General features: G+C 46.2%; 1 protein-coding gene across 2 annotated transcripts; it reads right to left on the minus strand.

Annotated features, from left to right (window-relative positions):
- Nucleotides 1-13,907: 13,907 nt before the first annotated feature.
- Nucleotides 13,908-119,381, minus strand: LOC126531979 (uncharacterized). Of its 2 annotated transcripts, XM_055070798.2 has the most exons (11): nt 119,150-119,381; nt 86,014-86,064; nt 59,613-59,713; nt 51,941-52,648; nt 44,956-45,178; nt 42,236-42,392; nt 36,315-36,421; nt 32,170-32,314; nt 30,213-30,428; nt 20,680-20,808; nt 13,908-14,912 (listed from the first exon to the last, which is right to left on the minus strand). In XM_055070798.2, exons 3-11 carry the CDS (start codon nt 59,683-59,685, stop codon nt 14,706-14,708), a joined length of 1,965 nt encoding a protein of 654 aa, XP_054926773.1. In that variant the 5' UTR covers nt 59,686-59,713; nt 86,014-86,064; nt 119,150-119,381; the 3' UTR covers nt 13,908-14,705. The 2 variants fall into 2 exon arrangements, with proteins under 2 accessions (XP_054926773.1, XP_054926774.1); XM_055070799.2 differs by lacking the exon at nt 59,613-59,713.
- Between the last annotated feature and the right edge of the window lie 24,798 nt (nt 119,382-144,179).

Consider the following 144,179-nt stretch of genomic DNA (forward strand, 5'->3'; position numbering starts at 1 on the left):
GAAAAACAAATGAACGAAATGGAGCAGAAAAGTCCCCTGGGCACCTAGACGAAGAATTCTATTGATTTAGAGTATCCACAAGTGTGGCAATTTGTAGCAAAGAGTTTAAGCAGGTGCAACAGATTTGCACAGCACAGCACGCATAGCAGCTCCGGCTGGCCAGAAGAAAGTGCCCCCTGTCAACTTCACATCTCAGTGTTGCATAAGAAGAGACTGACACGAACCGTCGGCGTTAGCCAGCGCCCAGTGGCATACTAGATAACGTTTGCTTGACGCTTACTGCTCACACTATAGGGCATGCACGCATCAGCTGAGCCGGAATACTAGTGCGCCTACAGACTGCGTGCGCGCCACGCTCGCGCCGGCAGCGATAGGATGAACGCTTCCTTTGCTCAGCCACCGAGGTGATTGAGCGTAGTGTCGACGTCGCGTCTACTTCGCTTGAGTGGGTTGGCAGCCAAACACCCTCCGTAATTCTGGAGACTCTCGAACCCTCCGCGCGCGAGCTGCGCATGCGCCGTGAGTGTGACTGCACGACAACTGCGACAGCGGGACCGACGGCGTCATTGCGTCCAGAGCATCCGTGCAATTCCTATCGCAAACCTATTCCTGTCGTCGTATAATTTTAGCCATCCCTGAGAGGATGGGCTCTCGTTTCGATGTAGAGACCTATACACCTGCCGGCGACAAAGAGCCGAAATTGAGCGCGCACAAATGAGCTAGGGGTGTGAGAACTAAGAATTCCGAATACGATTTGATTGATTGATTGATTGATTGATTGATTGATTGATTGATTGATTGATTGATTGATTGATTGATTGATTGATTGATTGATTGATTGATTGATTTGATATTGAATTTAACGTCCGAGCAACACACGGGCTATGCGAGGTGCCACACTGGGGAACTCCGGAGTAATTTTTTTTTTTACTTGGGATCTTTAACTAGCACTAGAATCTTTCTACAGGACCATTTTGCCTGTAGACATGCGACGGCCGAAGCCGTAAGTGAATCGGGGACCTGAAGAGTCGAATCAATTTCCCAAAAAAATAAAGTATTCTATACGCTGAATTAGTGCACCCATCCTTCTAATGTCTGCTTATTAGACTAATTGCAGTTATTAAATATACACTTTTACTTTCCATTACTGCAGCATTTCTGCGTAGAAAATTCGTCCTACATATGACAGCTCTACCCCGGCATACTGTTGTTCCCAATCCATATAATAATATTTGGGGTTTTACGTGCCAAAACCACTTTCTGATTATGAGGCACGCCGTAGTGGAGGACTCCGGAAATTTTGACCACCTGGGGTTCTTTAACGTGCACCTAAATCTAAGCACACGGGTGTTTTCGCATTTCGCCCCCATCGAAATGCGGCCGCCGTGGCCAGGATTCGATCCCGCGACCTCGTGCTCAGCAGCCCAACACCATAGCCACTGAGCAACCACGGCGGGTGTTTGTTCCCAATCCAATCGAACACGTTTGAAAAAATCTGAATTGTCTAAAAAGCACCTTTCATTGTGAAAGATCAGAGCCGAAGATCGCATCGTTGTTGCGCAGATGGTGAAAGTGAATGAGCTTTCTGAGAAATTAGTTTTTCCGCTATGGTGCAGGAAAGGTCAACTGTAGATAATGGTCATATTTTGCTATATAAGCAAGTCATTGTTGAAGCAGTTGAAAAGTGTTAAAATCGATGCCAACACTATAGTTTCCACAGTGTTACCCAAACTCGAAGCTTCTTGGGCCTGAGCTTCAATACAGCAACTAAGAATATTGTTTACACCGAGTCAATTTATCATTAGTCATTCGTTCGGACTTAGTATATGGCTTAGCGGAGCTTTCCCTTTGTAGTGGGAGCTTCACACGTCGCTCTGATTGTTGAAGAGTAGTTAAGGTAGCTGAGTTCCCAAGACAAAACAGAATATGAGGTAGTTTCCACTTCAAATGTATTTTATTTTGTCCATGCTACTTCATCAAAACCGATTCTGTTTGAATTGCCCTCGCCACTTTAACATTCACTTGCAAAGAAAAATAGTCGGTTTCTCCGCAAATCACGATGCGCTATTTACTACTTAGGTTACCACTTGCAACAATCTTTAGCGGACCGAAATGAGAATTGTACTAATACAAAGGCGGCTAAGATAGGTGCTTTTACGGTGTGCAAAAGAATGGTAGGCGCGAATAGTGAGTGGCAAGTGTGAACAGAATACTTGCACTGGTGGATTCACTCGCGTGTTGACAGAATTGTTCATTGAACATATCGATACGTTTTGAGCTTGGTTACAAACAATCTAACAAAGACATGGACAAAGAGCGTCATGCCACAACGGCTCTGCTTTGTTCAGTCAGTTTGATTTGACACCTAAATTTTCATTGCGCAGAGCATAACGTGTACGAGAATTCCGTAAACAATGATATATGACCCGCCGTGGCTGCTTAGTGGCTATGGTGTTGGGCTGTTAAGCACGAGGTCGCGGGATCGAATCCCGTACACGGCGGCCGCATTTAGATGGGGGCGGAATGCGAAAGCAGCCGTGTACTTAGATTTAGGTGCACGCTAAAGAACCTCAGGTAGTCCAAATTTCCAGAGTCCTCCACTACGGCGTACCTCTTAATCAGAAAGTGGTTTTGGCACGCAAAACCCCACAATCTAATCTAATCTAACAAGGATATATTCTGCTTTAGTGAGAATCAGATATAAGGAGTTACCGCAGATAGCATGGCCACTTCGCACAAATAAAAGCATGCCTATTTCAGTACATTGCAGCGAGTGCAGATATCACCAAAGCTTCAAGAAGCTCAGTGAATCAACGAAATTCAGGAGAGCAAGCATTTGAAATAACCGTATCTGAAATTACCGACCGACAGCGCATAAAATGTTAAGACACAATCCATGATGGTGTCGACGAAAGAATAGCGGTTATTCCGTTGAGGCGTTGGGTTGGCATCTTTCATAGTATGTTGACGGACCTAAATAGTGACTCTGTGGTGGGATGACATATTCATATTATTCATTACCGTTTTAAGGAATATTGACTGTATTCATTGTAACAAATATTGCGGTGCTGCTTTCTTGTCCACTTTAGGTTTGAGCTGACTTTTCCATTTTCCCTAACTGCTACCTTTAATATTGGGCCTTCTGGCACCACTCGGGTGTTGTGAAGTTTAGGCGTAATATTTTGCTGTGTGTGGGGGGGGGGAGGGGTGGAGTCAGAGAGAGGAGGCTTTCACGCTATGTTACCGCACAACAACGGATGCCTCTGTCCATAACTCAACAGGGGGTCGACCGCTAGGATGGAGAGGCACACTGTGGAATAAAAGTAGCATAAACAGGGATAGTGTGCCTCAGAAAGGCTCGCCAATTTTTCGATAGGTAGACTTACGGAAACTTTCGCAAGCCTTTCTGCGGCACTTTATCGCTGTTTATGTGTCTTCTGTACATAATTTTGTTTCTGTGTGCATATTAAACATTTCTTTCCCTTTTTAACATGCCGTGGACAGTCTTTAGCTGCACATGCGTCGGTTGACCATCTAAAGGGATGAAAATGCACGCAAAGTACGTGTACAGACAGGCTGCGTGTGCAGAAGGAAAAAAAAAAACATCACGAGAAGAACCCCCGAGCTAATGACAAAAAGCACCGGATAAACTGCGAAGAATTTCACAGAAGTAAACGCTCACTTGGTAGGTCACCATATGTTCCCTGCGTTCCAGTGGCCGTGCCTTCGTCGCCTGAAAGCAAAGAAAACCACCACCAATGAAGTGAAATTCCGTAACTCATAGTTTTGCACAACACCGGTACCAGCTTAGGACGAGAGAAAGCTGAGCTAGTTGGTAAGGATTCACAATGCAAAGAAGGGGTAAGGCGTGCAGACATGGACACAAGAGAAGTGGACAACACGAACGCCTCTTGTGTGCGTGTCTGCACGCTTTACGCTTTCTTTGCATTATAAAACCGGTACCAGTTTCAAATCAAAATAATTAGGTGGTGCTTAGGCGCATTTCTAGTCAGAAATATATTTCTAGAAAACTCAAGAGTTCATTCCCACAAAACCCCGCATATATTTGTATGCGCTGGGTACAATAATACAAAATGTTGATTTATTCGCGGGAAACATCGCCAAGCCCATAGTAACGTTTTGATATGCAGGAGCGAGGTTTCAATTATGATAAATCCAGTACTAATTAAGCTTTAGAGCAAGTATTTCTTTTCTTTTTTTACTAATGCACTTTCCATGGCCAAATATAAAGGTTAACAGGATGTTTTCATTTATCCTTCTGTGGAATGGCGTTTCGGCTTCGTGGGGTCAACAAGCTGCACCGTGTTACATGATTTCTCAGACAAAGTTCTGAGACAAAGCTATATTCTTCGACAAGTGGCAGGGCTGGAGCAGCTAGTCACCCCGTCAAATCTCAAAGTGTATGCTTAACGGCCGTGTCTTGCCCGCATTCTTTTGTCGAAGCACCCAATTTACGGGGCGTGCTCAATGTCACTATTGTGTCACATAAAATCAGAAGTCATCGTGATCTATCAAACAATAAGAATACGTTAGTTCCGGGATTCACTGTTGTTAACAATGTATGAAATGAACTCTAAATCAATTTGCACTTTAAATATATTATATTCAAACGAAAAAATCAGGACTGTGTTTTGCATTGATTATTTACATTCTTTTTTCATCTTTTTGTCGTCACTCGGTCACATAAAGCTGCGGCCATGCTATTTCCGGGATCAGGCACCGAGCACATGGATCACAAGAAATAAACAGAGTATAAAGCAATTCTTACAAAATACGGTTTCAATAGCTGAAGATATAGGCGCATATGGTTAGGCAAAGTAAATTGTTTCCTAACGCCATGCAGATTAAAAGCGCAGCTTAGCCTCCCCCCCCCCCCCTCCCCCCCAACCGTGCATACCTTTTCCTTCAAATTTCTCAAGGATCTGCTTGATAAACACTACCGCTGAAGACGTATGGCTTATAGAGTCCCATTTGACAGAAAAGGTTACGTCTGTCGGCATAGCAAGTGGATGTTGCGAGTTGTATCAGTGAGCATTTACAGCTTCAAAAATTATTTTCTAATTTTAGCTCTTGGTGCGATACCTGGCAAATGACAATTAACGTCCGTAAAACCGTTGTTATGACTTTCACTAATAAAATGACCCCTTCCGCTTTAAACTTACGAAGTTAATAATACTCCAATTCAGAGCGTTAGTGAATATAAATAATTTGGTCTTATTTTCACACCCAGTATGTCTTGGTCGAAGCACATAGATTTAATAACATTGACCTAATACTCATAATACTAAACTACTCATGTGTAAATCACTAATCCGGCCTATACTCGATTATGCTTCTCCCGTCTGGAATCCACACAAACAGTGCCACATTAATCAAATTGAGGCCATCCAAAAGAAAGCGATCCGCTTCATATGCCGTAGGTACGATAGCGATTTTTCGCCGTATACAGCGCTTTCATCCCTAGGCTTGGAACCGCTCTCAGATCGCCGACGCATGGAACCACTGAAGTTTTTGCATTGCGTTATTAACTATTCTTGCCGTATATCTTCGGATAACTACCTAACTCCTGCGAAACCATCTAATACTAGACGTCACCATCACCTAAACATCGCACCTTATTTCGCCCGTACGGACACATTTAAATACAGTTTATTTCCCCGTGTATTTGAGTACTGGAATTCTTTGCCTGGTGCTACTCGTTCTCTTCCTTTAAACTTATTCTTGGCAGCCATTGAATAGTTTTGGTTTGTGTTTGTTTGTATTGTTCGTATTGGGCCTGTATTACTTACTATTTTCATTTCTCTGCCTTTCACACCCACTCCTGCAATAGCCCGATCGGGCTGCAGTATGTACAAATAAAAAAAAAAAAGAAATAGGCGAACAACGGCATAGACCCGTGTAAGGGCCGCACTTATATAATTTTGACGAGGTGCGGCCCTTACAAGGGACCGAATCTTTTCTTCGAAATGGGGCGAAAATGTTTAGCCCTATTGCCAGACCAAAATTCCGTAGTTGTGCGCTAATATCTTGAAAGGTCTCGGTACAATTCCTCGAAATGATAACGAAAAATAATGAATTGCTTATACCAATAGCGTTTGTACAGTGGGGTGCCTTTGCCTACAGTGGAATATCTTTACCGACACTTCTACGGACATAAATAAGTTTAATTTAAAACAGAAATGCTGACAAACGTAAAAATATGTCAAATTGTTGCGTTGGAAAGTAAAAGAGCGTTATTACATATAACCTAAAGAATCTCGAGAAACAAGTGCGGAAATGCTTATCCCGTGGGAAGCGCCAATACCAAATCTACTTATAATCAGCGGAATTTCTTTGCAGGACACAAAAAGCTGCTTTTCTTAGAATGATCTGCTGTATTCCTAGGGGCCTGTCGTATTCGGTCATGACAATTTACCCCTTCCTTCCCTTAACCTGCACTATGATGCTAAAATACTTAATCAACGCGTTATTGCATCCTGCTATCCCACCATCCCACTTTTTACATGTAGCGTGAAGACCACATGACACCGACATCACGCATTCAATGATATCGGTCGGACAGTGGTTCGCCAACACATTTCACCACAAATTGGCAGTGACAATATTGAGCAACTTGAAAAAAAGTCTCTCTTCCACCTAGTTTTTTACCTTACTTTAAAGGCAAAATCGGGGAACGCCTAGACGAACACCTTGCCGCACAGCTCTAAACTTGTAGGAAATCTCATGGCAGCTGCGACAAATAACAATACGACCCGCAAATGTTCCCTCCGCCATCACCCGCAATGTTTTCTTAGAAATAGCGGTCATGCTAGGAACCTTTACGCGCGCGAATCCTGGCTTCGCGAGCACAATATAAATACACCTCACGTATTATTTCAAGCGCTATAGATTCATTTAGCCGCTAGGGCTTTTAGCGCCGGAGTTGGCACTTCTTCCGGCCGTGGAAACACAAATTGAGCGAATGAACGCAATATTGAGCAGGCGACGGCTCTTAGGCTAAGAGGCTTCGCTTGTGCAATTTTTTGATGCTCGATTCTCTCTAAGCTCGCAGACGTGGCATGGACAAGGAACGAATAACGTTGTGGATCGTCATACACGTGACTGTGGCCTTCCTGCTCCCTTTTTGTTTTGATAGAGTAACGAGTTCAAACACGAAAAACGTTTTCTAAATATACTTTCTAGTTTGTTTAACTTTGTTCTCGCCGAAGCGGGATGGAAAAGTATACTCCAAGAATGATTCAGTCTTTCACTAGGTGCTTGTAAATTGGAGAATGGGTGCCGCCGCCATCGGTACATGTGTGACGACAATGCTAAGTTCGCAAGTGTTGAAAACACAGCTGCGAAAAAAAGCAGTGCAACACCGCAGCAAGTGAAACATCCACTACTTTGCGAAAGGGCACAGGGAGGAAGTTCTCATTTTTTGTCTCGCATGTGGGAGGACCGCAGTAGAATCTACAACCAGTTTAGGAGCCAGAATTCCACGATTTCATGGCGAAGGCACGCAGATATTTCAGGGCAGTGCAATCGGTGGTCCTCCGAGAGCGCCCGAATGCCGCATCCACTCGTACATAGCCATTGTACATAAAATTGGCGAAAACCTACTCAAAAACATGCACATGTTGCTCACCAAGGTAGCCGCGGTAGAAGTACATCTCAACGTCGTACTGGTAAGAGGTACTGAGGGACGCAGCGACGAGGTGTAATAACGCGGTTCGGGTCAAGGGCAGATATTCTTCGTCTTCTTCTTCTTCTTGTTCTTTGCAGATGCACGCGCATTAACGAGCTTCAAAATGGTGATGGTGATGATGATACTTTATTTAATACCACAAACCCAACGTGAGATTAGACCAAGAACACGGAGGTAATATGATAAAAAAACAAAAGAGATTGTTCAATTGCAAATGGTTAATGCTTTTTTGGCTTAAAACAGTTTTCTTTTTCAGTCCTTTCCAACACCCCAAAGCCACTCGCGTGGCTCCTGCAGTGCAAGGTAAACAACATTTTTCGCGGCGGTATGTGCAGAACAGTTTTCTCCAATAGAGAAGAATACATCCGTAAGTCCTGTTCGTGTTTGCTTGTAAGTTGTGGCTACATAAAAAGCCCACATCAGTTAGCTCACCGTCGTTTTAATAAAGCGAATAGCTGTCTCTTGCAACCGTTCTTTTACGTATCGACTCCGGTGGCCGAGTATCTTGGTGCAGCGAAAAGCAGGGCGCGAGTGCTGCCGGTCGCAGAAGCTGACCATTGCCACGTGAGCGTGATACCATAGAGTCGCGCCATGTGTCGCCACCTTCCACTCTCTAACCCTGTTCACATTCTTCTATCACCTTTGTTCCCACTTACCTCTCCCTAGTGACCCTGAAAATTGCTCCCGTTAGGGCTGCTCTTCTTCACCTCAACTTCAGCCCCTCCCCCTCCCCCCATATCACTCGTTGATTGGTCAGCGACGCGCTCGCTGAGGCGTCGGCGTCACGCCTGTCTACTGGCGTCGCTTCCGGAAAAACGGGCGCTACGCATTATTTAATACGTCACCAACTATCACTCAATGAATTTTTATCTAGTTATGTAAGGGTGCATGTTGACATTTACCAATTGTACATGGTCTGTTTGCAAAGGCATATCCACTTGGAATAAATTCCGAAAACGGCACCGGTTTCGAGATATTCGCCATGAACTAACTGATCTTCTAAATTCTGCAACAAACCGCCGTTTTATGCATTCAAGGATAAGAAAATTGATGAGCCATTCCACTGTGTGACGGTGAATGACCAGCGAAGCTGTTTGGCGCACGACACAGAGGTTACCCTCAATACTGAACAAAGGTGCCAAAATATCTATTGTCCTAAAGTGTGGTCGTCGTGCCTATAAAGGTACGCACGCACATTCACGTATCACCTCTGTTAATAAATATGTCCGTCACGAAAGACAAACAATGGCTCATACCCCCTTAAGCAATGGTTCATACCACCGTAAACATGGCCTCGCCCTTACGATGAGAGAAAAGTGAGATTCTGCCCTGGAATGACGAGTGACAACAGCCAGCTGTGGAAGACGATGACGACAAATGCGTGAGCAGGAGCACTAGCGCGTTTTCGCCGAGATGTTTTACCAGTTTTGCAGAGAATATTATTGTCACGTCGTAGTTACGTATAAAGAACCCAGTAGCAATACATGGCAATACTGCGAAAGACGAAACTAACTTTTATTGGGCGAACCTGTGCCCACAACACAGGCTACACTTAAAGAAGGGCGACAACGGCGAACAATGGTTGGTGATCGTCAAAATCTGATCAGCGGGTCAAGCGCGTCGGATTGTACACATCAGTCGTCGAATGTTCCAGACTAATCGCTGGGATCCGTGTGTCTTCCACAAAGTTGTACACCATTCGCGTCACGCGATGAAATCAAATAACACAAGGTTCCGTAAAAACAGACAAAGGATAGAACCATCGATAACTTTCCAGGAACTTTCGATACATGCAGGTGCGTCCTGTGCTGTGCGATAACGCTTGTTAGGGGGTGAAACGTGGTCGCCCGACAGAGATATGCAAGCACACGTGTCAATATGGCTAGGGTTCCAGGCATTTTTGTGCACGGTCAACAAAAACTATCATCATCAATTGTTCATACCCCCGTGAGCAATGGCTCATACGCCCGTAAGCAAGGAACAAGTGCAATGACTCAGGGTCCCGCAAGGTTCATGGCTATTCACATTGTGTGAATTAGCTGCCATGACACTACCCCTCTTGTCGTTGCCGGTGATTTCACTGCGGATGTGTCGGTGCCCAAAAGGGAGCGGTTTACGCATTCCATGTTGCAGAGATATCCCCTGCAATGCCACATCGATCCGGCCCAGCGGACCACCCAGCGGCGTACGTGCATAGACTTGAAATTATCAAAGACTGTGATTGCATTTGCGAGGTAAATGACGAGCGCCGATCAAGACAAAAAATAAGTGTGCTCGCCCTTCGTGACGATTACCACATGAAGACAATATATGATTTTGTACCTTTGTCCACCTCGCTTTGTCGTCTTTGAAAGCCGGGATTATCTGTTGCTATGATTAGGCTGTGAGAACCAAACAAAAGAATCTGAGCCCTTGGTTACCATGTTTCTCGTAAATTGAGCAGCTATGGTCTGGAGTCCGAAAGGCGTGGTGCCTTCAAACAGCATCCGACAACTTATTGGCCAGCTGGCGTGCACCCAACATTCACGTACTTGGTGACGCCAGCGGTCAAAAGCATGTGCCACATCCGCCGCCATGGCCGTGAGTGGCGCTGAATAACACTCGATCCCTTGTGAGATATTTTGCTTCCGCATAAATGCCCAAGAATGTGGGCGTACGAAAAGTCGTCGCTGTTGCTCAATTCATAATAGCATCATAGGCGTTACGCTGAGGATGTCGGCTCGGCTCCCACCGGAGGCAGGTTGTCTTTCGTCCATTTTGTGTCCACGTACCTTATTTCTAAGTTATGATTTAAAATACAAGGCGAAAACATTTTTGAATGTGGTCTCAATGGCTTCCCTATTTGTTGTCTTCACATGGTCGCGACAAACGAAAATTGCACACCTTGGTTGCCCAACTTTTCCTTGTACATATAGGTAAATACGACACAGTTGAACCAGCTTCGAGAAATACGGACTCATATGCTATGAAATGCTTAGCTCTTACCGTTAACGGCGATCCGATGCGTTCTTACGATGTGCAGGAACATCCGAGATTGAACAGCGATGACACTTCGGTGCAAAAAAAAAATACTTTATGCACATTTCACGAGTGCAGATCTGGCCAGTGCTCAACGTGCACAGAGGCTCGGGAAGAAGTGAAGCGCAAGAGCAAGCACTAAAAACGAAGGCAGTGCTTTACTGCACCTTATTTCGCTTGACAATGGCTCAATATAGCCGCTGTCGCCGATTTTCCTGCGCACCGTCATGTTGTTTGCGGCCATCTGATCTAAAAAGACATTTCAGAATAATTCGCGTAACCTGAACCAATTCCGACCAGTATTTTTCATCTGGAACATTCTGGATACGGTATACGGAACATGGCTGCGACCGACAAGATTAGCTAGCTGCCTTGTAGAGAACGTACAAGCCACTATAGAGCCAGTGTATACAATACACGAATCCAGCCGGCTTTGGTAATCTATGATTCGACCACTATTTAACTCTACCCTACTAGCTTTAAAACCCAAGGTCTAGGAAGAGGGTGAATACGTGCCTCACTCACATCGAGATGGTTAATTTGTCTTGTTGACAGTCAGCTTCTGGGCTATTGCCACAATAGCAAAAAAATGTACTGTGGCAATTCTTGTCATAATAGGTGCAAGTGCGAATTACTATAACAATTGTATCTTCAAGATTATCGATAGTTCCTGTGCAATTCTCACGTGCTACCGATGAATAGTCGTCCTCTGCGATTTCTCTCGTACAAAACACGTTCTTACAATCAGGCGTCCAATTCTAAAAGCTGTTTATTTCGATAGAGTTTTGCCAATGGCCTGCAGCGTTCGCTAACAATATTTCCAACAGACTATTTCCTGGTAACTTCTCAGCTTAAGCGTAAAAACTTTTTTATTAATATTAGCCTAGATACCCTCATCAGGCTTAGAACGTTAGTGTCCAGAGGTTTGAATTACCATAAAGGTTGCCTCCCGATTTCTTCATTAGTTGTCCTATAGCCGGCTTTCTGCCAATCTCATCTATACAGTAAGCTGTTTCACAACCTCTAAACCCAAATTTAGCATTGTTTGCGTGGTCACATTCCATGTTGTTAAGCAATATGCTATAATTAAGCGATTTCGTCGGGATGCATTTCACCAGAGGCATACATTTTAAGATCACGTTGCAGTAATGAGGATAACAACTACGAAAAATATCCAAATAACCGAATAACCAAGATAGTCTGGCGATTTATGCCAATGCCTCAATTCAATCCCACAATCCAAGGACATCGTACCCGCTTCCCGGCGTGCGAAAATATGGCTCTGCGAAATCTTGTAAGGTAACGAGTTTGTCAGTTTGGCCCATAAAACCTATATTGTACTGCAGGAAAGCGAAGCTGTCGCGCTCTGAGCAGATGCCGATTAGGGGGGTGGCGATTTAAGCGTCGGGTGAGTATAAAGTGGACTTCCTTACCCATCCGCGATTTCTTTCAACCTAATGGTAGCCCCTCGGTGACAAACTGGCATGATTTATACGCGTTAGCTCTTAATAATATAGAATTTATTGATAGGAAAGACAGAGAAGTCGATATGAGCTAGCGCGCTCTAGTCTGCTACTCGGCCGTGGGGAAGAGGGAAGGGGAGTGAAAGTACTGGGATGGATGATGATGATGAGAGAAGTGGTGAGTGCTTATGTACATGAGACAGTGTCAGAACATGGGCCGAGGATAGCTTCCTCCGACAGTGGTTGCCTGCCAACGCTCGCTAAGAAACTTTCTAACGTCCTTCACTCCAGCATATATGCTGGGCAGTCCCACAGTACGTGTTGCAGTGTTTCAGGCGTCTGGCAGTGTTCACAATCTGGGCTGTTCGATTGGCCGATGAGGTGCGCGTTGCGACGGGTGAAGGCAACGCCGAGCCGAATCCTGTGTTGCAATGATGTTTTGCTCCGTGTAAGCTTCGGGGGCAAACAGAATTTACCGTCTGGGTCAATCATATGTAGACGTCTGTGAATGTTAGCATAGTGGGCTCAGTAAGCTTTTGTAAGGTCCTGCCTTGATCATGGAGTTGGTGTGAGGTCGCGAGTAGGCAATCCGTACTTCATCAGAGGAAGAGGAGGCCAATCTTGCCTCACTGTCAACGAGTTCATTGCCAAAAACACCACAATGACTAGGCACCCATTGAAAGGTGATCACGTGGCCACTCAACTCGGCACTGTGGTGAAGTTCGACGATTTCCAGCACGAGCAGGTAGTATGGTCCTTTCTTTAAAAGGCATTTTAACGCCTGTAGCGCTGATTTGGCATCGCACACTATCGTCCATTTATGAGGTGTCTGCGTTCTCATAAAACGGACAGCCTCCCGTAATCCCGCAAGTTGCGCAGCCGTAGATGTCGATTTGTGGTCTAATCGAAATCGTCGAGTAATTCCAAGTTGTGGGATGACAAATGCCGCCGTTGTGGCAGATGGCGTGAGAGAAACATCGGTATTTACTTGTACAGTACCACTATATAATGTAAATATATGGGACAGCGTGAGCTGTTTCAAGCCAATGTAGGAAACGTGAGATTTCTTCATAATTCCGGGTATCTGAAGCCTCACTAGTGGTCCTGGCAATGTCCATGTAGGTGTCGCGGGGATGTCGGTGGCCTGGAATCTTGCAGGTATAATGCTTGCGTGCCATGCAATAGCTTTAGAAAAACCACAGTCAAGGTTAGTGCTTGGAAGTGTTGACAATGGCTGGTGTGGGTGTCGTTAGCTTTTACGTTTTACGTGATTCTTACGTGTTACAGCCGCGTATTCTGCATAAATATCCTCAAGCAATGAGATTTGTTAGCCGGGATTAAGAAATTTACAAGCCAGTTTGCCATTTTAGGGGTGCAGCGGCCGCTAGAGTAGAGCTATCATAAGAATTAACAAATATATCGGAGCGTTTTAAGGTATACATAGATAGAGTATTATATTGCATACAAATAATCAGCTAGTATCTTGTAGCTGCATATCAAATACCTATGATCTTTGTATTTTGTATTTCTATCAAGATATAATATGAGAGTACATAATGCCTAACAATGCAATATAACAAATTAGCCTCGATTTTAATATATTCAATTGCATTGACTCGATATGTGCCCCAATTTAACTCCAAGAAGACATGACACAAATAAAGTTGCTCTTCTTGAATTCCAACAGCTTAACAATATTTAAGAGTAATTGCTTTTATTCTATAGTTATTTACATGGACACAAATTTAAAGCAGCAGCCTATTTTATACACGTCACAATAACGAGGAAAGTGCTCAGTATCTTACCTCCGCTATACCATGCGCCATTACTTAATTCACGATCACATTTCATACGCCTTCTTCAAAAATAGCCTAAACAAGAAATCTCCTTTGAAAACTTCACCATGGACTCTTGCTTACGACGGTAAAGCTTAAAAATGCGTGTAAGTTCTATTGTACAGAGAGGATCCGATTAAGGATTAGGACTGCCTCGTCTGCAATGGCTTTAAAAGACGTCATGTATGTGCAAGGCTTGCGTTGAAGTGAAAAGTTCAATTTCCGGTCACTGTGTGCCTTCGTTTAGAAAATCACGTCTGCTAATGCTCGTACAGCATTGAAATCCGAATACTAGGCTGCGTAACGAGGAAGCCCAAAAGTCCATCTTATTCTCAGACCTTCTGACGCGCGAGCAATTGACGCTGTGAGGTCTCGCACAAAACATTTCCCGCACTCCTAATTTACCATTCACCGCCACGTAATCAGCCAGCCGCATAACAATATTTCCTTGCTTGTACACTGTGGACAAACGCATAAAATGCAACCATCTCAGTGGCCATAAAACACGATATTCTATGAACAGCATGTTCTCATTTGTCAATAAATACGAGTGTTCCCCGCACATGTCAGGGCAGAACATGAACACTCTGAAATAATAAATACAGTATATCTATCTTCGGCGAGTAGTAAGGGAATCCATAAGCTGGCTACAAGTGGCCAACACTTTGAGTTCGCCTCCGGTCAACGCGAGTTATCGCTGTCGCTTTTACAGTTAACGTTGTCGCCAGCGTCCTCGCCACGCATGAAAGCATTCAGCTTGCGGATGAGTTTGAGCCGAGAGAAGTGGCCCTTGGCGCCCCACATAGCACAAGAGGATTTGCCTTGGTCGTAGTTGACGTCGTAGGCGGCGAGAGAGAACGAACCTTGCGACGCGCTGGCGTCGCAGACCTGCGGGTGAAACACACGGCGCGGCAAAGGATGTTTGACGGTATAACCAACACACACGGGAGGCAAGGCGCGTGCGGGAAACGAACATCAAGTCGCGTACGCGAGACCTAGCTGTGAGTCTGGGTGTCGTGAATATTATTTTCAAGACAAAGATAAACAGAGTAGTTGTGGAGTGATTACTGGCGACGGCTATGCCTTTTCACTTGGCTAATAATATAAAATAAAAAAACGATAAATAATGTGAATTCTTGCATGACGTGACTCATAAATGAGGCAGAAGAAAGTGAAATAGCAATAACAGTGCAAGACTCTGTCGAAGAGATCTCGTCCTTGATCTCGTCAGCTACCGAAGTTTTCAGATGCAAGAATACGCAAATTGGTTGGGCAGTGGACTATATGTTCACCGCAAATGATAGCGTCTTCGAGCAAGCGTGGAAGTGCTTTAACCACATTTCAATGCAGTGCCTGGCCTTTAGCCTGACACTTTGGCAAGTCAGAAAATTTCATGTGAATCGAGTACATGGAGTTGTTCTCCGAAGCGCTGTATGTATGGGATGTGCCTGGGTCCCTCGAAGATTATGCGGTACATGTTTCCGACGTCATCGCCGCATGACCATGTCGGAGAGTACATGCGCTTAAGTCTAAATAAAAAGGGCTTTCTGCGAGCAGTTCCGAGACGGAGAGGATGCGTGAGGGTGCCGGTGCGTCGCGGAAGCTGTGGTCTGCCAGATACTGCAGTTTCGGGTTAAGTGCAAATCAGATCGCTCTTGTTTATGGACGCTTTTGGCGGAGTAGATTTCTGAAGAGGAACGAGGTGGCGCCTTCTGTCACTCTGCACACGTTGCCTCAGCGAAAACTCACAAATGTGAAGCCATTGTCGCTTGTGCCCTGCTACATTGCGACCAGCTTTGGAAATGCAACTGGCTGATCGCTAATGATCTGTGCTCCATGCTTGGCGCGAAATGTGGAATGATATATGGAAGAAGTGTTCGGTGTCAAGGTGAAAAATACTGACTGCCATGTTAGGGCATGCAATTAATATGTGTTACCAAGCTCACGGACCGCTGCTGCACAAGGACTGCCTGTGTAGCCTGCCGTTCACAATTCACAGCTTTCCTGGAGGATAGTAAAAATCACTCATCCGCGAGCATGGTATCGCTTATCTCCAAAGCAACCACATAAATTTTGAAACGTGGGTAAGAGTGAGTAGTACTCGTTACAGGCTCACAAAGGGTGTAGTGCCACTTCCTAGCATAGTAATTTTTTCGCACTGTATCTACACACATCCACACCAACTCACACTTAAATTAAGGCCCATTCTATCACCCACGTACAAAAGTAAACGGGCGCACTCTTGAATCAGTGCGCTGAAGCATGGGTAACATACTACACCAACAGCACATGGTCATTCGTAGCTGAACATTTTGTGACGGTCCACAGAGTAACTGGGAAGCTGGCGATAATACGCCTTTGTTGTAAGCTAATGCAAATTATAGAACGTCTACGCTCCATGCCTTGAACGCGAAAAGAACAATTCTACCGCAACTCAGCACACCCGCGAGTGATTACGCAGAAAATAAACAGTGAGATAGTGACTCCACTGAGGAAAGTTACTGAGTCAAAAACATGACACGCCGCTGATTCAAAGTGATTGGCACATAAAGGACGAAGAGCAAAAGGTTCTCATTTTGATCCAATGCAGATCCGGAAAGTTTGAACAGCTTTCTAGTTCCGCTACTACCACGAGCACCGTATACGCTGCTCGCACCGTTTGAACTAGGCGTAATTACCTCTGAAAGCGCTTACATGTCCGCTGAGTCTGTGGCCAAAGCATTGTGTCGTCCACCCAGTGACTTCTTACGCTACCCGCCGAAAAATACGTTTGCTAAGACCCAACGGGGCGTCATGCACTTCCATAGCAACCACAGAGGCAACGGAGGCAGCTCAGGCAAGCAATGGACGCGTCACCACATGATGAAACCTGTCAGCGCCCACGGCATCACATTGGAAGTGGCATATGGAGATTGCCGTTACGACATTACAGTATCGGCAAAGCGTAGAAGACAGGGGCTGAATCACTCGAACTGCCTCTAGGGAGCACTATATGCCAACGCTAAATCAGCTTATACTTGTACGTTGTTCTTTCAAAATTGTTTTCGTTCAATTTGCCGCAAATTAAGTATTGCTAGGTAAAAATGCCGAAACTTTACTTTTTATTTCTTTACATCTAGTCATAACCCCAGCGCCAGTACGTCAGTGTACCCGCCCTGGTTGCCCAGTGGCTATGGTGTTGGGCTGCTGCGCACGAGGTCGCGGGATCGAATCCCGGCCAGGGTGGGCGCATTTCGATGCGGGCAAAATGCGAAAACACCCGTGTACATAGATTTAGGTGCACGTTAAACCCCCAGGTGGTCGAAATTTCCGGAGTACTCCACTACGGCGTGCCTCATTATCAAAAATTCGTTTTGGCACGTAAAACCCCATAATACAAAAGTACGTCAGTGTGACATCACAGATTATGAAGGATGATCTCCTTTTTGGGTTCTTTGGTGTGCCGGCACCATTATTACACGATAAATAAGGACGTCTCCGGCTCTATTTCAACCAGCGCAGGTGTACTTTGACTGTCTCGCCCTGCTGAGAAAATAGGATCGGTAGCTGCATATCCACGTAAAAACGAGCAAACGCAAGTTGGTAAAGCGCCACAGAAAGCTAGCATGATAACCAGGCTTTTGTCTGGTTATTTATTGTTTATTGTCTGGTCGAGACAATAAATTTACTGTTACCAGCGTAGACACCAAGTTGCTTCAGTTACTGTGGACGACTCGGTAAAATCATTAGTGAAATGTCCACGAGCACAATAATTTTGCTGACAATTAATTAATCCAAAAAGTATCGGTTAATGGCAGCTAACAATACCGATTCTTGAGCGGTTTTCAAATGAGAGTAGTTTCAAAACGTTAGCCGAAGTGGCGTTTCATTTGGACAATTTATGGACACATGTCATGATAAAGGGACAATTTATGCAAAGCCCAACCGGAAGCTGGGCAACAAACATATGACAAATGACATGTCTTGCCAAGGGGCACTTGAGTCCCTAGGGGTAGAGCTTCAGCAGCGGCCTAGAACTTTACCAAGTCGGTCAGAGGAGAGGGTCCAGGCAGAGACGAGGCAGTGCCACGAACAACAACAAGACGTTCGATCACATCGCTACGTGAACAGCGGCGAGCTCGAAAATCAGCTCGCAACTAAAGCGATAGTGAATTCTCAAGCTAAAGTTGTCGCTTGCAATGAGTGCAGTTTTCTTTTTTTTTTTTTTTTAAGCTTCCCGGTAACGCTCTCGGCCAGGCAAGGGCCGAGAGAGCTCAGGGCATGGTCATGGTCAGTACTCTAAGCGCTCAGAGCGTGGTCATGTTTTCCAGCCATGTTTGCGTCAGACGTCGCGTGAGACACAAATATGAAGAGAAGGCTTACCACCGAGGTACAAACGCCCACAAACACGCCGATTCGGTTGGAAAACTTTACTCTCGCTTGTAGCAGTGGCGTTCCGAGCGATAGCTTGAAAAACTTGGCATAGTTTCGGGTCGCGTGACAGGAATGTTGGTCGCCGAGAGGAACTTCAATGCGCCTAAGCATCCGTCGATATATTCTGTCGAGATGCTGGGAAATAGCCTCCGACGATTTTTCTAAACTGATCCAGAAGGTTGATTTTACCGCTCCTAGCTGACGTCATTCTCATGTAGCTGGACTCAAACACTAGGTCTACGCAGTAGGTATATAAATTGGCCATTACCGCGGTCGCATATTTCTTGTCTTGATTGCCAGGAAATAAATATTGGACAACCTATTCTTAAGCCTTCACGAAGCCCATGCTGCATATACGACCATCAGTACCCGAATGGACGACATAATGGCGGACCGGAGGGATTCATGTGCCATGCATTCTCCCTCGGTCGTCATGAGGGAAGCAACGCGGCAGTATCCATTTATTATGGGTTCTGGCTGCGAATGTTTACAAAGTACCATTTAGTTTCATCAAAATTTTGCGCAATAAAACCGAGGTAACAGGCGTCATCAATCGTTCGCAACGTCATAACGTTGCGCGAGCATGGACGACAGCTAATATTATCTTTTTGGTAATAGTTGTTTTTATCTGCGTTCCGAACTATCGTCGTTTTCATACCTGACTGTTGGTTCTTGCGGTCCCGGAAGGTCAGCAATTCATATTAACGACTGCTAAGAAGGATGACAGGGAAACTGCAGTGCTTCACCAGCAATCATCGTGGTGACGTGAGTAGAGAATCAAAATACGCGCGATCACAGCGTGACCATCTGAAATGCAGCTACAGTTTGAAGAAATTATTGGAACAAGACGCGGTGCTTAATTTTCCCTTCCAATTGCTGCTTTTCTGGTGGCCCCAGTGAATTAGTATTGTTTCTCGAGAGCGAACCCTAGTGTAAGTACGTATCCGTATATAAAAATGCTTACTAAAAAGAAGGTAAGAATGAAGAATGGGCTTAGGCGGCTTATGTTATGGGTACATGCGCGAAGCAATTCAAAGAAACGTTGTCGCCTATGGCTTCGTTCGCGACTTGTTCGTGACGTCACCCGATTATCAGCTGGAACGACCCTGACTTCACGTGGCGACACGACGCCGTAGACAACTCGTCGCTTAATTCCAGCTGCTGTGAAGAATTTCCAATAAATAGCGGCGTTATCTGCTTTTACTGGCCGTCGTGCATACCGAAGGAGGGCCTACTAATACAGGTGTCACTTAGTCTTTTTTTTAGTGCAAAGACTCGTTAACTAATTTTTTATCTTTGTTTCTCAACTGTGTCTTTATACTACATCAGAACCGCGTTTTAGTCAGTGCTGCGGGAAAAAAGACAAGTTCATTGCTTTTTTTTTATTTCACAGTCTACGCATGCTTTTGTAGTCTTTCTTTGATGCAACGTACACTTTGGCCGATAAAAGGCCTGCCAGATGTCAATGTACGTAAATAAATGAGCCCAACATTAAAAACAAACTGATATTTTTGGTTAACCTTGCAGGACCCTCTTGCTTCATTGCTGCTTTTAATTTTTATTTTCTTTTTTTTTTTACAGTTTGCATGTGGTTGAATTCGCTGCCCGGAGTTGATCTCGAGCTTATAATTGCGAACGCAGAATTGCTTGTGCCACGGGATGTTTTCCATACACATTTATTTCCTTGCTCTTTTTTTTAATAAAGCTCCAGTTCCGAGTCTAGAGAATTGCCGTGTTTTCTTATTTTTTTATGATGTGTGTGTTAGTACACGAATTCTTTACGACGAAATCGCAGAAACGCGCCCAGCTTACCCTTCTATTATTAAAGACCGAACCGTTTTTCACAACCAGCTGTAATAAAACAGCTTGATCACTCATATTTCTACACGTGCAAACTGCATTCGTAGCAAAAAAATTATAAAATGATGTTTGAAGTAAAAATACATACTAACGTAATCAATTTAGTAATTGGTTTGCCCAGCTATCGTAACTGGGAAACGTGGCCCCAGCGTGTCACAAACGCTTATGTGGCTTTTGCGCTGTTTCCCACGTTTTAATAAGCGTTTCGAGGTAATAAATTGTGTATGTCTATTATGATACGTTAGACACTACAGAGTTTAAGTTAACGCCAAACACTTTGCTGGCTTTGATGCAGGCGCCTGTAGGTAAAATCTAATGAAGTGAAAAAATAAAATGGTACGATGCTCGGCCATAACCAACTCCGCGCTAAATACTTGCTCACTTTCTTTTGAAGGGAGGCCTCATTGTCGAAGGTGATCGTGTATCCTTTCAACTTGTCGTACGTGACCACGCTCTGGTATTGCTCACTGAAATTTATGTTCTTCTTATACTGCTCGGATTGTTCGCAAACCTGCAGATACAAATAAAGGAGAACATTGAAACTATCAATTTTATGACGATATGCCCATACAATAACTATATCGGAGGAAAGACAGACAGAAAATACAGCCAGCCACAGCAAAATACCATTAATAATAAATTAATAATAAAAAGTCATGTTGGCTCGAGATACACTCCTTTTCCTTAAAGATTTCTTGTCTCTACTATCTGAATAAGTGCCAAGTTGAAGCGATGCTTTGAACGAGCTATTTCAATTATTGATTAATTCACGTGCTTTGCTTATTTAAATCAATTCATCAGTACCGTACAACCGAATTATCACACACTTTGAATGCAAGGAAGGTATGAACGATACACTAAATATGTACATTCTATAGACATCCCGTTACTGTATAACTTTGCTTAAAAAAAAAGACCATTCTGGGGATATAGGCAAGTCAGTTCAGAAAAAAAATTTAGGTGTTCATATGGATATGCAGTTTCTCCGTAATGAGTCCAGTAAAATGCAGCTGTGGAGATGGCTCGATCATGGCAGGTTGGTAACTATATCGTATTGATTTCTGCGCATCCTCTCGTACGTGGAATCATTTAGTGTGTACGAAAAGTGCAAGGTATAATGTGTAATAAGCAAGACAAACCTTATTAATGTGACAGAATGGTCAGGGTTGTCCTGAAAGCTTTTTAACGTGATTTCAGTGGTATTATTATTACACATATACACAGGTATCAGGAAAGGGAAAGCGAGGAGCAGGCTGGCAACTGCCACCGGAAGGGGCACCACGCCTGCCTACTCCTCTGAAGAAAGGTGACAGCAACACAGAAATGGAAGATAGGAAGGAGGGGAGGAAAGAGGAAAGGATGAGCAACAGGACAAATCTAAAGACCAAAGTAGAACACTGCCACAGGTCAAATCTAAAGACTAAAGTAGAACTCTGCAGCCGGAATTAAAGTGACGCCGCGTCGAACAGCCTCCACAATTATCAACCACCTCCATGGCTAGATCGCTATGCGGCTAATTGTGTTCTCCACGATGAGACGCCAAGTAAAGCTGCATGTAATCACCGTTTCACCGGTAGTCGGTTCACAAAGTACACTATAAGGTGTTTGAACCCGCCACCTCCCATCTTCGAAGGAAGAAGCGTTAGGGTACAGTACTGATCACACACAGTAGAGTCGGTCACTGAAGGTCACGCTGCTACAGAATGTTGGAATGTTCGTGCTACAGACGTGAACCTAAGTAAGTTAGTTTTATAAAGGTTAGTAGGGCGCGATGGGCCTGATCGCGTTTAGATGCACAGCCACTGGGATTTCAGTGGTAAATCCAATACAAAACACGCAACTCGAATACCGAACAAGACCCAAACAAGATTAGATATGGCACATTTGGTGAACAAGGACACACTTCGTAACGAAGCGGGTGCCTTTTACTACTCCTGTGAGTTGGCAGGAGAGAATGGCAGAGGCCTAGCGCTGGTTTCTAAACTCAACAAAAAACTCAGCAATGCTCTTCTGTCACCGCCAGAACCACATGATATGACGCTTAGCAACCTCTTTCAAGCAGTAAATCCCGTTGCGACTGGATGGCAAAAGGTGAACGATTGCGATGCATATTCTGAATATCATCATCCAACGTTTGTATAGGCCATACAATTATGCTTCCGAAAGAAACAAGATATTTGCGTCCGCCATACGTCTAGCACTGCACAGCAGTGGACATCAGTTATCCGTGTATATCTTAAAATGAGCAAGCAGTTTGGCAATATACTTTCCTTTGCGATACGCTATGACTTGAGCACGCGGATGTGCTCGAGCATATAATTACCTTCTTTTGAGAAGTGTGCCTGTCGGCTATGAATGAATTTAGTAGACAGGGATTCTACTTGCCATCTGGTCCGTTCTGCCTACGATCTTTGTCTTCTTCGGCATAATAAGAAATAAGAATGAGTGTCATCACAAATGTCATTACATTTGCTAAACATTTTAGACACTGCCTAAATGTGGAACAAATAAATATGCATTAGCAAAAAAGACAGATGAAACTATTGTACAGAAAATTGAGTGCCCTTCCACTACTGTGAAGAGGGGTGGAAGCGAAGCTCTGGATCCGCTGCGTTTCGTTATCGTAACGGTTTTGCTTCAGGCTCCTTCGCGGCGAGGTCGGTACATTGACGACGAGCCCTTTGTCGAGCGAGTTCCCGGCCAAACGCATGACGCGCGGCTGGCTCCTGCTACCGTTCCTTCAACGTAGCCTGCTCTTCTGTAGAACGAATTAAACGCGGCCTGCCCATTTGAATGCCGGACCTGAACTGGGGGAAAACCACTGGCCCGAGGCGAGCGAACAGGTGATCCCACCCTTTCCCTTCTCTTGAGGGAGGGGACGCCTCTGACTGGCTCACGTCTTGCGCTGCGTCTATTTCTTCATGCACATGGAACCGCACTTTAAAGAGCGCGTATGACGATCCGACGGTGGCTGAGTCGGTTAGGGTGGTGGTCTCCTATCCCGGAGAATGGTGGCACGAATTCGTAGCCCAGCAAACAATTTTATTTTCGCTCGGCTTGACTTTTTTTCGTACGGCAACACCAACAGCGAGCCCAACCGAGTGAGGCAATACAAGGTTTGCATGAGAATGGAAAGGGCGTTTTTCTTGCATTCGACTCCAGCAACCGCGCACGTAAGTCATTCTTTCTTTCTTTAGGCACAAATCTCTAGCAGAAATATATGCAAATGATTTACAACCAATTATCAATCAAACGGGCTGATTCAAACACAAGGCGCGCAGTGTGTCTGTTCAAGCTATGCTATACTACTTAATAAACAATGGAAGTTTCCTAGGACAAGTTTCAGGCGCTGATAGCAGCTAAGCTGTAGCTGATGGTTACGTTGTCGACATGCGCGACAAACATTTTTGTAAGGTACATACGTTTATTTATTACACTGCTTTCCACTAAAGTTTGTTTCGCAAAATCGGCATGGCATCATCTCCCGCTGTGTTCCTGTCTTGCCTGTTTTTATGTGTGCACTGTTCTCCAGTTGTCGACGATCCTCCAAGTATCTGCTCTACAGGCAACCTTTGGGGCAGCGTTGTTGTTATCACGTTTTACGAGGTTTCGCGAAAAGCTTTTTCTTAACGATCGAATTGGCTTAAAAAAATCGCGGTTGTTTTGCTCTCATGCGCGAGCACATTACACGCGCCTCAGTTCATCATATTGACACGTTTTATTTTTATCTTTATCGGGCGACCACGCTTCGCCGCCTAACAAATGCTATCACACAGCGCGGGACGCGCCTGCATGTATCCGAAGTTTCTGGAAAGTTATCGATACTTCTATCCGCGGTCTGTTGTCGCCGAACCTTGTGTTATCTGATTTCATCGCCTGACGCGAATGGTGTAGAACTATGTGGAAGGCACGCGGGTCCCAACGATTAGTCTGGAACATTCGATGACTGCTCTATAAAAGCCGACGCGCTTGACCCGCTGATGAGATTTCCGACGATCGCCGACCGTGTTCGCCGCTATCGTTGTGCTATAAGTGTAGCCTGTTTTTGTGGGCACAGGTTCGCCCAATAAAAGCTAGTTTTGTATTCCACCATATTGCTGCTTTCTTCACTGTCACTACCACGTGACATCTGGTGGAGGTGCGTGTGCGTTCATGTACCGGACGCCCCCCACAAACCGTGATCCAAGCCCGGACCTCAAAGACAGCACCAACGTAGTCCCGGATCATCGAGCAAGCCGCCGTCTTCAACAACTGCCCCCGGAGCACGGACTTTTGCCTGAAACCAGGAAGATCACCACCAAGTCCACCCCAATGGCAGCCGCAGCATCTCCCATCGTGCTGCAGCAGCCCAGGGAGCCTCCGACGTTCCGCGGTTCAACGTTCGAGGACCCGGAAAGCTGGCTTGAGACATACGAGAGGGTCGCTGCTTCTAACAACTGGAACAGTGACGACAAACTGCGACATGTCTTCTTCGCATTGGAAGACGCTGCCAGGACGTGGTTCGAGAACCGAGAAGCCACCTTGACGACCTGGGAGCTGTTCCGAAGCGGCTTCCTGCAGACATTCGCAAGCGTCGTACGCCGAGAACGAGCCCAAGCGCTATTAGAAACCCGGGTGCAACTACCAAATGAGACCACCGCAATTTTACAGAAGAAATGAGCCGCCTATTTCGCCACGCCGATCCGGAAATGTCCGAGGAAAAGAAAGTCCGCCTACTGAGGCGTGGTGTGAAGGAGGAACTTTTTGCCGGGATGGTACGAAGCCCACCGAAGACCGTCGAAGAGTTTCTTCGCGAGGCCACCAGCATCGAGAAGACACTCGAGATGCGAAACCGGCAATTCGACCGCCGCACGAACGCGACAAACTACGCCGGAGTTCAGTCACTGGCCACCGACGACATACGCGAGACTATCCGAGCTGTCGTGCGGGAGGAGCTACAAAGGCTGTTCCCATCATCACAGCCTCAAGTGGCTTCGATTGCCGACGCCATGCGTGAGGAACTCCTACAACAACTTGGAGTAGCCCCTGAATCGCCGCAGCCTGAGCCGCAAGCGATGACCTACGCCGCCGACGCACGCCGTCAAGGTCCCCCTCCGCGACCGCGCCAGGGCCCTGTCACGCCGCAATTATGTCGTCCGCCGCCGCCGCCGCCGCCAGCACGACCACCCGTCGCCCAGCGCAGCTACCCGAGGAAGACAGACGTTTGGCGCGCTCCTGACCACCGCCCGCTCTGCTACCACTGCGGGGAAGCCGGCCATGTGTACCGCCGATGCCCATACCGGGAGACGGGACTGCGAGGTTTCGCCGTTAACGCGCCGCGGCCACAGATTGGCGAACGACCTCGCGATATCGCCGACTACCTCGCGATATCGCCGACTACCTCGCCGCCACTCAGTGGAGCCCTCGACGAGCTTCCCGTTCGCCGTCACCAGGCCGCTACCTGTCGCCGCAGCGCCGACCATACACTGGCCCAGCCCGCGGCCGGTCCGTCAGCCCATATCCGGAAAACTAAAAGCAGCAACCGATGGAGGTGCGGTTACTGTTCGTCGAACTGACGAAGATCCTCCGCCGCCGACGAAGACGACGAAGCAACCATCTCGACGACCTAATGACGACACGCCGCTGTCCCGACGAAGTCAGGAAGCCAAGACTACACCGACGAAAGACGACTTGATGACGCGACGTTCAAGCTTCAGTTCAACACGACGCAGCCGTGATCCGACGCCAAGACCCAACTGCAACGCCAGACAAAGAACCACCGACCTCGACGTGCTTCTCGACGGCCACGCAGTTACCGCCTTAGTGGACACAGGGGCTGATTACTCCGTCATGAGTGGACACATCGCCACCCAGTTGAAGAAGGTTAAGACTGCATGGGAAGGCCCTCAAATTCGCACCGCAGGAGGACACCTCGTCACGCCGACTGGAATCTTCACGGCAAGAATAACCATTCATGACCGGACTTACCCTGCCACTTTGGTTATCCTCCAACAGCGTTCACGAGACGTCATTCTCGGTATGGACTTCCTGAACCAACACGGCGCAATCATCGACCTGAAGTCACAGTCAATAACGCTGTCGGAAGATAAAGCGATACCGCCGGAGAGCCCTCGTAGTCACCACGCCTTGAGTGTGCTCGAAGATCAAGTGAGCATCCCGCCTCGCTCCAGCATTGTTATTTTGGTCGGCACCGAAACACCCGCTGACGTAGAAGGCGTCATCGAAGGCGACCAACGTCTACTGCTCGACCGTGAAATTTGCGTCGCAAGAGGGATCGCCCGACTGCACGGAGGAAACACGAAAGTGTTGCTGACAAACTTCAGCAAGGAGTTCAAGCACATCAACAAGGGCACGACGATCGCATACATCGAGGAAATTGTGGAAACCAGCGATGCCTTTGTCTTCTCGGATTCTGTCGCATCTACGCCGACGACCGTAGTTCCCGAGCCAGACTTCGACATAAGTCCAAGTCTCCCCGTGATTAAGCAGCAACAGCTCAGAAGTCTGCTTCGACGATACAAAGGCTGCTTTTCGACGTCATCAAGGATTCGACAAACACCAGTCGCAAAGCATCGCATAATAACCGAAGAATGCGCTCGACCACTACGCCAGAGCCCTTACCGAGTTTCGACGCGGGAACGTGAAGCTATAAGAGAACAAGTCGACGAAATGCTGCGCGACGACATCATCCAGCCGTCGAAAAGCCTGTGGGCATCCCCTGTTGTCCTGGTAAAGAAAAAAGACGGAACCCTACGTTTCTGTGTCGATTATCGTCGACTGAACAAGATCACGAAGAAGGATGTACACCCCCTCCCACGGATAGACGACGCATTAGATCGGCTCTGCAACGCTAAATACTTCTCGTCGATGGACCTCAAGTCTGGCTATTGGCAAATTGAAGTCGACGAAAGAGATCGCGAAAAAACCGCCTTCATCACCCCAGGCGGCCTCTACGAGTTCAAGGTTATGCCATTTGGACTGTGCTCGGCGCCTGCAAAGTTCCAGCGCGTGATGGACACTGTTTTAGCAGGACTGAAGTGGCAGACCTGTCTCGTTTACTTGGATGACGTCGTTGTCTTCGCCGAAAATTTCGACGATCACCTTAGGCCGCTTGCAACAGTACTCGAGGCCATCAAGTCATCAGGGCTCACTCTGAAGCCAGAAAAGTGCCGCTTCGCCTACGATGAGCTTCTGTTCCTAGGCCACGTCATCAGCAAGTCTGGAGTCTGCCCCGACCCGCAGAAGACAGCTGCCATCGCAAAGTTCCCGCAGCCCACCGACAAGAAGGCAGTGCGTAGATTTCTTGGCATGTGTGCCTACTACAGGCGATTTGTCAAGGACTTTTCACGCATCGCTGAGCCGCTGACACAGCTAACTAAATGTGACATCGAGTTCAAGTGGGAAACGCTGCAGGCCGACGCATTTGAAGAACTCAAACGACGCATGCTGTCGCCGCCCGTACTTGCGCACTTCGACGAGCTCGCCGATACCGAAATCCACACTGACGCCAGTAGCCTAGGCCTTGGTGCCGTCCTAATCCAGAGAAAAGATGGACATTAACACGTGATAGCTTACGCTAGCCGGTCGTTGTCAAAAGCGGAAGGCAATTATTACACAACGAAAAAGGAATGCCTCGCCATCGTTTGGGCTACAGCGAAATTTCGCCCCTACCTATATGGCAGGTCATTCAGAGTGGTCAGCGACCATCACGCGTTGTGTTGCCTAGCTAGCTTAAAGGACCCCTCAGGACGGCTGGCACGGTGGAGCCTCCGACTACAAGAATACGACATCACTGTAACATACAAGTCCGGTCGAAAACACTCAGATGCCGATTGCCTATCACGCGCCCCCATTGACCCGCCGCCGCAAGATAACGAGGATGACGACACCTTCCTTGGAATAATAAGCGCGGAAGACTTCGCTGATCAACAACGAGGGGACCCGGAGCTAAAAGCCCTTGTCGAGTATTTGGAAGGGCACACCGACGTTGTCCCTAGGGCATTTAAGCGTGGATTATCTTCGTTCACGCTTCAAAACAACCTACTCGTGAAGAAAAACTTTTCACCAGTCCGCGCCAACTACCTTCTTGTTGTTCCGTCGGTGCTGCGTCCAGAAGTACTGCACGCCTTACACGACGATCCAACTGCTGGGTACCTCGGATTCTCCCGGACGCTGTCGAGGATACATGAAACGTATTACTGGCCGCGTCTTACCGCCGACGTCGCCCGTTACGTCAAGACATGCCGAGACTGTCAACGACGCAAGACACCACCGAAAAGGCCAGCAGGGTTACTACAGCCGATCGAACCTCCTCGTCGACCATTCGAGCAGATATGGATGGATTTGTTGGGGCCGTTTCCGACGTCAACATCCGGGAATAAGTGGATCGTCGTGGCGACGGACTATGTCACCCGCTTCGCTGAAACAAAAGCTCTACCGAAAGGCAGCGCAGCCGAAGTGGCGAAATTTTTCGTCGAGAACATCCTGCTGCGACATGGCGCCCCAGAAGTCCTCATCACCGATAGAGGAACGGCTTTTACAGCAGAGCTCACCCAAGCCATTCTGCAATATAGCCAGACAAGCCACAGGAGGACAACTGCCTACCCTCCGCAAACGAATGGTCTCACGGAGCGCCTGAATAAGACCCTCGCCGACATGCTAGCGATGTACGTCGACGTTGAGCACAAGACGTGGGACGCGGTCCTGCCGTATGTAACCTTCGCTTACAACACGGCGGTGCAAGAAACAACACAGATCACGCCGTTTAAGCTGGTTTACGGCAGGAACCCGCCGACGACGCTCTACGCCATGCAGCCCCACGTCATTGACGAAGAGAATGTTGACGTCGCTAGCTATCTCCAGCGCGCCGAAGAAGCCCGACAGCTCGCCCGCCTACGGATCAAGACCCAGCAGCGTACCGACAGCCGACACTACAACCTCCGACGACGCTTCGTCGAGTACCAGCCCGGCGACCGTGTTTGGGTATGGACCCCGATACGCCGACGAGGACTCAGTGAGAAGTTACTGCGACGCTATTTCGGACCCTACAAGGTCATCCGACGTATTGGCGCTTGGACTATGAGGTCGTGGCAGACGGCATTTCGCATTCACAGCGGCGCCGCGCACGATCTGAAGTGGTCCACGTGGTGCGCCTTAAACCCTTTTACGTACGCTGACGAACTTCCTTATTTTGTTGTTTTCTTTGCTACGAGTTCTTTTCTTTATTACTTTCATTTGTTTGCAGCATCGGGTCGATGCTTTTTTAAGAGGGGGGTATTGACACGTGTACTTATCTTTATCGGGCGACCACGCTTCGCCGCCTAACAAATGCTATCCCACAGCACGGGACGCGCCTGCATGTATCCGAAGTTTCTGGAAAGTTATCGATGCTTCTATCCGCGGTCTGTTGTCGCCGAACCTTGTGTTATCTGATTTCATCGCCTGACGCGAATGGTGTAGAACTATGTGGAAGGCACGCGGGTCCCAACTATTAGTCTGGAACATTCGATGACTGCTCTATAAAAGCCGACGTGCTTGACCCGCTGATGAGATTTCCGACGATCGGCCGACCGTGTTCGCCGCTATCGTTGTGCTATAAGTGTAGCCTGTTTTTGTGGGCACAGGTTCGCCCAATAAAAGCTAGTTTTGTATTAAACCATATTCCTGCTTTCTTCACCGTCACTACCACGTGACAATATTGGCAATATCACCAGACAAAACCTTTAACTTAGTGCGGGCGAATAAGTGCATGGTCTGGACTCGCCCCAGGCTCTTCGCTAGATGGGCTTGTGGAGCTGAGGCATGCAGTTTACGTGGAGCCGGGAAACCAAAGCGCTGAAGCAGCAGAAGCAAGCGGCTGTCCCAAGGCAAGTGCAAAAGCACGGGTGGCATTTCGAGCGATGTGCGCTGACATACCCGGACTGCTGGGGCGTCTTGGTTGTATTTCGGATCCCGTTTAGGCCGGCCGCATTCGCGTAGCAGGTCGAAGTTTCCGATGCCGACAAACGATGGGTCTAGTTCTGGCTTGGCTTTGTAGCGGCGCCCCTTGAGAGTCACAGAGACCTTCACGGGTATGTAACCCGTGAGCTTGATTTTCTCCTCGATGCACCGACTCAGGGCTACACCGTCTTCCTGCGAGGCCAGGTCATTCTTTTGTTCTTGCGGTCTTTCCAATAAAAAAAGACCTGTAAGTCTATTGAGGCATCAACGAGCTTCATAGCCAGCGAGAAACATTATACGAGGTAGTTTTGTTAAGCATCGAGGTTTTGTGAACTCCTGAATTAATGATGAAAAATTATATGAAAGTCCCGGCTTTATTACTCATAGCCCTATCTAGCGAGTATGTCAATATATATGAAGAAATACAATGTGGAATATGTTAGCTACATACGTAAGCGTAAATTACACGAAGTGATCACAAAGAAAGCACTGCCTTCCTTAATGCAAAGCAGCGAGAACTACAAAGTGATTTTACTTAGCTCAACTACATCAGCTCACCTGCTCCGCCAAGAGTCCACCTAACTTCTTTGGCTCGTCCGCTACTTTCCTTTTGCTTAATTATTTAGTTAGCTTATGCATGTCTAGCCATCGCTACCAATCAGCCGTGATTACACTATTATAACGATTACATGTGTTAACTTTTTATTTTCCTTTTTTTATTACAGCCTTGACGCTGCGATGTAACCTTTTTTTTTTTTTTTGTGCGGCTCACGCAGTCATCTCTCTGACACGCTATGATCCACAGTTCGAGTCACGGTCAGAAGTATTTTTTTCTAACAGTACCAATATTCTACTATTGCAACATTATAACAAATACACGTGTTAACGTGGCCAATTATGCTTTTATTTGGCAGATATATGGCGTTACAGGACGGACCAATTTTGCTAGGGTGCTCGCCAAAGAATGCTTAAGCTTTAAAAACAATACATTTTGTTTACCTGCTATTTATTGCTTGGTTAACTGAACTGACCCTTTGTTAAGTCTGACCTCGCTAGTAATAGTAAAATTGCATAGGCCAGCACAGTTCTTAGCACCGCATAACCAGCATACTCAGAATGCGACAGTGTCACGGTCGACTTCGAACACCCTCATTTATCAAAGTGACCTTGCTTCACCTCGTATCTTTCATGGTTACGTGCACAATGTGACACACTCGCGTGTGATCAACTCATCTCGATCTTTCTGTTAGATACTGCCAAATTTGGTGAAGTCTGCCTATACTGTTGTAAATAAATGCGCGACCAATCTTGGGATCGAACATCTGTCGTCTAACACAGCAGTCCAGTTGTCTCATAATTTGGACGGGACGACATATATGCTTCTGTGGTGCCAAAGCAGCTTTTTGAAACGCGTGACAGCTGCGTCACGTGCAAGTTCCTCCTTTTCTTACGTCGTGGCAGCTGGCGCTTTGAGATGCTGTGTGACAATGCACTGGCTTCAGGCAGCCTATACATTTGTAAAAGAAACGTAATACCTACAAAGGACGTGCAGTCGGCCCATAATGCTATTGCATTAAAAGAGCATCGCCTCCCTCAATCGCTGCCACTTGCTATGACGTAAGAGAATCTGGTGCAGAAAATTCCTGATGCTTGTTTGCGGCCCATTTTCTACTCTTTCTTTTTTCCCTAATGAGCGTCTATTCAGAGTAAACATTGATTTGATATTCCAGAGGTGTTTTCTACCTATTTATCAGGTATGCAATCTTGGCTTCCACTTTAGGCCCCAAAAAAAGACACCACCCTCGGGCAGATTCGGCGTTGTATACCCATTGGAAGGAACAAATTGTAAATGTAGGCTCCTGTACCCATCGCACTAGGAGAGTCAACTCTCCAAAAAATAATCAGAGCAAAGGCGCAGGGAAGCGGTACTCACGAGTAAGTGTCCGTAGCCAATATCTTTCAGCACGTCTCGCTGAACGCCGTAGAGATTTGGCGGAAGGATGTGGCATCCGTGAACGTGCCGATCGGGGTAGGTGATGTGGCCCAAGATTATTATTGCCGATGGTTTGAACTTTTGCCTGCACCGTAGGAGAGACGGCGCATCGATGAGCATTACCCCACGTTATCCCACACCGGACTGTGGAGGCACACATTGAGGTACGCTTTTTATCACGCTACTCTGTTTAAGTGCGCCAGTATAGTTCAACTATACCTGTTTAATGGACGAGAGTTGCCAACAGTCAAGAAATGAAAAACGTTTTTTTCTGGGGTTTTGGTAATGAGTAGGAAGTTTCTGGCTAAATATTTTCATCCGACACTGAATGACATGCAGCAAGTGCCATTTGTTGAGCTGGAGTACAAACAGAGGGCCATGAAAAAGCTTGGCATGCTATTCGCTTTCCTTTGAAACTTCAGTCTGAGGAGACACATATACCAGATATCTGGCTACAACGGTAACGCACCGGTAATGTAAAGCAAACGCAATGCACACCAATGGCTACTTATAACGACAAAAGTCTTGTACAAGTTCCAAACGAAGCCATAGAGCGCTTGGTGGGGAAACTCACTTCCAATGTTCTGATGGTGTTACTCCCAAATTGCTCAACAACATTCCACAAATTATTTTCTTTTTTCACTGAATGTGCTTACTATCAGTACAGTTTGCAGATTTACATGAAAAATGATATACGCGGTAGCTGGTCCTTTACAGCCTATTTCTTATTCCTTCGAAAACATTTTTAATAAGCTATCAAAGTTACTAGAATTACGTAACTGCGGATTGTGTTCCCAGGCAGACATCATTGGCAAGAAATATTCAAGCAATCAATTCATTAAATAAAAAAGTTACTAAAATAAATTATCAATTGGAAATTTTATGGCGCATGTAGTTATAGGAAAGTTGAAGGAAATCGCCACAAAGGTCTAGTTTTGGTTTTCAACGTTTCAAAACGGCCGTGTAAGCCGTAATAATTTACCTCAAATTAAACGCTGAACTTACCCGATTACGCATTTCATATAGCCTGGTGGTGTAAGAGGAAGCCAGGCGATAAGGCTCGATAAAGCGGTCCTTCTAGCGCCTGCTGCTGAAGTGAATATGCATTCACTCAGGAGATTCGCGCAGCGCCAATCGATTAAAGATCGCGGGTAGAGGAAAATGCGACGGCAGCTTTTTTATTTCGCCTCCCTGCTACATCAAAATAAGGTTGCACTGCGGGGCGCACTTCGCGTTGCTGCATGAGTAATCGGGTTATTTCAAGGAATAGTTTGAAGCCAAACACTTAGGCTTACATGACCGTTTCGAAATATTCAAGCACGTAACTACAATGTTATGGCGATTTGCTTAAACTTTCTGATATAAACATGTGCTGTAAAGATTGTCGCTGTGACATTAAATATCTGAATGATTTTAATTCTTAAATTGATTATTTTGGTTCTTCGTGCAAATAATATCAGCGTAGCCGTTTAATTAATCTCTTGTGGCCTGGTTCGAGCGACTTTGATGGGCTTTCTAGAAAAAATTCATCGCAGTAAAAATAAAACACTATAAAAATGAAATTTTGGTTGTGTTTCCCATCAGTCGCCAAAGACGACGAGAATGACTGGCCCCGAGATTCCACGCAAGGTGCGTCTGCGGAATGATGATGACAGAGGTCCATCATGATCATAATAATCATCATCATCATCTGCGGCTTTATTGTTACGTTGAAAAGGAATCAACATCAACAATGTGCTACTGGAACTTATTCAGTGATGGGTTGTTTTCGCCAAGCAGCGTCCTCATGGATGCGAGAAGAGAAAAAGCTAGTTCCCAGGCCGGGGAAGTGGTATGCGTTCTTTATTGGTAGAGCGTGGGGATCAAGAGCCATTACTCTGGAGGCCAAAGCCGGTGCTCACATTTGTAGACACACGCATCGATTTAATTGGCACAAGGATACAAGACGTTGAAACTTTCAGGTACCATTGGCAATTACCTTTGGCAATTCCAATTACCTTTGGCAATTCAATTTCCTGAAAGAACGAAACTCACAGTCCGCAACAAGCCTCATTTATCATCTGAATCGATGCCAGTGCCTTGAGCTACGGAAGTCCAACACGACAGTTCTCCGGATGCAGCTTTAGAGCTCTCGTCTAACAGCATCACGCAAGTTGTTCGGAAAACAGCACGCGAGAATGCTACACGTTACGGCATACGCATGACGAAAACCAAACTTTTTCCACCACCGACGTTTAACTAGGACGTGGTAAAATCATCCTTTTTCAAAGAAAACGACGACGACCGGCTGCCGAGCTTTGGGCTTCTTTCTCTGTAACAATAGTAAATGAGTTTTTTTGGCAATAAGCATCAGTTGCTAATGGCTTTTAAGCTGAAAACGACAGGAGGCCCTGCGTAGAGGGCAACATATTCATGTTCACCACCTGGGTTTCTTCCAACCCTTAAATGCCCGACGGGGTATATATACTACTCTGACGCCTCTTAGTTTTAAGCTTAAATCCTTAAACTTAAATTTTGAGTGTGCTATCACTTATTCACGCGAATTATTTATTCCGGTTCTGTACATTATAGACAAGGAAGAAATCAGGAATGTTGAGCTTCAGATAAATTGAGAGAGAGAGAAAGAGAGAGAGAGAGAGAAGTCATAAGAGAAGGGCAGTGAGGTTAACCAGGCCGAGCCCAGTTGGTTACCCTGCGCGGGGGAACGGCGGGGGGGGGGGGGGGGGGCGTGAACTGATTGAAAGCGGAGAAGGAAAAGTTCACACTTTGCACTGGTACACACGCAATCGAGCGTTCATGCCCGCATACTCCGTGCGGCTTCATTTCCCTTGAATAACCTCAGTATTACTACACACGACGAGTTGCCGAAGGCCGCACCACTTTTGACGCGATGCCCGACGTAAGTAAGTGCAGCTTTTCGTTTCCTCATAATGTCTACAGCTAATATTTAGCTTACGCCTGTTCTCTGCGCTAATGATTTAATCCTCCATACGAAAAAAGCACCAAAAGCCTAGATGCGCAATACGACTGTATCTCATTGGTCTGATCATGAAGACTCATTAGAAATTCACAAAGCTTCGTCCCACCACCATGAAAAATAAATTCTAGGGTTTTACGGGCCAAGACAACAGTCTGATAATGATCCACAGCACAGAGGGTGACTACATTGGGAAACTATTACGATTCATTTTCGTTACCTAATGTAGCTTCTTAAAGTAGTCCCCCATGTAGTCCCCTAATGTGTTCCCTTTGGTGCTTTGTCAGAAGCCCCCGGAAGTGTTGCGGGCTCCCCAATTTTCGCAACACGCAACTGAGACAAGCCAACGCGCGCGCCCTATTATATACAAGATATGAGCCCTCTCCCGTGACGTCACGAGCCACTAGGCGTACCGCCCCACAGGTGCATCAAGCCCCCCCCCCCCCCCCCCTCTCTTGTGACGTCACGAACCGCTAGGCAATCCGCGAGATCTTGGCGCTCCTTCATATCGCCGACAACACCTGCTGGTGCGGACTATAGGTCGAATCCAAATTTCCTTTTTAAATCTTAGTTTATTATTCCTGGATATTTCGATATACGCACTTTCCATACATTGTCACATTGTTTTTCTATACTCTACGTCGATCTCATACATACTATACTTACATTTTAGCGGTCCTGCCATAAGTGTGCCACTGCTGCCAGACCCCGGCGAAAGGCCCAATGACCCAAGTATTGCTTTCCCACCAAAAATGCATCAACCCACCGTGATAGCCTGATGGCCTTGCGTTGCTAAGCTCGAGGTCTTGCGCTCTATCCCGGCTTCGACAGCCTTCTTTCGAAGGCGACGAAATGCAAAAACGCTCGTGGGTACTTGGATTATTGTGCAAGTTGAAGACCACCAACCGGTCACAATTTATCAGGAGTCCCTCATTGCGACGTGCCTGATTATCCTATCGTGGTTTTGGAACGTCAAACCCAATCAAGAAACTTTTTTTTTTTTGATGCCGCCGTTACGAGCAAGTGCTTGCTTTGTGTCCCGGTGCGATGCCTATACGCTTTACGTTTACTTTGTATCACTGAACAAAAATGACACGCTTTGTCTCACCCGCTTATATCGAAAATTGCCTGGCAAGTGGCCTTGACCTTGCTGTAGAGGCCCAGCACCGTGAAGCCGGTCTTGCCTGTCACCTCCTTGACTATTTCCGTCACAGCCTGCGGATTATCGAGCCATCTTAGCACTCTGTTAGGGCAGAACCGAGGCACAGCTGATAATTTTCTGTAAATATATTGGCATCTTTTTTCAGAAATATTTCATGCAGCAATGTCTCGTTTAGAATTTCTGCTCACAACAACGAATAATCAACAAAGCGTAACTTGACACTACGTGTTTCTTTTTCAGCTTATTCCTCTGGGTCGTCCTCATTTTGGAGGTACTCAGCAAGACGCTTACACTGACGAAGACATGCGTGGTTCCCTCACCTGCAGCCACACCTGCCCCGAGTGCAAACAACCCGCACTAACCTCCGCGAAACGACTGTTGTGGGAATGTCCGGTAAACAAAGCATTGCGGAGAAAGCATCTGTGCCGTGAAGAAATAGCTAGCTGCGAGGGATGGATCTGACTGGTGGGTTGGCTAGAGGACCATCGCTAAGCCCTAGAGTATCTGCTGGCTTTCGCAAATAAATCAGAGCTATTCAATGGAAGTAGATCCTGCTCCTTGCACGCGTCCATTACTTCTGACCCACTTTCTTTTTGCCATGCTTCGTATTAAGAGAATCATCATCATCATCATCATCATCAGCCTGATTACGCCCACTGCAGGGCAAAGGCCTCTCCCATACTTCTCCAACTACCCCGGTCATGTACTAATTGTGGCCATGTTGACCCTCCAAACTTCCTTATCTCATCTGCCCACCTAACTTTCTGTCGCCCCCTGCTACGCTTCCCTTCCCTCGGAATCCAGTCCGTAACCCTTAATGACCATCGGTTATCTTCCCTCCTCATTACATGTCCTGCCCATGCCCATTTCTTTTTCTTGATTTCAACTAAGATGTCATTAACCCGCGTTTGTTCCCTCACCCAATCTGCTCTTTTCTTATCCCTTAACGTTACACCTATCATTCTTCTTTCCATAGCTCGTTGCGTCGTCCTCAATTTAAGTAGAACCCTTTTCGTAAGCCTCCAGGTTTCTGCCCCGTACGTGAGTACTGGTAAGACACAGCTGTTATACACTTTTCTCTTGAGGGATAATGGCAACCTGCTGTTCATGATCTGCGAATGCCTGCCAAACGCACCCCAGCCCATTCTTATTCTTCTGATTATTTCACTCTCATGATCTGGATCAGCAGTCACTACCTGTCCTAAGTAGATGTATTCTCTTACCACTTCCAGTGCCTCGCTACCTATCGTAAACTGCTGTTCCCTTCCGAGACTGTTAAACATTACTTTAGTTTTCTGCAGATTCATTTTTAGTCCCACCCTTCTGCTCTGCCTCTCCAGATCAGTGAGCATGTATTGCAGTTGGTCCCCTGAGTTACTAAGCAAGGCAATATCATCAGCGAAGCGCAAGTTACTAAGGTATTCTCCATTTACTCTTATCCCCAATTCTTCCCAATCCAGGTCTCTGAATACCTCCTGTAAACACGCTGTGAATAGCATTGGAGAGATCGTATCTCCCTGCCTGACGCCTTTCTTTATTGGGATTTTGTTGCTTTCTTTATGGAGGAGTACAGTGGCTGTGGAGCCGCTATAGATATCTTTCAGTATTTTTACATACGGCTCGTCTACACCCTGATTCCGCAATGCCTCCATGACTGCTGAGGTTTCGACTGAATCAAACGCTTTCTCGTAATCAATGAAAGCTATATATAATGGTTGGTTATATTCCGCACATTTCTCTATCACCTGATTGATAGTGTGAATATGATCTATTGTTGAGTAGCCTTTACGGAATCCTGCCTGGTCCTTTGGTTGACGGAACTCTAAGGTGTTCCGGATTCTATTTGCAATTACCTTAGTAAATACTTTGTAGGCAACGGACAGTAAGCTGATCGGTCTATAATTTTTCAAGTCTTTGGCGTCGCCTTTCTTATGAATTAGGATTATGTTAGCGTTCTTCCAAGATTCCGGTACGCTCGAGGTCTTGAGGCATTGTGTATACAGGGTGGCCAGTTTTTCTAGAACAATCTGCCCACCATCCTTCAGCAAATCTGCTGTTACCTGATCCTCCCCAGCTGCCTTCCCCCTTTGTATAGCTCCCAAGGCTTTCTTTACTTCTTCCGGCGTTACTTCTGGGATATCAAATTCCTCTAGATTATTATCTCTTCCATTATCATCGTGGGTGCCACTCGTACTGTATAAATCTCTATAGAACTCCTCAGCCACTTGAACTATCTCATCCATATTAGTAATGATATTGCCGGCTTTGTCTCTTAGCGCATACATCTGATTCTTGCCAATTCCTAGTTTCTTCTTCACTGCTTTTAGGCTTCCTCCGTTCCTGAGAGCTTGTTCAATTCTATCCATGTTATACTTCCTTATGTCAGCTGTCTTACGCTTGTTGATTAACTTCGAAAGTTCTGCCAGTTCTATTCTAGCTGTAGGGTTAGAGGCTTTCATACATTGGCGTTTCTTGATCAGATCTTTCGTCTCCTGCGATAGCTTACTGGTATCCTGTCTAACGGAGTTACCACCGACTTCTATTGCACACTCCTTAATGATGCCCACAAGATTGTCGTTCATTGCTTCAACACTAAGGTCCTCTTCGTGACTTAAAGCCGAATACCTGTTCTGTAGCTTGATCTGGAATTCCTCTATTTTCCCTATTAGCGCTAACTCATTGATCGGCTTCTTATGTACCAGTTTCCTCCGTTCCCTCCTCAGGTCTAGGCTAATTCGAGTTCTTACCATCCTGTGGTCACTGCAGCGCACCTTACTGAGCACGTCCACATCTTGTATGATGCCAGGGTTAGCGCAGAGTATGAAATCTATTTCATTTCTAGTCTCGCCGTTCGGGCTCCTCCACGTCCATTTTCGGCTATCCCGCTTGCGGAAGAACGTATTCATTATCCGCATATTATTCTGTTCTGCAAACTCTACTAATAACTCTCCTCTGCTATTCCTAGAGCCTATGCCATATTCCCCCACTGACTTGTCTCCAGCATGCTTCTTGCCTACCTTGGCATTGAAATCGCCCATCAGTATGGTGTATTTTGTTTTCACTCTACCCATCGCCGATTCCACGTCTTCGTAGAAGCTTTCGACTTCCTGGTCATCATGACTGGATGTAGGGGCGTAGACCTGTACAACCTTCATTTTGTACCTCTTATTAAGTTTCACAACAAGACATGCCACCCTCTCGTTAATGCTATAGAATTCCTGTATGTTACCAGCTATATTCTTATTAATCAGGAATCCGACTCCTAGTTCTCGTCTCTCCGCTAAGCCCCGGTAGCACAGGACGTGCCCGCTCCTTAAGACTGTATATGCTTCTTTTGGCCTCCTAACTTCACTGAACCCTATTATATCCCATTTACTGCCCTCTAATTCTTCCAATAGCACTGCTAGACTCGCCTCACTAGATAATGTTCTTGCGTTAAACGTTGCCAGGTTCATATTCCAATGGCGGCCTGTCCGAAGAGAAGCCATGCCATCAAACATTTATTCACTAAATCAGTGATCATAAGCGTGGGGAACGCTACACTTCTCAAGGACTCATCCTCCTGTTTTCTGATGCGGGAAGGATAGGGGCTCGTAGTATTTGCGTTGTGGGCATGGGTCCTTTAGACAGGCCACCAATTCAACTGACAAGTGATGAGTAAAAAAGAATTTCCGGACGATCAAAACTATGAAGATGAAAGAACTCGTGTTCCTGCCGTGTTTTCTTTTTTGTGCCATGTTTGTAGTGCCTCATTTATTTCATCGCGGTAACTACCTCTAGCCAAGCGCTGAGAAAATTGTAATATTTCACATTAGATTTCTTTTAGCAAAAAGAATTCCACTTCCAATTTGCTCGTGCCCTACTTTATCTTAAACAACCAATCTATATTATTCCTTTTTTTTTTTTGGCGCCTGATATGTACTAACAAAACAAATACAGTACTCTTGGCTGCTTCATTGCCAACGTTAGCCTTCAAACCATGTTGTGGCAGCCGGCACCATCTGCTTTGATCAGAAATAAAAGGTGGCGAAAGCAACCATAACGTATACAAGTTCTCTAAACACATCATCAAAATAAAATATAACAATATATAACTGTACTAACTTTGTGCTCTGCTTGAAACAGACACATCGAGCTGTACTATCTAGACCACACAAGGGCAATGCGTTTGGACTCAGAATTTCGTACAACTCTAGTTAAGTTTTCGCTGTTTAACGGGACGTTATAACGCATAATTGTTATGAGCACTAACATCTTTTTGCGCTTTCCTGTATGAAACTGTAAAGACTGTAAAGTGTAACAGTACAAACCACAGCCAGGATGATTAAATTCAGCACCCGTAAGGCGACCCGCCCTTACAGTGACTTTTCTGGACTGAGATTTTATTAAGAAAACAAAACTCAATTAAGGAAATTCTATCGCTTGCTTTCAAACATTTCCTACTATAAAGCATTTACGTTAGTTATAATTCGTTTCTTGCGTGGAGACATTCCTGCATGATGTCCAGATGATTCTACCTTCTCGCTTACATCTGGCGCTTAACAAAGCGAAAACTTGTCTCTATTTAAACACGCTTTGAAATTTGGAGGTAGTACACATCTCACACGCTTTTTGATGGAGTGTGAGATCAGTATACTTTTGTAGAGTAAAGGTATAATCCTCTCTTGGAAGTTAGTGTTCCAGCCAGAAAGATGGCGTGCCGCTCTAACGTGAAACACCATTGGAAATCGGCAGAAAATTTCCTTCAGCATTTCTGTAAAAAAGCACTCTCTCAGTGACGCTAGCGTTCGACTTGCACACCTGCTAAAACCTACGAGACCTAAGCTTGCAATACTCTATAGCTGTCAGTTTTTAGCTTCTCGTCGTGGTGTTTCGGCCCAACCAAAATCCAAGGCACAGCACACGGATGGACTCGACCATCACAACGTTTGTCCTCATAGCTTGTACCTTCCTCCTGTTGTCTTGCATTTACGTTGTGCCACATCACCATGGGATGCCACCAACCAGCCATATTCATCACATTTATTAGCTACTCTTTGTTGGCTCCTGGTCCTACATGGAACAACCACGAAGGTAACAGAACCAGTACAAACAAACAATTTATAGTTGTCGCCCATTTTTTATTTTCCTGCCCTGTGTATTGCTTCAAGCATACTAACACTTTGCTCGTTCTGTCATACTTCCATGGTATTAACTTTTTGTCGCTATGGGTGTTACGACCATACGTGCAGAATAAGAAAAAAAAAGTTGGAGGACGGTTAAGCTTCGCCTTTAAAAATGGAACGCGATAGCATTCAAATACCCCTGACTGCTTCTCACGCTTCCCAGCCACTGCAGGTTATGTAACCGTAATGTTTACCGGGAAACGCTGTCGGCGAATGCTATACACGAATGGACGCGCTTTGTGGTACAAACGCGGTCTCTTGCGAGGGCACGAAATACGCGGAGGCGAGCGCCATCTGCAGGTCTCGCAACGAATGGGGCGCGCTGGTCTCAGAGTGGTAGAAACGCTGGAAAAGAAGGTTTGAGTTTCGGCGTAACAGCATTGTTTTCTCGTATATTCAAATTACAATCCGACGCTAGCATGTCTGTAGGCTGTATGAGTCGTACTTTACAATTTTCTTACGCATTCTGCTTTTCGAAATTTAGTTAGCTCAGTAACATCTCTGTGCTACAGGGAGAGCCTGCGTGGTTTGGCATGCGTGGTTCGGAGTGCTCTTTCACGCAAAGATGGTCGACGGTGGATGCGGGATGCGGGACGCGGAACGCTGAGGACGCCGCCGGATTTTCTGTAGCATGGGGTTTTTAACACTGTCGCGTTAAAGTAAACCGTACTACTACAAGTAGGAGTCCGGGCTGGAAAATACCTTGAGGGCACTCAGAGCTTCTTGGATGTTCAGTACGAATGACCGTGAATGATCCAGTGTTAGGAAGCCGTAGTCGAGGACGTTCTGGTCGCCCATTTCTTTAATTCTCTTCTTCCCCCTCTGCTCGATCAGGTGATCGCCGAAGGCTCGCACGTTGCTGCCATCAAAAAAGTGTGTCATTAAAGTTCCGTAAGCTGCGACATTTCCAGGACGCTCTAAGTGAATCTAGCTCACCATATAGCAAAAACCTGACACTAGCCTTATCATGGAATTAAATGAAAACACTTATAACTCTGTGGCATTTTCCAAATGCATTCTTTGACATCTGCGAACTTAAGCTTAATTTTAATCGGTTGTCATGGTATACTGTACAATTGTGCATCGCACGGAGGATGAAACATTTTTTTTCTTGATTTTAATTCAGACAGCTACACAAAGGAGAGCGTTTCGGTAACGTGACGACACTGAAAACAGAACGCGCCATCCATATCAGTCAGCCTGCTGCACTGTATGCAGCTAATTTCTTATCTGATTTCTTTTCATGTAAAGGACTTTATAACTCGTACTACATATGCCACGGACAACTAGGTATATTCCAGACGCAACACTAATCAGTAACACCTTGAGGGCGACTAGGCAGCTGCTGAGAGATTCAGAGCTAGAGAAAAGCTGTCCTTATTTTTCACAGTCCACCTGTGCGGATATGGAAGTCGCCTCGTAAGTGTTCAGGCGCTATGTGGAGAAACATGACGCTTTTTTGTGATATACATGAAGGGAAAAGATTATGTTCATCAATGTAGGAACGCAATCCTGGGCCTCTTACAAGAATGTGTAATGGTTTTCCCGCATGTTTAATGATTGCCCCTGCATATGCGCAGCTCAGACGATAGATTGGTTGTCAAATGAGCGTACACCGTTCTTTTCCAAGAAACAGTAAGAGCCTCTGACACAACTGGCAATGTCGCGCGAACATTTGCTATGGAGGCAGTTTACTATTTCACATACTTTCAGTTGCACCATTAGCCAGAGAAAGCGTTCTGGAGTGCCAGGTGCCTGACCTTACAGTGACGTTCTGAAACGAATTCCACAACACTGCTTACTTTCTTTCTTTCTTCTTGGGGGGGGGGGGGGGGCATGGTCGGTATCAAATGTCAGAGGATAGACAGATAAGCGTTCCTACCAATCTGTCGGTATGAAGAGCCAACCGCCGGCGTCAGTTGAGCCGACGAAGTATGCAGGAACATGCGTCGGATATAACGTAGGTGTTGGGGTTGAAGCTCCGATATAGCGAAAACTTGAACGAAACCTTGAAAATTCTTCGGCATACGGAAGGAATTGTGCGAGATATAGTTAAGGGCGTTTATAAAGTCTTGTGGTAGATCTTAAGCTTAGATGTACGTTGAATTCAGCTAGTCGGTTGTCTTAGTTGCAAGGTTTAGGGAAAGATTTTGGGCAGAGGCAAATCAGGCCCCTAAGACTTGTGAAGTGTTTGAGAACACCCGTTGACAGCGTCGCTGTCTTTGACTATCACTTGCTCCATTAGGCATACATATAAGAAGATCTTCAGTTAAATTTGCTAGCTTTTTTTTCTTTCTTTTTTTTGTTAAGAACGTGGAGTTTTAGGACATAGCCATTCCATTTGACTGCTCAGTTGCTTTGCAGATTTTCTCCGCACAGAAATGCCGTCATATTTGAGAGAGTTTCGCGTTATTTGGAAAGAATTTTCGGCCGCGGTGGCACACCACGCACGTGAGATGTCGGCCTGGACGTGTGGAATATATTTGGAATTTGTCAGCAGTTATTCCAGAAAAACTTGACCTTCATAATGCAACCGCGCCTGTTTCCAACTTATAGCCACTAGGGGGACCAGTAGTTTGTATCCCTAATTCACTTGAGTGGCCCTCCTTTCGTGAACAGCGCTATTCTTCAATTAAGTTTGCTCATCTGCTCAACAAAATTCCAAGAGGGAACTTGGTGGCCCAAAAGGTCACAGTCATAAACTGGTGCCCAGCACATCCAGCTAATGCACATTTCACTTATAATATGAAAAGGTATCACAAAGAGAGGGGTTAAGAGCGCAGTTTAACCCGAGGCAGCATTTCTCGCTTTCGTTTTAAGCAACCCGTACTTCGTTTTGTAATCGTCCTGATTAAAAGTTTGAGATGGTATGCAGTCGCATACCATCTCAAAGAAGTTCTGATTGCACTCGGTGGCGTGTATCAGCGTAGCAAACAGGCAAATCGAGCACGATCGAGCACCGAAACAACCCAATATCCTGCTTTTACGTGACCACCGTCGGTGTCGTGCCGTTACGACACATGCATTTCTTGGCAAACTAAAGGAAACTGCTTGGTATAAATGTTAACATAGTAAATTATTTAGGGCACTCTCCATGAGGGGGGGGGGGGGGTGACTCGCCAGCCCAATTCCTGGTGTTTCAACGCCCACGGCCTCACCTTTATGCGAAAAACTAAAAGTCGGAAAATTTCGCGTTGGTATTCCTTTATCAAATATAAGGACGAGCGTAGGACGGACGGACATCTATGTTTGTCATGCTGCCTTTGTCGCCCTGCGTCTTTAACTCCAGCTTGAAAAGCGCCGACGGGCGCTGTATTACCTGAAGTTCTAAAAGCTGTGTACACGAAACCCAGCTTTCACCCGTACGATATGTGTACTTCCGCGTCCGATACAATCGACAGCGGGTGTATCGGGACGCTCACTCTATATCCACAGAGCAGCCGTGATCCGTCTTTTTGGAGATGGCGGCGGTACTCAGGAACTTTACCAGCGGCGCGCCCGGCTCCTTCACCAGAGTGTCGCCTTGCGGGCGGTAGAGAGAGTCGTAGAACAGGAAGTCGCAGAGGCCGTCCTGTGGAACGCTGAGCCTATCCTGTCCCACCACGCTCACAGTGCAGATGAGCGACTCGCCACTCATGCGTTGCCCTGTGCGCACAAGCAGCCCGTGTAAAACACACTTTCCACATTGAAATAACACGACGTGTGTCACTTCCAGCGCACAATGAATCCGATGATCAACACTAAATGTTATATGCTTGCTTGAATACTTATAGCCCAACGTGCCATGGGAGCGCTTAAATATTGGCCCGTGGTGAGCATCCGCATTTGCCACTTCCTTTGTCTTATAGGTTTCCTATGTCTTCGTTCTGCAACCACTGCAACATTAGCACTTGATCTATTAAGCCACGATGACGTTTTCTAGCGTGCGGGAAGGACTAATGAAAGGAAAAAAGAAACTACAGCACGAGAAAGCACACCTCTCTGTTCAAGATAGTGACGTGTGACCTCCCCACTGTAGTTTTTGCTCTTCGCTACCACAGCAGTCTTCTTGATCAATTTTTTTTTAGAGCGCGGCATTTAGGCGCCCGTTCCTCCGTTGAGCGTCGGCGGCGTACCTCGTCACCGAGCCAACGAGCACAGCGAAAGATCGAGAGTGAAGGCGGAGCACAGCGGGCGATAAAAGACGGCGAGAGCGAAGAAGACGCGAGGAGGAAAACGGGGGGAGGAGGGTATGGCCAAAGTGCGCGAAGGAAAGCGTTGTGCCGCGCCAGACGGACTATGACGACGATGACTAAGAGATGGCGCCAGAGTAGGACGCGGCGTTAGGGTTTCTCGATGCGTTCGCTCGCCTCCGCTCCGTTCGCGGGAGAGCGCGCGCATCTAAAACCCCTCGATAATTTGAAAGTAGCGACACTCTCCTCCTCACGGCGCTTTCCTCCTCGATTGTCCTCGCCCGCCGGCTGCGCACGGCGGGCTCTTCCTCCTGGACTCCCGCAGACGGGCCGCAGCATTCTATGGAGGCGTGTTATTTTGGACCAGTTGCGCGCCCCAGTGGGGTTGAAAATTTTGAGAAATGCTTATAACAGCATCGATAATGCTGGAGGCAACGTTTATGAAGATGTTGGTTTTTTTCGTAAAGCCTGATGAACGGGGTATACCGATGTAAAGGGAGCTTTGAGGCGAGTTTTTTATTCCAGGCAATTTTTCTGCCACATGATCAGATACTTTACTTCGTGCGTCTGATCTAGTATTGCTTGTGACACATCCCTTTGTGTGTGGCCTTTTAGCGAAAGCCTTAGACCTGTTTCAAGGTCCCGTTGTGAGCTACAGAAAATATCACGTAACCGAAGGAAGGCGGGAAGCCAACCAAAGCATGTGCAGCCGCGTATAAGAGATGATTAATGATTAGCAAAGTAATGATTGTTTAGTGATTGGATTAAGGTGAATTCGGGTGTATTAAGGGGGATTAAGGTGGATTAAAGTCGATGAAGGTGCATTAAGGTGAATGAAGGTGAATTAAGGTGCATAAAGGAGGACAAGGTTGGATTAAGGTCGATGAAGGTAGATTAGGATGGATGCAGGTGCGTTGAGGTGCATTAAGGACGATTATAGTGGATTAGGGTGGATTAAAGTGCATGAAGAAGGATATGGGTGGATCAAGAAGGATTAGGGTGCATTAAGGAGGATTATGGTGGGCTAGGGTGAATAAAAGTGAATGAAGGAGTATTAGTGTGAATTAAGGAGTACAAAGGTAGATGAATGTGGATTAAGGTGAATTAAGGACGATTATAGTGGATTAGGCTGGATTAAAGTGAATGAGGAAGCATTAGTGTTGATTACGGAGGATTAAAGTGCATTAAGGAGGGTTAGAGTAGATTAAGGTCGATGAAAGTGGATTAGGGTGCATTAAGGGGAACTTTCGTGGATTATGGTGGATTAAAGTTAACGAAGGAGGATTAAGGTCGATGAATGTGGATTCGGTGGATTAATGTGCATTAGGAGGATTATAGTACACTAATCGGTCTTAATACTCAATGAACCCTAATTCACCTTAGTCCACCTTAATACACCTTAATGCTCCTTCATCCACCTTAATCCAGCTTAATACTCCCAATCCACCTTAATACATCCTAATCAACCTACATCGCCCCTAATGCACCTTAGCCTACCCTATACGGTCTTAATCCTCCTTCATCCCCCTTAATCCTTATTCACGCACCTTAACCCCACTTAATCCTGCCTAATAATCTCAATCTACCTTAATACACCCTAATTCACCTCTATCAAACCTAACCCAGCTCCATGGTCCCTAATCCACCTTAACCTACGCTAATCCATTCTAATCGGTCTTAATCCACCTTTATCAACCCCAATTCACCTTAATCCACATTAATAGACCGTAATCTACCTTTATCCACCTTAATCCTCCCTAATCCTCGTTCATTCACCCTGATCGGTCTTAATACCTTTTCATCAACACTTCACCATAATCCACCATAATCCGCCTTAATCCCCCCACCTTAATCTTTATTCATGCATCTCAATCCTTCTTAATGCACTCTAAGCCACCTTAATCTTCTTCAATACGCTCTAATCAACCTTAATCCTCTCTAATCCAGCTTATGTCAATCACTAAGGATTCATTAATTAACTTGGGCAATCACTCTCTTATACAGGGGTGGACATGCTTTGGGTCACCTCTGGCCTTCCTCGGGTCACGTGATACTTCCAGTTTACAACGCGACCTTGAAACAGAGATCTAAAGGCTTTCGCCTTAAAACTTGCCACAATTTCTTTTTCAGGGTGCAAAGCAGAATCTATAATGCTGCACTTCCGACTGAATAACAAGAATTAGCGACGTGCTAGGTGGTGGAGCCTCCCCAGAATATTAGGGATACTGAGGACAACCGCAACAAAAACGCTGGTGAGCAGGCCGGAAGAATGAAAAAAAAAATGCAGCATTACGGGATGCTTTGCTACGAGCTATGAGGAAGACGCCTCAGCTCGCAAACAACGCTGTTATTTTTCGGAACAACGTTCTTTCGGCCAATGTCATGCAGCCACTGCTTCCTGCGCAAGCCGTCACGCTTTCCTTGTGGTATCATAAAAACGGCATAACCATCTTCAGGCTTCTTGCTGCAGTTATATGCGCAACCGCCCGGCATAGTGCTACCACATAGAGCAGGAAACACAGCGTAGAACGTTCGCTACGCCGAGCTAAAGCGCCGAGCCAGCCGTGCTCAGGAGGAAAATGGCGCGAACGAAAAAGAAAAACACAAGCAAAACTCAAGATCCGCGCGTTTACAAGGGCAACGGCAGGGAGACCAATCGTCGTGCAGAAAAACGGGGACAAAACTGGTTGCCGCGGGGGGAACGCGCGACGGGCGAGGAGGAGGCGAGGAGGTCGCGCGGCGGCGCCACGGTTCAAAGAGTGTCGCTACTTTAAAATTATCAAGGGGTTTTACGCGCATCAAGGCACTCTGCACCTCGTCATTTCACCAAAGTGCTGCATTACGAGAGGGTTGTCGGTGGCGGCTGCTGTGAATCACGCCCACGCTTCAGCCACGCGGTGCCTCTCGCGATCTCCTGATTAGCGAGGCAGTCGCGCCACATTTCGCTCCGCTTGGAACGTGCCGTAGGAGACAGATTGCCCAATCGAGCCAATATACCGCGAAATGAAAACGCATAAAGCTGCGCCAAATTTCATGTTAGGGAGTGTCGTAATCGTCGGCGTACCTTTTTTTTTCACTTGAGTTGCCACGGGGCATAGCCTCACATTCAAATTAAATATAAGCATGTAGGCCCGTTCCATGCGGATACTACAAAAGAGACTAAAAGAAGGGGTCGTCCATGACCCCCGAGCCGTCACTTTCTGCTAACCGTCTGGACGTCCTGCAGGCCTTGACGCGCTTTGACCAAGTGTATTTCTTGGGCAGAGGTGTCCTCAGCATTGCATAGTCGCTCAGTGTAATACCTCTGTCACACGACATGTGTAATGCCATTCACAGTAAATTACATTCATACCGAGTGTCATTGCAGTCTTGCGTTCCCTGTCTACACAGGTATACAACAGGGCATCCGCAAATGGTGGCGATGTTTATCGGCACGCAGGCAGTCGGCAATCGACATGTAAAATTTATAATCGACATGAAAATTGGTGAGGTGGTCTTGCCACACTTTCAGCAGCGCGCGCGTCTCGTCATCGCTCCAGTTCGCTTTTCGCTTCTCATTCTCCACTGATGAAGTTGCAGAGCTGGCTTCTGTGGTTGGTAGATAGGCTTTAGCGCGGCACCACTTTGAAAACAATATGCAGAAATGAGAAAAAGAAAAGCTGACGAGCAGGGTTTCGGCACTGTTTCGTGCAAATGGATCGAATGCTCGAACAACCTGGGCACCACTAGAGCGGGTTTGGTTCTTAGTCCTGTTTTCTATTGAATGCAAATATTAGTGCTCACTACAGCTCATTTGGACACTACGTAGCGCAGTCTCACAAACCGTTAATTAGCCGAACATTTCTTTAAATGAAACCGCTAACGTTGTCAGAGAACAAAACTAAGAATTTTGCTCATAGACCAAGTCAAGACCAAAATACCGAAGAGGTTAAAGAGCCAGTGCGATGTTCTTCGTCAAAGAAAGGAGCAGAAGAACCGTTCGTCCTTTTTTTACGCCAAGATAAAACGCAGTTTTAATATTATCGACACGTCAAATAGAGATCTACAGTCCCCTATCAAAAATTCACAAGACGCATCGGGCGCGAACACGTTCACGACTACGCAATTAGCACGGACTCCTGAAGCAGTTCTGCCACTCTCAATTCATGTCGGTGGTGACAAATGGTGTCCCTTTGCCTCCTCAGAACTTTGGAGCTCTTAGAATCAAATACAAATCTCGCAAGAGCGCACCAGATCCAACGTGTTCGTGCACGCTGTGGCCTGGAAACATTTGACTAAGACTGCACCTGCTATCTACTCTTGCTCGCTACGTCATAAGTTACAGAGTATGGGCACGTGAGCTGCCCAAGTCCAGCTGTGGCAGTGCATTGGCTGTCCGCGTGGCTGAGCGCTTACGCGGTCATACGCACCGTATCTTGTAGGTAACCTGCGGCGGATGCTAAGGCTAAGGCCAAGCCGATATGGCTGGCGGCATTACGCGCACCATATATCGCGCGCCCAGTGTTGGAAGCCCCATAATCTTAATCTTCCGAGGCTCCATGAAGCGAGAGGCAGCTTGAAGTGTTTGCTCCCCTACACCGGCGCTCTTCATCGCGCCTGCGTTGTGACAGCAACTGTTCGTGGTCATCGAGTGAGATCTGTTCGTGTCTGCCTGAGCGCGCATGGCACCTTGCTTCTGAATTCATTTAGTAAGCGAATGTATACTAAAATATGTGCCGTCGATAAAACTACGAACATTACTTCGCATAGTCGCCTAAAACCTTGCCATTGTCGTCAATGCTTCGCCTCTGGAGGGAAAGTGCGACCTTTAATGCGTAAGCATTCTTTGGCGAGTACCCCAGCAAAATTTGTCCGTTACGTAAAATGTGTAATGCCTTGTATTTGCACAAAAATGCGTAATTTGCGAAGCTAAGACCTTTATACGCCATAATAGCGTAAATGTATAAGAGTGGTAGCGTTATCAGCGATAAGAAAGACTGGAGCCAAGAAATAAAATTCATCAGAGAGAACACCCACAGGGATACACAGCGCTCCCCAGAAAATGCACGGGGAAGCCTAAATTAGGGGAGGGCCAACTTGAAGTTTCTGGCTGCGCCAACTGAAATTTGGCGGTCCGCCAACAGAACTTTTGGGGCGGGTCAACTGAAACTCGGGGGTATCCTTACGCATATTTAGGCAACTCCAGTGAAGTTTCTAAATTCATTCTTTTATCTCGATTTGCTCAGTGGACACAGCCACTTCATTTTCCATGTTACACACAGACGGATTTTTGTCGAACCCTTAATAATAAAAAAAAATACATTTCAGTGGAATTCAATCTGCTGCCGATGATTTAGGAACCATATTCCAAGGCGAAGAATTCAACGAGCTACGAATTCAACGAGTGGTTTACTAGGTGTTACCATTAAACACGAATTGGTTGAAACATTTCCGACTCATAGCGCCACCAACTGCGTCAGCGCGTCCACCCCCTTATCCGTGGATAGCGTTAGGTGTTTATCGAACCGAAGAGTGCTTTACGAGGTACTACGGCAAAATACATGAGCAGCGACGCTATTTAGGCACCTGAAACGTTGAACCACTGTAAGAAAATGGGTGAGAAAACTTATCTGGTACATATTTCGCTAAGGTTGCCGCGTGGAGAGGGGCAGAGAAAAACACATGATACCTAAAATGAGCGATACACATTCAGCATACTCGACAGGGGGAGAGAGATGAAGTGAACGGTGGAAGAAGTTATGATTTAAATAAACAGCACTATCTTTAGAACTCAGGTCAAGGTACCTGGGAATTATTTAAGAAATTTCGCAGATTACTATCCATGTGTGGGCTTTGTTCTCACATGCCCAATAAACCATGCGCCTGTTTTATTGAATGTAACATGTTCTTAAAGGGCGTGGAGAGAAAAATGAGGAGCCACATGCTAAGCGCATCTTGCGTTCATTATGCTAAGCCATGTCCTTCTAATAGTTTTCTGCATCCTCATGTTTTGATAGCAAATTCAAGTAGAGGCCAATAATGAAGCAGTTACCCCTCTAGTGGTCTGGATTTCTGAAAGACCTCTCAAAAAGGTGAATGATTCTGACGGTCAACAACAGCAAAAGGTGCTGGAGTGTTTCTGAACTAAGGTTGTATGTAAGCAGCCCACCAACCAGCCAGCCTTGGCTGTTGCCGCGTCTATAATGACTATAATATATCACTCCATAAGAGCGTCTCAGTAAACAGGGCATCTCACTTTCACGTGGCTCACTCGAATCCCCGCTTGGTTTCATCGTTGGAGGCTTTGGCCATGTAGGTATTGGGATGGTAGGCTTTGGGATGGTAGGCTTTGGCGTAGTAAGTTTCGGCTTGCTAGGCTTCTGTGTTGTTGGAGACCGCCTGGTTGGTCTCGGCGTCCTTGGCGTCGGCGAGGTGGGCCTCGGCGTCCTTGGCGTCGGCGTGGTGGGCATTGGAGTGCTAGGCTTCGGCGTGGTGGGTTGCGGCTTGGTGGGTTGCGGCTTGGTGGGTTGCGGCTTGGTTGGTTGCGGCTTGAAGGGTTGTGGCTTGGGGGGTTGCGGCTTGGTTGGTAGCGGCTTGAAGGGTTGTGGCTTGGGGGGTTGCGGCTTGGTTGGTTGCGGCTTGGTTGGTTTCGGCGCAGTGGTGGGCTTGGGCATGGTAGGCTTTGGCGTGGCGGGCTTGGGCGTGGAAGCAGGCTTGAATGAGGTAGGTTTCGGTTTCATTGGTGTCGGCAGTATCAGTTCAGCACTGGTCGAAGCCGGCTGAGCCGCCGAAGCCATCGACCACGCTGCAGGAGGCGAGGTGCGAGGTGAAATAGGGTCCCTGGTGACTAACTCTGGCGGTTGTGGAGCGGGTTTAACCGCGTTACCAGTCGGGCCTGCGCTTGCCACTTTTTCCATGCTGGAGTTCTTGCCACCAGAGATAGACGAGTCGTCGTTTGCGTCATCTGCAAAGAAAACAATCGTTTATCTCGTATTCTTGAAAGACATTTACGAAAAAAGTAGCTATGTCTTTTAGGGAAGTTTTCTCATAAGCACTAGACTGTTTCCACGCTTGCTACACCGAAAAGAAATGGTGGAGCAAGAAACTCGCCGAGGTTGGCCTGACACCCCAACGCTTCTTTCTGAAAAACGCTAAGTTCTTCAGAAAAGACACAACCTTGGCCGATATAGCGCAAATATATTCCAAAGAGCTTCTGTTTGATTGTCTTCATTACCTCGCCGCGATTGGTGAAACCTTTTATTGGGGCCACGCCCACTAAATCTGCCAGTCACGAAGCATCACGAAAACCGCGAAAATTGCCCATCTCAAGATAATGTGTACACTCCGATGAGACATGATTAGGCCAAGCACAGAAAAAAAATATCACAGCTTCGCCATAAAGGCTAAGCAAGAAACATTATGATAATACACGAAGTCTAAGACTCGTAGCTGTAGTGGCAGTATGAAGTAAACGTAATCTAAGTAAAAACGAGCTGATGTGCTACAGGTCCTCTGTGTGAATTCTGTCATCGGACATTTTCATTTGCGTTTATTAATTAAAGCCAACGTCTTTCTCAGTGACTTTGCGACCACTTTTCCGTATCGAGTATTTCAAACCTCTTTTCTGGGGGGATACCGGAAGTAGTGCACAGCTGCGCCTATAAGATTACATCACTTTCAGATTTGAGCTCTGCTATTGTTTCGCACCTTTAATATTGACGTCTGTGCAGATTTAAGATAAAATGCATGCGCTGTCTGTGTTTTGTTTCGTGGCATCAATCGTCAATTACAGCGCATACACAGACGAGGGACAAAAAAGGACGACGAAGACAAGCGCTGACTTCCAACTGATTTTTAATATGAGAAACATACATATATATACTGGGACACCAAGACAAAAGCGCCCTCTACAAAGCGACAACCCGACATGAGTATGCATTCAAAATTCATCATCTAAGAACAACCAGAGCGCATGTGCGACCTCAGAAAAAGCAGTTCTTTCTCAGTTAATGCAATTAATGGCTGGCTAACTGAGTCACCATCGGCAATCGCTGCTGCTTCGATGATAAGTCTGGTGCATTCATTAGAATGCCTTGCTAAGATAGTGGTATCTTCGAAAAGCGGGATACAGCCGCAATGTGCGCAACGAACACCTAGAAACCCTTCGCGGCTTTTGCGAGCTTCATTGCTGTGTTCTTGTAACCTGACGTTAAGACATCTACCAGCCTGCCCTACATAAGACCAACCGCATTTCAAAGGTATCTTTACACAACCCCTTTCGAACTAACAGTATACTTTTTTCTATGTTTAACACTGCAAATCCTACGTTCCTTAGCAACAAGATTGGTTCTGACATAAAGCTTGGCAAGTTTTTTTGGAGCAGAGAATACAACGTCGATACCTGCTCTTTGTCCTATTTTTTAAATTTGTTGGAGATTCCATGAACGTACGGGATAACAGCTGTTTTGTTTCTTTGATCATTTACCTGATGCTCAAAGCTGTAAGGATCGGTGCTAAACTTAGTACGCAAGTTCTCCGAGACTGAAATAACAAGGTTGCTCGGGTACCCTGCCGCCCTCAACCGAGCTGTCTGCGAACGGAAACCAGAATCTGTCAAATGATAACAGGATTTAGTTAGTGCATTACGCAAACTGGCCTGAACTATACCTCTCATAACGAGTTTTGAATGGGCAGATGCATAGTGTAACAGAGGCTTGTTTGCTCGCGGCTCGTACATCCAGCATACATATTGCCGGGTAACAGATAACTTCAAATCTAAAAACCTGACTGACCCATTCACCTGAAGCTCATGTGGGAGCGCGAGCGGAGATAAGCATTCTTGAAACAGAGCTAACATTTGACAAACAGAGGTCGCCACACAGCTGTCCTCACAATTAAACAGAACCAAAAAATCATCGACATAACGAAATGCTTTTTCGATTTTTGTGTCGTCCATTCGGTACATGACGTTCCTGTCTAGGTACGCCAAAGATAAATCGCTCGACAAAGGAGCGACACATGACCCTATACACATCCCGCTTTTTTGAAGGAAAACATTTCCATTCCATTCAACGAAAGTAGAGGAAAGGTACAGTTGAAGCAATTTAATAAAATCTGGAACAGACACACCACATTTATTCTGGAAGGCAACGTCTCCAAAACTACTAATGGCTTCTTCAACAACAACCAGGAGCGCCTGATGCGGAATAGAATAAAACAAGTATTTTATATCTATGGACATAGCCTTAAATGGGACGTCAGAATGTTGAGAAAGGTAGTGTCATTTGTTTGTGGACTGCCATTCTAAAATTATGAGGAGTAATATTGTGACGAATCTAAGACCTGGTATGAGCAACTTTAGTGAAAGAATGGTGTGGCAATATAACCCGCACATACCGCATGTCATATAGCATGGCGTGGCACATAGAATACACACACCTACATATATACGGAACCTCGCGGCGACGGCGGTGACAACGACAAAAATTTGCCTGAAGTATCCATATAATTGCTACCGCAATAAAACGTTTCTTTCCTATTCTAAGCCTTTGTCACCATTAGCCTTCCGCCATTGGTCGAAATGTACTCGGGCCACGCCTACTTCACCTATCTGTCCCGCGACGTCACAACACCGCGGAAACTTCATCCAAGGGAAGTGTGCGAATCCATCACCGTCATCATCATCGCCCTATTTTATGTCCACTGCAAGACGAAGGCCTCTCCCTGCGATGTCCAATCAACCCTGTGCGGCGCCAACCGATTACAACTAGAGCCCGCGAATTTCCTAATTTCATCGTCCCACCCAGTCTTCTGCCGCCCTGGACTCCGCTTCCCTTCTCTTGTCAGCCATTCTGTAACCCTAATGGTTTACCGGTTATCTAACCTGCGCATTACATGACCTGTTTAGCTCAATTTCTTTCTCCTAATGTCAATTAGAATATCGTCTATACCCGTTTGCTGTCTGACCCAAATCGCTTTTTCTGTCTCTTAACGTTTTGTCTAGCAATCTCCGTTCCATCACTCTTTGCGCGGTCCTTAACTTGTTCTCACGCTTCTTTGTCAGTCTCCAAGTTTCTGCCCCATACGTCAGCACCATTAAAATGTACTGATTGTACACCGTTCTTTTCAATTATAATGGTAAGCTTCCAGTCAGCAGCTAATAATGTACGTCTCTCGTATCCGCTTCAACCCATTTTAATGCTTCTGTGAATTGCCTTCTCATGATCAGTGTTCCCTGTGAGTAGTTGACCTAAGTAAACGTACTCCTTCACAGACTCTCGAGGCTGACTGACAATCCTGCACTCTTGTTGTCTTACCTGGCTATTCATGATTACCTTTGTCTTCCGCATATTAATCTTCAACCCCACTCTTACACTCTCTCTGTTAAGGTCCTCAATTATTTCTTTTAAATCGTCTCTAGTGATGTTGAACAGGATAATGTCATCTGCAAACTGAAGTATTCTGAGATATTCACCGTTGATCCTTACTCCTAAACCTTCCCAGTATAATAGATTGAATAGTTCTTCCAAGCACGTAGTGAATAGCATTGTAGAGGTTGTGTTCTCCTTGTCTGACCCCATTTCCTTATAGCTATCTCCCTACCGTTGTTGTGTAGGGGTAAGATAGATGTGGAATCTCTGTAGATATTTTAGAAGATATTTATGTAAGTGGCCTGTATTCCTTGATAATGGAATGCCTTTATGACTGCTGGTATCTCTACTGAATCAAATGCTTTTTCGTAATCTATGAAAGCCATATAGAGAGGCTGATTGTACTCTGTGGATTTCTCGTTTACCTGATTGATGACATGGATGGGATTCGTTGTAGAGGATCCCTTCCTTAAATCTGCCGTTTCCCATGGTTGACTATAGTCTAGTGTTGCCCTTGTTCTATTGTAAATTATCTTGGTGAATATTTTATTTAATACTGGGAGTAAGCTAAGCAACATATAGTTATTCGATTCTTTAACGTCTCCCTTTTTATGGATTCTTATAATGTTTGCTTTCTTCCAGTCTACTGGGACCCTTGAAATCGATAGACTCTTCGTATAGAGAGCCGCCAGTTTTTCAAGCATTATGTCTCCTCCATCTTTGATTATATCGATTGTTATTCCATCTTCTCCTGCCGCCTTTTCCCGTTTCATGTCTTGCAAGGCCGTTCTAACGTCATCGCTAGTTATAGAAGGAGTCTCTGCAACCTGTTCATTACTGCTTCTAACGGAGGTATCGTGACTCGTCTGGGTACTGTACAGGTCAGTATAGAATTCTTCCGCTGCTTCTACTATGAATTGTTATGCCGAACACAAGCGAAGTCTTTTTTGGGAGGGCATAGCTGGAGACTGGGCCGTTTCGAAAGAAAGAGAGGATAGCTGTCCACCGATCACTATATATAACTGGCTGCTAGGAGCTGTGGGGTGAATTTATTTCCTTGCGTCTAATAAAAATTTCGCGTGGCAGCATAATGGTGTCGAGCCCATTCGGCACACATACGACATAACTCTGCCAAACCGTCTTCACTGCGCACCCGTTCTGACGGCATCCTTTAGCGACCCGTCGTGCGCTGCTTCAATCATCGACGAGCCATCGCAAGCTAAGCAAAGGGAAGCGGACCAGTCGGCGTAAATGGCACCAATCTTCTAACCTCGTTATCTACATTCACTGTGCTAGCTCCGTCGCTTCTGAACTCTTTGCTACGCTGCGCACTTTTCACCTCTTCTCGGTCCGTTAGATGAGGAAAACTTGTCATGGTGGGCAATGCTGTTCTCTTTGAAACCAAATAAAGGTCGCCTCCTACAAACGAATAGAGCGTTTTATTGGGCTGCTGAAACGACCTTATCGGTCGCCACCCGTGCTTGCATCGGCGATGGCGTGAACTAGACGTCAGGAGATTGGAATAAAACCAGAACAGAATACCTGTATGTTATAGGCCCTTTTCACGGCGATCCCGTGGGCGCCGCCATGTATGTTAACGTGGAGAGGCATCCATTGCTTTTTTTTCAGTTGCCTCCGATGCGTCCTTGTTTACAATGAATGTGCGTAAGGCCGGTGCGGATCAGCATACCGCTGCTTCGGCGGATATCGTATAGTCGGTGAATGGTTGGACAACAAGAAACTTTGACCACAGCTTCAGAGGACATGCAAGTGTTTTCGTAAGCCATTGCATTTTGTCCAAGGGGTATGAATAGCGTATGCATCGGTGCTTGATCTAAAAGCAGGGCTAGAAATGTATTCCGAGTCGTGCAAACCTTCCGCTTCGGAAGTAAATGAGAATGAGTGTCTTTTCATGTCCGTACTTTATTTCCCAATCACTCTGAAACAGCGGCTTGTCACGTTTTTGACTCAATAACATTCCTCGGTTCAGTCACTACCTAATCGTTTACTTTCTGCCCAATCGCTTGGGGGTGGGCTCAGTTGCGATAGACTGGTTCTTTCTCCACACAAGGACATTGAACGCACACATTCTCTTCTTCGTAATAGCTTGTAGCAAAACACATTATTGCTAGTCACACGCTTACTCTGAGGACCGCAAAGAAACGTTCAGCCACAAGCTATCGTGTGTTTTCAGTGTAGTCCATCACCTATGCTTCTACTCACTGATTGTGCCCATTCACTTCATCTTGACACGTGGGCGATAGAGTGGCCGTACATTTGAATGCTAGTTGCGGTGTATGTGTATAGATAATGTGGGATAAAATATGCCAGGAAGCGGTGCTTGTCCCATTGTCACCATGTAACGAACGCTGCTCGCCGGCGCTCTGGGTTTGAACTCCTTTCTTTTGAGGTTGGCGATACAATGCTAAATAATAAATTTTGGGGTTTTACGTGACAGAACCACTCTTTGGTTATGAGGCAGGCTGTATGGCAGATTCTGGAGTAATTTCCACCACCCGGGGTGCTTTAACGTGCACCCAATGCACGGTACACAATACAATGTTGACAGGGGAGTGACTTTTTTATTCCTTGAGCAAAGCTCTGCATCGTGAAGGGCCAGCGACTGGGACAGTCTCTGTGTAGCAGTGGTCTATGAATTTGGCCACACTGATTCACTCATTCCCTAATATGCTAGTCGCTATTCTTGCAGCTAGCCACTGCACACGTCTTTACCGTTGCACATTTTGGAGCGTGACAGGAGCACAATAAAAACGGCAATGATTTCGCACTCGCGCACTTTCGCCAAGGCAACATATGCGGCGCTCCACCGACGGTGCTTCTCGTTTGTCTAGAGCAATCTACTCCGTGAAAAAGGTCAATATCGCTTCTTGTCACATTTCACGTCACACAACATTGTGCGTTCAATACTGCAGATCCGTTTATGAAAGGCGTAATATAGGAACGAACCACCGTAGGTGCGCTGGGAGTCTACTTAGGCCGAACAGGCCCTGCTTCCGGCTTCATAATACAGAAAGAAAAAAAGAACGAAAAGGCGAGAGGACGATATGCATGTCCGGTTTGCTACCGAACGTGCGTCTTAAGGGTGTTAAGGGTTCTAAATGGTTAAGACTGAGTGTGCGCGCATGCGCAAATGCACAGTAGGGCTATAGACAGATGATGGTGAAGAGTATGAGTCATGAAAAAATATCACCTTTAGCTGAACGTACGGTTGTCTTCAGAAGCACGTTAGGGTAACAAGTGAGGCAGAAGAACCTGTTTTTGTGGCTCACTCCTGTGCTTCCATCAGCGACGTTTTCAAGCTTTTTATAAATGTACAGTATCTCTAGTTTGAGCTGTATTATAGAGAACTGGTCGTACATGAACCATGTCTGGTTATCGTAGAAGCACACGACCCGATGTATGCCGGCGTGCATTCGTTAAACCCTGGGCATCAAGGAGAAAACAAAGCTGCCATCTTTTGTTTGCACATCTCTCGTTTTTGTTTTGCAAAACAGTAGCAGCAGCATCAAGGTCGTCACTACTTGATGCCACTCTCACCTCCCGATTTATCCATAGCGTAGAGGACGGCGCCGAGTAACAGGACAACGCCGAAAATGCAGAGGAGGAACATCACGAGACGCGTCACATCCGACTCGTCGCTGCGAAGAGACGGACACACGTAAGATATTAGGGGAACAGAACAATTTGGCAACTTGCAGCGCTACTTGTTGTACCAGTCTCATCAAAAACGAAAAAGAAAAACCTGGCAGAAGCGTTCGGACAATGGTTATCAAATTCAAGCGATAGCTTCCCGGGAGGCCTGCTCAGATATGCTGCTAATGTTTGTGTGTTTTCGAATGTCAAGTGCATTCGCGCTATGTTCCTGCATAGACACATTAGCGTATACTGTCGGGCTCTTTATAGACAACTCCTGGAAAACTTTGTTATTCTGCGCATTTTATGAGGAAAAAAGCACGTGGAAAAGCACGATATGCAGTTGTACAGCCCTTTTCAGCGTATACAAAAGAATGCGGAAAGCCAATATTCACCAGAAATACAGAGTACCTGGAAGCTCGATAGAATTGGATAGAATTGGATAGAATTGGATATCGATAGAAAATTGTGGGTCCAAAGTCATCTGAAAAACATATTCCTTGAGAAAAAAAAACGATGTTTCCGCGTGGAAATAAAAGCACAAAAATTACCCCTAATTTAAAGAAAATAAAAGCCGAAAACATTGAACCCTAATCACATTATTATGTATCCACGGTTGGCCTAGTTTATGCGTCATGAGTTCATTTTGACCACGCAAACTCAGCGGCAGAATTCCAAGGAAACTTCGCCTAAAAAAAAAAAAGCTGGTGCCCTACAACCCTCATATTCTTTGATCCCGTTAAAAAGGCCTAGGCCACTCGCCGTGGTTGCTCAGTCGCTCTGGTGTCGGACTGCCGAGCACGAGGTCACGGGATCGAATCCCGGCCTCGCCGGCCACATTTAGATGAGGGTGCACGTTCAAGAACCACTGGTAGTCAAAATTTCCGGATTCCTCCGTTACGCCGTGCCTCAAAATCAGAAATTGGTTTTCTCACATAAAACACCATATTTAAAAAAACCCTCAAGACCCTTTAAAGCCCTAATATCTTATAATCTCCTGTGAACGCGTTGTGGGCCCCTATATAATGAATCCAATGTTTTGTTCGACATGGGGGATGCAGCGCTATACGCTATTCCCGAATAAGAATATCTACATGACGTCTGATAAAGTCCAAACGACGCCACGTGACTTTGCATTGCATTATTACACAGCAGGCCAAGTTTCGAGCAGTAGTAAATTTCATGTCGGTGACGCCCCGCCGACTCATCGATTGATGATAACGTCTCAAAGCGACGCGGGTTCAATGAGGGACGCGGCATTAGAGAACTCAGAATACTTTCTCAGCGCCTTTACTATGCACATAAACCGTCTCGCACGACAATGTTGGCATTGCGGCCCTTAAGGTAGCGGCTACCGGGGCAGGAAATTGAACCTATGATTTCGCGCTGATCAACAAAATGCCTAAGCTATACTGTTACACCATGGTACGCCATCGCCAATCACCATGGACGCCATCGTCCAGCAGTCAGCTGCTCTATTACGAATGAATGACGTATCCCTTATGACAGACCAATAAGAACTGCCAACCAATGTATTTTGTTGCAGAAGAAAAGAGCGCGTTATTCATCATTGTTATTGACAGCTTGAAAACCGCTAATTGTTGTGACGAGTTATCGAGAATGAAACAAATGCGTTCGTATAATATTACCCGTGTGAAGGAATCAGCAAATTTTTATAATAACGGACACCGAGGGGAAAGAGAAGCTGTATGGCAACTCAAGCAAATTACTCCTTCCGAATAATTGAGGTGTTCAGTGAGCGGGAAAGGTATAGCTTTGGATGGCAGAGAAAACCTCACGAAAATGTTCGGGTTCTTCCCGCTGGCATCGCCTATCCCAGACATCTCACAAGCATTCAGAGTGGAGACACGGAGAGGAAACTCGATAACCGACTAAAGTCAAAGATTACTCCGTTGGTCTCGAGGCACCGCTAGACGCTGTGCTGATTCACTGTCACGGAGAGAGGACAAAGACACGAAATTACACCACGGGTTTTCTGGTAAGCTCAAAGCACCGTGCTTTTTCAAACTTTTAACGTTACTTTTTTTTTAAGGTCCAGAGCTAGAGTAGATTTAGAACCGAGGATGCAGCTTGGTGGCTACTACCAAAAACTTCACCTCATGGCCACAATATTAAGCCAGAAGTTAAGCGGCGTACCCCTTCTCCCCCCTTGCCCATGCCACCACTCCCGACACGTACTTCTAAAGCATTGCCAAATTAATCTTGAGACTTCACAGCTATTCGGCGGGGAACACTTTGCTGCCTTTTTCACTCCTTCTGTATGGCAGTAGTTATCGGCATGTCCTGGGCTGTGAATGCCAGTTTTCTCATCGATTCGACACCTGAGCGATTAACTCGACATGCGTTCACTTGTTAGGATCTATTGCAACGGTCACGCGCATCGCTGTTGCTTCGTTAGTTGAACCTTCTTCGTTTAAACTGATCCGCAGGAACCAAGAAAGGGATTCCGTTCGTAGTAAGCTGGTCTGTATGCTTGTGGAACGAGTTGTGGCCAGAAAAAACACCAGTTGCGTCTAAATTTCCTTTCATTTCATTATTTCCTCGAGTGACAGCTCGCTGTCACGCTGCAGGTCCTCGGAGCCACATACCCTTGAAATGGGTTACATAAGGGGGAAATAAAATCACGCGAAAAAACTTCTACCTTCAAACCCTGCTATAACCGTTAAACCTATAAGCAATATGCATATCACCCGTTACTTCGTCTCGTTTTCTTCAAACTGTACAGCAGTTTTCGTGCAAAATTGGAAACTGGAAACAAGAGTTGCAAGGACTTGACAAATGAAGCGGACGACTAAGGCAGACCGAGGCAACAGCCAAACAGGAAGGAAAAGCGAAAATTCACAAATTTAACCGTTGTTTCTGAAAATATCTATGGACCAACATCTTTTTACTTAAAAAGGAAGAGAAAACGCCACCGTAAGTGGAGAATGATTGCGTGTGTTTTGAATGAGGTTTCTACAGTTATCGGCCGAGCCGCCTGACGTAGGCACTTCTCTGCTGGGCTAATGTGTTTTTTTTTTTCTAACCTTCCGGGGTGGGCGTAGTACTTCTAGAACCGCGGCGTCCTCTGCTCTAGGCGGTTGTACGGCAATGGCGGCCGCGCATCCTTACGCAACTTCCCAAATAACAATACCAGTCGGCTTTGGCACTTAACTTAGTTGACCAGTAAATGAGGGATCGAAAAGAACTGTGATTGTTAGGCACATATCTTTCTCTATAATTCTTCGAGAGCTAATTGAAGAAAGGATACTAGAAAGCTTTATTTTACACTTCCGCTTTTACTTGTTCTTGGCAGTGTTCTTGTTGCGCTTCCTTCATGCCCGAGTCCACTTGACGGGGTTCCTTATTTGTCAAGTAAAGGAGAGGTGTATCTGACAGGCGTACCTCTGAGACAGAGCTTAATTCATTTCTCGTTTGTGGGTTTCGCATCTTTACGTCGGATGGCGGGCATTATTCATAATTGTACTAGCAAATGTACCGCCCCCTCATTCGCACAGAGAGGTAACCTTGGGTCGATGACCCCCCCCCCCCCCCCCCCCCCATTAAGCAATATAATCCTGGATAGGTGCACGCTTGAAGTTGATGTATTACGTGACGCCGTTGGTCACAACAATGTTCCTGATCAGCCCCTACTGCCCTGAGTGGCGCTGGATAGCCCACACGTAATTTGACATTGTACACATTCTTAACTACCCGAGTAATTTCATGTAAGAACAGCTACCTGCGTAGCAAAACTGGTAGCGCGATGCACGCGTGAAGTGGAAGTTGTAATATATATATATATCCTAACATTTTGATTTGCGGAGTGTGGCGTATATTTTAGCAACTACGACAATTATTGCAATTACCACGTTTCCAACGATTGTGTTGACTAGTTGCTACTAGCGCCGCGGCTTCTCCACCAAGCTCGCTTCTGTGTGTGCCGTAGAGTGAGTGCCTGTGTTTGCCGGGGTGCACTCGACGCCGATCGAGGCCCCGTACCTGACATATACCCTTCTCTCGACACGCTCATCAGTGCCCCCGGCTACTATTCCCGCAGCGCCAACTATGATTTGCTACACGCAACCGACAAAGTCCCGTGCGGAAGCACCAGCTCGCGCGAGCTCTTGCACCACTGTTGCGCCATCTATGAGAGAGAGGTAGTGATAGCTGCCGAGTTTCGCACCACGACAGCCAGGGGGAAGTGCGGCGCTCGCGTCCGCGCGGGACTACGCGGGACGGACGGGCAGCAGTGAGGTTCCGCGCAGACAATTTGCCCCTATTAGGGGAATTTTCGTCCCCAAATTTGGAAGAAGAGAAGGAAGGGAATCATTGCGATATTGCAGGGAATTTTGATAATTGTGAAGCAAACATTAGAATGATGCCTTTCAGCGAGCAATCACTTTGACAAACAACAGCACACCGTTTTCAGTGCACGAGCAAAACTTGGACCAGGTCGGCCTCAAATTCTAATAGCCTTCATTGTTGAACATCTGGTGTGCTGTTTCAGTACAAAACTCGAACTGCAATTTCTTGCATCAATATTCGATAACCTACTCAGGATCTCTAAAAAAGGGGCTAGCCACCAGTGTTAGATCGTGCTATGGAACTCTGTCTACGGGGAAGGTATGTGGGGAACCAAGACTAGAAAGTGTCACATTCAAAGTTGAGTTCTCGTATTGCTGTTCAGCCGAAATGCTGAATAAACTGTAATATTTTCGAAAACACAACCGCATTTGAATCATTTCGGAGGTTTCACCTGCCAAAATCGCGATTTCTTAATTTTGACCACGAATGGACCTTTAATATGCCCCCAATGCACGGGAAACGGACGTTGCATTTCCCCACATCGAAAGGCGGCCGCCGTAGCAGGGATTCGATCCGCCGACGTAGTGCTTAGTAGCGCGACACCATAGCCGCTGAACCACTGCGACAGGTGTTTGAGGTGATATATATAATATCGTAAGAAGCCAACAAACAAAGCCGCCAAGGACAAGACAAGGCATATTACTTGTACTTAATTATCGAATTATAATAAAAAATGAAAGTGAACGTATATATATATATATATATATATATATATATATATATATATATATATATATATATATATATATATATATATATTAGTGCAGTAGGAATAACTTCATTCACTAAAGAAAGGAGTACGACGGACATTGTTCTTGCAAAATATATTGCTGCCGTTTCGGCTGGTGGACCAGCCTTTGTTAAGGTTATACACTGAAACAAAATATACATATGCAGGGAGATTTGCGGTGATTTTTAGGAATTAATTAGGGAAAATAATCGCAAATAGGCAGTTTTCGTGCATAGAAATGGGAATTCTGCTGCACGGTACGGAACGTCACTGGGCCCCTCGTACGTTGACGAAAACTGTGTCCGGCAAGCCAGATGGATCCGTATACCATACGTTAAGCCTCACATATTAGGCAAATTTTGTTGTGCGAGAATATATAGTCCCATTTAGCCTCTTATTTATTCCATTCGATGGTTTTCAGATAATAAAGAACTAAAGGGGTACTGTAAAATACTAAACATTATTACACCCCCCCTCCCCCCCATCGTGAGACTGTCACCTATACTTAGCTACACGCGTTTTTGAAATAGTCGTAATTTGTTAATGCGTGTGCACCGTGAAATTGCGGAACGAACTGAAGTGACTGTGAACGTATAACAGTTAACGGCTCCAAGTAAACGGTTGTAAGCTTAGCACGCAGCACAGCATAACCTCGAAGAACATTAAAAATGGTTACGTGCATCTTCAACAATCCCGCGCGAAATTGTGGAAAAATTCCTGTGACACCTAACATTTTCATTGTGGCTGAATGATTGGCGAGGCAAGTTTTCTTCTAGTAGCCTTGATTTATTCTGGTGATTGCCAATTTGCAGCGAAATATGACATGACGACAAAATAATCAATGGCGTTCACACCCGACTAAAGGTTTATAAAGGTCATTTACGGCTAATCTAAGCCTTGACGTTTTGCAAACCTAAAAAATGCAATTTACGTCATTATTAGTCGCGTAGATGGAAGTTGCCGCTCAAGCCTACTGTTTCGTGCAGTGCGACGGCACTGGAAGAAGCACAAAAATATCCCTGGTGAGGACCACAGCCCCTTATCCTGCCGCCGGCATACGCGTGCCGGTACTTGAGACAACTCTTCTTGCTCTGAATGTTAGTTCACTAAGATACTTGAGTGGTCTATGAGTCCTGAACTTGAGTACATACTATACGCGGCGATCATTTCTCATGGAGGCCGGAGCCTCCATCTCCTCCCACCGACCTAGGCACGCCGGTACTTCTGACACAACTTTTGTTGCTCAGAAAATTTTTTCACGGAGATACTTGAGTGGGCTATAAGACCTGCACTAGAGTACAGACTACACGGAGCCACCATTTCTGGTCGGCGCCAGAGCCTCCCACTCCTGCCACCGACCTAGGCATGCCGGTACTTCTGACGAACCTCTTGTTGGTCAGAAAGTTTCTTCAGTGAGATACTTGAGTGGGCTATGAGACCTACACTAGAGTACTGACTATAGGGGTCGACCAATTCAAAGTATTCCGGAATTTTAAAAAATCACCTTTTGCAGATAGCGTAACTCTTTTCTCTTTGAGCTGGATTACTCGAAGAGGCGAACATTACTAGAACGAGACACCGAAAAACGTATTCAACTAATTAATAGAAATTCACGAACTCCTAAAGAATTACTTTAGAACAAATATTGTAATTTATGAATTCTAACAGGCCTTATTGCAAAGCGTATCCACTTGAAATGAATCTCCAGGATGACAACAGTTTTGAAATCTTATTTACCAAAATGTGAGTTGAAATACATGCGCGTTGAGGTAAATAAAGCGCACAGCTGGGCTAGCTTGAAGAACGACAATTTTACGCGTGTACATTGCTTTAAACAAGTCGGAGAAATCGAGAGAAGACGAAAGGACAGGTCGTACTGTCCTTTCGTCTTCCATCTACTCTAAATACTACTAAATACTAAATACTTAAAATTATGATATTCAAGCTAACCCTGCTGTCCACTTTAAGTACTGCTCTTTCTGGCGCCCAGGGCCTATTCTTGCTGCGTCGTTCGTTCACCAGCGTCCCACCTGTCCTTTCCTCTTTCTTCATCTATTGATTTTTACTATTTAAAGCACGGAAAATACATGAAGAATTCCAGTTACTTTTGTACTTTATTGCACAAAAGACCGTTTTGTCAAATAAGTAAGCAGGACAGCGCATTTTTGCGCTTACATTCTGTTGTCATTCTGTAAATTCAAGTGGATACGCCTTTTAATCTCACCGGCTAAAATTCTTAAATTGCAATGTGCGCTGTAATAAGTTAATTAGTGTTCTTTCGTTTAATTAGTTGAATATATGTATCGACTTCTTATGTAAGTAATGTCCGCCTCTCTGAATAGTTCTCGAGGACTAGAATTAGGTTGTCTGCAACAGGTGGTTCTTTAAAATGCCGGAAAGCTTAGCAATGATCATCCCGTAGAGAAAGCTCGAGAGACCACCGTAAACACCGGAGTCACCAGCGTTCTTTACTGCTTTCGCCTCCATGCACCGGCCCTTTTCACAATTTTTGTTGCAAGATGGAGAGGTGGGCGAGATTGTAGTGTAACATGCTGTGTGCAGCGCGACGAGATGCATACCAAGACAGAAGCCCAACGCTGTCGCTGCTTTCTTATAAGGGCCACGTCCTCGATGCCACCTACTACGAGTAATATATTCGTGCACGTTTCATATCGGTGTCTCAATTTTGTTTTCTCTGCTTGTTTGTTTTCTGTGCAATTTTGTTTTCTAGGCCAGGGTTCAGTTGAAATTCAAAACTACGAGGAGGCTACTGCCATATGTTATAAGTCACGGATCACATGCCCGAAGCGCATGTCCATATCAAATTTCTGGTCTAGAGTTGAATTACGGGCAGGTTAGATCACGAGTCAAATAAATGAGAAATTTTGCACCTGAATATAGTCTTTCGGTGCCTGAGTTCGTCCGCTCTTCTTTGTGGTACGTGTGTTAGCTTAATGGCCCTCTCCTAAATGATATTAGCTATTTCCGTCACCCTGAAGACACCAAATGCCTGTGCGAAAAGCAAAGTAATGCTTTCAAGCACTATGGCTGCAGGCGTTATGCAATGCTTCAATGGGCAAATGTCATGGTGAGAATTACGTATTTTTTCGGGCTTGAAGTTTCGTCCGCAACCCTTTAGAGCTAGCTTATAACATTTCTCAGGCTTGTAGTACTGGCAGTACCTTTTCGTATGTTGCGTATTTCTGCACAAAATAACAATAAATAAAAGCTCCGTTTTGCATTACCGAGTGTCATGCCGAAATAACACTGTGGACGCGAAAACAGTAAAAGCGGTAGGTTTAGCTACGAGGGCAAAGTTAAGCAACTTACTCGTCGTCAGCTGTAAATATAACATTGTGCATTAAAATATTGCCTATCTCAGTGTAACAACTGTCGCACACATGCGATAGTGATTTTCAAGAAAACAGGGACGAAATTCACAGAGATTTTAATTCGTAAGTGCTCTTTCCCACTCGCCAGTCACTTTCGCTAATATGTACAGCATCATGATTGGCTGAATTTTTTTACTTACCAACAATTCTAGCGAAGCAGCTCTTTGTTAATACGGGCCCAAGTCTGGAGGGGCACACCTGTACGCTTTCGGTTACAGTGACATGCACGTGACCTACTGTCGAAAGGATCTCGAATGTGCTAGGATGCCTCGATGAAGTATTGGGTTCTTGCTTTAAAGGATTTGGGTTCCGGTGCAGCTCAAGTTTGCTGACACAAAGACATGAAAAAAATAATCATCAAGGAGCAACTCAATGGAACGCTGATATGTCACAATTTATGAGAGAGTAGCGGTAAGAAGGTTTCTGGTTGTTTCCTATAAATTGCGTTCGCCACGGGAACATACAAATAATAAAAACAAGTTAGGTATGTTTGGGAAAGCTGTACTTCCAATAAAACTTTTTTAAAGCGTACACAGCTGCGATGAACGATTGTAGTGTAAATTACGAAGCACTTCCTGAAATGGGCGTTAGTGTCTTGTCACGCACTTAATCACATCCAGCTGTGTACACGCCTGCTTTCTCGGCATGCTAAACATTATTCTGAAGTCTACATTAGCGTAAATATAGCTTAAGTCTACAGAGACTCTCTTTGGCGCAGTAATTTGGTATACTACTACAGCATATGTAGTCGCATGAGTGGAAGAAAAAGTGTGAGCGGGGGGAACGAGGCAGAATGACGCTTTGCCCCGTCTGGCCTTGAAGTGTGAGGCGTATTAAATAAACCCCGTTTCTTTCGTGTCATAATAGCTTGTTTGGACGTTGCGGGGTAATTGAAGTAATGATGGACCCGGAAACATGTATTCTTCGCCGCAGTCGTCGCCTCGCCGGACTACCACCATCGCCAGCTGACATGTCCAACGATGGAGATGCTCAGGGTCCGATGCCTGCCGCTCTGGGACCAATGCCTGATGGTAGGCGGCTCTACTACCGAGGACCTCTGGTTTTCACCGGGAAAGCAGATGAAGATGTGGACGAGTTGCTTAGGCATTACCAACGAGTGAGCAAGTGCAACGACTGGGAAACTGCCAACTAAGCAACGTTGAGTTCGCACTCGCTGACACTGCCCCGATGTGGTTTGAAAGTCATGAATCAATATTAACGACGTGGGAGCGTTTCGCTAATTAGCTAAAGGAATGCTTCCGTGATTCGTACGAAAAAGAAGTAACGTGCAAGCACACCCTGGCACAGTGAGCACATATACCAGGGGAGACTTACTTGCACTACCTACATCGAGGATATTTTGAAATTCTGCAAGCAAACTAACACAAGAATGTCCGAGGAAGACAATGCCGGGCACCTGCTTAAGGGCGTAGCAGAGGAAGTGAACAACTTCCTAATCGGCAAGGCCAGTCGCGCTTCAGTGTCTGGCGTCATGAAGCACGGCCGTATGTTTGAGGCCTAGAATATGCGCCGAAAAACACCACATTTTGGCCGATTGGCAATGTTACCACTGTGGTCAGTATCAACATGAGCTCTTCATTTCACCTGGCGTCGACCATAAGACGGATCCTCCACGAGGAAATGCTACAGTAAATGTAGCTACATGAGTGGAAGAAGAGTGGGAGCGGGGGAAAGGAGGAAACGAAGGCGGGCCTTTTGACCCGTCTGAGGCTTGCTTAGCAGCCTATTAAATAAAACCCGTCTCTTTTGTGTCGTAACAATACTCATACACTTGTGCGCTGCAGCCAACATATTTTTTTATTACTTCACTTCTAATATTCCAAACAACCACGGTTAAGCTGTTCTGAACTGCTTGTTTTCATCAGCATTTCCAGGCGACAAAGACATAAATATTAAGTATAAGGGGAAGCTTTGTTTATTTCTACAAAACTAGCGCAGAATAACAAAAAAGGCGTAGTTTAAGTTTATTACTCCCCCCCCCCCTCCCTATGAGCTGCATAAGACATTCCATATGCACACAATTATTACAACCATACCTCCGCTTGTAACTATGGTGCACATACGACCCTGGCGCCTGAAAGCGTGCAAACAGAGGCAGTTCATAGTAGTTTGTTAGTTAAAATGTCAGGTAAACATTTGCAACAGGAAGGCATAAACGGAAACGCTAAAAAAACAGAAATGATGGTAAATGTTATAGGGGCTCTGTAGGCTTGAAGCTGTCTTTGTGTTACGGTCTCAGTCGTCACAGTAATGCTAATTGCAATTGGCACTGTAGCGCACATAAAGCAGGATGTGATGAAGGGTGCGCATTTCTTTAAGACTCTCTCTCAGTCGCTGCATGGACTACCATTGTTCGAGATTTTCTCAGCGTTTTCAGAGACAAATCTGTGTTTACCGAAAATCAGCCAAAATGTTGTCGTAAGCACGTATGACTGCGTGCAACTGCTAGATGCGCCAAGCAATCTTTGCTCCTTCTGCAGTTCAGTCACGCGGTTGGGAGTTTGGCTTCCGGATTAGCCTGCAGGATGGCACGCTCGGCATCACATACGCAAAAATACTTACGTAGTGCTTCTAGAAAATGTATTTTTCTGGCACAAACATAGCACCTAGCGGAATCACTAGCACCGTGACAGCGTCATTCCATGCAACTTCAGTATGTAGAACGAAGTTGAGATTTCCCTACACGCCTATTGAATTGCAGTTAGCCTTTAAATTTTCTAACAGCAACATTGCAAAGCCTTATACCGATGAGTAACTTTGATTGGATTCTTACCATCTCCAGTCTCTGCGTCGTGAAATGAAAAACGTACGAAGAAAAATACCTTTCATCACAAGAAAATAAAGTTCTGTTATGGCAACTTTGGTAGAACAATAGAGTTTGCTACTCGCAAAGTTTATATTTCCAGTAACACAAATTGCTGTGCGTTGTCGTAAAACTATGAACACACACCTGTCTCTCAAAGCCATGTGTTCATTAGGTAAGGAACCATGAACAAAACAGCTATCGTTCAAGACCGAAAACCGTATTTGCCTCTCGTTGTAAGAGCACTTTAAACGTGAAATGCCCGTTTACAAGAAAAATCACGGCCACGGCAGCCGCATTTCGATGGGAGCGAAATGTGGAAACACCCCTGTACTTAGGTTTAGGTGCACATTAGACAATCCCAGGACGTCCAAGTCATAATCAGATCGTGGTTTCGGCACGTAAAACCTCACAATTTTATTGTTTTTCCATGAAAGCCAACAACGTCAGCATAACGTTTTATACCCACTAATGGAATCAATTTGGAATATTTCAGCACTAGATTACAGCTCTACGGCAGCGCAGCATGAGGTCCGGATGTTAGAGTTTAGGGGTTTACTAGATTCAGCGTCGCCCATATTGGAATGCGAGATCGCTTTGTCGTGAGGGCATGCGGGAGAAGTTGACCCAGCACTTTACCTACTTGGCACACCATCGCTTATTTTATTGCCTTCCTCAACTACAGTAACGTCGAAGTGGTGAAACTAGCGTAGGGTTCTTCACTGATATCTAATTTATCGCTGTTTCTGCGTTCGTCACTTGAAGCTATACACTGATGGCTGGCACAAAAAATGTCGCTATTGCCGCATTTGTCTAAGAAAAAAACCCGCCGTGGTTGCTCAGCGGCTATGGTGTTCGACTGCTGAGCACGAGGTCGTGGAATTGAATCCAGGCCACGGCGGCCGCATTTTGATGGGGGCGAAATGCGAAAACACCCGTGTGCTTAGATTTAGGTGCACGTTAATGAACCCCAGGTGGTCGAAATTTCCGGAGTCTTCCACTACGGCGTGCCTCACAATGAGAAAGTGGTTTTGGCACGTAAAACCGCATAATTTTTAAAGGAAAACAGCCATTAACGTCCGCTTGACCTCTAGAATGACAGTTTGAAGTGCAATTCGGTTATTAGACAGACTATCCGCGAGCTGCAGGCCGACACTGCGCCGTTCGCAATTGCGAACAAATGTTATATGGTCGGTGAACTTATCACTAGTCTTCGGTTCATTGCCTCTGATAAACCCTCTCCCTCCGAAACCGCCTTCTATGAGGTACAAAACGGCTCATGCTTTAAAATTTGCAAAACGAAATTCGGATTTGTTGTCACGGCACGTTTTATTTCCTTTGTCAAAGGTACACGCATTCATCTGAAATATACTCCATCACCACCGTCATTATAATAAAGAACTGTAAAGCCTGTAAGAGGGCGTGTCCTTGGGGGTGAAGCGTAGCTGGCACCCTGTAGGGAACAAAGAATTTAGCAGTGTGGCGTATTACGTTATGAAAAGCAGCTGGTGTTATGGCAAGCAATTCCTTTCATTAAAATTCTGCAGTCACAATGAAAGAAGATTACCCCTATTATACTGTGCCAGGTGCATTTCTTTTAGGAAGTACAGCAATTAAAGAAGTCTCTATTTTGTGGACTTATTATCTACGTAAAAACAATAGAAATACGCCAATAGTTCCATACAAAAATGCCGAATAAGCAACAGTAAGGTTCATTAAAATTTTCGCTTTAGCCATAATAATTTTTCCGCTTGAATGCTAACTCAGCCTTCCCTGTCTAAATGCGAATGGGAGTATGCTGCATGAATTTGAAGTACGCAATCCGCCTTAAAATTGCGAAAGTGGAGGAAGAGAGAAAACAAAGACGCTACTGTCCTGGGCACATTCAATACACACCAGAACCAAAAGTATCGGGCGTTATTTTACTCGTTTTCCACAAAATTACTCCTCACGCGGCTACTTACGTTGTTCGACAGCTGTAAAGGCACGAAAAAAGAACACACTGTTATGTCACATAACATCACTTTTTGCCTAAAAGCCCTCGCTTAGGAGAGCAGCATAAAGCGCGGAACACATGATCGTCAACGAGAATGCATGCATTCATGGTGACACGCCGCCAGCAGCTGCTTCAAAGTTTCAGACGAAGACGTGATTGTCGTGACAATGTCTGCTATGTCATTCGAGCCCTTTCCCTCTTTACGAATGAAATTCGCGCATCGATTACAAAAGATGTTGCGGATTGCTAAAGCTTCAACGGTCTGGCCAGAAACCACGTTGCACCACCATTATCGCTGTTCTGAACATCCAAGAAATAATATTTATTGAAAAACACGTATGTGGCTGAATGAAAAGAACACCAGGAACACGACACGCGTGTCGATGTATTCCCCTCTGCAGTTACAATGAGACATGGGCGCGGACAAATCTTCGCTCACCGTAATGTTACGCGAAAGGACAGATTTGCGTTGTCTCCAGCAATAAGTCCCGTCGACGTGGATAATGGATTCTTGATGAACAGAGTGAAATATAACTGACAGAGAACAGGAAAGCATGCTGATGGCACCGTAAATGCCTAATTCGCGGGCGCTTGCCTCCGAGGATTTCCATTATGTTCGAAGGGTTACTAGCTTCGTTCATCACACCCATTGATCATGGAAAGAGGCGCTTAAATCAGGCGGTAAAACTTACTGCCATCGAAACTTGAAGCACGAGGAGTTGAGGGAGAAAAAGAAAAGAGTCAGGAAAGAAAATTCTGCCGGAGACGTCCCTAGTGTATGTGGAGGTAAGCGAAGCTTTCTGTTGTTACATTCCGCAGGTCATTTTGGAGCACTCCAGAGCTCTCTGGAAGCGTGCATTACACTCGACTGGTCAAAATCAAGCCTTCTGAACACATTCAGCTGCTTCGTTTTGAGCACCGTACTCCAGCTCGGAGCTCTCGCAGGCGCCTCACGTTCGACCAGGGAACGCGACCAAGATCTGATGGAGTTCCGGTCACGTGGGTCCTGCAGCTTCCATGCTTGTCATGGCGTCAGCCGCGGGGACATACTCCCGCGCCTGCGCACCTTGTTTGTTTACAACAGCTGAAATGCAGACATGCATTTCCTCTTCCAGACTCCGACTGTTCTGGCGAGAGGGTGCAAGTTCCGCTTGCTCATGCTTTCTCTGGGTCCGATGATGAGTTGGCTCCGCGTCGTTGCATATGGAGTCATAGCGTGACAGGGACCAACCGAATGTTACATTACTTTAGAGAACGGTGCATTTAATCCCGACACATCATGTGTACAATGTGGAAACACTTCATTTACAGATTCCAGCATTGTGGCACGATAAGAGACGCTCAGAAAACTCCCTCGGCCACCATGGCAAACCTCACAGAGCAAGTGCAAGTTTTATCAGCATATAAACGCGTTGAATTTGAGGACACGTACGACATGCTCAACTTTGAAACGCGCCACAGCGACACAGCACAGCACACCTATATAAACTTAGAGAGCGGAAACTGTACCTTCTACAATGAAACGGAAGTAAGAGTATCGGTAGCATTGTCAACTAACGTATGCGACTGAGAGGTGGCGCTGGCAAAATCAAAACTAATATCATCATTACGTAGTGAGCAATATGACCGCTACGGTAGCGGCTGACGGGGCTCGTCGCGCAGCTCGCTCGCTGGTTTTGGGAGTTTTGTTCCAGCTGTCGGGGCGGTATTCGTGTGTACGGTACTCTAACAGGACTACACGTATCTTTACTAAGGTGACCAAAAGGCCGCAACTGGCAAACAAACGCTTGAAAGAAGTAAGCTTACATTGTTTACTGGCAGTGGTGAATGAAGCAGTACATGCCCACAATTTTCGTAGAGGTCAGGTGGAGTTAATGCTGTCAGTCACTGAGTTTACAACCAACAGAAACATAGATAGTCATCTACTTAATGGACCCGAAAGCTTAAATCGAGTGAAGTTTTCTCATCGCGTTCTTCGTGCCACTAAAACAGCGAGAATGAAGCTTCAGAAACCGATATTTATGCTTGGTTGCCCTCGTACTTGTATTGCGTACTGCGCTGCATGACGTGTTTCATACTATACATCTATTGCCTGCGTTTGTTGATTCAGCTAGATTAAAAAAAGAAGCATAAGTGCTAGGCAAAAATGTACTGTTCGCAAGACAAGCTCGAGCTGCAATCTCCCATTGTTTTCATAACACGTTGCCGAGAGGCACGAAGTGTACGGGGGAAAAAGTTATGCTAAATTTCACATCACATATTGTCCGCTCTTCATATTTCTGCAGCAGATTTGGTGTTCAGGAGTGTCAGTAAAGGCTTTGACACAAGTGGAGTATTCGTAGCAAAGCGAGGAACGTTATGGTCAGAAAAATTCTTACGAGGACCTCTGAAGATATTGTGTGAATAAACAAGGACACTAAACAAATATTTAAGTAAGCCCGATAAAAGCTCACGGATGCTTGGGAAGCACAATTTATGGTTTCATGTGAAAAAACATCTCGGTTTGTGCATTCAAACAAGGCAAAGAACTGCAAAGAGATGAACACTTCAACAGAATAACATAGGTGAGCAAGGGAAGCGTCAGCCTGGAGCCAACGTTTCAACAAGCAAACATATTTCTGATGGCCGCGACGAAGACAAGTTCCCATGCTGAGGCTTCCCTTGCTCGTCCACTCTTTATTGGCAAAATTTTAAGCCAAACTTACTCCGAGTATATTTCAAAAACTTTCTTGGAACACACTGTGCTCAAGTTTGTCATCTACTGTTTCAAGAGAAAGAATAATTGTTTTTATTGATTTGTCATGTTTGAGAAGTCTGGAGTAGGCCGGTGGTATGAACTTGCCTCTTACGTTGCAGGGCTAGCCTACTTATTGACTTCATGCAAACCATACATGATGTTATTGTAGTTAACAAATATAAAATAATGCGCGTAACCACATCTAATTCTAATCCTAGTACGTACTATCTAAACAACCTTCCCTTAGATTTTGTTATGTCTTGTGGTACACATTACAAATAACTTAAATTGAACCAACGAGAAGAAAAGGGTTAACCGAGGGGCCCGATTTTTATTAGTCACATCATAAGAAGCCAGCGAACACAGACACCAAGGACAACATATGGGAAATTACTAGTACCTAATAAATGAAATGAAGAAACGATAAATTAATGGAAATGAATGTGGATGAAAAAACAACTTGCGCAAGTGGGGACCGAAACCAAACCTTCGCACTTCGCCTGCGATGCTTACCAATAGAGCTACCGCAGCGCTGTTTCCACATTCACTTTCTTAGGTATTTATGTTTCCTAGGGAACCCTGGGACTTTTAGCCAGCACCCCCACTCGCAGACCTTGGTGGCGGATGTGGAACATCCTTCCTGCCGCAGGCGTCACGAGCACGTGATCTTTTGGGTGAAGGTAACCGGTCAATAAACCCACACATGCTACCTGAACGCATCCATGTTTCCGGATTCGAGACACTCGTTATCTAATAAACGAGAAGAAAAGGGGTTAACCGAGGGTGCCCGACTCCAAGGACAACGTAGGGGAAATGAATTGTGCTTAATGAATGAAATAAAGAAATGATAAATTAATGGAAATCAAAGTGGATTAATGCGGCTAACTCCTCGTCCCTCTAGATATACACGAAGGGAAGGATGATAATGAAGAGAAAATCGAGTTGATCGACAGACACTGCGATGTCGGACCTACACCAAATAACATGGATGACGTCCAGGCTGAGCTTGTGAAGCGGGTTTAAGTGCTCAAAAGTCAATTCAATGTAGAGTGAGATGCAGGGAAGGCGGTAGAAGAAAGACTTCCAGCAGCCGAGGAAAAACTGCAGGGCCGTCATCATGCAAGAAAATGGTAGTGGCGATGTAATTAGATGGAATGCCGTCTGCCCGCTTGACAGGATCGGGAGTGCCGGGAAAGCGTGTGGAACGCGTGGAACGTGCGGTTTAGGCAGCTGGAAAGAAATTTACCGACTTTGAAGCTATCGAACAGGGAAAGCAGGAACGAACCAGTCAGAGTCCCGTGTCAAATCCGATTGAACTCAAAAGGATGACAAAGGGAGTCAGGAAAAGGCATCGGTAGTATGACAGAGGGAAAAGGTGATAATCGCCGGCGATGTAAATCTCACTAGGTGCTCAGTGGTGATTGTCGGGAGGGTAAAAGGCGACAAAAGAGTGGTGGTAGGGACGTTTCCAGAGCAGACATTGGGTCATGGAAAGAGCTAGAGAAAAGCTCGCGGATAATGCACAGAAACGCAACCTTGTAGCACTCACGGGCGACCTAAATGGCGTGCTAAACAGAAATGAATCAGCAATAGTCCAGCCTTACGCGAAGGGTGCAACGACCTGCGCGAGATGTCCCCTCGGGGGCAGACTGTGGTGTGCACGGTGCCGGAAGAACCTTTACGTGACACCAACGCACAAAGAGCGGTTGCGGCCGCTAATGAGAGTATATGTAGAGTGAGCCGAGAGAAAAGTTTCGAGGTTGTGGAAGTAAGCAAGGAAGTGAAAAGGTATGGTGCTTTTCAACGAGATGAAATCAAGGAAAGCAGATTTTCAACAAAATCACAGGCTTGTACGAGATGTGGCTGTCGACTTGCTGGTCGCAGAATTGCTTTCTGTGGAGACCCACGGGCACTCAGGAGGCCAGAGTAGGCCGTAATGAAGAAGGAGGTCCTCTAGGAGGAGCTCATACTAGCCTGACCGTAAGTAAGAGAAAAGGAGGAAAAGAATAAAGAAGAGGGCTCGCCGTGTAATAGGCTACCTAAACATGCAGCGCGGCAGAAGTAAAATTGGTTAGAGATTGAAGAGCAGCTAAACAGAGAACAAACAGGTGTGTATGCGGTTACAGAAACGCACCTTATTGACTTAGAAGGAGCGCCAGTGATTGGGAATTATGCTTGGAAAAGGTGCAACAGAACTAAATCCGAAAGAAAGTGATGAGGAGCCGGAATGCTCATATATCAGGGAGTCAAATGAGAAATAGTACGTTCAAAGTGAAAGAGCGTCTTTGCTTAACAGGCACACTGAGTGGAAAGAAAACGGCTGGGCGTAACGTATTTGTCGACGGGGAAAATTACAAAGAGAAGAATCAAGAGTTAGTGAAACGTTTAAGTGCAAATATTGTTACGGTGAAGGGAAGGAAGAAGTTGGATTGGACGAGAGGAAGACGAAGTCTGGCAGTCTGGCAACTGAGGTTAATGGCCATTAACCTCAGTTGTAAGTATACAGTATTTTACGTTCGTGGGCCTGCTTTCTTCCTGCAACACTTTGGTGGAGGTGCTGGGTAATTGTACTGCAGAAGGTAGCAACGCGTCAAAGGGCAAGGTGGGGCCGCGGCAATACAACAGGTAAAATGGTGAAATTCCGGCAGTTATTCCTGCAACAATATTAAGAGTTTCGGGAATCAAGCCAAAGTTAGCCTGTTTGGTGACATCAACGCTCACATACAGGATCTAGCTGATTATACCGACAACAACGGAAGGCAATGCTAGATCTCTGTGAGCAACGTAACCTCGTTAGCGCTTGCATGGTTCAACATCTTCTTTTAATGAATTGTGTTTGCCTGGCGCCGTCGCAGAAGGGAACAAATTACCAGATATAGCTGTCAACGAGCGTAAGCCCACTATCTTCAAACAACTGTTTACTGATCGCCTCAAACTCTAACCTTTATAAAGACCTTGCTGTGTGTTTCCTTCTTTTGCGATTGCTGATTCCCATTACGACTTTTCTTCTGATTTGCTTTCGCATTCTATTCAATGTAGCCCTTAGTTTCTTTTTCTTTTTTGAGTTCCGTTCTCAAACGAATCCACAGGCTGAGTTTTGGGGGAAACTGTAGCCATGTCCTTGTTACTATTATCACCTTATCTAATCCCCCACCCTTGTAATATCCCGACAGAAGTCCTTAAGGGAAACTAAATTAGGACGATGATGAAAATGATGATGATTAAGGGATCTATATGTTGTAGCCAGATCAAACAGGAAGTCGCAAATGGGCAACCAACCATTGATTATTCTCTCATGAGAGAAAAAATTTATAAGTTATGTGAAATTGTCGTTGACGAGGAAGGGTATAGCAGCGTAGGGATTGACCATAAACGCATTATTTTGAAAGTGGGATATGTTGTTAGGGAAGAGAGCAAGAAGTGAAGAATGACCAGTCTAAGTCAGAACCCTGAACAAATAACAAATATGGTCACAAGAGTGGAGAAAGAACTTAGTGAATGTCCAAGGAAAGAGTGGGAATATAGTGAATTTCCAAGTGTAACGACGAGAGAAAGAAGGAAAGAAAAGCAACATGGTTTTTTGGAAAAAGTGAAAGAAACCGAAAGGTTAGTGGAACGTAGATACACGGGAAGTAATCGATGAACAATGACACAAGAGCATAGGCAGGGGAAAAAACGCAGTTGCCGCAGTCTGAAGTAGACAAAAAATGGGAAATGTGCCGGAAGAAAAAATCAATGGTTCAGTTACTGGTTCAAGCAATGAATAAAGGAGGAAGAGAACGTTGCTTGTCAGAAATAGGTGAGAAAATGAAGGCCGCGCCTAGACTATTTATGAACCACAAGTCAGGGACAATACAACAACATCCTAGACGAAGATGGAAACAAGCTGGAAGGGGACGCGGCATTAAATTACACCCGACATATAACAGCCGAATCATTTCAAAGTGATGGCGAGATGGTTTTTGAGAAAAAGAAGAGCATGAACGAGAACCAGATGAAAAAGTAGCTGGTGTTGATAACCGAACACAAAATTCCTAAGTGCACAGCCACAGGGTTCGGCGAGGGTTCCGTTAGGCTAATTATTGAACTAGGACCAAAAAGTAACGAAGCTCTGCTGAAAGCAGTAGAATAAAGCCTACAAGATAGGCGAATACCAGGCAGTTGGCGACGAAGTACACTGAACTTAATTTATTAAGGTAGGCGGGAAAATATACAATTCACTCATACCAACCGTTTTTTACTGCGTGGGTAATATACCGGGTTGCAATTCAGGCGATTAAAACTGCAAGCAAAAGCAGAACATAGTGGCATAGCGGGAGAACTTCAGAATGACTTCAGCATTAGTAGGTGTCTGGATGATAACTTATGCGTTCTTACTCAATGTATTGAAATATAGAAGGATCGACATTTGGGCGAGTTGGTACAGGCTGAACTTCTTGAAGGGGCAGCGCCAGACGATGAAGACAAAAGGCAGGAAACACATAGGTCCTGCGTGTCTGAAATATCTACAGAAGCAAGGAGGCCGCTGAATGTGGCTTTTTCTGACATTACCACATGAGAACGTAGGCCGCAATATTTTGTGGGATATTCTGGAAGGGAAGGTTTAGCCAACGACTGTATAGAACTTTAGGAGATTTAACTAACAGGCAAAGCGATATGCAACCTTTCTTATACCTGTGGACATGGATGTGAGAATTTTGGATTGAAATTTAGTGCTAGAACATCAGGTTTTATGGCATTCAATGAAAACAGTGAAAAGATAGTGTCAATACAGGGCCAGGAAATACATCGGGTAAAAAAAATACGAAAACTTTGGTGTATAAGTAAACTAACGCAATAGATATATGGAAACACAGGGAAAAAATAGCAAAAGGGGAATTGAAAGGCGGCTATAATGAATCACAGAACGTTGTGGGGATACGAAATGCTACAGAAAGTCTGAGAATCGTCTAATAGTGCATAACATTATTTGGCTCAGCTGTTACTTTTGCTTTTGCTTACCTATGTGGCTAGGTTATGCCTATCTACCCATCGCTTTTTCCGGGATTAAATAATATTTCTCATTAATGGACAAATGTCAGCGTTTTTGTAGCATTTCTTTATCGAGTATCCCCCTATAACGTCGTTTCCGATCCGGTTCTGATCGCCTTCTTTCCGCTTGTTGCTGTTAATTATCTGCCAGTTTCTGTCGCTGTTTTCGTTGTTCCTTCTGCCGACCATGATATTCTCGTTGTCGTTCAGTGTTCCTACGCCGCTTCTCCGCTTAACCAAGTTTACGTTTCTTTGATGCCATTGCAAGACCTCGTCTCTGTACTTCGGCCGCCCACACGGCGATAAATAAATTGAGCCTAACCACTACCACAACAAATGTTTTACTGAACCACATCTTCCAATCAGTTATTCTTATTCTATAATTATTAATTCCATGAAATGTCTATGCCGAGGTGAGGGCGACGTTACCAGGTCTTTTTTTTTAATCGATTTCAAAGCTACTAATCATCTACAGTTACCCTATTATAACGACGAAATGTCTTAACCTAACCAATCGCGCACTTATTTCCCAGTTACAAGGGGTTACCGCACACACACGGTTTCTACAGGGTACTCGCAAAAGGATGCCTACGCATTAGTAGGTACGAGGTGCTCCGGAGTATCTGAAAAGGTGTCATATATAGTACCACGGTATACATATGGAAATTTCGATGTATGCTTGAAGTCAGAGGTACAATCAGGAATAGATAGCAGCCAAAAGTCAGTGAGACGCCTCGCACTGGGCGCTCACAGGGAGACTACAAATTAAGCTGTGCAGCGTGAGATGGGCTGGGCAAGTTTTGAAGTGAAGAAAGCTCAGAGTAAAATTAACCTTAAAGAACGACTGAGAAGCGTGGAAGAAAGTAAATGGGGTGGTAGAGTGCTCACGTATTTGTATAAAAAAACATTGGCTCACAGTGGAGGAAAAGAACTGGGAAGCTTACCAGCAAGTATGCGATGGGTATATATAGTAAGAAGCATGACAACAAATAAATGGGGGACGGCAATGTGAAAGAAACCTGCTATGAGTGAATACGTAAGAAGAAAAAAACGAAATAAGGAAATAAAGAAGTTATGATAACTCAAAGGGAAGCTCTTTACTTTTCGAAACACGATCAGGATGTCTTAGAACGCGTAGTTATAAAGTGAGGTACACAAAGCAAGAAGCTTGTGCATGCTGCGGCAAAGGTATGGAAACGATGAAACATGTTTTATTAGAATGTGAACGTATCTATCCAGCTGTCGATTTAGGTTCCTCTAGCGTCCTTGCAGCCTTTGGATTCAGAGATAGCAGGGAGAAAGTAAACATGCCCGCAACAGAGATTAGTAAAAGGTGATAGGAGGATTAGTGGCAGAAAAGTATGGAGACCATAAATAAGGGAAGCGTACAAAAGCAAAGTTCTTCACACTGGCTCCGATAGCTTGACGCTGGGAATTTTCGGGTGTGTGTGTGCGTGTGCTTGTAAGACAACGTTAGGCAAGACGTTCGGCAAAATAAGAACAAGAGCTAGGTGGGGCAACCCACCACCCTGTTTCAAAGAGGACACAGCATCCATCCATCCACCTTTACGTCGCGAAAAACGAACGAACGGAATGGAGCAGAAAATTAACCTCGGCACCTAGACGAATAATTCTATTGATTTAAAGTATCCACACGTTTGGCAATTTAAAATCTTTAAGCAGGTGCAAGACATCTGCAGAACACAGCACGCATAACAGCTCCGGCTGGCCAGAAGAAAGTGCACCCTGTCAACTTCGCATCTCAGTGGTGCATAAGATGATACTGACACGAACCGTCGGCGTTAGCCACCGCCCAGTGGCATACCAGATAACGTTTGCTTGATGCTTACTGCTCACACTATAGGGCGTGCACGTATCAGCTGAGCCGGAATACTAGTGCGCCTACAGACTGCGTGCGCACCACGCTCGCGCCGGCAGCGATAGGCAGAACGCTTCCTTTGCTCAGCCACCGAGGTGGATTGAGCGTCGACGTCGCCTCTACTTCACTTGGGGTGGGTTGGCAGCCAAACGCCCTCCGTATTTCTGGAGACTCTCTAACCCTCCGCGCGCGAGCTGCGCATGCGCCGTGAGTGTGACTGCACGACAACTGCGACCGCGGGACCGACGGCGTTATTGCGTCTGGAGCATCCGTGCAATTCCTATCGCAAACCTATTCCTGTCGTCGTATAATTTTGGCCATCCGTGGGAGGGCGGGCTCTCGTTTCGATGTAGAGACCTATACACCTGGCGGCGACAAAGAGCCCAAATTGAGCGCGCACAAATGAGCTATGGGTGTGAGAACTAAGAATTCTGAATACGAATTGATTGATTGATTGATTGATTGATTGATTGATTGATTGATTGATTGATTGATTGATTGATTGATTGATTGGTTGATTGATTGATTGATTGATTGATTGATTGATATTGAATATAACGTCCGAGCAAGACAGGGGCTATGCGAGGTGTCACTCTGGGGAACTCCAGAGTAATTTCTTTTCCTTGGGATATTTAACTTGCATTAGAATTTTTCTACAGGAGCATTTTGCCTATAGAAATGCGACGGCCGAAGCCGTAAGTGAATCCGGGACCTGAAGAGTCGAATGAATTTCCTAAAAAAAAATTAAGTATTCTATACGCTAAATTAATTAATTATGGGGTTTTACGTGACAAAACCACTTTCTAAATATGAGGCACGCCGTAGTGGAGGACTCCGGAAGTTTCGACCACCTGGAGTTCTTTAACGTGCGCCTAAATATAAGTACACGGGTGTTTTCGCATTTCGCCTCATCGAAATGCGGCCGCCGTGGAAGGGATTCGATCCCGCGACCTTGTGCTCAGCAGCCTAACACCATAGCCACTGAGCAACCACGGCGGGTCATATACGCAGAATTAGTGTACCCATCTTTCTAATGTTTGCTTATTAGACTAATTGCAGTTATTAAATATACACTTTTACTTTCCATTACTGCAGCCCTTCTGCGTATAAAATCCGTCCTACATATGACAGCTCTACCCCGGCATACTGTTGTTCCCAATCCAATCGAACACGTTGGGAAAACTTTGAATTGTCTAAAAAGCACCTTTCATTGTGAAAGATCAGAGCATCAGATCGCATCGCTGTTGCGCAGATAGTGAAAGTGAATGAGCTTTCTGAGAAATTAGTTCTACCGCTATGGTACAGGAAAGGTCAACTGTAGATAATGGTCACGTTTTGCAATATAAGCAAGTCATTATTGAAGAAGTTGACGAGTGTTAAAATCGATGCCAACACTATAGTTTCCCCAGTGTTACCCAAACTCGGAGCTTCTTGGGCCTGAGCTTCAATACAGCACCTAAGAATATTGTTTACACCGAGTCAATTTATCATTAGTCATGCGGACTTTGTATATGGGTTAGCGGAGCTTTCTCTTTGTAGTGGAAGCTTCACACGTCGCTATGGTTGTTGAAGAGTAGTTAAGGCAGCTGGGTTCCCACGACAAAACAGAACATGAGGGAGTTTCCACTCGAAATGAATTTTTTTTGTTCATACTATTTCATCAACACCAAGTCTGTTTGAATTGCCTTCGCCACTTTAACATCCGCTTGCAAGGAAATATAGTCGGTTTCTCCGCAAATCACGACGCGCTATTTACTACTTAGGTTACCACTTGCAACAATCTTTAGCGGACCGAAATGAGAATTGTACTAAAACAAAAGGCGGCTAAGATAGGTGTTTTTACGGTGTGCAAAAGAATGGTAAGCGTGAATAGTGACAAGTGTGAACAGAATACTTGAACTGGTGGATTCACTCGCGTGTTGAGAGAGTCGTTCATTGAACATATCGATACGTTTTGAGCTTGGTTACAAACAATCTAACAAAGACATGGACAAAGAGCGTCATGCGGCAACGGCTCTGCTTTGTTCAGTCAGTTTGATTTGATACCTACCTTTTCATTGCACGGAGCATAACGTGTACGAGACTTCAGTAAACAATGATATATCACCCGTCGTGGTTGCTTAGTGGCTTTGGTGTTGGGCTGCTAAGCACGAGGTCGCGGGATCGAATCCCGGCCACGGCGCCCGCATTTAGATGGGGGCGAAATGCGAAAACACCCGTGTACTTAGATTTAGGTGCACGCTAAAGAACCTCAGGTAGTCCAAACTTCCGGAGTCTTCCACTGCAGCGTACCTCGTAATCAGAAAGTGGTTTTCCCACATACAACCCCATAATCTAATCTAATCTAACAAGGATATATTCTGCTTTAGTGAGAATCAGATATAAGGAGTTACCGCAGATAGCATGGCCACTTGGTGCAAATAAAAGCATGTCTATTTCAGTACATTGCAGCGAGTGCAGATATCACCAAAGCTTCGAGAAGCTCAGTGAATCAAAATCAGGAGAGCAAGCATGTGAAATAACCGCATCTGAAATTACCGACCGACAGCGCATAAAATGTTAAGACACAATCCATGATGGTGTCGACGAAAGAATTGCGGTTATTCCGTTGAGGCGTTGCGTTGGCATCTTTCATAGTATGTTGACAGACCTAAATAGTCACTATGTGGTGGGATGACATATTCACATTATTTATTACCGTTTTAAGGAATATTGACTGTATTCATTGTAACAAATATTGCGGTGCTGCTTTCTTGTCCACTTTAGGTTGGAGCTGACTTTTCAATTTTCCCTAATTACTAACTTTATTATTGGGCCTTTTGGCGCGACTGGGGTGTTGTCGAGTTTAGGTGTAATATTATGCTGTGTGTGCGCGCGTTGGGAGGGGAGGCTTTAACACTATGTTACCGCACAACGACGGATGCCTCTGTCCGTAACTCAAGACGGGGGCTGACCGCTAGGATGGAGAGGCACACTGATGAATAAAAGTTGCATAAACAGGGATAGTGTGCCTCAGAATGGGCGGCCAATGTTTCGATAGGCGGACCTACTGAAACGTTCGCCAGCCTTCCTGCGGCATTTTATCGCTGTTTATGTATCTTCTGTCCATAATTTTGTTTCTGTGTGCGTATGAAACATTTATTTGCCTTTGAAACACGGGGGAGACAGTCTTTAGCTGCACACACATGCGTCGGTTGACCATCTAAAGGGATGAAAATGCACGCAAAGCACGTGTACAGACAGGCTGCGTGTGCAGAAGCAAGAAAAAACATCACGAGAAGAATCCGCGAGCTAATGACAGGAAGCACCGGATAAACTGCGAAGAATTTCACAGGAGTAAACGCTCACTTGGTAGGTCACCATATGTTCCCTGCGTTCCAGTGGCCGTGCCTTCGTCGCCTGAAAGCAAAGACAACCACCACCAATGAAGTGAAATTCCGTAACTCATAGTTTTTCACGGCACCGGTACCAGCTTAGAACGAGAGAAATCTCAGCTAGTTGGTAAGGATTCACAATGCAAAGAAGGGGTAAGGCGTGCAGACATGGACACAAGAGAAGTGGACTACACGAAAGCCTCTTGTGTCCGTGTCTGCACGCCTTAGCCTTTCTTTGCATTATGAAGCCGGTACCAGTTTCAAATCCAAAATAACTAGGTGGTGCTTAGGCGCATTTCTAGTAAGAAATATATTTCTTGAAAACTCAAGAGTTCGTTCCCACAAAACCCCGCATATATTTTTATGCGCTGGGTACAATAATACAAAATGTTGATTTATTCGCGGGAAACCACGCCAAGCCCATAGTAACGTTCTTGATATGCAGGAGCGAGGTTACAATTATGATAAATGCATTACTAATTAGGCTTTAGCGCAAGTATTTCTTTTTTTTTTTACTAATGCACTTTCCATGGCCAAATATAAAGGTTAACAAGATGTTTTCATTTATCCTTCTGTGGAGTGGCGTTTCGGCTTCGTGGGGTCAACATGCTGCACCGTGTTACATGATTTTTCAGATAAAGTTCTGAGACAAAGCTGTATTCTTCGACAAGTGGCAGGGCTGGAGCAGCTAGTCACCACGTCAAAAACGGCCGTGTCTTGCCCGCATTCTTTTGTCGAAGCGCCCAATTTACGGAGCATACGCAATGTCACTATTGTGTCACGTAAAATCAGAAGTCACCGTGATCTATTAAACAATAAGAATACGTTAGTTCCGGAATTCGCTATTGTTAGCAATATATGGTATGAATTCTGAGTCAATTTGCACTTTAAATATATTATATTCAAACGAAAAAATCAGGACTGTGTTTTGCATTGATTATTTACATTTTTTTTTCATCTTTTGTTCGTCACTCGGTCACATAAAGCTGCGCCCATGCTATCTCTTGGATCAGGCACCGAGCACATGGATCACAAGAAATAAACAGAGTATAAAGCAATTCTTACAAAATACGGTTTCAATAGCTGAAGATATAGGCGCATATGGTTAAGCAAAGTAAAATGTTCCCTAACGCCATGCAAATTAAAAGCACAGCTTAGCCCAACCGTGCATACCTTTTCCTTTAAATTTGTCAAGGATCTGCTTGATAAATACTACCGCTGAAGACGTATCACTTATAGAGTCCCATTTGACAGAAAAGGTTACGTCTGCCGGCATAGCAAGTTGATGTTGCGAGTTGTATCAGTGATTAGGCCAACAACCGCATAGACCCGTGTAAAGGCCGCACTTATATAATTTTGACGAGGTGCGGCCCTTACAAGGGACCGAATCCTTTCGTCGAAATGGGGCCAAAATGCTTAGCTGTACTGCCAGACGAAAATTCCGTAGGTGTGCGCTAATATCTTGAAAGGTCTCGGTACAATTCCTCGAAATGATAACGAAAAATGATGAATTGCCTATACCAATAGCGTTTGTACAGTGGGGTGCCTTTGCCTAGAGTGGAATATCCTTACCGACACTTCTCCGCACATAAATAAGTGTAATTTAAAACAGAAATGCTGACAAATGTAAAAATTGTCAAATTGTTGCGTTCGAAAGCAAAAGTGCGTGATTACCCATAACCTAAAGAATCTCGAGAAACAAGCGCGGAAATGCTTATCCCGTCGCAAGCGCCAATAGCAAATCAACTTATAATCAGCGGAATTTCTTTGCAGGACACAGAAAGCTCCTCTTAGAATGATCTGCTGTATTCCAAGGGGCCTGTCGTATTCGATCACGACAATTTGCCCCTTCGTCCCCTTAACCGGCACTATGATGCTAAAATACTTAATCATCGCGTTATTGCATCCTGCTATCCCGCCATCCCACCAGTGGTTCGCCATCGCTACACGTGTGACTGCAATGCTAAGTTCGCAACTGCTGAAAACACAGCTGCGAAAAAAGCAGTGCAACTTTGCAGCAAGTGAAACATCCAATAATTTGCGAAAGTGCACAGAGAGAAACTTTTCATTTTTTGTCTCGCATGTGGAAGGACCGCAGTAGAATCTACAACCGGTTTAGGAGCCAGAATTCCACGATTTCATGGCGCAGGCAGGCAGATATTTCAGGGCAGCGCAATCGGTGGTCCTCCGGGAGCGCCCGAATGCCGCATCCACTCGTACATAGCCATTGTACAAAAAATTGCCGAAAACCTACGCAATAACATGCACATGTTGCTCACCAAGGTAGCCGCGGTAGAAGTACATCTCAACGTCGTACTTGTACTAGGTACTGAGGGCTGCCGCGACGACGTGTAATAACACGGTTCAGGTCAAAGGCAAAGATTCTTTGTCTGCTTCTTCTTCTTCTTCTTGTTCTTTGCAGATGCACGCGCACACTCGAGCTTGACAATGGTGATGGTGATGATGATGATTCCTTCTTTAATAGCACAAACTGAACGTGAGATTAGACCAAGAACCCGGAGGTAATCTGATAAAAAACAAAAAAATTGCTAAATTGCAACTTATCTATGCTTTCCTTGCTCGAAAGAGTTTTTTTTTTTTTCTGTCCTTTCCAACACCCCAATGCCACTCGCGTAGCTCCCGCAGTGCAAGGCAAACAAAATTTTTCGCTGCGGTATGTGCAGAAGAGTGTTCTCCAAGAGAGAAGAATACATCCGTAAGTCCTGTTCATGTTTGCTTGTAAGTTGTGGGTAAATAAAAAGCTCAGATCAGTCAGCTCACCATCGTTTTAATAAAGCGAATAGCTGTCTCTTGCAACCATTCTTTTACGTATGGACTCCGGTGGCCGAGTATCTTGCTGGAGCGAAGTAGCAGAGCACGAGTGCTGCAGATCGGAGAAGCTGACCAGTGTCATGTGATCGTGATACCATAGAGTCGCGCCATGTGTCGCCACCTTCCACCCTCTCACCCTGCTCACATTCTTCGATCATCTTTTTTCCCACTTCCCTCGCCCCAGCGACATTGAGAATTGCTACCATTAGGGCTGCACTTCTTCACCTCAACTTCAGCCCCTCCCCCTGCCCCCAGATCACTCGTTGATTGGTCAGCGACGCGCTCGCAGAGGCGTCGGCGTCACGCTGTCGTCGCTTCCGGAAAAACGGGCGCAACGCACAGTTTAATACGTCAGGAAATAACACTGAATACGTTTTCATCTAATTATCTAAGGGTGCGCATGTTGACATTTACCGATTGTAGATGGTCAGTTTGCAAAGGCATATCCACTTGGAACGAATTTTGAAAATGGCACCGATTTCGAGATATGCGCCGTGAACTAACTGATATACCGCTCAATTCTGCAACAAACCGCCGTTTTATGCATTCAAGGATAAGAAAATTTAATTAAATCAGGAAATCTTACGTGCCAAAACCACTTTCTGATTATGAGTCACGCCGTAGTGGAAAACTCCGGAAATTTCGACCACCTGGGCTTCTTTAGTGTGAACCTAATTCTAAGTACACGGGTGTTTTCGCCTTTCACCCCCTTGAAAATGCGGCCGCCCTCGCCGGGATTCGATCCCGCGACCTCGTGCTCAGCAGCGGAATACCATAGCCACTGAACAAACACGGTGGGTGATAAGAAAATTGACGAGCCATTCCACTCTGTGACGGTGGATGACCAGCGAAGCTGTTTAGCGCTCGACACAGAGGTGACCCAGAATACTGAACAAAGGTGCGAACATATTTAGTGCCCTAATCTGTGGTCATCGTGCCTATAAAGGTACGCACACGCATTCGCGTATCACCTCTGTTATCAAATATGTCCGTCAAGTAAGATAAAGAATGGCTCATGCCCCCTTAAGCAATGGCTCATACCCCCGTAGACGTGGCTTCGCCATTATGACGACAGAAATGAAATTCTACCCTGGAATGATGAGCGGCAACAGCCAGCTGTGGAAGACGACGACGACGAACGCATGAGCAGTAGCACTAGCGTGTTTGCACCGAGATGTATTGCAGCGAAGCTGTATATGGCTAGGGATCCATCTATTTTTGTTCATTGTCAGCAAAAACTGTCATCATCAATTGCTCATACACCCGTGGGCAATGGCTCATACGCCCGTAAGCAAAGAAAACATTCAATGACTCATAGTCCCGTAAGGTTCATGGCTACTCACTTCCGGTGAATTAGCCGCTATGACACTACCCCTGTTGTTGTTGCCGATGATTTAAGTCCGGATGTGTTGGTACCGAAAAGGGAGTGGTTTACGCATTCCGTGTTGCAGACATCCCTTGCGAGGCCACACCGATCCGGCCCAACGGATCACCCAGCGGCGCACGTGCATCTCTTTGACATATTTAAAGACTGTGATTGCAGTTGAGAGGTAAATGATGACCGCCGATCAAGACAATAAATTAGTCCGCGCGCCTTTCGTGACGATGACCACCCATCAAACCATAAATGAGTTCATACCTTTGTGCAAAATTATGTGTCACCTCCGTGTCGTGTGCTAAACAGGTTCGGTGGTCAACCACCTATACAGAGTGGAATGGCTCATGATATTTTTTAACAGCGCTTTTTGAAAAAAGTTCTACAAGGAAATAAACTTTATTAAAAAGAATGGTCCGGCAGTTTTAGTACTGGTGCCCTTAGGTGGTGGCTTGAAGTCCTTGTACTCGGGCTGCATCTTCGGCCAGCCGAATGGCCCAGATCTGGTCCTCCAGCTCCGAGCTTTTGAGAACCGCCTCCCAGTGCCGACGAAGTCGACGAAGAAGGTACCCGGCAGCCCCCGCATTTGGTGCGACGTGCTGGGAAGGAGCGAGCTCGACGCTTCCGGTACGCTGGTGAAGGCCACCATTATCGACGCGTTGCGAACGGCGGTGGTTTCGGTATCGCTGTTGCCGGCACATTTTTTTTTTTTCAAGACGGTCCCTTGTGCCTGGGACCTCTTTGGGTCCCAAATGCGACAAGGGTAGTTGAAGGGTGCGCTGCAGGTCTCCGAGCCCACAGGAAGGTGTGCCATTGAGCTTGGACCCTTTCTGCGCTATCACCAGGATCGGCTCACGTGATAATAGTTTCAACACACAGACGGCACAAAATCCCGGATCTTAGCCCTATACAGCTATGCTGTAAAAATCCACAGCATAACTGATCTCACGATGGCTATTGACGGTAATGCGAATAGCAATCGAACATTGTAGTGATGTCACATTTTTTTAGCACGTGCCGCGGTAATTCTTCGTTTCTTCGTCTATGTGATGCATACTTGAACATCGTCCCACGTTGCTATTGCACTAGCTTGCCAAGGTCGCCCATGAGCATGGAGGCGTGACGACAACTGTATGATGCCGGGACAGTGACGATGAAATGACGAAGAAGGAATGATATCGATGGAAGGACAAAGCCGTCCAACGACGTTGGCATAACGAGAACGAGGTGTCGATTCTTAAATTACGATGACGATATAACGATGACATGAGGAGTATCAGATGACGATAAACGTATGATTGTGATGACGTGAAAACGATGGTATGACTACAACTTGATGAATAAGCTGTAATGACGACACGACGAAGACGGCATGACGAAGACGTTATGAAGACGGTTACATCACAGCGTCTGTGTGAGGATGACGCAATGAAGACGATGGCGTGACGATGCCGGCATCGTCACAATTGAATGATTACAGCATGATTACAATAGAATGATTAACAAGTAATGGATTCCATGACCCGGCGAAGGTGCTATAAAGACGATGGTGTGACGAAAAGGGAATGATGATACTGCAGTGATGACGACAGTGAAACGACGCCATGACGACAACGGCATGACGGGAGTCGGATGTCGAACGTACCGTGTTCCTGTTAGAACAACCCCGACGGCATCCCGTCGATTGGAATGCCAACGAATGCATGACGGCAAATGTATGACAACGACGAACTGACAGCGATGGCACGAAAATAACAGGATGGCAATGGGATGATGAGGAGTGTATGACGACAATGGCGCGAATGACAATCATGAGACTTGTATGACGACGATGACGTGATGGTGATGGCGTGATGAGAGTCGCATGATGAAGCTGGTGTGGCGGTGATGGCATGACCACAATGGCATCACGACGAAGGTCTAACAATGAAGGCAAAATAGCGACTGTATGACGATGATAGCATATGATCACAATACAGTGGCAAAGAAATACTGACGCCGATGGAACGACAAAGGTAATGTGACGACGTCTGTGGGAGGAAGATGACGAGATGAGGGCGGCATGACTAGAGGCGGAAGACAAAGCTAGAATGATTACGATGCAATGACCACAATGTCATCATGAACCCGAACACATTCCTAGCGGCACAAACCATTAGACAATTTGGACCACTAGGTCGGAATAGGAGTGACGACGATAGCATGACGAGAGTCAGATCACAAAGCTGGAATGACGACGACTGAACGATCCCGACGGTATCACAATGGCGGTGTGAGAACGACTACGTGACCACTGTATGACGACGATGGCCAGACGACAACGAAATGACGAGGGTCGGATGACAAAGCTCGAATGACGTCGATGCAACGTCCACAACGGGATCCCGACCTGACCTAGGGACCTAGGGATTAGTCAGCTTCGGCCACTGGGTCGGGGTAGAAGGCGTGACAAGAGTAAGATCACGAAACTGGAATGACGACAACGGAACGACCGGGACGGCAGCATGACCAAGAGCCCATACCAAGTGGCCTAAACAGGTAGACAACTTGTGCCGTTGGGCCGGCGTAAGAGGACGGACGGACGGACGGACGGACGGATGGATGGATGTATGGATGGATGGATGGATGGATGGATGGATGGATGGATGGATGGATGGATGGATGGATGGATGGATGGATGGATGGATGGATGCATGGATGGATGGATGGATGGATCAAAACGGTTAAGTAGGCAAAGAATGCTATTCTCATCGATAACTAGAAGGCCAGTGTACTTCATCGCGTACTTCAAGAATGAGTATATCGTACATTCTGAAAATTCGAAGCGGATGTGCCTCGCGCCCTCATCTGCTACAATACGTAAATTGCTATATGTGCCGTAAAGTAATTAGCAAAAGTACATAATTAGTGGCATATTCTAATTAACTGATCACGCATTTCCATCTGTTGTGGAAGCACGAGTAATCCACCTCAAGGGCTAGAATTGTGCTTTCTGTCACGATATCTGTTGTTAAATTCTGTATAGTCTAAAAAGGGTATCGGCATGATGTGTTCCTCTGAAACTGTAACACGGGAATCACGAAACGAAGTGATGACGTGGCCCCAAGAAGGAACGTACTGCACAGAACTAATGATGGCGGGTGCACTGCATATATCCTAGCTACCATCGACAATTAATAAAACCGTGACTAAAAATAACGAGACTGCAAGTTTAAAAATATCATCCTATACCATTGGCTATAGAATTGTCTCTGGTGACGTGCGCCTCCTTCGCGCTCAATTTAGGGAAATTCAGAGAACATTCGGCGTCATACAGCCGCTTATTTTCGAGCACAGCTCTTAAGACGGGGCTACATGGAGCGTTTTTACGACGGCAAGTCTGCGATTTTCGCCCGACGGCGCACATTCGTCTCCCGGCGTCGAGAAAAACGCCCGCCGCCGCCGCCGATCAGGACCAACCAGATATTTGGCGCGTGCCTTCGGACGCTGCTGCAAGCGGCCAGCAAGGACAGCCAATCATGGCTCACTGAGCCACACCTCCGTCACTTCCGTCTTCCTCGCCGGCACATGCTTATCGCGCTCGCGCTTCTGTGTTAGCGGGCTTCGCAGTTTGTGCTAGCGACATGGCCATGACTTCGAAGGCAGCTCGTGTGGAATTGAACGATAAGCTTATCTGCGCGGTGCGGAAGCGTCCCATGTTGTTGGATAGTGGAAGGGTCCATTATAAAGATTATAAAGAGCGAGACACGCCTGTACGTCAACGATTTCCAATTACGCACAGCGTGGCCACACCACCTATTTCCAACGCAATCTCTCCGCTAAACAGGCACAAAATATACTGATACATTATTAAAAGCAACTGAAGGAGCTTCAGACAATGTTTTATGGTTTTTCTTTTGTGTTTTGTTGTTCTAAAGAAAGAGCAAAGGTCTGTAAACTTAATTAATGCGTGCAACAAAAGTATTGTTGAAGTTCCTGCAGGACACCAAGCTCGACGAGCGCCTCTAGCGAGGCAACTGTCTCATGTACATAAGCACTCACCACTTCTCTTATCATCATCATCCATCCCAATACTATCACTCCCCTTCCCTCTTCCCCAGTGCAGAGCAGCAGTCTAGAGCGCACTAGCTCAGGTCGACCTCTCTGTCTTTCCTATCAATAAATTCTATGCATTCATTGTGCATTTCATGTTAACGAAAGCAGTTTCGTCTTGTCTGGTCACATTGAGGCGGCACCCACCGCTTTTTCTCTCCATGAATCCTCAGCTAGCGGAAGTTGGGCGTCACACATCCGCGGCGTTTTCTGGTGTACGAAATTCGTCGAGAAAAACGCTCCATGTACCCCGGCCTTTGGGGGCCCGTTCCTGCGGCGAGCGGCGTCGTCGTAACCGAGTGAACGAGCACAGCGAAAGGTGAAACAGTGAACGCGGAGCGTTAGATGAAAGACGCCAGCCGCGTACGGCGAAGACCAATGAGAGCGGCCCCTTCAGTGACGTGCGCGTGGGAAACTGGTGTCATACGGACCCTCCCGACGGCTCGGCGCGTACTCGTATCTCGTCACAGCCGGACCGCTCGTTCAATCCTATCCGTCTGCTCACGTCAGATCTCGCTCGGGCTTGTCTCGATTGTCATGGTTTGGTCGAGGTATCTCTCCTTCATGCCTCTCTGACTTTCTATCATGGTTTGGAATTGCTTTGTAGTCCAGTCGTATGCGCGACGCGAATTGTGTAGTGCTTTCTTGAAGGCATCCGGCACCAGCGATTGCACTGGAACCTTCGAGGAGTCATGTATAAAAGCCGATGCGCTTGACCCGCAGTTCATGTTTTCAAGAAGTGCCGATTCTGCTACGTATCTCTCAAATTCTTTGCCTCAATATATCGCCACATGAAATCACGTACAAAAACCTGCGCTCGAATTTCGCATTAGGGAGTATTCTAATCGTCGGTGAATATTTTTCTAGCGCGAAATTCTGCCTAAGATTTTGCCGCGATAACCTTATTCTATGAAGAATGCTGCTTGCCTTACTCGCTTCATCCCAGCCAGTGTTGGAGGTCAAGCATTCTGCGCCACGTGTCGTCCCAATGTAAACAGGGGCTGAATTTCGCCGGCACAGCATACCTGAAATTGTGAAAGGCAGCACCGCACTGTCGAAGCGCAAACGGAAAGGGCGCGAACGCGGGCCCGGATGAGAGGGGAGAATGGAGCCCAGCCTGGTTTGAATGACCAGGTCCGTCAATCGCAGTGGCGATTCCCACACCTCCGGTGCTTCGTGAGCTCTCTAGGGGGCAGATTGCTGGGGAATTCCCATAAATTGTAGTCCTGGCTCGCCTATATGCCAGGCGACAATATGTGCATTTTGAAACGTTATATTTGATGATGGCAGCTAGGCGCCTGGTGCTTAAAACTCTATGGATTTGCGCCGGCCTCAGAGTTCTTGGCTGCACACCCGTAGGAGTCATGCGGTGGCGGTTACAGTCGACGTTCTTCTTTGTAGATGTTAAGCCGATCACCGCAGCTTAGGGCTGCCATTTGGAAGTACTAAGCCCCCGGTACATGAGACTGGCCCACGACCCAGTTGGTTGTTGCTCGGGTAGCAAGGTGGGCCGCTTCGCTTCCCGAATTTCACGCGTGGGCAGTCGTGTATGCTACATTATTTTCGAAGGTGCGAAGCCTGACGTTCCACAGCTAAAGCGCATAGTGCTGCACGTGCAAAGAAGAGACGCTGCGAACATGCACAGCGAGCACCGCGGCCTCGAAGCACAAAGGGAAATGGTGCGAAGTGATTGCTCGTTGCAATTGGTCTGCACGCATACGAAGTTGCTGCAGAGGCTTCTTTTCCAGGAAAGATCACCGCACACTGCAGTCGCTGCACACAATCTGACCGAGCCGCCGAGCTTTCTGCCGCCTGGAGACCCGGGCTTCACTTGAAGAGCGTCCTTTCTGCTCCAGCAATTTCTTCTATATCCTCCTAGAGTGGCTCCGACGAAACCGACGGCGTGAATGCGTCTCCATCATGCGTATGTAATTACTGTCGCAATAAAAAAATTCTGCATAACCCTTCTCAGGAAGACTGTTGAAACTCATGGGAGCGGACAAGAAGAGAAAGAAGACGGCGGGCTCCAGAGGCGCGCGCGCTAGAAAAAGCAATAAAAAAAAGAAAGAATCTTGATCCCGTTCTCATCGAACGCAGCTGTCTCGTCTCGTTTCTGCGACAAAGACTGTTGACGGCAACTGCTTAACATTGAATCAATATAGCAACACACCCTACTGCCACCATCGAAAGGAGTTATGTGTGGAGCGAGTAATGCAGCAGGACTCCCCTTTCGCGCTTTCGGACATTGGGCCCAGCGCCTCGAAGCATGCGCGTCGCTTCCGGAATGCATGGCGCGCGAGTGCGCGCGAACGTTGAGAAACGCATCATTCGGCGACAGGGCTACTCTCTCGCGCTTCTTTCTGGACACGCTGTGCCATCTATAGTTGCGCTGCCGGGTTGCACACACCGGCAGACAGCGCAGCTCCAGTGGCAACATCACCCTGCTTGCTTTCAACGCAGTCGCTTCCCTTCCCAGGGCTCGTTGCCTACGCTGAAAACGTGGTGTCTTCCCGATGTGTTGTGTTGCGCTCATGCTGTGTGTGTAGCGACTCCCATGGATATTTGTTTGCATCGTCATGTCTCATGGTACTGCGTTCCGGTATGCACCAGCAGTTATGATATTGGGAAAAATAGATTTTTTTCCCCAAAGATGACGACGCGCGAGAAGCGTGGATGGGTGCCATTCCCCGAAAGGATTTCAAATCAGCTGCATGTACTAAGGTGAAACATTTATATAAGTTGTATTCATGGTGCCATTTTTCCTCAGCACGCATTTTTGTTTGTAGGTGAGTGAAATTCGTTTTCGTGCAGTTAGCAAACGATACAAAGCGTTGCGAACTTATCGCATTCGTGACATCGCTATTTTGACTATCGCTGTTTTTCTGTACGCAAGCAAATGTTTTTCTTAAACGCAGAATGTTATCTGGGCAGGTATCATTAGCAGTTAGCCTGTGTAGCTTTTGTGTATTTATCTGTGTAGCTATCTGTGTACCAATTAGCCAGTTTTCTAGCAAACTGTGTCGCTAACATATTTTTGAACATCCTTTGCAAGCGGGGGAATGACCTTGCACGTGTTTCCAAAGAAGTGAGCACACAAAAAAAGATAAGGAAAGCTCGTATCTTTACAGAGAAATCAATATCGGCAATTCAGTGTCTTGCAAGGCTAAATTGCATATTTCGTGCATTTTGATTGTTGAAAATGAAACGTGAATTTGAAGTAATTATTGCTTTTTTCTTGTTTGCTTGTGTTATCTGTGTTGTGTGCTGCTGACGGCAACTAAACGCTGTGCTTATTGCGTGCAGTCGAGTGCGCTCGTATTTTAACTGCATATGGACCGTCTCTCTTCTCTGCTCTCGGCATTGATGCCTTCTATGTGAACAAAGCTATGCCGGGGTATAGTCTTCAAAATTCGAACGCATGTGAATGTTACTCTGACAAATTGATAATTGAACATTGTGCATTAAATCATCACTGTGTCTCTAAGTTATACTGCGTATACTTGTGAATGTTTGGATATGTTCAGATTCTCACTCCATATCGGAACAGCCTTATATGTGTGACTTAAACAATTAAGTAACTTGAATTGAATCTGATACAGAGGAACATTACATTACGCGGCACTTATTCTTTGCTGCTTAGTTTGCAAATTGTGCCATTTTCAATACTCCTGTTGTACTGCGTTGATGCTATTGTCACTAAAGCATCGTGAATAATCGAAACAAATGCTACGCAATGCGGCCGTCATATGAATGTATTTTAACGATTGGGTGGTGGTGGTAAACTTTATTGAAATGGGGAAGGGGGAAGGGGGAGGTGGCTGAGGGGTCGGGCTCAAGTAAGGCCTTGGGCCTGCTTGGCCTTCTCCGCCCAGTCCACCAGTTGAAGCTGTCAGTCGACGTCCCCGGACCTGATCCAGGCTGTCCAGTCAGTCTCGCTGCTGACGGGGAGATGAGAAAACGGGAATGAGGTGTATTCCCACATTATGTGTGTGAGTGTTCCTGTTTGTGAACAGAGCCTACATAGGTCGCTTTCCTTGCCCCCTATGATTTTGTTAATGTACTTTGGGTGTGGGTATGTGTTTGTCTGTAGTCACCTAAACGCGACCGCTTGCGTTTTATCGAGTTGCTTGGCCGGTAGTGGGAGTGCCCGACGCCTCAAGCGATTCCTATGGGCTATTTCGTGATAAGTTTTGCAGGGTTCCTCGTGTCTCGCCTCTTCGTCCAGGCCGTCCACATCCGTTGACGAGGCTCAGCACGCGAGATCTCGAGCCAGACTGTGAGCCGACGCGTTGCCGAGCACAGCCACGTGAGCGAGGGTCCACACGAGGGTTTTCCAACCGCTTAGGGGGCGCCGCGTGAGGACACGGTACGCCTGTTCGGAAATTCTACCGCGGACGAAATTGCCGATGCCTGCTTGCTATCGCTGGTGACGGTATTCGCTTCCGCATGCATAGCCATGGCAATCGCGGTTTCCTCCGCTTGCACCACTCGGCCAGCCGTAATTGATCTGCGTTCTATCAATCGTCCGTTGTGATCCGCTACCACCGCAGTCATGAGGTCGCCGCGAGGGTGTCTCGCTGCGTTTGTGTAAACCACTCCATCTTGCGAGCCGCAGCGTCGCCAAATGGCTTCACTACGGGCCTGCTGGCGGCCCTGATGGAACTCGGGGTCCATGTTGCGGGGTAGAGGCTGGCCATAAATATGCCCCTGACCTTTCGCGGAATCGTCATGTACTCTGTAACCTCGGGGAAGGCCTCGAGACTGATCTTCCGGAGGACTGTGCGGCCTGCTGGGGTTAGCGAGAGACGGCGGACTTGGGCTGTGTGGTGAGCGTCTAAGAGCTCAACGATCGTGTTGTGCATGCCTAAGGCCTCTAGCCTTGCGGTGGCCGCGTGGTCCGGAAGGCCCAGGGCTGCCTTTGTGGTTCTTCTGATCATTGTGTTTAATTTAACTAAGTCTGTGGCTGCGAGTTTTACATATGGTGTCGAGTACATGGTTCTGCTGGTTATGTATGCCTGCACAAGTTGAAGCAGCTCGCCCTCGCCCATGCCGTGGTGCCAATTAGCCACCTGACGAATGAGCTGTAGTGTGTAGTTGGTCACCCTCTGGAGTTTCTTTAACAAGAGCCCGCAGCGCAGTGTGTTCTCAAAGTCTAGCCCCAATATATCGATACTGGGTCGCTCCGGGATGGTAAATCCTCCGACCTTAAGTTCAAGGAAGCGCCTACCCTGTGGTGTTCCCCCAGGAGAGCTACTTCTGCCGGGCTTGATCAGGGCGTATTCAGATTTTTACGGTGAGCACGTCAGGCCCCTTGACCCCGCATAAGCTTGCACGACGTCGATGCCGCGTTGCATGATCTCTTGGAGAGTTTGTGGATCATCTGCCGCCGCCCACAACGTCACGTGGTCAGCGTAGAGGCTGTGGATAGAGCACAGAAGGTCCGGGAGCCCGCGCATCGTCACGTTAACGGGAAAAGGGGAGATGACTGATCCCTGCGCTGTGCCTCGGCTCCGCAGCTCTATAATGTCAGTTTCGTGTTCCCCGACTTTGATCCGGCACTTCCGGTCGGTGAGAAAGTTGGAGACATATTGGTATGCTCGGTTTCCGACTCCCAGTTGAGTCAGGCCCTCGAGCACCGCTGCATGGGCGACATCGTCGATGGACTTCTTCAGGTCGAGGCCCAGGAGGCACCGGAATCGGCGAGCGTCCGCCGGACTTTCGGGCTGCATCACTTGCCTTTTTAACTGAAGGAGTACATCTGGGGTGGACAAGTGTGGCCTGAAACTGAACATGGAGACGGGGGACTCATCCCCGTCCTCTACGTGTTCTTGAGACGGTCCAGGAACACGTGCTTCATCAGTTTGCCGACGCATGACGCGAGTGAAATCGCCTTCAGGCTGTCCGCAATGAGTAGCTTGCCTGGTTTGGGTATAAAGACGATCCTGGACGTCTTCCACTCTTCTGGGATGGCGCCCGTCTTCCAGCATTCGTTCATGAAATCAGTAAGCTCCACCATTGCGGCCTCGTCCAGGTTGCGCAGGATCTTGTTGGTCACGCGGACCGGACCCGGCGCCGAGTTCGTCCGCAGCTTGAAGGCGGCGGCCGACGCCTCAGCAAACGTAAAGTCTACGTCTATGTGCGCGTGCGGCCGGCCGCGGTAGGCCGCCGGTAACGGTGTCTTGAGTTGTGCGCCGACGTACTTGTCTTGCATCTCGGCCAGGAACGCCCCCGGGTCCTGAGAATGCCTTTAGATTAACTTGGCCATGTTTCTTCTGCCTTCGGCCCTGGTGGTGTCCGGGTCCAGCAAGTGGCACAGTAGGTGTCACGTCCGGGCTGCACCGAGGCGTCCCCTCATGCGATCACATATTTGGTACCATTGCTGCCGGGTGACCGCGGTCGCGTGATCGGAGATCACTGCGTCGAGTCGAGTGATTCTTTCCTTGACGGCTTGGTTATCTTTCCCATGCTGTTGCCAACGCCGGAGCATACTCGATCTTGCCTGCCACATGTGGAGCAGCCTGCTGTCGTCGTTGAAGGTTTCCGGGCGTCCTCCGGGTCAAGATGTTCCGTATGCTCTTCCACGTAGCCCAGGAGTTGGCTCGTCCAGGATGAGATATTGACGCTAGATCCCTCACTGGCTCACGTTCTTCTGGACTCGCGGAATTTGTCCCAGTTTGTAACCGAGAAGCGATGCTTCCGACGACGCTTGCCGCGTGCACAGACTTCCGTGTGAAGGTTGCAGTGGTCGCTTCCCAGAGTTTCGCCGCTGTTCGTCCAGGCGTAGTCTTTCGAGTGGACGGCGAACGTCAGGTCTGGTTTGGTGTTTACCTGACCAGGGCTGCCGATTCTGATGCCGGCGGTGGTATCGTTGATTAGCGTTAGGCCTAACTCTTGCGCGGCTTCTGCTAGATCTACCATTGCGGGTGTCGCCCAGGTATCCCCACAGAATATGACCGACGTTAAAGTCCCCAACGATAAGCAGGGGGAAGTCGCGGCTGACACTTGAGGGCCGAGCGAAAAAGCGCATCGAGCTTCGGGTCTTTGGGCGGAGCGACGTATACGTTAAGGACGAATAGGCTGGGATGAGACGTGCGCGTCGGGATGATCTCCACGAAAACGTGGGGTATGACCCAGGGGGGAGAAGTTTCGATGTCGTGGATCGCTGCCACCTGCTCTCAGTAAGCGAGCGTAGTGACTTTCTTCGAGAAAGAGAGAGAAACGTTTATTATACGAAACAGTGTCCCAAGCGAGGCCGGGTATCACCCTAAGGTGGGAAGGCTCCTTAGTCCAGGAACCCTCTGGCTTCAACTGCCCTCTTGGCCCTGGCGACGAGTTGTCGTTGGTCTTCCAGGTCCCCGAGGGTTAGCTTGGCCTCCCACGTTTCGAATAGGTGGTTTTCTTCTATTGCTCGTTTTGCGTGCGTTTCTGGTTGCATTTCGCTGCCTTCCTGCCACGGGCATTCCAGGAGCAAGTGTGCCAGAGTGTCAGGTACGTTTCAGAGTGGGCAGAAGTAGCCGTGGAGCGTCGGGCAGAGGCGATGCATTATCCTTCCGTGCGTGTACGCATTACTTTGCAGGCGTCTAAGGATCAGGCTTTCTTCTCTGTCGAGCTGAGGGTGCGGTGGAGGGTACACTCGACGCTCCAGCCTGTAATGTTGCAATATGGCCAAATAGTTGGTGGGTACGGGTCCGCCTCTTCTGTCGCGGGTCCGAGAGCGCGTGGGGAGAGGGGAGCCCGGCTGACATGCTCGCGGGCAGCGGCGTTGGCCGCTTTGTTCCCCTGTAGTCCCTCGTGTCCGGGAACCCACGTTACGCAGGTGTACGGGAACGGAGTGCTTCGTCTTTTTAGTATCTTGAGTGCATCGGCCGAGATGCGGCCCCTCAAGAAGTTTCTGCAGGCGGCCTGAGAGTCGGTGAATATAACCGCTGCGTCTGTACATGTGGTGGTGGCGAGAGCGATTGCCGCTTCTTCAGCCGTTTCCGGGTTGCGTGCCTTGATGGTTGCCGATGCTAGCTCGGAGCCTTGGGAGTCTACGACGCTGAGAGCGTACGCGTTTCAATGCGGATACTTGGCCATGTCGGTGTAGCGGGCATTCTGGTCATGCTTGAAACTTCGTTTGATGACATTGGCTCTAGCCTGTCTTCTACTCTTGTGATATATGGGATGCATGTTGCGCGGGACACGTGCGATGCAAATGCACTCTCGAACGTCCGGTGGTATTCGCTCTTTCTTGTTCGTGTCTGCGACATACGTCTCGCTGTAGTTTAGGTGTCGGAGTTTAGGTGTCGGAGTTTAGGTGTCGGAGTTTAGGTGTCGGACCAGGATGACAGTCTCATACCGTATCTTCCTATTTGTGCAGTTTCTGGCGGTGTTCACCAATTGCGGTGGGAATCCTGCAGCCCCCATCGGTGTCTTCAGCAGCACTTTCTCGACGAACACAGTTTCCAGGCGCGTCAACGGGGTGCAATCGCACCCACCTATCCGTGAGCATCTTGGCTTTGCCACTTGGAGCGCGCCTGACGCCCTTCCCGGACACTGCCAGCACCGCCACCTAGGCAGAGTGACGTCAACCCAGATATCGCCAAGCATAAAAACCAACATCTCCCGTGTCGTCACCAGTGGGCATGGAAGTACAAGCAGGATGACAGTCTCATGCCGTATCTTCCTATTTGTGCAGGTCGGTCATTTTTCTATGCTGCCTACTACATGTTTCAGGTCTGAAGACCGCTTTATAATTGTGCTTCCATGCCCAGAAGCAGTGTGCGGTTCTTTTTGCAAATTACTGTTGTTGTTCAGTGGCGACATAGAGCAAAACCCTGGTCCCGATGATAACGTTATGGTCGAATTGCTTAAAACTGTAAAAGAAACAAACGCGCGTTGTATTCGCATTGAAACAAACCAATCCAGTATGTCACAGGCGATAGAAGAGCTTAAACTTTCACAGCAGTCCATCACACTTAGCATCACTGATATGAATGAACGCCTACAAGCTCTAGAATGTCAGACTGCTGGCTTTGAGACGTTGCAGCAAGAAATGAGTGACACGCGTCAAAATATAAAACGCGTGCAGCGAGAAACCGCCACGCTTCGTGGGCGACTTGACGATGCCGAAGACAGGTCACGACGAGAAAATCTTATATTCTTCGGGATACCCGATGGCCCGTCTGAGAATGCGTGTCCGTGCGAAGAAACAATTATCTCCATCGCCTCAGACAAATTGGATATACGTTAACACTTGATAGTATAGAGCGTTCACATAGAATCGGGAAATTTGCCAAATTTGCAAAAATAGGCCTCTAGTGGTGAAGTTTACCACATTCAAGATAAAAGAGCTGGTGTTTTCCAAACAGTCGTCTTTCGCGGGAACAGGCATCAGCGTAAGCGAAGACTTTTGCGAAGCCACGCGTCACGCCCGGAAGAAACTTTTGGAATTCGGTAGAGGCTTGAACACTAACTTCAAATTAAGCTACAAAAGACTATTTTCGGAAGGAAAGTGCTACATGTTCAATGCCGACGAAAATTCCGTTATTGAAGTCAATACTGGCAGACAAACGAGCAATGCTGTGGCCATGTCCCCAGAAGCAACGCGTTCTGGACGTGTCTATGCGGGAAATAAATAGGCTTACGCGAGGGGTGGAGGCCCGTCGGCAACAGCATCCGTAATCTTTACTAATATTCGGAGCGTTTTTCCTAAAAGAGATAGTTTGAACTGTTTAATTAACGATACTGGAGCTCATATTCTTGTACTAACAGAAACCTGGCTCTCTGACAAAATAGAGACAGGTGAGCTCTTTCAATGCAACAAGAAATTTACTGTATATCGGCTAGACCGCACCGATAGAATAGGCGGTGGTGTTCTAATAGCTATTAACTCTAGTTTTGAATCATTCCTTTTGAGTGTAACTACTAATTTGGAATTACTCTGGTGCTGCCTATCTATTGGTTTCAAAAAAATAATCATAGGGGTCTGTTATCGTCCCCCTAATCCCGATTGTGATTTTGCAGAAAAAATTCATGACACCCTAAGCGAAATATCCGTTCGATTTCCTGGATCACCTATGTTTCTTTTAGAAGACTTTAATTTGCCAACTATCGACTGGTCGCGTTCCTGCCCCTTTTCTAATCCGACATCTGCAGAGGCTACAGGATTTCTTAACGTTTGCGTAGATTTTAACCTTGCACAGCTCGTTATCAAACCAACACGTGTCACATCTACTACAAGTTCGTTGCTCGACTTGATTCTGACTACTCATGCTGATAAGGTTTCACCAGTGACCCACGTGCCTGGCCTAAGCGACCATGACATCTTACACTTTAACATTTCCATCCCGCCTACAAAAGTAAAGAAACACACCAAATATATTAGGGACTACAAAAAAGGCTAACTTTAACGCTATAAACTCTGAGCTATCAGCCTTTCTTGATTACTTCCTTATGACACATGTAGACTTATCAATTCAAGAAATGTGGTTGTCCTTTAAAACTACAGTAATGCATCTTATCTACAAATATATTCCACTTAGAATAATTCATCAATCTTCTAACGCCCCTTGCTACAATAACCATCTGAAAAGATTATCCAACAAAAAATGCAGACTTTTTCGTTCCGCCAAAAGGTCATTAAACGCTGATCGATGGTTAGCATATACATCCGCTGCGAAAGCCTATACAAGCGCTTTAAACACGTCCAAATTTAACTGCTTTAACTCAACCCTACCGTCTCTGATAAAAACTAACCCAAAACGCTTTTGGAACGTTATGAAATGTACCAAAGATAGCGTTATAAGTCTCGTAAACGATTCAGGCGATCAAGTTCCGAATCATCTTTGTGCTTCTGTACTAAACAACACGTTTGCCCAATCATACTGCACAGAAAATTTAAGTGACTATCCCCCTTTTACAGCCGTTAACTTTCCGGCGATGGATCCCATTACCATAGACCCAGCAGGTATCCGAGCCAGAATTTTCAAGATAAAACGGTCATCTTCATGTGGTATTGACGGTATTAATTCCAAGTTTCTCCAAAACACTGCAGAATACAGCTCCATCATACTTACCTTTATTTTTACTAGATCACTTAACAACAGTGCCCTACCCATTGATCGGAAAACCGGTAAGGTTACCCCGCTTTTTAAATCGGGAAACCCACATCACCCTTTGAATTACAGACCCATCTCATTAACTTCGGTACCCGGCAAAATTTTTGAGCACATCATTTTCACTCACCTTATAAACTTTCTTGAATCAAACAATTTTTTTAGCCCTTATCAGCACGGTTTCAGAAAATATTTTTCTTGTGAAACACAACTAATAACATTCACCAATGACTTGCATGCGTTCTTGGAGTCGGGTTTTGCGACGGACTGTACTTTTTTAGACTTTTCTAAAGCCTTTGATAAAGTTAATCACCAGTTACTTATCTATAAGCTAAGCCTTCTAAATACTGACCCTTTAATATTGAAATGGATTTGCAGCTTTCTTTGTAATCGTACCCAATATGTAACCATCAATGACAATGACTCATTAGAGGTGCCAGTACAATCGGGTGTACCTCAAGGCTCTGTGTTGGCGCCTTTACTTTTCCTCATTTATATTAACGACCTGCCTAATCATATCACTACCTCTATTTGTTTGTTTGCCGACGATTGCGTAATTTACCGAAAAATAACTAATGATTCTGATATGGTTACATTACAATCAGACGTTGATAGCGTTACAACCTGGTGCTCCCGCTGGCACATGAATCTTAACGCTTCAAAATGAAAATTCATGAGAATCTCACGCAGACAAGTATCTTTTTATAACTACCATCTTAACAACATCCCACTTGAATCAGTATCTTGTTATAAATACCTCGGAGTGCACAATACAAATAATCTCTCATGGAAACGACATATCGAACACATTACATCAAAAGCTAACCGCATGCTGGGCTATCTTAAACTAAATTTTTCACTCGCACCTTCCCTGAAAAAACAGTTATATGTCACCTACATTCGGCCTAATCTAGAGTATGCATCCTCAATATGGGACCCTCATCAATTAACATTAATTAACAGCTTAGAAGCTGTGCAGAATCGGTCCGTTCGTTTTATTCTTAACAATTACCAGCGCACAGCAAGCGTAACTAGCATCAGACTTGTCCTCAACATATCTCTCCTTTCCAAACGCAGAAAAGTCGCTCGCCTTTGTCTGTTCCATAAAATATACCACTTAATTCCTACACTCAAGTCACGCTTTATCGAACCAGCCTCTTTTACTTCTGCACGCTTGGACCATCGTCATAAGGTGAACATCCCATTCCACAAAACGTCTACCTATGGTAATTCATTTCTTCCAAAATCATGCCAGGAATGGAATCACCTACCGGATCCACTAGTCTATATAACTAACACAGATAACTTCCATAAGGCACTTACTAATATTATCTAGCATGCCTTGATGTGAATGTATAACGAAGCAATCCCATTTTCTCCTGATCAGTATTGTTCATAAGTTTTCTTTTTTATTATCTACGTAATCTACAAACGGTGTATTTTGTATTATGCTTTATTTTCTATCATTCTGTGCTTATTGTCTCACTCTAAATTGTCCTATATACCATGTATGTATATTTAATCTATATTACCGAAGTTTTGCGGTTTTCTTTGTATAATTATTTTTTACCGTAATATGCTTTTTTTGTGTCGCTCTCGCGTTATTTTTGCATTGCGCCATGCATTGTCATCTGATTAGTATTCGTGTTTTTCTTTCTCCTTTCTTGCATATTTATCTGTATTTGTTAGCCCCTCTCCTCTCTAATGCTTCATTGTAAGCCCTGAGGGTACTATAAATAAATAAATAAATAAATAAAAAATAAAATAAATACTGATCTCCCTGTGGGCGTGAGCTTGAGTCATTCCAGCTGGCTGTTCTTGTGCGCTTCGGCGAGTTCTTGCCACGTGTTGTGGACGCCCATCTTAAGGAGACGTGATGTAGAGGCCATGGCGGGGAGTCCCAGGGCGACTTTGATTGCCTTCCTTATTATGATGTTGAGCTTTTCTATTTCAGCGTTCTTTAAAGCCAGGTACGGCGTGCCGTATGTGATGCGGCTGGTGAGCAGTGCTTGTACTGTGGTGAGCAGTGCTTGTTGTGCTCCTTGAGCCTGCTTCTTTGGCTTGAGATCCTCTTGACGAGGCGCGTGAGTTGCGAAAGGGTTGCTCTAGTTGCTCTGAGTTGCTCTAGTCTCGTTAGGCTGGCAGCTCCCGATCCGTCTTTGTGAATGTGGAGTCCAAGTATTCGCATGGTGTCGACTTTAGGGATTGATGTCCCGTTGAGTGTGATGCTGGGGTTGGGCTTTTCGTAGCTGGGTGGTCGGCCTCTCGTTCTTGCTTTCAGGACGAGGTGCTCAGGCTTCTCTGTGGCGCAGCGGAGGCCGCAGTTTCGGAGACAGCTTTCGATGGTGTCGACGGCCTCTTGTAAACTACTTTCTTGCCTTCCAACGTAAGTAGCTCTGGTACAGAGCGTGATGTCATCAGCATACATCGCGTGACGCAGATCTGGTATGGTCTCGAGGAGTGGGGGTAGCTTGATCATAGCTACGTTAAAGAGTAGCGGTGAAATAACCGTCCCTTTCGGGGTGCCTCTGTTTGGAAGTAGGAAGCTTTTACTGCGGATGTTGCATATTCCAACTGTTGCCGTGCGGTCCATCAGAAAGTTTCTGACGTATGCGTAGGTCCTAGTGCCGCAGCCGGTGCTTTCGAGATTGTTGAGGATCGCGTTGTGGCTAACGTTATCAAAGGCTCCCTTGACGTCTATTGCCACTATGGAGTATTTGCTTCGATTGTTTAGGTGATCTAGCAGGCTTTCTTTTAGTTGTAAGAGTACATCCTGCGTTTAGAGGTGCTGCCTGAAGCCGAACATGTTGTCTGGTAGGTGGCCGTTGTCTTCCAGGTACTGGGTAATGCGGTCGTGCACCATATGTTCGAAAATCTTTCCCGTGCACGAGGTGAGGGAGATCGGGCGTAGGTTCTCCAAGCTGAGATTTTTGTTGGGCTTGGGGATCATGGTGATGCCCGAGTGTTTCCACACAGCAGGCAGTTCTCCTTTCTCCCAGCACTCATTGTAGTAACGGAGGAGAGCCTCGGTGGCCTGCTGCGGAAGGTTGCGTAGGTGTTTGTTAACGATCCGGTCTTTACCAGGGCTTGTATTTCTAGTCAGCTTGGATAGGGCTACGTGGATTTCGGCCTGCGTGAAGGGTCGGTCGAGTTCTGGATTCGGTTTTCCAGAGTAGCTTTTGCTGCGAGTTGGCGCGGTAGAGGGTACGTCTCCGCATAGTTTATTTTGCAGTTTTCGCAAGATGTGTTCTTCTGATCCGGCGTGGTTGTGGATAAGACTGTGAAGATGTTGCTTCTGTTTCGTTTTGGTGGGTTCAGTGGCCAGGAGTGCGCGCAGGAGGTGCCAGGTCCGTTTCGTGCTCAGAGTTCCCTGTAGCTTGTCACAGAAAGTGTGCCAGTTCTGCCTGACGAGGTGGTCCGCATAGTCTTGAGCCTGCTTGGTAAGGAGAGCGATACGTGTTTTTAGCTTTCTGTTAAGCTTTTGTCGCTTCCATCTTTTCAGGAGGCCACTTCTTGCCTTCCAGAGATGGAGGAGGTGCGCGTCGACCGCGGGTGTATCGGCATCGAGTTGTATGATCTTGGTTTGACATTCTGCTGTGTCTAATACATTTTGAGCCACTCGTCAATGTCAGTTATGCTTGCTCCGGAATCTAGCTTGTCCCTAAAGGATTTCCATTCGGTTAGCTGTGCAATTCCGGTCTTTGTCTGCTTGGGTGTGTGCTACGTCTAACTGGAGAATATGGTGGTCGCTACCTAAGGTTCCCTGGAGTCGACTCCACTCTGCCCAAGGGACGTCCGCAGTAAAGGTAAGGTCGGGGTTTGTGTCCCTGGAGACGCTGTTTACAATTCTCGTGGTCTGGAGAGGATCATTCCAAAGGGTGAGTCTGTGTTGCTGGGCGGCATCGTGCCTTCTTTGTGGTGGTATGATAGCCCCATGCCGTGTGCGAGGCTTTGAAGTCTCCCACTATGACGAGATGGTGTCCATTCGTGGATTTCCTGATTTCTCGTACAAAGTGATCGAAGTCCGGTTGCTGGTCGTGAGGCGGGCTGTACACGCTGGACACGAATAGGCTTTTCTGCGTCTTTCGTTGCGGTAAAACCTCGATTAAGGTGTGTTTGGTCTGGGTGTTCTCTACGTCGTGTTTTAGGCTGTGAGAGTTTTCTTCACCAGTATGGCAGTTCGTCTGGTTTGTGCATATGTGGCTTATCCTTGCAGTCGGATCTTCTGCGTGTTGGTTTTCTGTAGTGCTATGACGTCGGGTTGATTCAGCTTGACGAATTCTTGTAGATTGGCGTGTCGAGGGCGGTATGATCGACAGTTCCATTGCCATATGCGTATAGTTGAATGCTGGTCCTTTGCCTTGTGGTTAGGGGTCGCCATCGTCGACGGATTCGAATTCGGATCGGTGATCGCGAGTGGGCGAGACCGAGCAAGAGTCGCTGTGGCTGTTCGCCCGTGCCTTCTTCCGAGTGGAGGGACGCGAATTGTCGAGCTGTGCCTTTGTGATGTAGTTGTTCTTTACATGCGCGATAACATTGTTGAGCTGTGGTGCGATCCCATCTATTTTGGCGTTTAACGTGGCGATCTTGTTTTCGAAGGTAGCGGCCGTTTTTTTCGACTGCTGATTGGACAACTTTTTCCATTGTGGCGTGAATGTTCTTCATCGAGGTTTCTTGAAATATCAGGCACCTTGCATCTACTATGGCTTCAACGTCGGCCTTGGTCAACGTCGTTCCCGACTGTATGTTTATGTTTTCGAGCTCCTGGCATTTTCGATGCAGCTTGTCTGTGAGTTCTTGTTGTTCTTTGCAATTTTGAAGCAGTTTATCGGTGAGCTCTTGCTGTTTATGTTGACTGCGGAGTAGCTTGTCTATGAAGTTTCGCTGGCTTTGCAATTGGCTGTGCTGATTCTGTAGTTTGCTCTGCTGGTTCTGCTGTTTGTTTTCTAGGACCCGTATGACTGCGGCTTCGGCCGATGCATCCAAGCCGCTCGTACCACCCGAGTCGCTCGAGCCGCTTACCGCGTCGGCGTAGCTCGCGCGCTTGACTGAGCGGGAGCGAGAGCGGGGAACATGAGCGCGAAGCGCTTCGCAGTATTGGTTTGGAGCTGCGGCGTCTGGGGGAGCTGCTCGCACTGACACTGGTCGAGCTGGTGGCCGAGGTGCCCAGATCCGCGAACTCTACACTGCTGGAGCTCCAGCGGTTGTCTCTTTCTTGTAGTCTGTTAAGGCGCTGTTGCCGTATATTGTAGGGTGTAGGGCTTGGCTTCAGTCTCTTCTTGCACTCTGTACTTGCAGTTTCGTGCGCTTCTCCGCAGAGCTTGCAGGTCGGTTTGCAGTCATAGTCTTGTGGTTGTCCAGTCTTGCCGCATTTGTAGCAAAAATCTGGTATCGGTTTCGGACAGGCGTCTTGGCGGTGTCCCGTGTTGCCACAGGTGCGGCAGTACTGCACTGACTTTCGAAATGGTCTGCAGCAGAAGTCTACGCTCTGGAAGATGATGTAGTAAGGAACGTGCGGTCCTTCGATGAATACGACTGCCGCGGTCGACTGACCCATCATTCGGGCGTGAAGAACGGTGTATCGTTCCGGTGCTCGGATTCCTGCCATAAGTTCTGCGGTGCTTGTTCCTGGTATGAGGCCATTGATGACGCCTCCGGAGACGTCGTCAGGGGTTCGTATGTTGCCTTTGACATTGTGGTAAGTGCCACCGAGCTGTATTCTGTTGATGCTGACCAGCATCTTGGCGTCTTCCTTGTCAGCCGTGCTTGCGATGATTAAATTTTCCATTCTCTGCACTTGTATGCGTACTTTGTCATTGAAGTCCTGCTGCGATAGTCCGCTCCCTCTACCGATGGCGTGCATGACTGCGACGGTATTCCATTTGGTGAGGTCGAGACCTGCTTGCGGGCGGTAGACGATCTTAACGTCGTCAAGTGGCAGGGGCGGATCCTGAGTCTGCGTTGTTGCTGTGAAGGTGCTGCATTGGGCGTTTGCTCATCGGTTGGTTTTTTTGTCGGCGTCTTTGAATTCGAGGTGTCCTTCTTGGCTTTCTTGTTTCTTGTGATCCAGGTGCTTTCCGCTTCGATTGTTTGGCCGCTTTCTACGTCATAGTTCCAGGTAACTTCTCCAGTGCTTTCTTCCGTCCGGTCTGTTTGCATTGCATTTGCTTCATCTTCTTCCTGGTTCTTTGGCATTTCGCTTGCAGCAGCTGCCTCTCGGCTCATCGTAGGGGCTCTTCGCCGCGGCGTGGGCGAGCGCTCGTGTGCTCGTGCTCACGCGGCACGCGGCGCGAGGTTGTTTCTGCCGATGAGATTGCGGGAGTTAGTTCTGGCGTTAGGCTTAACCTGTCGGGCGGGCGATCGTCGGGAGTAACGCTTGATATCTTGAGATAAGGTGCACTCACCCCAAAATGGCTAGTGTCTTCCGGTTTCTCTCGTCTTGCCGGTTGCACCGGTGCAAAAGTTGGGTTCGTCACTGGCCTTGTTCCGGGGTGAGAAGCACGATAAGCGGGAGCTCATGTGAGACACGTCTGTACTCCACGGCCCCCTGGCGGGTTTGACTTTCTTAGAGCTTTTTTTTTTTTTTTGAACGATTTGGTTGATCATTACAATGGTTAAGAACGTCATTGTTAAAGATACCTCAGCGAAGGCCGGCTGGTTTCAATCAAGTAGCGCACGATGTCTTACTGCTGCAAGCAGCCTCTCCAGCTTTCATAATTGCATATCTCAGCCCCACTCAGGCACCCTTCGTGCAACTGTGAATTTTTATCGAATGCTAGTACGCAACACAACTGAGAGACTGAGTTGCCCGTAAAGAGAAAAAAGGAAGATTCTCTTTGAAACCGGGCCGTATCACGCATCCAACGCATCAGTCGCAACGCACCGCGCCTGAGCAAAAGCGAGTCGGCGCGGCGTGACGTAGCCTACGTTGTCCCACGTGACACGCAGGCCTGAAAGCCCGTCTAGGAGGTGTCGGCAGTGCTCATTCGCTCGGTTACGCTAACGCCGACGATCGCCGCAGGAACGGGTGCCCAAGAGCTGTGCTCTAAAGCATTACACAGCTTATTCAGCATCACCGTCGTAGAGCAATATAATGATAATTCAATTTCTAGTGTGGACTTTCTAATGTTGGTTCCGGACATGTATTCCGAGTACACATAGCTCTAGCATGAACCATCACTGGCAGATGCTAGAGCCATTCTGCTAGAGCTATATGCTATTGCTAGAGTATAGAGCTATTGATGCTAGAGCTGGTGGTTCGGGGCTTTTGAGCGATTCTGGGTGGGTAACCTTCTGGAACATTGACGCAACGAGTTGCAGTTCCCGTTCAGTACATAACAGCGTAGCAGCTTTTCCACAACGAAGACGATTAGAAATTGGAACTGACCGACTCCAAGTTTGGCGTGTGCATTGAAAAGTTTGTGCTGTGGTTCGTCAAAGTGATCGCTTGCTCAAAGGCATAATTCTAATATTGATTTTATCGATCTTAAAATTACCTGCAATATCGCAAAAAAATCCCTTTTGCCCTTCCGACCAAAATTGAGGCCGCTAATTCGCCGCAATATTCATTGCACGGAACGTCATTGCCTTGTGTAGGCACGCTCATTTTATTGCCACATGCGGCGTACAGTTAATGTATATAGTTCTAAAAGATATTCACATACAGTAACTCAACTGCTGCGATATTTGTGGCGCCACCTGTGAGAGCAGGCGGCAGTAAGATTCGTAGAGTTTTCTATCATGACCGCGAGAGGTAGGTTCGGTGCTACAGTGTCAGTGCCGTGTTCAGCGACGAAATGATGGCAGCGCATGAGTTGGCGGAAGCTGTGCTCCTGACTTGAAGCGACCTTGTCGCAATTTGTCAAAATTTCCGTAATATTTAATCCATATGTGCGTTGAATTACCCAATCGATTCAAGTAGTTATGAACTTGTAACCGTTAACTGCTTTAAGAAAACGTTGCGAGGTTTGCACGCAAGGCAACTGAAGCTCAAAGAACAATAAAAGAAGTTTTACGTGGTTGATCAGCAACTCCATAGCAGAATTCTTATAATACCTAGCATTCTCTAAGAAGGATGAACGATTGCCGCCCTTGTCTTTCCTCTGTTAATTTTGAATTCTTTTTGTTCCGGCTGATTTTTGAACAAAGATGACACGACGTCAAAAACGAGGACGAATGCTAACACCGCAGACAAAAGTTTATTAATGTTCATTTAAATATAAAATATGTAACTCGGTTTCATAAAGGTAATAAACATAAAGTTATGGCATTACTAATCGCGTGGAAATTGATGCTCAAGAGCCCCGGTTTGTGTTGTCTGTCTCTACTGGAAGACGCACAGGATGACCCCTGGGAGGTCATATCCCTCCCCGCTCCCCCAGCGTCAGACGTGCCAGTAATTCTGACGTCACTTGTCGCGCAGAAAATTTCTTCGTTCAGAAAACTGAGCGTTCAATGAACCGTGCGCTATAGCATAGAGAAAGCACAAGTGGAGAGTGTCACCCGTACTGTCCCGACTTCCCCTCACCCCCCCCCCCCCCCGCCTCAGTTCACTTTTATTCTTTTCTTTTTTGTAGGCGGATTACGAGCTGTGCGAGCTCATGACATCCTTCGTTGCAAACCGACAGGATTCATGAAGAGATAAGAACACAAAACTATTGTACCTGTTGACTACAAGACGTCACACTACAGACAACAGAACGTCAGGCAACGCAGCGTCCGAAACAGAACGTCCCAAAATATGACAGACTGAAATTTCCGGTTGTGCTTTTCAACTGGGATAACTCTGATAAACTAGCTGAGAGATGCTGCACCTGAAGAGTTTCCTTCGATTCCCTGAATTCCTCCACTCTTGCGTGTCTTGAATTTGCTTGATGACCATTTCCTAAAAGCTTTAAACTTTCTCCATTTGCCCTGAAACGACCAAGTGCTTGTTATGCAATGCCTCAGCGTGTGAAGGCTGTGGTGAGCACAGAGAGCTCATAGCATGTCTGGTTTCTAGATACTACTGATAACTGTTAAAGTAGGCTTTTTTTATATCAGTAAAGCAAATAGAGGATCCGTGTTCTATATAACCGCACTTAATGGAGGAGTAGCACATTAGTTACCAAAACAGTAAGCTAGAAAGATCTAACAGCCGATTCAAAGTTAAGTAACTTATTCATCTTCAGCTGTAAACATAATATTGTGCATTAAGATGTTGCTTTTTGCATTGCAACGTAACTGTGGTTACAAATATAACGAATATACGATAGTGAGTTGTTCAAGAAAACCGGCCTGCAACCGGTCTGTACGTTTGCGTTCGCAATGACGCACGTGTAGCGGTTTTTTTTATTTTTCATGAAAAGACCGATATGGAAAATGAAGTTCACAAACTATGCGTATGTGACGAAATTTCCGTCTTCCGCTATAAAGAGTTCACGGACACGAAGATGGCGAGAAGGTATTGGTAAAATGTTCCTGCCGTCGCATAATTTTCATCCTCCCTCAATGCAGTGCAGCCTAGTATGAATGGCTGAGTTCAAAGGTTTAACCTTAAGGCAAACGAATCGAGAACAGGTGTGAAAACTCGTCCGAGTGCAAGTTGATTGATTGATTGATTGATTGATTGATTGATTGATTGATTGATTGATTGATTGATTGATTGATTGATTGATTGATTGATTGATTGATTGATTCATTCATTCGTTCATTCATTCGTTCATTCATTCATTGTATTTGAGGTCGCAAAGCAACACTTTGGCTACGAGAGACGCTGTATAGGGGAGGACTCAGGATTAACTATAACCGTTTACAATGGATAGATTGCAAGCGGGTAAGAGATGTAGCTATCGGCTCTTACGCCTTGGGAATGCAGCGGAATGCCTAAACTGCCGCAAAAGGGGAATGGGCTTTTTAAGCCTAACTGCACAGAATGACACATGCGGTACAACATGCTAAACAATGCGGCATAGTACACCTAAAAAATCATCTTCTAGCAGTATGCAATATCATTAGAGAAAGGCGAGTTCATGTGTTGTGTGGACAGTAACATTTTAGGAAGTAACTAGTTGTTTTCTTTTTATTACCGGCTTGGCAAGTACATACAAACATTGTCAAATAAAAACGAGTGTTAAAACGTCTAGTGGTTAGTAAAACTGACGTGTCATGTTAAAATGGCTTCATCGAAGCCGAACTGTCAAACACTGAAAGCCAATTTGGTAGATCACTTAGCAATTTCAAAACTTCGCTTGTATAATTAACACTCTCAATAAAATAATATATTGCTGACCTCGCATGAACATCAGCATTGCGTACAGCCATACGAGTTCGCCACACACTTTGCATACATAATAGCATCAACATGTCCACCGGTGCAAGTAACTAGTTGTCTGCCATAAACGAATGAATACCTTTCCACATTGGGCTACACAGCGTTTAAAAAGATATACTTAGCTCCCACATGAATGCAATATTGTCACGTGGTGGTGACGTTGAAGAACACAGTAGCAATACTGTGAAAGACAAAACTAACTTTTATTGGGCGAACCTGTGCCCACAAAAACACGCTACACTTATAGCACAATGATGGCGCGAACACGGTCGGCGATCGTCGAAAATCTGATCAGCGGGTCAAGCGCGTCGGCTTCTATACAGTAGAAGAGTTAACTGTTGGGCTAGTTGGTGATCTTGCATCTTTCTTCTTGTGTGTGTTGTTCTTTTGGCGCAAAATCTTTTCAGTTCTATACAGTAGTCGTCGAATGTTCCAGACTAATTGTTGGGACCCGTGTGCCTTCCACAAAGTTCTACACCATTCGCGTCACGCGATGAAATCAGGTAACACAAGGTTCGGCGACAACAGACAGCGGATAGAAGCATCGATAACTTTCCAGAAACTTCGGATACATGCAGGCGCGTCCTGCGCTGTGCGATAACATTTGTTAGGCGGCGAAATGTGGTCGCCCGATAAAGATAAGTACACGTGTCAATATGAAGAGTTATGAGCATGAATGAGCTAGGAACAATCGAATGTCGTTTCTGGAACTGATGTTTGCGCACTTTCTTGCTTTTGAGTAATGATTTCGCGTCAGAAATGCGCATTTGTAATAGTAGGACGAGACGACTATAGACAGGGCTCGTACGCAAGCGTAATTTCAGTGGACTGTGAAAGTAGGCACGACGATAAACGATAAACGTTCTCTCACCTATGACATAGTTACCTATATTGCGGCAAGCACAGGTAACAAAAAGCCTGAAAGCATATTTAGCGCCAGCAAACAAGGACCTTGTTTAATATGCTAAATATGCTTTCAGTTTACCAACATGGCCAACAAATGGCAATGCTGTAATAAAAAGCCGCTTCAACTAAATTTTTGTTCTGGTGCACGTATAACAGAATATTTTATCCGACTGCAGTTTCATCGAAGCCTAAAACACCACTGCACACCGAGCGCAAAATTTGAACAGCGTCAATGATCGACAGGTAGCTCGCACATAAATACCATCGCGACGAATTGCACAATACTATGGTACTACACTGTTGCGGAAAAAAGAAGTACGTCCAACTGGGTATCACCTCATCGGAGGGCGCACACGCTTCGACTTTCAGGTAGTCGCTCACCGGCAGCAAGCTAAAAACAGGGCCGTGTGTGACATTATATCGCCAAAGCCAACGTGCCTCTAGGATCCTCGGCTGAAAGTGTAGCATCATTGGGGAATAACGGGTCGCCCAGAAAGAGAGAACAGCGCTGTTCTCATTGGGAACCGGAATCCCTAAGACGCTCAATGGCGGCGTGGTCAGGTGTTCTAAGATGACAGCGCCTAAGCTTCGTCGCTGTAAAAGGTGCCAACATTCGCGTTTTAAATCGTCACCCTCACGCCCACTCGAAGCGTTGGCCGAGCACGCGGCTGCGTACCCGCATCACTATTAAATTAACGTCCACTAACATTACTCAGCGCACAGAGAGTATGTGCAATTCATGGGAGTTTACTATGACTAATTCACGACTTCTACAAAGCTGCAAGATGCCCGTCTTGCGCCTCCTGCCTTTTCAAAGCCATTATTGTCACTACACTTAACGCTGCCATTTCTGTTAATATATTTATTGAGGGCACGTTGGGAACCTAAAGTACGTGATGCAGAAACGCTTATTCTCTTCGCCCGATGGTGTCTTTTTACTGCTGTTGACTTCTTCATTTGAGAGGCCTACAATGCCGTTTTCCACTAAAGTGCCTCCTGTCCATCCGCTCCAGTAATGCTGGAACGCGATTCAAAGTCGGCGACAACCTAATGGTACCTTCGACTGGTCGCCTCTATCCCCCCAAAGCAGAGTCGGGCAGATCCGGCGTTCCACGAACTCAGAGGTGTAGGACAAGTAGGTTTTCAAAAAAATTAAGAAAAATAAGAACAGCCATTTTAAACATTCAATAGACCGTTTTACAGCTGTATACCTCTACCATCCAAGTAAATTTTCGTGTCATTGGCGTGGTAAGCAAGAAACTCCCCAGACGTGGGCCGATCCCGGAGATAGTGCAAGGCCGGGCCGACCCGTGGCGGAGGTGCAGTTCGCCATTAAGGGGCCCACATACACAGCTTCGCTGGTCACCCTTCTTCACAGAGTGGAAGGGCCCTGAGATTTTTTAAGATATCAACTTTGTTAAGTAAGCATCGGAATTATGCCAGGAGAAATGAAACTTTATGCGCAGTTGGTTTGTAGTGAACCGCTGCGGCTGGTCATTTATGCAAGGGTTGGCGTGTTTTAGTCACTAAAACGACATAATTAGACAGTGAGTAGTACCTATCGATGCCATTTTGCATGTGTAGTGTGTAAAACGGTGCGTAAGACGCTCGTTTTCCTTGCGGATACCCTTGGCAAAATCTAGAAAACTTTGCGTGCCAGCTGGATCTTAGGCAAAAAGTATTCGTCGAGTCATACTTTAGGTGGAGCCAGATTCTTAAGTTTACAAGCGTTGCGCAGTGCTTCTGTTTTTGATTTGTAGTTGAGAAACTTAATGATAATGGGGCGACTGAAACCAGATCGGGGTTCGCCAATCCTATGGGCACGTTTTATGTCTCCGAGAGATAGTTTAAGGGGAGCCGAGAAGAATTCTTTGACAATGCTCTCTGTTTCTTTTTTTGTAGTTTTTATTTTTAGTTTCAGGAAGGCCCTTTACAAGCTGATTGTTTCTTCTGATTCTATTATTCATGTCAGCTACATCACCGAGTTCTTCATTTGCCCTGGCTATACTTGTCCTCTTTTACTGATTCACTCATCTCTTCGCAATTGGTTTCGGTTGGAGCTATACCACCCAATGTGCCTTCAATGGCTGTTACCCTAGTTTCAATGCCAGTGACGTCTTTTTGAATTTGCTTTAGCATTTCTATAGTGTCAGCGTGGCATTCACTGACTAGGTAGAGAACGTCATCAATCTTAGTACCAGGGTTAGTCTCCACATCTGCGGCACAAGTCAATAGTAAAGCAGCAAACGAGGATAGTAACAGGCAAGGTCGAGGGCAAGAACAGCGGACAAAGTTTGCTTCAAAGTTGCAGCATCTTTTTCGGGTGCTTATTCGCTGACTGTTAGCGAGGAAGATGCCGATCCGCGCGCAATATGTGGACAGATCAACTCCCATCTCACATCAAGGCACAACACACTATGAACAATGAAGGTAGGGCGATCAGCGGCCAGAAATAACTACAAAAATTGTAAGCTACCAGTAGAATTCAAAGACCTACCTATAAGGAAAATCAAGTGACGATTCAGCCACTGCACGTGGTGGCCCCGAATACCAAGTTTGTGGTGTTTCACGCTCCTTTATGAAGGCTACGGTGGCGCTCCAGTAGTCGTGACGTCAGGGGCGAGCCGCAGCTGTCCCGTGATGCCTTGATGAACGACAGATAGGGTGAAAGCAGCAATGACCTTCTTATAATGGTTGGCAGCCAGGCAGCAGCGGCATACGGCACGAGGCAATCCTATAAAGAAATAAAAGTGACGATTCAACCGCTGCACACGGTGGCCGCGAATCACGCGAATGATGATAATTTTTGCTCACCGACGGACGATAAGAAAAAATTTGGACGAAGCTTAAGCTTTCTTTGCCTTTAATAGTGGAACGCGATAGCGTATTGGCACCGTTGATGCTGACATCGACACCGGATATTCTGCGACACAGGGCCCGATAAAAAAGAATGGTGGACATGCTGCCGGCCGTGCGAGGCAGAGAGACAACTCTTGCCCCCATAACGCAGATGCTACCAACAGTGACTCAAGAATTGCTCATAGCCCCGTAAGCAAGGACGAAGTGGTTTGTGTTCAAGTTTCCGTGTAGCAGAATTATGTCTTCTCGTATATTTGAATTATTTACTCGTATATTCAGATTACAAAGCGACGCTATCATGTATGTAGCTTGTGTGCCAGTCGGACTTTACTAATTTTCTGACGCATTTTACTTTGAGAAATTCGATTATTTCAGTAACGCCTCTGCCCCACATGCAGGGCCTGAGTGGTTGTGAGTCGGGATATTTTTTTTTTTTCTGATGGACAAGGTGGCTGACGGTGGACGTCGACACTTGATTTTCTGCGACACGGGGCCCTTGATGCTGTCGTGCCAAAATGTTGACCACCGAGAGGCTCACAGCTTCGCTGAAACATCAAAAAATAAGGAAAGAAAGTCATGAGCTAATGACAGAGAGCGTAACACAAGTAAAAAGATTTTCAGAGAGTAAACTCGCACTTTATGTTTACGGTGCTCCTTGATATGTTCCAGCGGGCGTTCGCTCGTCAGCTGAAAGCAACCACAGCCACCGTCCATTGAATGAAAGTCAGTAACTGAAAACTTCGCGAAGCACTGGTACCAGCTTCAACAGGAAAACCGAGGCAATACTTAACAACATTTAGGGCATGCGAAATACCTTTCTTTTTTCGTTAAAGGTCCCTGTTTAACCGCCAACCAACCGACGTATATGCTTAAAGGCGTTTAGAGTTCTAAAAATTTCTTTTTTTTTCTTGAAAGGTCAGTGTTTATCCTTAATTAACCCAGCATATGATATTTGATACTCAAAGTTTCATAACGGAAAATGCTGGATTAGGCTTAGGCGCATTCAATTCCAGAGTAACTGCATTAAAACTTCAATCCGAACTTTTGAACCTCACCTCTCGTCGTCGGATTGCTAGTCTTTGCCTCTTTCATAAGGTATATCGAAGTTCGCTAAATCACCCCCCCCCCCCCCCACCGCATACATTATGTCACCGTCACGCACATCCCACCGCACTTCATAACCTTTTCATACTGCTAGGCTACCAGGATACTGCCAGGCCAGAACAGCTACGTTTGCAGGCTCATTTCTTCCCCGAACAGCTATCGACTGGAACCTTCCTCGAACCTATCGACCTTCCTCATGACGTTGCCAGCATCACCTGCCCCTCGACGCTCGCAACTACCGTTACATCTCATATGCAAGACTTGTGATAATCCTTTACATGCTACCCCACCCCTTATGTAATACCCCGAAAGGGCTCTTTAAGGAAATAAAACGAAACGAAGAAGCTTATAACGCAAAGGCCATAGCGTTTTTGATAGACAAAGGCAAAGTATAGGTTGCGAACAATTTATAAATGCAATTAATAAACACTGAGTACTAATTTGGTCTTAGCTCAAATAAGATAGATTTTGTTTGTGCGAATGGACTTTCAGTGGGTAATGGACTTTCAGTAGGTCTAATTTTTCTTCATGTGGAAGCGTGTTTGGACTTTGTGGTGTTGAACAGGTGCACCATGCTTTACAATTGCGCAGATAACGGTCGGAAACTAAGCTTATTGTCTTCAGCGCATAGCACGGCCGGAGCAGTTAATCATGCCGGCGGAATCACGGCACACGCGCAATCTCATTGCAGTACTCAGGTTAACGCAGGAGTCGCCGTGAGCTATCATACAGTAATAATACTATATTTCTTGAATTCCTAATTGTTAACAATATTTTCAATAAATTCTCTCTCAATGCGCGCTACTAAATATATGCAAAAGTGAGAAACAGAGGCCATATTTCGTAACCATTCTATACGATTTCTATTTTTGTTCGTCTACGTCGCTGAGTGGTTCAAAGCTGCGCCCGTGCTATCGCCAGAATCAACTACTCGCTGGGCGGCTACAAAAAATAAATAAAGGAAGGAAGTTAATCGAAGGAAAATGATTCTTATAAAATGCGGCTCTGGGAGCTAAAGTTGTTAAAGCTGGACATCATAAGTTTAAACAAATACAATGTTCCATAAAACTGCGTAAATTTCTAGGACATTGTGGCTTATCGCAAGTATGCATACTTTTCCTTCAATTGCTTCAAGAATCTGCATGATAAACGTTATACCAATTAAAATGGATAGCTCTTGGAGCATGTCTTGCGGCATACAAGTGCCTCGTGATTTGTATAAGAAAAAGAAAAAGGTCGACTTTTTAACCGGAACAACAAATGGAGCTCAACCCAACGTTCTAGGTTCGCCCCAATCATTTATATCACCCGAGCGTGCGTTCTGACCGGGCTTACATAAAACCCGACACCGACAGCAGCGTTACATATTGAGAGGAAACGGTGTTGTATATCGCACCGCTGGCACGAGTTGTTGGAATCTCAGGGCTGACGCCCGTTATTGCAAATGGGTCGCAAGCCCCAAGGGTAGCGTTGGCCTGGCGGCCTGGGGCACTACTGGAAGCATCCGAAGGTCCCGGCAAAGCATGAGTCGATTGGTAACAGAACAACTTGTTTATTCTAGCATCGCAAAAGAGCGGGCGGTCAGGTCGACCGAAGTGGAGAGACGGGAGAGCACGTTACTCGACAGAAGAAATCGGAGCCTCTCTCTTGGCGTCCGGGGGCAGCTGCTCTTATACTCACGGAGTTGAGGGCAAGAGGAAGGCCTCCTGACGAGACCACGTGACGGCGGGCACGGACAGACTGAGAGACACGTTGAGACGAGTGTAGTGACGCATCCGCCAAGCTGGCGCCTGTCAGACCTCCTCGCTTCACACTTGGGGAGCTCCTCTCCCCGGCTGCCGCGCTTTCACAAGCGTGGGCACACACACACACACGCACACACGAAGACACGTGGCACTGAAACACGCCTGGACGCGCTTGGCGGGGAGGCTTTGCGGGAGCTCCGAACGGGCCAAAATGTCCGCCGCTTTGAACGAAGCCCCGGCGTCCGTTGCATCCGCGCCGGCTATACCGCGCGTCGTAGGCGAAACGTAACAGACCGCCCCGCCGGGGGAAGGAGATCCGGATGGTCAGGGGACTGCATCCGCTGTCCGGAGGGATGTCGCTCGATGATGCTCATAACCTGAAGTCGGGCGTCCTTCGGCGTTTCCTGTGCACAGCGTACAGAGAAGGCCTCGTTCTCTCGTTCAGGTTCACACAAGACACTGCAAAGTGACTTCGGGAGAGTTGTCATTTTTGTTCTCGTTCCCGGCAAGCGTTAGAACTACGCCGAAAATCAACCGCTCAGTCAGCAAGCACGGCACAACCCTCACTAAGCCCTGCCACGCTCTTTCCCCTTTTATACTACTGCCTAGTTCCTTACAGTAGTTTAGCAGCACTCAGAACGCGTCCACAAATCGGAAAATTGCCCTAGAAAGCACATCATCACTTTGAAACACTACACAAAAGCAATATGTTAAAAATCCTGCCTCAGGAAGAAAAACATCAGTAACAAACAATTTTGAGGCTGATTCCCACGTTAGGGGCTTCGACTTAAGCCATCGGCGTTACCGTTGAGACTCCCCTTTTTGTAACGCACCTCAAAGGAATATTGTTGCAAAGCGAGGCTCCATCGCAGGAGGCGGCCATTTCTGGATGAGATGGTCTGCAGCCATTGGAGAGGGCAGTGATCCGTCTCGAAGCATGCGAAGCGGAGATCGCAGCGAGCGACCGTACACTAGCTCAGCTGGCGAAAACCCCGTAGCCGCATGCGGCGCGGTCTTTAATGCCAACGTCACCCCAGGCAGACACAGCTCCCAGTCAGTTTGTTGTTCAAACCACAATGCTCTCAACACGCGCTTCATGACGGAGTGGAGCTTCTCAACGGAATTCGACATTGCGTGGTACACTGAGCTGTCTAACAGCTTTACCCCACACCTTTCGAGAAAGGCTGTCGTCAAAGGGCTAGCAAACACTGTGTCCTGATCTGATTGGATTTCCGCAGGAAACCCAACTCGCGCAAATATGGACAGTAGTGCATTGACTATCTCAACTGAGCTCAGTTCTTTAAGCGGCACTGCTTCAGGGAACTTTGTCGCTGGGCAGATCACAGTCAAAATGTGTCTGTACCCCGTGGTTGTTACCGGCAGAGGTCCCACTGTATCAATAACGAGCCGTCTAAAAGGCTCCGTAATGATAGGTACCAACTTCAACGGCGCCCTCGATTTGTCCCCTGGTTTGCCCACCCGCTGACAGGTGTCACATGTCTTCACAAAGTGGTCTGCGTCCCGAAAACACCCTGGCCAATAGTACTCTTGCGAGAGACGGTCCTTAGTTTTCTTAACTCCTAGGTGTCCGGACCACGAACCCCCATGCGACAAGCGCAACAGATCCTGACGATAGCATTGAGGCACGATCAGCTGATCGAACTCCACTCCCCTGCGGTCTAGATACTTCCGGTACAGGACCCCACCTCTTTCCACAAAGCGAGCATTTTTCTTGGCGATACCTTCCTTGACAATGCAGCGTATGTTTTCTAGGCTGCCATCCTTCTTTTGCTCGGCTATCAAAGCCGACCGGCTGACTTTTAGCAACCTATTAAGTCCGTCTGACGTAGGTGCGATGAGCAAATCTGCAGATAGCTCTTCTAAGTTTCCCGTGTCGGGCATTTCCTCTCCAGTATCTGGTGCCTTTAACGCTACAGGCGCAATTTTATTCAGTTCGGGCGAGCTCTGAATATCAGCTTGCTGCGCCTCTGACCCTTTCTCATTGTTCGACAACGTCGGCCCCGCAACTACCGCCTTTGCAGCGAGCTCCCGAACCTTCGATCTGGTTAAGGCCTGAACGCTAGCCTCACCAAACAAAAGCCCCTTCTCGCGCAGGAGGTGATCGGACCTGTTCGAAAATAGGTACGGGTACTGGGGGGGCAGCATAGATGACACTGCCGCCTCCGTCTCAAGCGCTCCGAAAGGTCCTTCAGTAAGCACTTTTGCTACGGGCAGACACACGCTATGAGCTTCCACGGCTTGCTTGATCCATGCACACTCGCCCGTGAACATATCGGGTTCTACGTAGGAGGGGTGAACTACATCCATTGTAGCTGCGGAATCGCGAAGCACTCGGCACTCTTTCCCGTTCACGAGGAGGTCTCGCATGTAAGGCTCGAGAAGCTTCATGTTCTCGTCAGTGCTTCATAATGACAAAAACACGACTTTTGTTTTTGTTTCCGGACACTGCGCCGAAAAGTGACCCGGCTTCTGGCACGTATAACAAACGCGCGCTTGCCTCGTCTCGAACCGGTTTCTGCGTTTGGCTTCGGCTGCCGCCATCTCCTTACGTTCGGTCGGACTGCTTTCACTCGCATCCGAACTACGTGTGTCCCCCTTTGCTCTCATGGGCGTGAACTTCGGCCTCTCAAACTTGGAGCCAAATTCACCCTTTTGACCGTCCTTAGCTCCGCGAGCCCGACGCGTCACAAACTCCTCGGCTAACTCAGCGGCTTTAGCAACCGTACTAACGTCTGGCCTATCCAAGACCCAGTACCGCACGTTCTCAGGTAACCGACTATAAAACTGTTCCAGCCCGAAACACTGCAGAACTTTCTCATGGTCACCAAACGCTTTCTCTTCTTTGAGCCACTCCTGCATGTTTGACATTAGCCTGTAGGCAAACTCTGTATATGACTCACTTCTGCCTTTCTCATTTTCCCGAAACTTCCGACGGAACGCCTCCGCTGACAGCCTGTACTTTTTTAGCAGACTCGATTTCACTTTGTCGAAATCCTCTGCCTCCTCTCTATTCAAGCGAGCGACTACGTCGGCCGCCTCGCCGGGTAACAAAGTGAGCAAGCGCTGTGGCCACGTTTCCCTAGAGAACCCCTGCTTCTCGCACGTTCGCTCAAAGTTAACCAGGAACAAACCAATGTCCTCTCCGAGCTTAAACGGCCGCATCAGGTCAGTCATTTTGAACAATACTCGTTCTCCTGCACCGTGTGCCTGACTTCCATTACGAGCGCGTTCCATCTCTAACTCGAGACGCTTCATTTCCAAAGCGTGTTGACGATCGCGCTCTCTTTCTTTCTCTTGTTGCTCTCGTTCTATCTGTTCTTTACGTTCACGCTCTTTTTCTTTCTGTTCTTTTCGTTCACGCTCATCTTTCTCTTTCTGTTCTTTAAGTTCACGCTCCTGTCTCTCTTTCTGTTCTTTAAGTTCGCGTTCCTGTCTCTCTTTCTGTTCTTTAAGTTCGTGCTCCTATCTCTCTTTCTGTTCTTTAAGTTCGCGCTCCTGTCTTTTTGCCCTCTCCTCAATGGTCTCAAGGCATTCCGACAGCTCGTCATCCTCCGCTTCTAACTCAAGAATAGCCCTTAGCAGTTCTGGTTTTCTGAGTTTGTCTGAGACATCCAGACCCAACTCTCTTGCAAGCTCCAGCAATTTCGGTTTGCGCAACGACTTCAAATCCATGGCTGTTCTGAATGCTGCTTTCTCTACTGCCTACTATTGTCTTGCCGCAAACTAACCCGGCAGCAACGACAACCACAATTACCAGCTCTGTTTCTGACACTAACAAAAGCCTGACAGAACTCAGAAGAAGAAAGTCCCGCACTCACCAAACCTCGCAGCCAAGAATTCAGCGCAGTCGTTCCGCTGCAGGCAACCAGTCATCACACAGGGCTCGTTGCACTGCTCCCGGATGGTCGTTGTGCTGCTCAGCATACAGTCAACCGCATATCTTCGCTGCTGGCCTCCGTTGTCGCGATCTCACCGCTACCAGCCAGTTGTATATCGCACCGCTGGCACGAGTTGTTGGAATCTCAGGGCTGGCGCCCGTTATTGCAAATGGGTCGCAAGCCCCAAGGGTAGCGTTGGCCTGGCGGCCTGGGGCACAACTGGAAGCATCCGAAGGTCCCGGCAAAGCATGAGTCGGCTGGTAACAGAACAACTTGTTTATTCTAGCATCGCAAAAGAGCGGGCGGTCAGGTCGACCGAAGTGAAGAGACGGGAGAGCACGTTACTCGACAGAAGAAATCGGAGCCTCTCTCTTGGCGTCCGGGGGCAGCTGCTCTTATACTCTCGGAGTTGAGGGCAAAAGGAAGGCCTCCTGACGAGACCACGTGACGGCGGGCACGGACAGACTGAGAGACACGTTGAGACGAGTGTAGTGACGCATCCGCCAAGCTGGCGCCTGTCAGACCTCCTCGCTTCACACTTGGGGAGCTCCTCTCCCCGGCTGCCGCGCTTTGACAAGCGTGGGCACACACACACACACGCACACACGAAGACACGTGGCACTGAAACACGCCTGGACGCGCTTGGCGGGGAGGCTTTGCGGGAGCTCCGAACGGGCCAAAATGTCCGCCGCTTTGAACGAAGCCCCGGCGTCCGTTGCATCCGCGCCGGCTATACCGCGCGTCGTAGGCGAAACGTAACAACGGATAGGGTCTGCTTCCTCGCGCGTAGCCTGGGGGAAGCTTTGAAACTGAAACTGACCTAAAAACGGTTGGCTCAACCTTCCAAAGTTATACAGTCGACGATGGACTCAATGGAGGAGAGCTCAGCATAAATTCTGACCACATGTGGTGACTTAATGGGCAAATAAATAGGTCCGCGCAAATATTTTTGCCGTCTGCCCTTGTTTGAATTCTGCCGCCACAACCAAGTGTCGCAACGGCGACCAGCAGCAGAATTAACGCCGCAGCCATTATAGACAAATATGGCGGGAGCCTAAAATTCACCCCACAAATTCGTGTAATAATGCTTACTCTCTTTACTAAACCTATGTCCACCAACTTGAGCAACGCGTGAGAAATGTAGTGATAAGTAATCGGACAAATAGGTCATTAGTCGTCTCACACAATGTCAAAGTGTAGACTGCTTTGTAACACTAACGGGAAATTAAATATACTTAAGTAAATTTAAAGTTGAGCTAGATTCAACCAATAAGATCCTTTAGCTATGCATTGGTATTTTGAAACATATCATGACAGTTCCTCAAAGAATATTGAGGCAGGAAAATGATGATTGATATATTAGCAGCTTTTATATAATATATTATGGCTGCTCTACCTAGAATGGAGTGCCCTTACTGTTACTCTTAGGAACCAATATAGAGGGGAGGAGTTAAATAGTTCTTATTTAAATTAATTACAAAAGGCGGAAATACTGATAAAGGCAAAAATTTTGTCAAAGTAGTCCGTTGGACAGTCGGAAAGCGTGATAAAACACAACTCAAAGAAAATAGAGAAGAGGAAAAAAATGTTTAACCTGTTGCAAGCCTCCACACCATATCGACATATATTAAGCGGGATTGGTCTTCAGGGCACCAAAGATGTTTCCTTTTATTTCTATATTCTCCCAAAGCGTACTGGACACTTTGCCCATTCCTCTCTTTAACCTGTTACCGTGCTGTCGAAACAGCTGATCAATCGATTTATATACAACCCACCATCCTGCTTTGTACATGTAGCAGGATGGTTACACGACACCAATATGACATCTTCAGTCAAACCGGTGGGGCGATGCTTCCGCTCTACGCATTTAAGCGCGAAGTAGTAGTGAAAATTGTACCACCGGAGAAGCAGTCCTATGTGCCTGTTTTCTGGTCGTGGTTTTCCGGCGCGCATTAAGTGCACCAGAAGCACAGAACTACACAAACACCTTGCCGCGCAGCCCGAAACTCTTAAGAAACGTCCTGTCAGCGGTGGCAATTAACACTGCGACCTCGAAACGCCCTCTCCGGCACCACCAACGTTTCGGGGAAATTTATGCTCTTACTAGGAATCTTTAGGCGCATGTATTCTGTCTTCTTCACGCGCAGAAAACAACGATACCTTCAGTATTATTTGAAGTTGTATTAAAGCAATCACCCACTAGGTCCTTTAGCCCAGCAGCTGGGGCTTCTTATAACGGTGGAGATATAGATTGATTAAATAAACGGTTCATAGTGCAAGCGATTGCTCTCAGGCCTGTCTGACAAGGTGCGAATTCGCTTGCAACTTCCCAGGTGTGGCATACGTGCTATCGGCACCTATACGCTGAACTTTGCTGAATTTCTTTTACTACGATGGGCTGAACTTCTCTACGCGTAAGTCCCGCTGCTTTGCTCGCCTGGGCAGTGGCGGAAGAGTATCTTGCCGATGAAAAAAAGCGGCGCGTGAGTGTCGGAGGTCGAAAATGTGTTGGGCAGCAATAAGAGATCGGTTTGGAAGAATTGACATTTGGGCGTGTTGGTACTGGTTGCGCATATTGAAGTGGCCGCGCAAGACGACGAAGACAGAAGGCAGAAGGCACTGCCCCTTCAACCAGTACCAACTCGCCCAAATGTCGATCCTTCTACAGTGCATTTCCATTACATCGGGCTATTTTACTCGTTCACCGCCGTCCTGTGTGTTCCTGCCTTCTGGCTTCGTCGTCTTGCGCTGCCCCTTCAAGATGCTCGACCACATCGCTCGCTGATTGGCTCAGCGAGCGTAGCATAGGCGTCGTCGACGGGAGTCACTACCGGAAAAGCGAGGCGCAGTGGATAATTTAATAATTAACGAAACTTTACTGCATACACGTTCTAACTCACTTTACGACACCTATTGCAGTTTACGAATTGTCGCTTGTCACGTTGCAAGGCCGATCCAATGGGAAAGGAATTTTGAGGATGGCAGCGGTTTCGAAATATGTGCCATCAAAATCGCGGCAACAAAAATGACTGTTACACCACTTAGTTTTTCAGGAGAACACCGTTTTATGCATTAGAGCACGAATTTAGGATAACTGGAATACCGATGTGCTTTGTCGCACACTTCGGATATGAACTTACAAAAACTGGTGTTTTCCAGAAGATCGTTCACAGGTGGCTGCACCTTGCGAACTCACTGGCTGCAATGTGTAAATTACGATATGTGCCTTGAAGTGATTAGATCAAAACTAACTCAAAATTATGTTATTAGTCTATATAATTTTTTATTTCTTGTACATGTCCGCCTCTTCGAATAATGCAGCTCAAGGACTAAAATTATGCTATCTGTCAGAAGAGACTTTATTTTTCAATTTTATATTGTCTAAAAAAGATACTCGTATATATGGCTCCTCTGAGGCGATATACTTAAGTGAAACAGGAAAGGAGTTATGACGTCGTCCAAAGAAGAAACGTAGTGGCAAACAACTAAAAATGACGAAATAAATGCATTATTCCCAGCATGCAGGCGACCGCAATCAATAAAACTTTGACCGAGGACAATGGGGTCGCAAGTTCGGCAGAAATTGGATTCATACGTCACCCTGATGCAACTATAACGTAAGCGGCTTCGGTGGCTCAATGCGATTGAATCCTGTAATAACTGCGTAGCCTAGGTAGTTATTCTATAAGAATCCACCTAGTGGACCCGTCCATTTTGCCTGCTGTTGAAGTTCTGATTGGCTAGGCTGGGCTTTGCGTCCGTAGCACCGAGGCTCCACAGCCAATCAGCACTTCAGTAGCAGACGAAACGAACATGTCCACTAGGTGGACTCTTACAGAATACCTCCCCTGGTCTAGCTCCTGTAAAACATATACAAAGTGAGGGTTAGTCAATTAAATTGTTTTTAAGAAAGTCACAGCTTCGCCGGAAAGTGGAAGCATCAATTGCGATAGCGAATTTGTAGACAGCTGGGAGAGTATTCTGTAAGAGTCAACTTAGTGGACTATCCATTTTGCCCACTGCTGATTGGATGCAGCTGTACGAGCGAGGAGGAGACGAGCAGCCCTAGACAATCGGCAGCGACCGAAATGGACTGTCCACTAGGTGGACTCTTACAGAACCCCCCTCTCCACCCTATACGAAGTAAGGATAGTAGCTTTGTCGACCATATAAACTTGTAAACATTCGCTTGCTAGCTAAATTAACAAGCAAGGTGTCACGCGCGCACAGCCAAACATGAACACATCTCCCTTGATGACCGCGAAACCTCGCTGTCCAAATGCTGGAGTGAGGAAGCGCGGCAGCAGCAGCGAGCGAATTTACTTTTGTGCTGCCTCTCGCTTCACCGTGAACTAAGCGGCGAAAACACAGCGCACACGAAGCTTTCGGCACTCGGAGCGCACTCTGCCCCATCGCAGATGCCTTTCAAGATAGGCCCCGCGCGGCCGAGCGCGGCTGCGCCATACGCAGCAGCCGCCGGAGTAGAACGAACCCCCGTCCTTCCCCCGCCTCCAGGTGCCTAGCGCACGACGGAAGACGGCGTGCTTCCTCCCCGCTTTGCTTCCTTGCGCGTGCAAGATTGAGCCGCCATCATCGGCTCACACTTGCACGCTTTCCCACGCACACACAGCACACGGCGCGCGGCAACGATGTTATCGCCCTTGGACTTCATACCAAACATCACGGCGATGTCGACGCCGACGGCAGAAATCCGCCTGGAATGTCCACATTATGGCTATCAGAATGAACTGTGCATCTTACGATTTCTCACGCGCGTCGTCGCACGTTTTTACAACAGTCGGTTACGGCAGCTTCACTTCCATCTTTTTGTGTACTTCATTCTTGCGTGAAAGTCTGCCGTAGTTTTGCATAGCAAAAAATGGCGTTTTACCTCTCTAGACCCTTTTCCTGCGTTTAATAATTTACTTTGTCATCGTCAGTAAATCCCATATGTGAGCAAATATTCAGCGAAGCGTTATATGGATAATATGCCTACAGTACTGAGCTGTTCTTAGTTCCAACCGTAGTTTCCCCGTAATAAAAACGTGTGACGCTTACATAACCTCCGCTGTCTTTAAGTATTTTTTTATTTAGTTTGATAATTACTTACCTGATGTATATTGTTATCCTTAGTGTCACCTACAAATGTCTTTTCCGTTTCTTGCTACTATTCATTGTACAACACAAAGTAACCACAGTGTAACAACCCTTACTCAATGCCCTGTACAGGACCTGTAACGTGTAACGTGTAATAAAATTTAACTGAAAATGTAGAACATGTCCATATTTCTGTTACGTTTTCTTAACGTTTCTGTTTTTGAACACGAGGAAAAGTGGTAAATTCTCAGCCGCGAAGGCCAAGTTAAAGTGGTTGTTTAAGAGGAAGCGTTAGCTCGGGCCCAACTACGGCGCGGCCTATTCAAATAGATGTAAAACGCACAAACGCTATTTTGAGATAACCCTTGGACCGATTTCAATGAAATTTATTGCATTTGAGAGAGAAAGTTAAATTCTAGGGACTGTTGGCAGCGAAATTTCGATTGACGGCCTGGATGTTGTTAAAAGAATTTCCGAAAATGTGAAATTACTTACTAATATAACCGCGAAGTTTACAAACTAATAGCTCCGCATCAAGAGCAGATATCGCGGTTCTGTAAACGTCATCCATTAGATCATTCAAAGCATACAAACTCGATATGTCTATTTATATTTTACGTGAACTCGTTACGTTGTGGACAAGGGTTCAGCAAAAGCAGTATTTCCATATTACTTAATTTTTGGGATTCATATGTAACACCTTAATTTTGTACGCTTTACATGTACTATTATATGCAATTCACAGAAGTGCCATATAAATGTTTATTGCTGAGTCACAGAGTTGTAAACTTGATGGCGTCGTTTTCTGAAAATTCGCTATTTTTGCCAATATTTATTAAAAAAATTGACGACCTAAAACGAAAATTCGAAACAAACAGTCACTACATTTTAAGTTCTTTTTCTTTTAAATGAAAGAAGCCTCCTCAAATTCGGTGCAGTGGTTGCCGAGAAAAACTAATTCTCCTTTTACATCTATTTAGACAGGACCACCCGAGCTAAAGCTTCCTCTTAATGCAGAAACAGGAGAGCCCCACGCTTTATATATATTTGGAGTCTTTGAAGTCTTAAAAGGGTAGGAGAGTTTGAAGGCGAAATCACTCATATATTCGAACAACTTGGACTATTGTTATGTTACTTTAATTTTTTAGTTTTCACTTTCTTCTGCCATACTCCCAGTTCCTTCCTCTCCCCATGCCTTGGAGAGGAGCTAGCATCTAGGCAAATACTATATTTTCACGATTCTAAGGCGCACCTTTTTTGAATAAGAACTGCATTCCAATCTGCATGCACATTACAGTCGTAACTAATTCTACTCAACATCAAAAACGACGCCAATTATTGCTAAAAAAGTAAGTTCGATCCAAGGTAGCTATGCCAGACTGCCATCGAACGGACGTTCCTCTTTTATCCCTTGGTTGGCGTTCGAGATTTTCCAGTTTGCTGTACGTGTGACATTTCTAATGCATCGGATGGAACTCAATATGACTTCTGTGGTCGGTAGACAGCGAAAAGGAAATGTCATCGGACTCCGATAGCGACTAACGGCTAAGATTCAGCTGTGTGCGTGTCTATGTGCCTTTATATGCTCGATAAAGTTGTTTCAACACGGTACGCGTCGACTCAGGTTTCTTTAATGAGTGCAGATTTTTGGAGTAGTTGGTTCGTTGCATCAGTTGAAGTTATAGCACTGGATTGAGACGGACAAGAAAGACGACAGAATGGGTGCACGTCCTGTCGTCTTTCTTGTTCGTGTGAATCCAGCGCTATGACTTCAATTGATGCAGATTTCTTTACTTGATGTGCGCGGTAAAAGCAGCATCAATTTTTTTATATATTCAAGTGGTACTATTAGACCACGTTACAAGCGTAGGCGCGGTGAAATCGCGCAAATACGGTAATTCTAAACCGGCAAACACCTCTGTTTCCAAATAAGCACGTCTCTCTCTCTTCTCTCTCTCTCTCTCTCTCTCTCTCTCTCTCGCTCGCTCGCTCGCTCGCTCTCCTGTTTTTTATCCTCTTGCAAACAAAATTTGCGACGGAGCTTCCTGAGGAGACCTTTAAGCTAAGTGCAACCTCAGGATCTGACTTTGTAGTAACCCAACCTCTCTTGCTTAAATGCATTTATTTATTTATTTATTTATTTATTTATTTATTTATTTATTTATTTATTTATTTATTCATTCATTCATTTATTATACAAACTTTCAAGGCCCTAAGGCACTACAGAAAGGAATGGTACATAACGAAGCAATGTAATATGCAGACAATGGTATGCAGGCAACGTTAAAAGATAGCGTGGTAGACTGCTGTTTCGAATGAAGATATATCTGTGATCTGAATGATGGAAGCAGGAAAGTGGTTCCAGACGACACTTGTGCGGGGTAAAAAAAGAATCATGATACTTGTTCGTTCGAGAGGATGGGACAGCAACTTTATATCTGCGGTCAGAATGGGATGAAACGTAGAAAGGTGGGGTGATAAGTTGATTCTTGAGCACGTGGTTAGAGTGATAAACCTTGTGGAATAGGCAAAGATGAGTACATTTGCGGAGTAATGAAAGATCTGGCAGAGTGAGTTTTTTTTTTTTTTCATGCATGTAACGCTGGAATGGCGGGAATAGTTAGATAAAATAAAGGAAGCTGCACGATATTGAATTGCTTCAAGGTTTACGGTTAGTGAGTCTTGATTGTTATCCTAAATGGAAGATGCGTATTCAAGTTTTGAGCGAACTAGGGTTTTGTAGAGTGTCAATTTTACCGAAGTAGTAACGGTTGAAAAGTTGCGATGAATATATCCTAACATGCGATTAGCATTAACAGTAATATAATTAGTGTGCATATTCCATGAAAGATCATTAGTTATGTGAAGGCCAAGATATTTGTGAGCGTTAACGGACGCTAATGAAGTGTCATTCAGTACATATCGACACTGATTGCTATTGCTGGCCGTATGTGATATGCGCATCGATTTACACTTGTTAGCGTTCAGTTTCATGAGCCATTTCTTAGACCACAGTGATACATTGTGAAGATCTCCTTGCAGTTTATCTGAATCATCACGGTTAGTGATCTTTCGGTATATTACGCAATCGTCAGCGAACAGATTAATTGATGATGACGTTACACAGTTAGGGAGATCATTAGTATAAATCAAGAAAAGTAGAGGCCCCAAGACGGAGCCGTGTGGCACTCCGGATGTAACTGTTGACAAAGCAGATTATATAGTTATTGGTTGTGACATATTGAGTTCCATTAGAAATAAACTTCTTAATCCAAGACAACACATTTGGGTCAATATTAAGCTGATTAAGTTTATGGATAAGTACGTTATGACATACGATGTCGAAAGCTTTGGCAAAATCTAGAAAAATACAGTCAATATCGAATCCTTGATCTAAGGCGGCAAACGAATCGTTAGTGAAACAAAGAAGTTGGGTATCGCATGAAAAAAGTTTTTCTAACGCCGTGTTGAGATGCATGGAAGAACGAGTTGCTTTCCAGGAAATCGATGAGGTGAGAATATATTACGTGTTCTAAGACTTTGCATGGAATGCTACTTAATGAGATGGGTCGGTAGTGCTCTGGACATACTTCGTTACCGGATTTATGGACTGCAACCACCCTCGCCGCTTTCCAGTCTGAAGGAAGCGATGAGCACTGTAATGACTGAGTATACAGTTTAGATAGAATAATAGATGAAAATAATGCAGTACATTTTCCCATTTTCAATTAATAAGACCAGGACCTGCAGAAGCTGAGATCTTTTGATTATCAATCAAACGATTAATACCAGCCCAATCAAATAATATGGGATTTATAGCACAAAACAAGGAATGAGGAATATTTGGTAAATGGGCGAGGTTATCATCGCAAAAAAAAAATGAGTTAAACACTTCCTTTAACACAGTGCAACACTGGTTTTCGTCAACATCACTGCAATCTACATGAACTAAATGGAGCCAGCTTTCTTGTCGCCAACAATACTCCAGAATTTATGTGGGTTAGTAAGAAGGGTGGCAATGTGACATTAAAATAGTTTTTTTTTTTTTTCATTGCTAGCAGCATAAATGTACTCGGCTTCTACAGGATGGTAAGCATCTCAGCGATCGGCAAGATTGGTTTCTTTGGCACGACGGAAAATACGTTTCTTTTTGTTGCGTAGTCGCTTAAGCGAATTATTAAACCAAGGTGAGCGTGAGTTATAAGAAATCTGCCTTCGAGGTACATACCGGGTAATTGACTGGAGCAATTTATTTTTGGAGAGCTGCAGTTTTTTTTCGACAGAGCGTTCATGAAATTTAGAAAGGTAGTTGCTGGTAAACGTTTCCAGTTCACCGGTAATTGAGGGTATGTCAGCGCGGTTATAGTCAACGATAATTTTAGATCGCCTCTTGGTAGATACATGCATTTTCAACGTGAAATCAATAATCAAGTGATCACCTAAGCCCTGGAGGTAAGCTAGTTTCGAAACAACGTCAGGTACACTGGTGGAAATAAGGTCCAGGATGTTAGATGACGTATAAGTTGTACGGGTGGGTTCATGTACTAACTGTGACAAGTTAAAGTCTGAACAGATATTCAGAAATTGTGCATCCTCGGATGAGCTTCACGATGATTGGGCGCGTCGATGATTGGACACATAAGATAACAATGGTGCCAGAAATGTTGTGAACGTTTGTATCTTGAGGCAATAATAATTAAGCACTTGCCTAGATGCTGTACGATCAGTTACACATAAGATAACAAGGGTGCCATATTTCTTTTCATGTATACCTACGGTGAGCAAGCGCCTACGCTTGGTAATTCCCTACTTTTACATCGGGCGTGGTATTGAATATAAAGGTCTTGCATGGACACAAACATACTCAATTGCCTGATTGCTATACTTAAGGCTGCGACATTAAGGGCTCATCTTTCTCAAATTGTTGTTCTCTTCTAAAGATTGTCACATCCCAAGTGACGGCGCTATATATTCAGCTCCAACGATGCATATCTGTACCCACTTGCCTAACTTATAATCCTGTTGAAACGCCATATATTTGCTCTTTTATCGTAGTCACCAGCGCCTTCGCGGCAAATTTTTCGGGATACGACAATGGCTGACGGACTGTTATTAATCAATTTTTCAATGCTTAGTAGGCAACGCTATAGCACTAGCATTTTATGGGAAAGTAACCTCTGTCTAGACAGCCGCCTCATTATTTGTTGTAAAAATATTGGACATCCACGCATCTCTTTTACGCTCGTCTTTACACATGTTCTAATTCATTTTAGTAGTTGCTGTTAACTTACTACATAATTTCGTGCTTTCTCATGGCTGTTTTCACCAGCCCATCTCACTTGCGCTTTGAATTCTGAACAATCGGGCATTTCTAACGTACGAATTCTTTTTGCTGGGCTAGTTGGTTTATCTTATTACGCAATTTTAAGACGCAACCGAGGACGGAACAAATCTCAGGACGGGCAACAGCGTCACTTGCAACCAAGTTTACTGGAAGCAGACTGATGATGATGCGCAAGGGCCAATTATGACTAAAGAGCGCCAGGTCAGTGTTGATGGGTTTGCAGTGGGTAGATGCATTCCGTGAGTGATTGTGACGTAGCTGAAAAGGGCCTAAAAAGCAATCTCTGTAAAGTGCATAAGAGCTATATGTAATAAAATTATGGCAATGACTAGTGAGCACTACTAAGAACACAAAAGATACATTGTGATCGAATGATGAAGGTAAACGTTTGCAAGAAGCACTACTGCCTAAGAGAGCCCTTGGAACGGAAGGGCCTGAAGGCATGTGCTATACAAAAATATATTATCGCAGCGGCATTCTCTGGAGAGAGGATGTGCTACAATTTCGTAGGGCTAACAACATGTAAGACAACATCGTTTATGAAAGTTAGGACTGCTCTGGTGTCAAACAATGGTTCCTTACCAATAAACATTACAGGATGAAGGGGGATGTGCTGCCGGTATGCTAGCGGAAAGTGTTTCTTTCTCTGTTTCGGCTTCCCGACACTCCAGGAGAGCGTGGAGGACGGTGAGCCTTTCACCGCATCTACCGCAGGATGGTGGTTCATTTTCAGCTAGCAGAAAACTGTGTGTGGCATATGTGTGTCTTATTCTAAGTGGAAGCAGACTGTGTCACACTTATAGGAGAAGGTGGCAAGGTGCCCAAGTACGTTCGTGCACAGTAATGCGACACAAATCTGCATCGTTATGCAATCATACAGTCCAAAAACTGGTGTTCTGTGCCGCGTAAAGCCACAGAGGTATCGCTGACACAGACGTCACAATCCATATGGATAAAATAAGCCTGCATTAATTTCCGTGCCAAGGAAGTATGCGGATGTTGGAAAGATCTTGTCCACACACGCAGAAATCACAGTGCATAGATAAATGTCCCCCAGTCTTATTCTTGGCAGACAGCTCGTGTTCCCTTGCTCTTTCATTGACGCAACAGCCTTCTTTCCGGCCGATATATACCCTGCCGCAAGTAGGTGCAACTTCGTGCACCACACAGACCGCGCAAGTCACATACGGCCTTACGTGCTTTTTTTTTTCACTTAGAGAACAGCTTATGCCGCCTTGAGATTCGTGGGCACAAGCCAGCGGGATCCATGGAGCTGAAAAAGCAATACGTACTTTGTACCTCTTGTCCCCTTTCTTTTATCTGTGGTCCACTTTATGCATGAATGGAACAACTTGTGTCTTTTCCTCCACTAGCGGCTTGGCTTTCCGATTGCCCTTCAATTTTCGAGGGAGGGTTTCTCCTAGGGCGACGGTGACAGAACAAGAGTATTCGGCTGAGCGCGACCGTGCAACCTGATGGTTAAAATTTTCACGCACTTTCCAACGCCGCATCAAGACACATGGAAGCTCTTAACAAGCTTAGTATGCGCCGAGTCGACCATTAAAATGTCTTTGGGGGAGCGCGCGAAGGACGCCCAGCATATGTTTTGCCCAGAAAAGATTAGACTTGAATATCAAAACCAGTAAACTTAGATGCAGGTGACGCTCTCTCCTTCCATGAAATTTCTTTCTGCCCTCGGTTGCGTCTTAAAATTGCGTAATAAATAGCTGTTGTAACGTTCTGCAGCCTCACATTTAGTAACGCAATCCACCTGCAGTTACTCGTATGTCGTCTATATTTCAGCTACTACGAAAAAATGCTTTAAAGTGTAGGAAGAGAAAAAATATAGAAAAATTTTGGCTGCGAAGCGAGCTTGGTGTCCCACGCAAATGTAGTAAGAAAACGCCTTTCGCTGCGAAAGAAATTTTGGTCGTCTTCTGCGCGCCCATAACAATTGGCTCGCTATGAAGATCGGGCTGAGCCTCCTTTTGTGAGTGCTTCTCTCTTCTCGACAACTTTGAAAACGCAGGTGCCGAACCTTGTATTCAGAACAAGAGGAAAGAGATATGCTCCAAAGCAATGACTGCAGAATGAGTTGTGTCTGCGAAGTATCGAAAAGAAGAAAAGACTGGCGTCAGCATTGATCAAAGCCAACCTTTATAAAGGATTCTGCTCCCTGGTGCGCGCTCAGGCTCGAAGCAGCAGCCATCATGCTCCTTTTGAACAAGAATAACTGCAGCGGCGACCAGCAACATCCCAGGTTGAATCAATGCTCAGCAAAAAGGTGGCGGGGGAGTTCGGGAGCAAGCATTATAACTGCTACTGAATTAACTGTAATCACGACTTACATTGCTTGCAGAGGAGGCTGGAACAAACGTGATAAACCGCTTGGTAAGTTTCCTAGGTACACTTGAATGTGACGGCAAATACATTTCGTGAAAAGGGACAGAAAAGAAAGAAGACAGTGAAGCGCCAAACTACCAACTGTTTACTGGCAACCTTAGATGCATTCAGAACAAATACAGCTTGGTAAGGCGTCCACCACCTGTACAGTAGGCAGTAGTAGGGCGTGGCACCAGACGCAAGCATACGAAGACTCGGGGCTTTTTCAGGCATGAGAAAAAACGGCGTAATTTAGCAGAGTTACATTAGTTAACACTTAGAACGGCAAATAATTCGCAAGCCAAGATGCAAAAGATAGTGACTCAATTATAGATTGCATGATGTGGTCAGTCCCGACGCCTTGCGCTGTCCGAGATGAACAGGAATTTGCTAGGGTATGTAATGCGTGTATAAAAGCCGCGAAAAGCGAAGGCAGGCGCGTTTAGCAAAGAATAAGCTGGGGCCATTGGGCAATATGCAGGTGTATGTGGGATTTTCTTTAGGCAGACCGGAGGTTGAGTATCGCTGGGAAATGCCTTGGCACTGCAGTATAGACAAAATAGGCCAATCATGGTTATGATCATATGTCACCTCATTTTCACGAATGTGACGCTGCAATAATGCGAATAAATTGATGCGGCGACGTGAGGGTTATTAAATTTTTTGCTGTTTCACAAAGCGTTTTCACTCTTTCTTTTTTTTTTGCGTGTCGGGTGATTGATTTCTCTGAACGCTGCCGTGTCGCGTTTTTCCTTAATGAACTAAAATGTTACAGCTGGGTGAAGTGAGCTGGTAAATCAGTCAATCTAATTGATTGCGCGTGCGAAGTAATTGCTACTACAAGGATATTGTGCTGATTACACACTAAGAAGCTTCTCCTCCCAATACAAATTTTCATCTACGTAAGGCACTGCCAAAAAAAATGCGCTTATTAATTCATAATAAGAGCTAGGCAACCAGTAATCATCTCCTTTTCTCGATTTTTCAATGAAACGAAAAAAAAAGACACTTCGAATAGCGCATCGGACTGATTGTCCCTTTAGCCGAACGCCTGTATGATTATCCGAATCTATTTCCTCTTCAAAACGTCTTGCTTTGCCGCGACAGCATTCATGCAAAAAGAAAAAGAAAAGCACCACGCTGTGGCAGAGATGTAACCCGTGAAATGTTCTACCAGACAAACCGCTCAGCGACGTACAATCCGCTGAGGAAATCTCTCCGAGAGGAATGAGCTGCACCTGCGTCCTTCGCACAAATGACCGCATACGGCCTCTAACAGTACTACGACGAGCTGGAAAAGCAATCAGTCCTCTTGCAACGAAAAGGAGAAAGCTGTAATAGCTGGTGCTTGGAGAGAAACTCCTATAGCTCCTTTGATCCAACCTAAACATAGTTTAGGAAAGATGACAGTATAACGTTCCATTTCAAATCCCGGTTTCGTTTCATCTCGTTGTTATCCTCAGAATACCTATTACCTTGTTTTCGGTCTGAATTCACTGAGGAAGTGAGATGCGATAATCCCGACTTTCGGCCCTGTTCTTGACAAAAAGAACTGCTCACAGGATGGACTGGAGGTGGCTCGAAAGTGAAATTTCGGTCGCGCCCGTGTTTTTCACCGGATAGAGCTGCGCAAATGTTGAGCGTTTAGTAATGCCGCGGCGGAGGAAGGGTACCTGCAAGCCGTATATGTGGTACATTGCGGCCGGCGCCTCCATGTAGACATTCAATCAGGAAATATTCATTCCAGGAGTTCAGGACACACGTTTATATAAAAGCACGGGGTAAACGCTCTATGTTAATAAATGTGCCTTATTTTTTACGTCGCCACTGTCTCCATTGTCACACAATTAAGTGTCCTAGGTCATCGTGTATTTTTAACGCCTCCACATGGCTTTTTGCTCGGTCATCATGTGGCTCCACAACCTGTGCCTCTCAACAATCTGTTTCACAACGGATGAATCAAATCGTACAATGTTTCATGAAATTTATCTCTTTCGGCTAGTGACCAGGCAAAATTACAAGTGACTAGTAAGTAAATATATTTGATCGAAACATGGGAATAAGGCCTGCACCTACAGTGCTCTTGAAACCATGACCCCGGGATATAAATATAAAAATGCCCTTACTTGTCCGAGAAAGCAGTTTGTTGGGACAAAAGTGCGACCGCGTTAAAACAAAAATCTGATTTCAGCAGATAGCGAGATGCTGCTGAACATGTTTGGATAAGCTACCCCGCGAGATGCGTGAAAAAAGAAAGTATCCCATAAGCTGACAGTAATCGCGTCTGTAATCACGCAACTATACAAACAAGAACAGTCTCGAACATGACTTGTCGGCTTCTGACATCGCTTTCCCACACGTAGCAGCCAATGTACGCTAGCTAGAATAGCACCTGTCGGTGCGTATAGATTCCGCAGCAAAGTACTCTATCCCTCACATGACGCAAACATGCCCTCCCGCGTTGTCAGAACCCCCGACTGCGAAGCTCCCGTGAAACGATAATCGCAATGAAGCAAGGGGGGCCCCGCATACGTGCTAAGACCACTCTGTTAGTTCAGATGCAGAAGCCATGTTCTGTTGCATGTGCTGCGCAGGATGCAGGTCAACGCCGGAAGCGCCCAGACGGGGTGCTGCGGGGAAATCCCTTCTAGGGAGCCTGCGTGCAAGTGATTGCACGTAGGCTCCAAGGCAGCCGTCACGAGCGGCACTTCGTGGCAGCCGTCACGAGCGGACGCGTCCATATCTTGCCCTCTGTTGTGTTCCGGCGTTTGAGACGACGTCAGCGTTCGCGGAGAAACGAGTCAGCGTCTCGCCTCGCATGGTGCTACACGCACACCGACTGCCGATATTGCTCGCCGCGTAGACAAAAAATGCTATAACAAATAATGGGTGCTCGTAGAAACTAGGGGCCAAGCACAAGAAGGGAGAAGGAGGATGAAGTTCGCGCGGGCCTTGGGTGTTCGAGTCAAACGTTCGCGTTTTTAATGCGCCGTATGGCACACGCGGGTTCACTGAGAATTTCGTAAAATGATCTGCCACCATAAAAAGAAATAGAATTTCAAGCACTTGAAGACGCGACGGGCTCAGCAACTGCGCCGGACCTAACCACGGCGTCGGCAGCTTACACGACTCTACGTCCACATATTGCGCTGCTGCAGTCGAACCCATTCGTTCCGCTGGCAGAGCTGGACCAATATCTGCGAGCACAAGGCATGTCAAGCACTATATTCCCTAATGCCTGCATTACTTCGAGTGCGCCAGGTGGACTGAAACGAGCATGTGGAGTCATTTCAACGGCTACTCAGAGTTGCGATGTGAAGCCTAAATTCTGCTAGAGCACCTCTTGCCGACAAACTATAATTTACTGGAGTACAAACTTGGCCAAGTGGTCCGAAAATCAAATCAGTTCTGTTGACGACTCCACTGAATAATAAAATGAATGGCGCGCTGTCAATCACTAAAGAAGAACCCGCAATCCCACAGCCACTGCGATGGACTCTCCTCCCGTCCCACGACCACTACGACTCACTGTCATCCTACGGCCGAAAGAGCCCTGTCGAATGACTAACGAGAAGTTCGTGCGCAGTGACACGGCCCTCAAATCGTATCTCAGGTCTCAACTGCCCCATCTGGAAACGGACAAGACGCCAGAATTTGCTACTCGCTTGCTGTCGCACAATAACCAGCTTGCCATCGATGCGACTTATCTCACAATCAGAGACGCGTTTCTCCCCATTGAACACCTGCCTATCAATTGGTGCGCACTCCCGTTTTCAAACATATGAAGCAGCCGGGAAACGCCAAATTCGGGGAGTAATAAAAAATGCTGTAGGGATAACCTCGGACAAGCTCATGGAAAGCTGACATTGCCGTAAGTGCGAGATAATCAGCGCCCGGCCATTGGGCGACAGTGGGATTGCGTTCATCCGTTCGATGGCACTAGCCTACGATACTGCGTCGGTCTACGACTTTTCACTATATGGGTGTTCTCATATCGCACAATACTCATGGTGCTCAACACACACCACCACATAGGGCATCGTAAGGAGCAACGCGCTAATGCCGACATGCCAAGGTGCAAAACATGCGGGCACAAGCAGCACGAAGAAAACGTGCCTTGCCCGAACGCAACGCCAAAATGCAGAAATTGCGGAGGCCCGCATTTAGCCATTGACATCAAATGCCTGAAATGAATTGAAGTTAACCGAAAGTTGTGTGTGCTTTCGATTGTTGTCTTCTTCGCGCTGCTGCAAGTTGTTCTCAATATGAGTCAACTCGCCCTTCGGCGGATATCAGATCCCACTTGTCAAGCCACATCGAGGATTCAAGGGCGATTATCTTCAGTGCAGCGCGTGGCGGAATCTGAGTGATTGCCATCTGCAAATCGCCGCTGGAAATCTACGCCCACGTGACGAATGTGGACACTATATACATGAGCAACGCTTCTGACTCCGGGGATTTGAAACCGGCATGCTGGCAGACATGCAGCTGCTTCCCCTGTTGTTCACGCAGGTTGGTTTGCATTACCCTATTCGAGTCTCACGGCCATTGTGTGCGTTACCGGCTCCTGTCATTATGGTGTTTGCTGATGTTTATTGTCGTAAACGAGCGCGTGCGCCTCGAAGTAGGTCTTTTCTATTTGTCAGCAGATTTTTGTGCGTGTTCCTGCTTTTGTGGCTTTCCGGTGATATCGAACTTAACCCGGGTTCTGTCGAAATGGAAATATTGCAAAGCCTGCAAAAAGGGCAGACTGAATACTTGAATAAGCTAGATTCTATTGAATCTAGGATTGCCATACATGAAGGAATGATGGCGGACATGAAAGACAGCCTTGGAGGAACTAAGAAACAAGTTCAGGACCTTGGTAGAGTAGTTACAGAACATAAGGATGAACTTGAGACTCTTCAGAGAGTATTCAAGGATTTGCAGCTTAAGAATGTTGACTTAGAAAACAAGGGTCAGAGACAAAACCTTTTGTTTTACGGAGTAGATGACAACAGGGCGGAAACATGGGACCCATCCTAGGAATTGATTAAAAAGATTGTTATGAACAAGCTGGGAATTGAGGTTGCATCACTACAAAGGGCACATCGGATT

Source organism: Dermacentor andersoni, chromosome 5 (genome assembly GCF_023375885.2).
Source record: "Dermacentor andersoni chromosome 5, qqDerAnde1_hic_scaffold, whole genome shotgun sequence".
Lineage (NCBI taxonomy): Eukaryota > Metazoa > Arthropoda > Arachnida > Ixodida > Ixodidae > Dermacentor > Dermacentor andersoni.

What these genes read in the sequence shown, in the direction of transcription:
- LOC126531979 (XM_055070798.2), bottom strand. Translation starts at nt 59,685, where the DNA reads ATGTTCCTCCTCTGCATTTTCGGCGTTGTCCTGTTACTCGGCGCCGTC. An exon ending in AAGCTCTGAGTGCCCTCAAG is followed by an intron (nt 36,422 to 42,235) that starts GTATTTTCCAGC and finishes GATAATCCGCAG; the next exon opens with GCTGTGACGGAAATAGTCAA. An exon ending in TTGGCTACGGACACTTACTC is followed by an intron (nt 30,429 to 32,169) that starts GTGAGTACCGCT and finishes CTGGCCTCGCAG; the next exon opens with GAAGACGGTGTAGCCCTGAG.